This window comes from Lemur catta, chromosome 7 (genome assembly GCF_020740605.2).
Source record: "Lemur catta isolate mLemCat1 chromosome 7, mLemCat1.pri, whole genome shotgun sequence".
Classification (NCBI taxonomy): domain Eukaryota; kingdom Metazoa; phylum Chordata; class Mammalia; order Primates; family Lemuridae; genus Lemur; species Lemur catta.
The window spans coordinates 14900892-15043847 of record NC_059134.1 but is presented as its reverse complement, the minus strand read 5'-3'; the positions used below and the strand labels follow the sequence as shown (position 1 = coordinate 15043847).

The 142956-nt window shown below is 47.6% G+C and overlaps 2 protein-coding genes across 4 annotated transcripts; one reads left to right on the top strand and one right to left on the bottom strand.

Annotated features, from left to right (window-relative positions):
• Nucleotides 1-62524: 62524 nt before the first annotated feature.
• Nucleotides 62525-81867, bottom strand: ADAMTS8 (ADAM metallopeptidase with thrombospondin type 1 motif 8). The gene is made up of 9 exons (XM_045555787.1): nucleotides 80969-81867; nucleotides 73467-73706; nucleotides 72245-72380; nucleotides 71455-71622; nucleotides 70333-70634; nucleotides 68037-68220; nucleotides 66075-66247; nucleotides 65781-65956; nucleotides 62525-63716 (listed from the first exon to the last, which is right to left on the bottom strand). The coding sequence occupies exons 1-9, from the start codon at nucleotides 81743-81745 to the stop codon at nucleotides 63146-63148; spliced, it is 2727 nt and encodes a 908-aa protein (XP_045411743.1). The 5' UTR covers nucleotides 81746-81867; the 3' UTR covers nucleotides 62525-63145.
• Nucleotides 81868-99565: 17698 nt separating this feature from the next.
• Nucleotides 99566-124388, top strand: ADAMTS15 (ADAM metallopeptidase with thrombospondin type 1 motif 15). 3 transcript variants are annotated; one of them, XR_006736255.1, is made up of 9 exons: nucleotides 99566-100882; nucleotides 110743-110875; nucleotides 111367-111534; nucleotides 111772-112055; nucleotides 117269-117446; nucleotides 118518-118699; nucleotides 118805-118980; nucleotides 120851-123632; nucleotides 123916-124388. XR_006736255.1 is itself a non-coding variant. In XM_045555789.1 (9 exons), exons 1-9 carry the CDS (start codon nucleotides 99926-99928, stop codon nucleotides 123952-123954), a joined length of 2418 nt encoding a protein of 805 aa, XP_045411745.1. In that variant the 5' UTR covers nucleotides 99566-99925; the 3' UTR covers nucleotides 123955-124388. The 3 variants fall into 3 exon arrangements, 2 of the variants coding, with proteins under 2 accessions (XP_045411745.1, XP_045411744.1); XM_045555789.1 differs by having other exon boundaries at nucleotides 120851-121151; XM_045555788.1 differs by having other exon boundaries at nucleotides 120851-124388.
• The last annotated feature ends 18568 nt before the right edge of the window (nucleotides 124389-142956 follow it).

Sequence of the window (142956 nt, the reverse complement as noted above, 5' to 3'; positions counted from 1 at the left end):
TTGTCTACAACAGTTTTTTCCCACTGGATTTAAAAAAATTTTTTTTTTTTTACCCAATCCAGTGGATAATCTCAAAGCCATAAGCAGAGGTCTGTATTTCAGAGTACTAGTCAGAGTATTTTCCATGAACCTCCTTGAAGATACAACATTTTAGGATTTGGAAAGAGTTTTTTGGGGAAAAAAAGCATCAGAATAAAGTGCTTTACTAAGATATATCAGATTTTTAGGACTCTCATACAGTTTTAGAACATATATTAACATATTTATACAAACATAACTAAAAGGAAATGAAAAAACATTTCTCATTTGACAATGCTGCCTGTATGATTTTGACATACCAAAGCCTAATTTGTCTCTCTTGGAGTTCCAGGGGCTCTTTTTGGAATGTCTGAAAGTTAGTTCAAGGTCAAAAAGACAGTTTAGAGTTTGAAATTTGATTTTCTGTAGTTTGTCAAATATCGAAGTTTTAAAACATTTGATTCTAAAGATAATTTTAATAAAACCTTATAAACAAAGCCATCTAATCTCAGTCAGCTTTGACCACACAAGATAAGATATCAGTAACTCTTTTATAACTTCCTACAATTTTTCCCATTCTTTTTCTTTCTCCAGCTTTCTATATCCATTCAGGTTTTTGGTTTGTTTGTTTGTTTGAGACGGGGTCTCGTCTGTTGCCCAGGCTAGAGTGCAGTGGTGTCATCATAGCTCACTTCAATCTCAAACTCCTGGGCTCAAGCAATCCTCCTACCTCAACCTCCTGAGTAGCTGGGACTACAGGTGCACACCACTACGCCTGGCTAATTTTTTCTATTTTTGGTAGAGACGGGGTCTCACACTTGCTCAGGCTGATCTCTAATTCCTGACCTCAAGCGATCCTCCCACCTTGGCCATATTCAGTTTTATATATCATTCTTTTTTCATTTCTTCAATTTAAGACAACTTTTAAATAACCTCTAAACTAGACAAAATTACTCTTTCTTTAACAAAAACCACAGCCTCATATTTTTTTGTAACCTTTTTTATCAAAACACATCTTGATTTCCTTGTACACTCTGTATACAGATTTCTCCTATATTTAGTGGTTTTAATAACATATATTAACTACAATTTTAATTCTTAGCACCTCTAATTTCCAGTGAAAAACCTAGGAAATGAGCAATTTTAATTGTTATGTACTATATACAGAGCCCAGGACAGAGCTGTGAAGAAGACGGCAGGAGGATCCAATTCCTCCCAGCATGGCAAGGAGGCAGAGTCAGGGCACAAAGGATGTTTTGAGCTGGGCTCTGCCCTGAAGCTGGTGGCCCAGGTGCTGTGGATATACATGTGTCTCCAGACCTCACCATGGCCACTCGTCTAGACGCCAGAATCTAAAGGCTAAAAACCAGTTTAAAACTAGCTTTATTTACCAAAGATTACTGAAGTCAAATGAATTTTTTTTTGGTTTCTTTTTTTTTTAGTAACTCTTCTAATCACTTATAAGTCACATGAATTTGAAAAGCATTTGGGCTAGTTATTTAATTTATGAGTATTCATTTATTTATAGGTCAATTTAGTACCATATAGGCATGTATACATACATACATACAAATACAGACAAACACAAAGATTTTGTAAGTTTGATTTTAAAATTTTAGCATGAGACAGGTAAAACTAACTAGTTTAAAGGGGATCACAGAAATAATCCAACACATTTTTTAACAAAATTTTTTTTTGATACATAATATTTATATAGGCTGGTCTCGGTGGCTCACCCTTGTAATCCTAGCACGTTGGGAGTGTCGGAGGGAGAATCACTTGGAGCCAGGTAAAACTTACAAGTTTAAAGGAAACAGTTAGATTAAGTTGTGCCTCTGTAAGTGGAACAAGTTAAAGTTTATCTGGCCCACATAGCTGAAGACCTTACTGACTTTTAGAGAAAACAAGGTAAGAAATTTACATCTTAAAGCACAAAGAGAGAATTTAAACATTTTCAATGAGTTTGGGTGTGTTAGAGGAAGATTACAAGTGGATGCCATATTATTATAAAATTATAGGAATTTGCTATAGCGTTTTCTAAGGAAACATACAGATGAACTTAGAGGAAATTCAAAAACCTTTTAAAATTAACCAATTGAATGTCAGAAAGTTGCATGTTGGAGACCAATCTATTTAGACATGTGTCTTCTAATTTAGCCTTTGTTTCCATCTGGAAAACTGAGCTCAGGGCAGAACTCATTAACAACCACTAACAAACAGGGCTAACAAAGCATTTGCAGTTTCCAGGGCCTAATACTTATATATGTGAAAAGCAGGCACAGTTGGAAGACAGAGCATCTAGTTTCTCAGAAATCAAGGATTTCATTTTTACACTGAATTCTGGGTCCCCCAAAAGAGGGAAACACCATGGGACCCGGCTGCAGAGCACTTCCACAGTACACCTTGCTGCAAGGGTGGACGTTGTGTGGGACCCAGTCAGTCCACTCTGTGGTCAGCCCATCCCCCACAGGAGTCTTACCTCTGTGGGGCAAATGTCCCCATCACCTGCAAATGTCCAAACCTCATTTTTCTTATTTAAACACGGAAAGAAACGAGTAGCCCCTTGCAGTAATAACCATTCACTACAAACAACTGCTTTCAGCCACCTCCAAAACTGCAGGCCTCACTACTGACCCACTAGCCATCACACACACAAAAGTCAAGTTTTCTCTCACGGTACAAAGTAATCCTTGGTACCCCCAAAAGCCAGAGAGATCAGGGAATTCAATGCCAAAGAGACCAGAGCTTTAGACTCGAGAGGAACCTGCTCATGACTCTTGAGGCTCCAGGAAGAAAACAAAAGACCCCAAAAAGGGTGTGTGTGTTGCCTTCTTGTGTTCCTCAAGGGGTTTCAGGGCCACTGGAAGTCCCCTCTAGATTTCTTCATGTGGAATCAAATATGGAAAAAAGGTAGAAGGAGTAGACGTGGGAGGAAATGAAAGAACAAGCCATATAGGAGCCAATGTGGAGATTTTAAGCTTTCCAGAAAAGCCAATGAAATTTTACTTTTTTTTTGAAGCGTAAAATCATGTTAATAAGAAAAGACGCAAACAAAGGGACCAAACATAATTTAAAAGTCAACTGAAAATAATTCCTAGAAACAGAATCCCAAAGGGAAAAGCAGAAAGAACTTGGGAAAAAAACCAAAACTATAGCTGGAATATCAGCCTTTAATTAAGCTGACTTCTGACTATAGAGCTCTTTTTAAAAAATCTCTTATTATTGGATATTAGCCACAATAAACAGCCAATATTTCTGTCTTTTGAACTTTTTTTTTTGAAAAGGTACCCTTCAGATGACTCACCATAAGCAAAAACTAACTTAATCAAGGCTATGATTTCACCGAGGATGCGTGAGGAGTTTCCAAACAGGCGCAAAGCAGTCCTCACGAGCTCCAGAACCATCGCAGAGACAGGTTCTAAAGAAGGGAAAGATTTGCTGGCTGCAAACGGGATACGACCCACGTTTCTGTCTGGCCATATTCGCTAGGTCTCAGATTTTCAGCTGACCAGTTACACACATTCAACCATCCTGTGTGTGCCTCACGTGACAGATTAAAAGGGACAATTGGTAAGACAGGAAATCAAAAGCTGTCCGTGGAAGGGAAAAGAATCAATAACGAATGAGTATCCCAAAAAGTTAAGGTTACACAAATATTCAACAAATTTTTAACAAAAATTTTTTTTTTCTTTTTAGGGGGAGCTGGACGGGAGTCTCTGATCTTGCCCTCTTTGGAGGGATAATTCCCCAGGAAGTTCATGCCTCCCCCCCAACCCCCCCTCAATTTTTTTTGATACATATTTGTATAGGCTGGTCTCAGTGGCTCACCCTTGTAATCCGAGCACTTTGGGAGGCTGACAGGGGAGAATCACTTGGAGCCAGGAGTTCAAGACCAGCCCGGGCAACATAGCGAGACCTCATCTCTAAAAACATAAAAACAAAAAAATGTGTACATATTTATGGGGTACATTTGACATTTTGTTACATGCACAGAATCTGTGTAATGATCAGGTCAGGGTATTTTGGGTATCCATCTCCTCAAGTACCATTTCTATGTGTTGGGAACATTTCAAGTTCTCTCTTCTATTTTGAAATATATGACACATTATCGTTAACTATAGTCACCCTCCTCTGCTGTAGAACATTAGAACTTATTTCTTCTAGCTGTATATTTGTATCAAATCCTAACCATCAGAATGCTGGGTGGAGTGCCCTTTTTTTTTTTTTTGGTAAATCCTGCAGGGAATGCAAAGCAGGCAGTTTGAGCATACAAAGGATTTGACTTTGTTTTAGATCATATTTTTTCTCTTTCATTTTGTCAACAGAATTTCTAAGGCTAGCCATAACATTATAATGTGTCTTTATTTTTTAAAATTTGAACCTCCCATAAATGCAAATAATTGTTTAGAATGAGAGCTCTCTAAAATATTTTTTAAATATAGGAGTTTTTCTAACTTAAAGGATCCATCTTTTGGCTACTGACGACTAAAATTCCCAATGGTATACTTATTCCAATAGAGATTCAATCCAATAAGCCTCTTCATGGAAAGCCTAGGAGGTAATTTCCCAGGTTTAGAATAAGTTTTTACCATATAAGCAAGAGGGTACAGACAGTGACAGTAGGACGACAGGGGTAGGGCTAGGAGGGGGAGGTGTCACGGGACAAAGATAAACAGAGAGAGCCTGTATTTGCTTTATTTTTAGAAGCTCCTGAGTTTTTTTCTCAGTTAGAGAATCTTTGAGCTAATTTGGAATTGTTATCTCCTAGGGTGGTAGTTTAGGTTCCCAGAATCTTTTAGGTGCCTGAAGATACCAAATTAAAGTAAACATCCCACTTGGGTTGTTTAATCTTTCATTTTATCCCTCTAATTGTCTGAGTGGGAAAACAAATTTTGGGAGATCAAAAATCTTCAGGTTGGCCATTGTAACTTCAAATCACTTTCAGTGGCCATTGTAACTTCAAATCACTTTCAGAGATACTGGTTCATCCAGAAGGAAATTTATAAGATGAATTTTTTTTTTTTTTTTGAGACAGAGTCTCACTCTGTTGCCCAGGCTAGAGTGCCATGGCATCAGCCTAGCTCACAGCAACCTCAAACTCCTGGGCTCAAGCAATCCTTCTGCCTCAGCCTCCCTAGTAGCTGGGATTACAGGCATGTGCCACCATGCCCGGCTAACTTTTTCTATATATATTTTTAGTTGTCCATATAATTTCTTTATATTTTTAGTAGAGACGGGGTCTTGTTCTTGCTCAGGCTAGTCTTGAACTCCTGACCTCGAGCGATCCTCCCGTCTCGGCCTCCCAGAGTGCTAGGATTACAGGTGTGAGCCACCGCGCCTGGCCTGTAATTTTTATACCAAAAAATCAGCAGGATTTCCAGAAGGGGGTTACTCAACATCTATAAAAGTCCCCATAAGTACTCACAAAAAGGAAAAAAATACCTTTTTCAACAGCTGGCAACAAAGGACACCTGATAAAGGCCTGAACCTTAACCAAGGTGGGAGGTTTGGGAAGACAAGAGGACTCTCCATCACCATCCAGGGCTGATGGAGGGCTGATGGAACACGAGGGGTTTCAGTAGGTACCATGCTTAAATCTGCAGAGATGCCAAAATGCAAAGGAAAAGAGTCACTGTATACCCCACTTCTGACACCACTTCATGTCAACCAAAATGAAGCAAAAGACCTAATTGCAAAGCAGTAAGATAAGGCATTTATTGAGGTCTTAGGAAGTGCAATTTGAGAGACACAGATTCAACTAAAGGCTAAATCGTGGTTTTCCCATTTATTTTTTATTTGTATATATTCATGGGGTACAAGTGCAATTTTGCTACATTGATATATTACATTTTGGTGAAGTCAGAGCTTTCAGTGCATACTTCTCTGAAGCAACGCACAGTGTAGCTACCAAGCAACCTCCCATCATCCACCTCACTCCCACCCCCAACCACCCTCAGTCTCTATTGTCTATCATTCCACACCTTCCTTCCATGTGTACACATTATTTAGGTCCCACTTATAAGTGAGAACATGTGGTATTTGTCTTTCTGTGTATGAGTTGTTTCACTTAAGATAATGGCCTCCAGTTTCACCAAATTGTGTTTTGAAGAGAAGAAGAGGAGTAGGGATTTTTGAAAGTATACTGAGGGTGATTGAACAGTTGCTCTGTTTTTTTTTTTTTCCTTTTTTCTTTTTTTATTTTCCCCAGATGTTCACAGCAACTTTATTTGCAATGGTCAAAATGGAAACAACCCAACAGTCCATCAACCAGTACATGCATAAACAGTGTCCACCCATACACCAATGTATGGGTGGACACAGTTTGTTTATTTTCGTTTGGCAGTGAAGAAGAACAAACTTTAGATACAACTACATAAACTTCAAAAACATTATGTTAAGGAAAGAAGCCAGACACAAAAGCCCGCATGTTGCATGATTTTATTCATATAAAATTTCTAGAAAAGACAAAACTACAGAGAGTAAAAGCAGATCAGAATGTCCCTGGGGCTGGAAGGGAGATTGGGGTTGATTGCAAATGTGCTTGGAGCAACTCTTTGGGATGATGGAAGCATTCTAAAAACCTGGATTGTGGTGATGGATGCACAACTCAATAAATGTATTAAAACTCAAGGAACTGTTCAGTTAAAATGAGTGAATTGTATGGTATGTAATTAACTATACCACAATAAAGCTGTTTAAAAAAAAGAGCCCTTGCCCCAAGTTATCAGGGGTTCCCTGTCTCTCTTGTCTGTCCCCTACTTGTCACCTCATGCACAGTCATCAAGCTCTGGCCATTCTGCTCCCTGAATGTCTCTCCAAATCGTCAGATTTCTCCTGGCTCCTTACTATGGGCCTCCAGTCTTACCCCACACCTGCCTTGGAAGGCTGGTCACCCCTCTGTGCACACACCTCCTGGGCTTTCCACTGCCACCAGCAGGCGAAACTCAGTGCTTCTCCCTGCCCACACACTTAAGCCTCAAGGTGCCACTCAGTATCCCCAGGAACAAGCCTCCTCTGTGTCCTGGCCCAGCCATCCCTCCCCTACCTGTCCCAACCCTGTCCCATCCCATGAGGCCTCCAAAGCCCAACTCACACACCTAGGCCATTAGGCCATTCTGCCAACACCAGCCAAGAGCGCCGAAAGGAGGACCAACAACACAGCACACAAGTATCGACCAACTTCATCATTTATCACACTGACTGAAATTATTGGCTCCTGGAAGCTCACCAGTGAGAAAGAGTCTGAATTTCCTCTTTGGCCAGCAGAGGCTGGCAGCCTTCCTGCGGGGGCCGGGATGGGAGGGTCTAGCCTTGCCCCGTGCCCAGTGGCAAAAGAGCAGGAGGTCATGCTAAGGCAGGTGCTCTTCCCCTCTGAGAATCCAGAACATCCCATAAAAGCAGCTTCAATTTTTATGCAAATTCTGGGGTTCAAGCAACCCATCTCAGGACTGGGCCATGGGGAAAGCAGGCCTCCCTCTGACCTAAGGGACGAATTCTGCCCACTGTCTGAGGGCAAGACCTTGCTTCAAGTTCTTTAGCCTTGGGGGTGCCAGGGTGGGGGTGGGGAGATGTATTTGCACTTCATGGGGATGGAAGGATGGAGCCCCAAGAAGGATCCTCTCTGTGTTTTCTATAGACCCTCCAGGGTCTCTCACCATCTTCAGGCTGCCCAAGACCCACTCCAGCCCCTCAGGGCCTCCGGGACCCCCTGACTCCCTCAGCCTCCCACATTCAGGCTCTCAGGTTCACTTGAGCCCTCCACCCACAGCCTCCCCCAGTCTTCACCCCTCCCAGGTCCCCTCAGCACGCACCGAGGGCCACACTGAGCCACCTCAGGGTCCTTCAGTAGCTCCCCACAGGAAGCCTTGGGCCTTAGCCTCCTCTTCAGAGCCCCCAAGACACCCTCAACACCCTCAGACTGTCCATGGCCCCTGCTCAGGCCCTCTCTGCCTCCCAGATCCTTTGGCACCCCCACTTCCCCCATGGTTCCAACACGGGCGGAGCCCCTCGGTTTCCCTTCCTATCTCAGGATCCCCGGGCCCCTAGGGCCGACGGCAGACGGCTGGAGGTGCGGGGGCGCCCAGTCCCCCTTCAGCCGCCCCCTCAGCAGCTCTGCGTTCCCCTAGTACCCTGTGGGCCGTCAAGGCCGCAATCCCCGCAAAAGACCCTTGGGCTGGCCAGGCCTCTCCCTAGCCCCTCAGGATCCCCAAGACACCCCATAGGTCCCTGGGCACCGGCAGAGGTGCGGGCCCGCTCTGTGAGCCAGGTCTCACCTGTGCGTGTGTTCCGGGCCCGCCGCGCTTGGAGTCTGCACAGTCGTTTTGAAAGAATGATCGTTGGTGGAGGCGGCCGGTTTCATACGAGTCCGTAGTTCATTGATTGTTGCTGTTCAGGAGTTACAGTGCCGGCACAATTCAGGATTTCGGTCAGAGCAGTTTGGCTTAGTTCAAGGCATGTTCCTGTTCTATTTTGTTTTTTGCAAGGTTGCAGATCATGCGCGTAGTCCTTCTTAGAATGGCGTTGACTCAATTTTAGAGCTCTGCACCTAAGTGACGCCGTTTGTATACCGCATTTCACATTCCTCTACTCAGAACCCTCCAAAGGCTTTCCACCTCGCTCACAGTGAAAGTCAACGTCCTGGCAATGATCTCCAGGCCCTGCACTTACTGCTTCTTTGCTCCCTCACCGTGTTTATTCAGATGCCATCATTTCAGCGAGAACTTTCCTGATGATTCTATTTAAAATTGCAGCCCTGCCAGCACTTTCCTTTTCCTCGTTGCACTTATTACTGTGTAAGATACAATATGCTTTACTGAGTTAGGCTGTTTATTGTTTTTCTCTTCCCAGGAGAATGTAAACTATCTATGACAGGGACTTTTGTTTCTTTTGTTCATTGATGTATTCCCCAGGACCCAGAACACTGCCTGGCCTGTAGCATGTACTCAGATATTTCTTGTGAGATGAAAGTTCAATACAAGTCACACATGGGGCATTAATTTGATGGTGGAGGCAACCTGCTACTCTCAATGTTTTTGTTGAAATAGGGAGCAAAGGTAGCTGTGGGGGCAGGGTCAGAGCTGTGGGCTTGAAGAAAAGGTTGCACATTTGCAAGAGCAGTTGTGCGGAATGGGAAAGTCAGCACGTGAAGGGTTCCTACCATTCACAGAGCATGTTGTTGAGGTTGAAGCAAATATATTTGTGAAGTATCAGTGTGGAGATTTTCTCCCGAATCTGATCATAGCTACCATCTACTGAGTAGATCAGGAGCTGTATTAAGTACTTTACCTTCACTATTTTATTTTATCCTCACAATACCTCTGACATACATATTATTTACATTTTACTGGATGGAAAATGGAGGCTTAAAAAAGTTAAATAATTTGCCCATGGTTACCTAGCTGGCAGATGGCAGACCTAAGGTTCAAAATCAGCTCCGTTTTACTCCAAAGTCCATGCTTGCACCATGTACTGTGCTTGTCATGGGTGTGGTATAAGAGAGATGTTGTTTGGATAGATCCAGTCATGAGTGTTTGCAAGGTGCACAGGACAGAAGAAAAGAGGTCTATAGTGTTAGGTTGTAAGAAGTGGAGTGGTTGAATGGTGTACAGTGGAATCTAAGCTGCATAGAGATGATACCATAGCCATGAATGGCATAAGTTTCCTACAAGCACATGGAGAAATGAAGGAATTAGATATATGAATAAAATAGCAATGCAGGGGGACTGACAGTTTTAGCATCATGGCAGGATGAGCCCGTGAGGATCTCTGCCACTCCTCCACTGCAAAGACATAATAATGGTGTTCTTGGGTGCCAAAAGTGAAAGAGGAACTAAAGTCTGGATCTATAAACCTGCTGCATCAGGCAGGGAAATAGCAAAGCAGGATATATACTCTAGAGGCTGGGTGCCAGGATTCTATTGCATCATAAGGCTAGAAAATGTGGCTTTAAGGTAGAATAAGGCAGGAAACTGGACTGAGATCCATAAGCCAAGTGAGGACTGGTAGCACTTCCCCTCAGTGAATAAGGAAACCAGAAACATCCTCAGGGAAGTTATAAGGAAATGTATCTCTGCCCCATGTTCATATTTTTAATCTGAATTTACCCTATACTTACTAAGGTAAAGAGGAGATATTAGTACAGGGGTGGGGAACCTTTGCATGTTGGAAGGCTGCATTAATTTAGCTGTAATCAAATAAGGCTGCATTCAAGAAACTTCAATTAGATAGACTTAAAAATGTACATTATTTTGTAAAAGCCTAACTGCTATATCCTTAATAATTTCAAAAAATGAAAACTATTTGTTAATTTTAAATTAAATTAAATTAAAATTTAAAAGTCACCTTTTAATGACTTTTTTGTGTCTGCTTTTTGTTGGAAAGCATTTGAATATTTGGTTGCAGCAGGGAGGTCTGCAGTTTCAGTTGGTCCTCTAGTTGGGTATCAGTCTTTTGTGACTTTAAGGGCATCTTGACTTGGGTTAGGTAGGAAAATGTAAATTTGAAGCAATAAGTGGTTGAAAAGCAAGAAAGCATTTTTCGGGCACATTGCTTGGATATTCTACTACATCTTTCCATATTTCAGTTGGATCTTTCTTAGTATCAAACAATGACTTTATTTATTTATTTATTTTTTGAGACAGAGTCTCACTGTTGCCTGGGCTAGATTGCGGTGGCGTCAGCCTCACTCACAGAGACCTCAAACTCCTGGGCTCAAGCGATCCTCCTGCCTCAGCTTCCCGAGTAGCTGGGACTACAGGCATGCGCCACCATGCCCGGCTAATTTTTTCTATATAGATTTTTAGCTGTCCAAATCATTTCTTTCTATTTTTGGTAGAGACGGGGTCTCAGTCTTGCTCAGGCTGGTCTTGAACTCCTGACCTCGAGCGATCTTCCCACCTCGGCCTCCCAGAGTGCTGGGATTACAGGCGTGAACCACCGCGCCGGGCCAATGACTTTAAAATGTCATGTAGTGAGAGCTCAATCAATTCTATCTGTAGTTCTTTAGGTACCTTGGTGATATCAACTAGGTGAGGCTGAAATGCTAATTTGAGTGTGATGTCATGATTCTCAAAGTCAGTGAAACTTTCATTGTATTCTCCAATTAATAGGTCTATAACAGATGTGTATTCTTTAAATGATTCGCATATATCATCCTGTTTATCAGGGACCTTTGCTAACTGGGGAAAATGTTCATCTGAAATTTCCTTTTGAAGACGAAGGGTTTTGAAAAAAGATAGCTTTTTTTGAAATGCTTGGATTTTTGGCCACATATCTTATATACACTTAGTTTTACCTTGCAAAGAAACATTCAAGTCATTTTGATTCGACATGATATCACATAGAAATGCTGCATTCCTACAGAAATCTTTCCATAATTCACATTACTGCCTATAATCCCAGCACTCTGGGAGTCTGAGGTAGGAGGATCACTTGAAGCCAAGAGTTCGAGACCAGCCTCAGCAAGAGCAAGACCCCGTCTCTACTAAAAATAGAAAGAAATTAGCCAGATGTGGTGGCACATGCCTGTAGTCCCAGCTACTTGGGAGGCTAAGGCAGGAGGATCGCTTGAGCCCAGGAGTATGAGGTTGCAGTGAGCTAGGCTGATGCCATGGCACTGTAGCCCGGGCAACAAAGCGAGACTCTGTCTCAAAAATAAGTAAATAAATAAAATTTAAAAAAGGGGGGAGGAGGCTGGGCACGGTGGCTCACGCCTGTAATCCTAGCACTGTGGGAGGCCGAGGCGGGTGGATTGTTTGAGCTCAGGAGTTGGAGACCAGCCTGAGCAAGAGCGAGACCCCGTCTCTACTAAAAATAGAAAGAAACTAGGCCGGGCGCGGTGGCTCATGCCTGTAATCCTAGCACTCTGGGAGGCCAAGGCGGGCGGATCGTTTGAGCTCAGGAGTTCGAGACCAGCCTGAGCAAGAGTGAGACCCCGTCTCTACCAAAAATAGAAAGAAATGATTTGGACAGCTAAAAATCTATATAGAAAAAATTAGCCGGGCATGGTGGCGCATGCCTGTAGTCCCAGCTACTCGGGAAGCTGAGGCAGTAGGATCGCTTGAGCCCAGGAGTTTGAGGTTGCTGTGAGCTAGGCTGATGCCACGGCACTCACTCTAGCCCGGGCAACAAAGTGACACTCTGTCTCAAAAAAAAAAAAAAAAAAAAGAAAGAAAGAAACTATATGGACAACTAAAAATATATATATGAAAAATTAGCCGGGCATGGTGGCGCCTGCCTGTAGTCCCAGCTACTCCGGAGGCTGAGGCAGGAAGATTGCTTGAGCCCAGGAGTTTGAGGTTGCTGTGAGCTAGGCTGATGCCACGGCACTCTAGCCAGGGCAACAGAGTGAGACTTTTGTCTCAAAAAAAAAAAAAAGGAAAAAAAAATTCACATTGCTGATTCTCTTCCTCATAAAATTTAACTATCTGTTCTTGCAGAGATTTTCGCTAATACCTGTCCTTGCAATAGCCAAGGTACTTTAGAATGGTAAGGCAAATGCTCACTGAATACCTCATCATTCAACTTTATTATGTTACAAAACTGAGGATGCAGTGTTTCATTTGCATGAATATGGTTAACAATACCTATACTTTGTTGCAAAGTGTCACTTAAAATAGTAGTTTTATCACAGAGATTTTGCTTTTGCAAGATACAGTGAAAAGAAATGAGAGCATCTGGATCTGTTAATACTTTTTTTCTGTGCAATAAACCCTTCCTGTTTTCCTGTCGTGGAAGGTGCCCTGTCTGTACATACACTTGCTAAATTTACAAAATTCAGTCCAACTTCATGACAAAATTTACAAAATTCAGTCCAACTTCATGACATTTATCTTGAAAGTTCTTGAAGATATCTATTCCCTGTGGTGTTACTTCTAGGTTTACTGCTGCTTGAAAGAATTGTTTTTGCTTTTGCTTTTCATCTTTTAATTTCAACACAACCTTTTGTGCCTCTCCCTCTAATTTAAAATATTTGTGGTCTTTATGAGTGTTATAATGCTGATGGGCATCGAATTTCTTTAATGTTGGTATTGCAGTATCCCAAAGCAAGCAAATCGTCTTATCTTTGGCAGAAACAAGATAATATTGCAATTCTCAGTCCTCATTAAAAAACCTGTTTTCTTCCTTCAGTGTTCTCTTGGTCTTCTTTGACATGATGGGCTATTAAGCAGACAGAATTTAAAAATACTGTCGAGTTGTACAACTATTCACAAATTTCACTTCAAACAGAAACACAGTACAACATTGTCAAAAGCTGGTAACAGACTGGTGTACTCGACCCCATAAACTCTCCACAACCAGTCAGGTGGGGAAAGTTAGAACTAAATCATGAATATAGCAGCTGTGAGCTTAGACCTTATAGGTTACTAATGTTCTAATTGTGCCAGTCAGTCTCAGAGGATTATTTCGTGGAAACTTATTTTCTTCTTTGGTATTTTAAATACGTTCATTTTAAAAATAAAATAAAAATATAAAAGATGAACAAAATGTATTAATAAAAATAAAAGGATTTGTTCTGTAAAATTTGGATTCAGTCAAAAGGCTGCATTTAAGGACCTAGAAGGCCACATGTGGTCTTAAGGTCGTGGATTCCCTACCTGTATTAGTATAAAAGCTGATCCTGGACAATGAAATCCTTTTGTGCCTGGCAGATGCAAATATAAAGCCACTATGTAGCACTGTGTAGCATAACTCAGCAAACTCAGAAGGGAAAACCAATCCCTGTTTAAGATGAGCTGAAAGTCTAAATTCCAAACCACACAGGGAAATGATCTACTGTGCAAAGATTTATTAGATGGTGTATAATTAGAATTCTAAAATCTTGATTTTTATAGAATAGTCTTCAACAGAAATAGTTTGAAAAATGATTAAAGAGATGAAAGAAGACACTGATATCATAAGGAAAGAATAATGCTCTGTGAAAATTGACCAGGTAGATATGGAAAAGGACTAAATAGACTTCTAGAAATGAAAGACATTTTTATTGAAATAAAAACTGAATATGTGGGTTAAACTACAGACTAATAGAGCTTAATAAATGATTAGTGAACTGGGCACAGCTATTACACAAAGGTCTCTTTTCCATGGTTAAACTCTCACTGGGCTCAGATAACTCCACTTTTCTCCACTTTTTCTTCTTGCATTTTGGCCTTATGAATTATATTAATGACATGTTCACCACCATTGGTTTCTAGGTACTGTGGAGAGAGAATTCTCCATGGATCTCTCATGTTGCTGCATATCTATGAGCAAGGTACTAACATTTCTTCAAGAATGTTTATATACTGAGTAGCTTTGGAAAATAAAGATTAGTGTCTCTCTCTGGAGCAAAAGGTAGTCATACCTATTGTTCAGTATAATAAAGATAATGTCTCCCTCTGGAACAAAGGGCAGACATGCTTAGTGCCCATTATAAAAGCCTGGGTTCCTTACACTCAAGGTTTCCTCTCCTTTAACTCAACCCACTGCATGTGTAGATGTCATCTGTCTCTCTTCATTGTCACTGTGGGAATTGAGGCTTGCAGAACCAGAATAAAAATGCTGATGCTTGGGTACTGCTATTATTATGGGTAATAAACCATCCTTCATCTTTGACCCAGGAGTGTTGTGTCAATCACCAGCACCCATGAAACTGCAACAGGCTGTCTTTCATTAGCTTTCAAATAGGGCAACATCTCAGATCCTTCACAGCTCTTGGCATCTCTTGTTTGTTCTCTTAAACCTGATGACACCTCTAAAATTAGTCCTTTATAAAATTCATCTCAGTGAATTCTGTTTCCTGCTGGGCCCCTGCCTGATATATTCAGTTAGTTTGAAATCTCAACGGATCTCTAATGGTTATTTTTTTTGTGTCCATTTGGCTAGGCTATGTTGCCCATTTGTTTAGTCAGTCACCAGCCTAGATGTTGCTGTGAAGATATTTTTTGGATGTAATTAATATTTATAAATATTTATGATCTTTTTTTTTTTTTACAGACTTTGACTAAACAAGCTTACCCTCCATGATGTGAGTGAACTTTATCCAATTAGTTGAAGGCTTTAAGAGCAAAGATAGAGGTTTCCCAAAGAAGAAGAAATTCTCCCTTAAGACTATTGTATAGGCCAGGCGCAGTGGCTTACGCCTGTAATCCCAGCACTTTGGGAGGCTAAGGTGGAAGGATTGCTTGAGCCCAGGAGTTTGAGATCAGCATGGACCCTCGTCTCTAAAAAAAAAAAAAAAAAAAAAGGCAAACATGGCGGGATGCACCTGTAGTCCCAGCTCCTCAGGAGGCTGAGGCAGGAGGATCACTTGAGCCCGAGAGTTACAAGTTACAGTGAGTTATGATCGTGTCACTGTACTACAGCCTGGGCAACAGAGTGAGACCTTGTCTCTTAAAAAAAAATATTGACTGAAATATAAACCCCCTGCCTGAGTTTCCTGCCTGCTGGCCTTCCCTACAGATGTCTGACTCGACAGCCTTCAGAATTGGGTGAGCTGAATCTTTATCAAAAATCTCTGTCTCTGTACTCTGTTGGTTTCCTGTTCTCTGTTTCCCTGGAGAACCTGACTAATATAGGATGCCACATAATTTAGAGGGGGAACTTTGAACACAGTGTCAAAGTCCCCAAATAACAAGTGGGAGTTTCCCAGGCAGAGAGCAGGAGACAGTAATAGGATGAAAAAGAGGTATTTACCCCAAAGAGAGTAGTATTTCCAGAGTCTAAGTGGAGAGTGAGGAGAATGCTTCAGTGAAGTCTTCAGGCAACAAAGTAGGCAGAATTCATATAATCTGGCCCCTGACTGTGTATCAAGCCTTGTCACCCATTTCTGTCACTCTTGTACCTACCCTACTGGTCCAACTATGAAAAATGACGTGGAGCTCCTGGAACTCCAAGGAGGCACACTGTCTTATGCCTCCTTGACTTTTGTCTTGTGGTTCCTTGTGCTAGCAATGCCCTCTCCCCCACCTCCCATGTCCCCAGGGCTCTTTAATCTCTCATACTCCTCACCACCTTTGCTATCTGGTGAACTCCTTTTCCTCCTTCAAGTCTCAATAAAGCTCTCCTGAAAAGCAGTTAGATGCACCTTCTTTCTCACTCCTCTAACACACTGTTCTATAATTCTGTTTGTATGTGTGCCTCTTCACTGGTCTGTGAGCAAGAACTATGCCTTTTTAGCTCAGCATTATATGTACATAGGACAGGACGTATCATATAGAATGTGCTCTGTACATGTTTTTTACATAAGTAAATGAATTTCACAATGACCATGTACATGGCAGGAAGGATTCAACTTAGGACTTGCTTACTCCAAAGCTCGGTCTTCTTCCATATATGATGCGATCCAGTTCCTTAGGAATTCTGCAGGTGGAATCCACCTGTTAGGAAAAAGAAAACTAATTTCTGTCTGCAGTAGAGGGAAATAACAGATATGAGAAAATCGATGATGGATGGCCACTTAATAAAAGAACAGAACACACCAACACTTGTTTTGTTTTTGCTTGTTGGCTACTCTTTTCTGGTTGTTGACAAGATTCCCAGAAGATTGTTCTCAAATATAAAGAGAGATTTAGAGTTTTGATTTGCCTCAGGCAAGATATATATTACAAGTCCCTCTCTGCTTCAAAATGAAGGCCAGGTTGGAAAGCTTCCAGTTTCTCCATAAACACTTCATTCTCCTAAGCTCTATTACATGCGAAGTCGAGTGTGTGTTTGATTTGTTGTCAGATAGAGGGGCTGCTCCATTCCTTAAGTTCCCATATGGAAAGGGGATACTTAACTTCTAACAGTGGGATTCTACTTTTAGACATTAATTCCTTTAACTTAAGACACATCCTCCTTTCTGTTGAGAGCCCTCTCCAATCTGCATCTATACATCAGGACTGTTCCCTAAACTCCACACCTAGATAGGCGTCCATTCCTGCCGCACACTCGCCTCCAACCCAACATTCCTAAACAGATCGTACGTATATCGCTTTTGTCCCAGATGGATTGCTCCTTCTGGGTTTCTCGTTTCAGTGAATTGTACCATCATTTCCCAGATTTCCCATGCTAGAAATCTGAGGGACAGTCTTCGCACCACCCATGTCCAACCAGTCACCAGAGTCTTTATCCTTAAAATTTCTTGACTGTGTGCACTGGTCTCCATGGCCAACGCCGCTGTCTTAGTTCAGGCAGCTCCGCCAGTTCTCGCTTGTATGAATGGGGAGTCCAGCCCCTCTTCTGTCCATTCTCCACAGTGTAGCCAGGGAGGTCCCTTCTAAAGGTACAGCTGACTCCTCTTTCTGAAATCTTAAGCAATGGCTACTCACTGCCCTTAGGATAAAGTATAAGCTCCCATATCATACAAGGTATTCATTTTCTGAAACTTGCCCAGCCTCCAATATTCCTCTTTGTCTCCCCACCCCATTCCCACCAATACTATATTATCATTTTTTCAGTCTCCTCATGTTCTCTTTACTGTCTGTCTTTTTTACATGTTGCTCCTCTTTTCTGAGAAGCCCTTTTCCTATTTCACCTGGTAAACTAATACGTGTTTTTTTTTTCTGATACAAGCTCTCACTCTTTCCCCCAAATTAAGGTGCAGTGGCACAATCATAGCTCACTGCAGCCTCCAACTCCTGGGCTCAAGAGATCTTCCTGCCTCAGCCTCCCAAGTAGTTAGGACTACAGATGGGTGCCACCACACTCAGCTAATTTATAAATGTTTTGTAGAGATAGGGTCTAGAAATGTTGCCCAGGCTGCTTTTGAACTCCTGGCTTCAAGTGATCCTCCTGCCTCGTCCTCTCAAAGTGCTGGGATTACAGGTGTGAGCTAACATGCCCAGCTAATACATGTTTTTTGAGACTCAGCTCAGTCACTAACATCCTTTCAAAAGTGTTTCCAGGCATTTCTCACCTGAGCTATATTCTCTTATTTATGTTCTTCATAAGGTCCCACTACTTACCAATATCATGGTACTTATCACATGGTATTGTATGGCAAGAGTTACATATCTATCAAAGTGGAGGCCATATCAGAGAGCCGGTATTTGATTAGTAGTCAGTAAATTTTGGTTGAGTAAAGAAAAAAAGTTAAATGGGACTTAATGGGTGGTTTGAGTTACCAGGTAACAGAACAAGCCCTGATAATGTACTTTATTGTTGAGACTGGTACTGAAGAGGGGGGTAGTTGCTCTGGAAAAAGAATAGAAGACACTTGGGACAAATTGGCAGGGTGGGATGGGGAGTGACAGAGAGAACAGTGCTAGTATTTGAACCCTGGGTCCTTGTCAAGTGAGACGGTTCCATTGTACATGTCAGTTGGGCCAGGCTGTGATGCCACCTAGTTTTTCAGTGTATAAATTTTTCACCTCCTTATTAATTTTATTCTAAGCATGTTATTCTTTTTGACGCTACTATAAATGGAATTATTTTCTTAATTTCCTTTTCACATTGTTCATTGCTAGTGTATAGAAACACCACTGACTTTTTTTTTTTTTTTGAGACAGAGTCTCATTCTGTTGCCCGGGCTAGAGTGAGTGTTGTGGCGTCAGCCTAGCTCACAGCAACCTCAAACTCCTGGGCTCAAGCAATCCTCCTGCCTCAGCCTCCCTGAGTAGCTGGGACTAACAGGCATGCGCCACCATGCCCAGCTAATTTTTCTATATATATTTTTAGCTGTCCATATAATTTCTTTCTATTTTTAGTAGAGACGGGGGTCTTGCTCTTGCTCAGGCTGGTCTCGAACTCCTGAGGTCAAAGAATCCGCCCGCCTCAGCCTCCCAGAGTGCTAGGATTACAGGCATGAGCCACGACGCCCGGCCTCCCTTTCCCTTCTACTATGAGTGGAAGCAGCTTGAGGCACTCACCACATGCCGTCCAGCCAGCAGAATCATGAGCCAAATAAACCTTTTTTCTTTATGAATTACCCAGTCACAGGTGTTTTTTTTCTAGCAACACAAAACAGACTAAGACACCTAGAGCGAGCTTCACATCTACTTGAGAAAAATGTATATTCTGCTGTTGTTGGATACAGTATTCTGTAAAATCTAGTTATTTTATAGTATTGTTCAAGTTCTCTATTGGGTTTGTTAATAGGAAAAAACCAAACTCTGTAAAATATTTTAGGGAGATTTATTCTGAGCCAATGTGAATAACCATGGCCCAGGGCTATACAATATCAAGAGTTCCTGAGAAAGTGTACCTGAGGCAGTCAGGCTATCAATTTGGTTGTATACATTTTAGGAAGACAAGAATTATAGGTAAAATCATAAATCAATATATGGAAGGTGTACATTGGTTTGGCCCAAAAATGTGGGACATCTTGAAGAGGAGTCTTATGGATTATAGGTGGGTTCAAAGATTCTTTGATTTGTAATTGGGTAAAGAAATAAAGCTTTGTCTAAAGACTTGGAGTCAGTAAAAAGGAATGTTTTAAGGTAAGATAAAGAAGTCTGCTAATCATAGAGCAAGCCACAACATACTGACTCAAAGTGATCTGTTATGCAAATTGATGGCCTGTAGGTGTGACTTAACCTTTGCCTTGCATGGCCTCAGGTCCTGTTTGTAATTTAGTATTATATTGCCACGAAGAGTCTGTTTTGTTAGTCTTAGGATCTCTATTTTAGTAACATTAGTGATGGTCAATTGTTGTGTCTAAATTCCAAAAGGGAGGAGGTATATTGAGGTGTGCCCAACTTCCCTTCCCTTAGTGGCTGGGAACTCAGTTTTAATGACTTTTATAGGGTTTCCTTGGTGGAGTCCATTCAGTCAGTGGGGTAGGGTTTAGGATTTTATTTTTAGTTTACAGATTTGTATTGTTTTTATCTTTATTGATCATGTCTGGTCATTCTATTCATTATTGAAAGGGGTATTGTAGTTTTCAACTATTATTCTAGGACTGTCTATTTCTCCTTTCAATTCTGTCAGTTTGTTTCATATATTTTGTGTTGGTTGGTTCATATATGTTTATGATTGTATATCTTATTGATGAATTCACCTTTTTATCAATATATAGTCTTCTTTGTCTCTTGAAACTGTTTTTGTTTGGTATCAGTATAGCCACCCCAGCTTTCTTTTGATTACTATTTGTGTGAAATATTTTCTTGTACCTTTGCACCTTCAACTCATTTGTGTCTTTAGATCTAAAGTGAGACTCTTGTAGACAGCAAATAGTTGGATCATGTTTTCTTAATCCATTCTGATAATCTTTTTTGATTGGACAGTTTAATCCATTTCCATTTAAAGTAATTATTGATAAGGAAGGACTTATTTCTGTCATTTTGCTATTGTTTTTTGTATTTACTTTAGCTTTTTTGTTTCAGATTCACTCCATTACTGCCTTCTTTTGTGTTTAGTTGATTTTTTATAGTGACATGTTTTTATTCCCTCCTTATTTGCTTTTTTATATATTCTATAGATATATTTTGGTGGCCACTATAGTGATTACATATAGCATCCTGAAGTTATAACAGTGTAATTTGAATTGATGCCAACTTAACTTCAACTGCATATAAAAACTCTACTCTTATACAGCTCTGTCCTCATCTCTCACTTTATGTTATTGATGTCATAGATTACATCTTTATATATTGTGTACCTATATTAGTTTCCTAGGGATGCTATAACAAATTATCACAAATTGGGTGGCTTACACAATAGAAATTTATTGTCTCACAATTTGGGAGGCTAGAAGTCTAAGATCAACATGTCAGTAAGGTTGTTTCCTTTTGAAGCTGTGAGAAAGAATCTGTTCTATGCCTCTTACCTATCTCCTGGTGGTCTCCTGGCAAACAGTGGTGTTCTTTGTCTTGTAGAAATGTCACCAGATCCCTGACTTTATCTTTTTCCTTTTTTTGAGACAGAGTCTCACTCTGTTGTCTGGGCTAGCGTGCTGTGGTGTCAGCCTAGCTCACAGCAACCTCAAACTCCTGGGCTTAAGCGATCCTTCTGCCTCAGCCTCCCAAGTAGCTGGGACTACAGACATGTGCCACCATGCCTGGCTAATTTTTTCTCTATATATATTTTAGTTGGCCAGATAATTTCTTTCTATTTTTAGAAGAGACGGGGTCTCGCTCTTGCTCAGGCTGGTCTTGAACTCCTGACCTCGAGTGATCCACCCACCTCGGCTTACAGGATTACTAGGATTACAGGCGTGAGCCACTGCGCCCGGCCTTAATTAATTTATTTTTTTTAGGGACAGGTTCTTACTGTGTTGCTCAGGCTGGATTCAAACTCCTGGGCTCAGGGGATCCTCCTACCTCATTCTCTCAAGTAGCTGGGACTACAGTCACATGCCATCATGCCCAGTTTATCTTTCACAATTTTAAATGTTATCCCAGATCCTTCTGGCTTCCAAGGTTTCTGGTGAAAAATTGGGTGATATTTTTATTGAAGATCCCTTGTTGTGTTGCTTCTCTCTTGCTGCTAACAAGATTATATCTCTGTCTTTGTCTTTTGACAGTTTGGTTATAAGGTATCTTAGTGTGGATCATTTTGAGTTTATCATAAGTAGGGTTCATTTGGTTTCTTGAAGTTGTTGATGTGTATCTTTGATAAAATTTTGCATATTTTGGCTCTGATTTCTTCAAATAATCTTTCTTCCCCCCTTTTTTTCTCTTTTCCTTCTGAGCCCTTCATAATACGTAGATCATCCGGCTTCACAGGCCCCTTAGGCTCTCTTCACTTTTCTTTATACTTTTCCTTTCTGTTTCTCAGACTTTATTTTTCCAATTATTTTAGTCTCAAATTTGCTGATTCTTTCTTCTGCTTGCTCATGACAGCTATTGAATCCCTCCAGTGATTTTTTATTTCAATTATTGTACTTTTCAGCTGAAGAGTTTCTGTTTGGTTCCTTTTTATAACTTCTATCTCTTTGTTGATATTCTCATTTTGTTCATATATCATTTGTTTTAGTCTGTTCAGGTTAGTATAACAAAATACCATAAACTATTATAGGTAGCTTATAAACAACATGAATTTATTGCTCACAGTTCTGGAGACTGGGAAATCTAAGATCAAGGAGTTGGGAGATTGAGTGTCTGGTGAGGGCCTGTTTCCTGATTTATACACAGTCATTGTTTCACTGGGTCCTCACATGATAGAAGGGTGAGAGGGTCTCTCTTGGGCCTCTTTTGTAAGTGTACTACTCCTAATCACCTGATGACCTCTAAAAGACCTCACGTCCTGAGACCATCACCTTAGGGGCTGGTGATTCAACATATGAATTATGGATATATACAAACATTCAAACCATAGCATCATTTTCCTGATTTCCCTCTGTTCTTGGTCCATGTTTTCCCTTAGGTCTTTGTCACATTTATGTTTTTGTGTAGTAAGTCTGTTATCTGGGCCTCCTCAGGAATGGTCTGTCCATTTATTTTGTTCTTTTGAATCAGCCATGTTTTCCTGTTTCTTTGTATATCTTGTGATTTTTTTTTAAATTGGACATTTGACTATTATAATATGGTAACTCTGTAAATCACATTTTCCCCCTCCTCCAGGGTTTGCTTTTATTGAAAAAATATTTCTTTTTATAAGGGGAAGGGTTTTCTGTTTTTTTTTTTTTTTTTTTTCATTTTTCTTTTTTGGTTGTTAAAGGCTGTAGTACTCTGTTAGTTTTGATAGTTTCCTTAACTATTTTTGCAGAGGCTACTCCTTCTTGTGTTTGATCACTGAAATCTCTGTTCCTTTAGCTCATGTTTAGCTAATGTTTTGACAAACATTAAACAACAATGTTGCTTAAATGCCACAAACTTTCCTAGTGTTTGTAGATTGGTCCTGGGCTAGGGCATTCTTTCAACATTTAGGTAGGCTTGTCCTGTACCTAGCGATCAGCTTGATGTGAAAGCTTGAGGTCTTCTTATGTCTTTTTTGAGCAGGAATCTTGTCTGGGCATGCACATGGCGTCTTTTTTTTTTTCTTGAGACAGAGTCTCGCTCTGTTGCCTGGGCTAGAGTGCCGTGGCGTCAGCCTAGCTCACAGCAACCTCAAACTCCTGGGCTCAAGCGATCCTCCTGCCTCAGCCTCCTGAGTAGCTGGGACTACAGGCATGTGCCACCATGCCCGGCTAATTTTTTCTATATATATTTTTTAGCTGTCCAATCATTTCTTTCTATTTTTAGTAAAGACGAGGTCCCACTCTTGCTCAGGCTGGTCTCGAATTCCTGACCTGGAGTGATCCTCCCGCCTTGGCCTCCCAGAGTGCTAGGATTACAGGCGTGAGCCACCACGCCCGGCCTACATGGCTTCTTAAATTCCCTTCTATATATGGCTAGTTTTGTTTATTTATTTTAAAAAATTTTTTAATTAATTAATTAATTTGAGATAGGTTCTCCCTCTGTTGCCCAGGCTGGAGTACAGTGGTATAATCATAGCTTACTATAGCCTTGAACTCCTCGGGTCAAGTGATCCTCCTGCCTCAGCCTCCTGAGTAGCTAGGACTATAGGCATATGCCACTGTGCCTGTCTAAAATTTTTAATTTTTTTTTTGTAGAGACAGGGTCTCATTATGTTGCCTAAGCTGGTCTCAAACACCTGGGCTCAAACCATCTTCCTGCCACAGTCTCCCAAAGTGCTGGGATTACAGGTGTGAGCCACAGTACCAGGCCACTATTTTTGAATGTTCTAATTTTCCAGTCACACTGCAGCTTCTCCTCTGAGCTTTAGGTGGCCTGTTATATGTCTTCACCTGTAATTTTTTGTCCAGGACTCTGTGACTCCGTAGTTACCTTGCAAGTTTTGTTAGTAGCACCTACCACTTTTCCCACCTGAGTTCTTTTTTTTTTTGAGACAGAGTCCCCACTCTCTTGCCCTGAGTAGAGTGCCGTGGTGTCAGCCTAGCTCACAGCAACCTCAAACTCATGGGCTCAAGCAATCCTCCTATGTCAGCCTCCCGTGTAGCTGGGACTACAGGCATGTGCCACCATGCTTGGCTGATTTTTCTATTTTTAGTAGAGACGGGGTCTCACTCTTGCTCAGGCTGGTCTCGAACTCCTGACCTCAAGTGATCCTCCCGCCTCAGCCTCCCAGAGTGCTAGGATTACAGGTATGAACCACCACACCTGGCATCACTTGAGTTCTGAGTTAGGCAAAACAGAACCAAACTCCTTGCTTTAGTTTTTCAGGTATCTGCCAGACAGTTTAGAACATACATACACAATGATTTGCAAACAAGGTCTGTCCTGCTCCTTCTGGTTCAAGGGAAGGTACTAGGAGCCAAGCTGCTGCTACTTCAAGACCAAAACCACTGCCATGCTGGGGAAGGATGGAGTAAGGGTGAGTAATAAATAATGCCACAAAAGTTTCCTACCATTTTGAAGATAAGTTTGGTTCAAATAGTTTCTGCTTTTTTTTTCTTCATATGTTTCTGTTGGGGAATGAAAGCTTGGAGCTTCCTAGCCTGCCATTTTGCTGATGTCTTCCTCTTCAACATAGTTTTTCTTTCACTTGGCCTTTCAACAAAGGGCGCAAGAGGCCTTGGCATGTAACCTAAATGAAGGTGTACGCAATCACAATATAATGGTAGTAACAAAGACACTCTCAGCCACTGTCAAAAAACTTGGAATAGGAATTTGGTTGGAGAATTAAAATTTTATAGATGAGGGATCTAGGATATTGAATAACAGTTGAGAACAGATAAGCTTATGCAATGAAGTTCTGTCCAGGTAGTAAATTGCTCGGGGAGCTGGTGCTTGCTGACAGTATGGGACAGCTGCGATTACATGCTGGGAATGGTTGGGTCTGATTTCTGGTTGCAAATTAATTCCAGCTTGTGAAGGGTCTTGAGCAATGCCAAAAATGACCAAGTAGGAGAATATGTAAAAAAGAATGAGATAGCTGGTTCTGATGCTAAACTAGAGCCTCCCTTCATGGTTCAGAAAATCTGTCTAATTCACTTTATTCCTAATGGCATCTTTCGTATCAGCTTGTTTCAACCCTGACTGTGGTTTGCAGCTATGTCTCGGAAGTGACTTGGGGAATTCCTCTGTACTCTTTTTGTCATCAGTAGAACCCCTGCCTCTCCACTCAATTTTCTTCTACTTATCCTCCTTTGCCTCCTACCTCTCTGTGAAAATATGGTCCAAGGAAAAAATCTGCTAAACGAATTCACACTAAGCTGGATATGACCAATAACACTTGAGTGTAAACCTTCTCAGGGGCTATTTGCATTTTAACAGAAGTTTATACTTCAAGCTAAAAAGAACAAGAAGTTCTAAATGTGAAACTCTAAATGTTAGCTGTTTCACAGGAAAGAGAATTTTTAGAGGTCTGGTCCCCACTCAGAATATTTTTCTGTTTTTCAGGTACAATAGAATCCAAATGGCAAGTATGAGGAAATTCCAAATCAAAAAGGGCTCTAGAAAACCAAATTTCTCCTCCCAATATGAAAGGAATCTCTGGGACTGATTTGAGCTGTGACTTCATTGGATAATAATAACCTTTTACACCTTCCAAACCAAAGACTCCAGGATAAAGCCATGACCTTGATCATATTGCGAAGTTAGGTCAGGGGGATTTTCACCTTGTTACAGGAGAAGAAAAGCTGTTGAGTAGGAATAGACTAGATCTAGTTTAAGATCTTGGCTATTTTAGGAGATAATAAGCAGCTTCCATATCTTTATATAGCCTTTCTTCCTAGTCAACATCAGAGAATCTTCTTTAGGATGCAGTGTACAAAGCGGGGAGCTGCCAGTGATAGAAGAATGGGTACCAGAAAGTAAGAGCTAATCAGAGCTAAGAGTAGGAAATACATATCACTGTGATTGGATTTAACCTCTCCCAGCCTCTGTTTCTTTTTCTGTAATGGGGGAAAAAATACTATCTATTGAAGAGAGTTTTTTCCCTTCATGTTTTCCATTTAATCTTCTTTTCTTCTCTTTCGATATTGAAGAGAGTTAAAGCTGTGATTGCAATTTACAAGAAGCCATATTGAACTAGATTAAGTAAAAAGCAAAACAAAACAAAAAAGGAATTTATAGACTTTCATTCCTGGATGTCCAAGAGGCATTAGCTTTAAGGCCAGGATGGATCCACAGACTGAAAGGATACCGTCAGAACTTTCTGGCTTTCTATTTTTTGGCTCTGCTTGTTTTTCTTTAGCTTTATTCTCAGGCAGCTCTAATTTGTGTGTCAGCTAAGAAGATCTTGACCACTGTAATCCTAGCACTCTGGGAGGCCAAGACAGGAGGATCACTTGTGATCAGGAGTTTGAGACCAGCCTGAGCAAGAACAAAACCCCATCTCTACTAAAAATAGAAAACATTAGCCGGGCATGGTGACACACATCTGTAGTCTCACCTACTTGGGAGGCTGAGGCAGGAGGATCACTGGAGCCCAGGAGTTTGAGATTGCTGTGAGCTAGGCTGATGCAATGGCACTCTAGCCCGGGCGACAGAGTGAGACTCTGTCTCAAAAAAAAAAAAAAAAAAAAAGATCTTGACCATATTGACAAGTCAAGTCAATAAAAATGTCAGCTAAAAAAACTTATCTCCTAGTTTAACAATTCTAACAGAATTTTTTTTCTTTCTCCCAAGGAAGAGAATATTGCATTTCTCAGGTCTGATATTCAACCCTATCCAATCACTGTGTGGAGGAATTTTTCAGTTGGCCAGCTTAGGCCATGTAGTCAGGCCAGTGTACCACAACTGACTTCCTCTCTAGGGTTGCATCACTTGGAGGGAGAATTCCCAGGGATTCAAGAGGCAGAGGATGGGCAAGTTTGCTGGGCATAAAAGTATCATAGCTATTATTTAATACAATCTATCAAACATGCTACAATAGGTGAAAGAATTAAATGAAGCTGGGAATGGGGGTGTCTGCCTATAGTCCCAGCTACTCAGGAGGCTGCGGCAAGAGGATTGCTTGAGCCCAGGAGTTTGAGTCCAGCCTAGACAAGACATAGCAAGACTCCATCTCTTAAAAAAAAAAAAAATCAAACGAGCCAGGCACAGGGATGCTGTTTCTAAACTACAAGAATAATTTAAATTTATCCTTCAAATAATGATAAATGCCATGACCATTACATTTTTTGAAATAGCTACATCATTTAAAGATGGCTTTATAAATCAGTGGGAAAAGATGGATTGTTCAACAACTGGTGTGGGGTAACAGGACAGGCCTCTGGAAAAGACATGAAAGTAGGAGCCCCATTTCCCACCATACAAGATATGAGCTACATGGGTTAAAGATTTAAATGTAAAAATGAAACCATAAAAGTATTAGAAGTAAACATGGGAGGACTCTTTCATAATATTGGAATGGGGAAGGTCTTCCTCATCATTATTCAAAATTCTGAACCCATAACAAATATGATTGGTAAATGAAACTACATAAAAAATTAAAGCTATTGTATGGTGAAAAACATCCATTTCTTTTTAAATTTTATTTATTTATTTATTTTTTAAGAGACAGAGTCTCACTCTGGAGTGCAGTGGTGCAATCACAGCTCAATGTAACCTTGAACTTCTTGGTACAAACAATCTTCCTGCCTCAGCCTCCCATGCCCAGCTAATTTTTTAAAATTTTTTGTAAAGATGGGGTCTCGCTATGTTGCCCAGGCTGGTCTCAAATTCCTGGCTGCCAGCAATCCTCCCACCTTGGCCTCTCAAAGTGCTAGGATTACAGACAAGAGGCACTGCACCTGACCCAAAAAACATAATTTAAAAGAAAGCCAAGGCGACTTCTCTGGTACCACTCCGTGGGTCCCGTGAAGCTCGCCCGGGTCCCTCTCTTGGGACTCGTTACCCCCCACCTGATTAAAAAAAAAAAAAAGAAAGTCAAAAGGCAAACAACAAACTGGGAAAAAACGATGATGCGCTGGACCCAGCCTGCACTGGCTCATATGAGCTGATTGTTACATTTTCAGGAATTTTACAAGCTGGTTGTCAAACACAGCCATTATTAAAAATTAAATTATATAAACTTATAATTAAATAAAGTATGTTGCAAACACACTGAGTAGATTCTCAAAACTCATCACTTCCTACTTCTCTAACTACATTTTACTCTCATTCATGTTCTTCAGGTTATTGACATCTTTTGTGTTTGTATTGTGGGACTATTTATAGTTGTGTGTTGCTGCACATTTCTTTCCAACTCCACATTTAGTGTCATATTGGTAGCTTGAAATTGGTCATGGTGGGGTTATTTCACCATGGAAATTGGCAAATGCTATAAACCAGGACTTAATTTCCCCAGAGAGCCATTGTTAAACATTTACCAACACAGCACTGGAAAAAAGTGTTTGCAACTCACATTGCAAAGAAAAGGCTAATTTTTCTATATATAATGTGCTCCTACAAGCCAAGTATCAAAAGACCGCTAACCTGATAGAAATATAAGAAAGGTATGAACACTCCATTCATAGAAATAGAGTTGCTCTGCCTAACACGAGAAACGCAAAACAAAACCACACTGAGATATTTTTAAATCTATGATTAGCAAAACTTCAAGTTTGATAAAACTATTGGAAAAGTTGTGGGGAAGCTGGAATTCTTTTTTCTGAGACATAGTCTTGCTCTATTGCCTGGGCTAGAGTACAGTGGCATCATGATAGTTCACTGCAACCTCAAACTCCTGAGCTCAAGTTATCCTCTTGCCTCAGTCTCTCAAGCAGCTGGGACTACAGGTGTGTGCCACCATACCTGGCTGCTTTTTGTATTTTTGTAGAGACTAGGTCTTGCTATGTTGCTCAGGCTGGTCTTGAACTCCTGGCCTCAAGTGATCCTCCTGCCTTAGCCTTCCAAAGTGCTAGGATTGCAGGTGTGAGCCACTGGGCCTGGGCAGGCATTCTTATACATTGCTGGTGAGGATATAAATTTGTCTAACCCCTTTGGAAGGCAATTTGCATAGATATACACACACATATATGATATATATGTATATTTTACATGTACACACATATATGTATAATATATATATATATAATGTATGTATATTATTACCAAACCATAGGCTCTTTGACACACCAATTCTGTTTTTGGAAATTTATCCTATCTTTATGGTACATAGCACTTTTGTTTTTTAATAGCAAGAATTGGAAACAGCACAAACGTTCATCTGTTAGACTAGATTAATAAATTATAGGACATCCAGGTGGGCGAGGTGGCTCATGCCTGTAATCTTAGCACTCTGGGAGGCTGAGGCGGGAGGATTGCTTGAGGTCAGGAGTTCGAGACCAGCCTGAGAAAGAGCGAGACCCCATCTCTATTAAAAATAGAAAAAATTAGCTGGGTATGGTGGTGCACACCTGTAGTCCCAGCTACTTGGGAGGCTGATTCAGGAGGATTGTTTGAGCCCAGGAGTTTGAGATTGCTGTGAGCTAGGCTGATGCCACGGCATTCTAGCCTGGGTGACAGAGTGAGACTGTCTTAAAAAAAAAAAAAAAAAAAAAGGAAAACAAAATTATGGGACATCCATACAATGGAATCAACTGGACCTGTGAAAAGAATGGAAGACACTCTCCAAGTTGAGTATGGAGGACTCTCCAAATTGCATTATTAAGTGAAAAAGCAAGGTTACTATCAAAGTGCATAGCATGTTATCTTTTGCCAAATAAAATAAAAATATGTTTGTATTTCATTTACATAAAATCTGGAAGGATAAATAAGAAACTAATAAAAATGGTTATGGGGAGAGGTTGCTGAGGACTGGGGTGAGACCAAGGCTTTGCAATATCATTTTACACTGAAGTGCTAAACTATGCCAACCTATTACCTTTTTATAAAATTAAATGAAAAGAAATAAAAGAAAACTTCATTAAAGAGCACTCAGTTGCTCAATTCACAAGGCATTCAATACATAGTTATTGGCCAGGCGCAGTGGCTCACGCCCATAATCCTAGCACCCTGGGAGGCCGAGGGGGGCAGATCATTTCAGCTCAGGAGTTTGAGAACAGCCTGAGTAAGAGCGAGACCCCGTCTCTACTAAAAAAAGTAAAAAGAAATTAGCTGGACAACTAAAAATATATAGAAAAAATTAGCCAGGCATGGTGGCACACACCTGTAGTCCCAGCTACTCTGGAGGCTGAAGCAGGAGGATCGCTTGAGCCCAGGAGTTTGAGATTGCTGTGAGCTAGGCTGACGCCACGGCACTCTAGCCTGGGCAACAGAGTGAGATTCTGTCTCAAAGAAAAAAAAAAAAGAAAGAAAAAAAGCTATTGAGCTTTTTTTTGAGTGTGCAGCAGGCCCTGTTCCAGGAACTGTGCCTAGAAGGTAGGCACCAGATCATGTGAGTCATGATCTACAGCTCAAGAGTTTGTCTTCAATCACAAAAACCACCCTTCACATGTGGCATCTTCCATTACGCCCACCCGATGGTTTCTTCTAATCCCAGCCACTCAGAATCATGACCTCGCCATGGGAACAATGTCCCCCATGGCCATTCAGACCTAGTAATAATTTAATGTTTGTCTTCTCTATGTATGTTCTCTGTATATATTTTTACATTATGGTTGTCTTTCTTTTTTAGTGTGTTGATTAATCTGGTTGGTAGGATATGATATTAAAAAGTCAGGACTTTAATTTTATGGACCATTTAGCTTCATTTGGAATAAGAATAAAGCTCCCATGACCAGAGATTTATCCACCAATCTGAGCCAGAGGCTTAGCAAATGTCTGTTGTGTCCTTGGTCACTGGAGGTCAGAGCAGGAGACCATAGATGGTTTGGTCTGTTCAAAATTATTATCATTACCTGAAATGTCACCAGTAGGACACGACCTTGAGGTAGTGTGACAGAGCTTTTATATTCATAAATAAGGGCAAGTATAGGTTTCTGGGTGTGTTTGTGCACATGTATGTGCTTGTGTAATGTTTTGCAATCTCTTTGAGGGCAGCAGAAACAATGATTACGCTAAACCTGCAAGCATAATCCCAGATACTGAACAGGTACACTCCTTTACAGCGTTCATGTCTGTGCTGAAATATCTCCTCAGAAAGCCTTTCCCTGACCACCACTAGAATGTAAACTCACTGGGACTTTTGTCTATTTTGTGCACTCTTGTGCTCTTTTTCATCCCAGCTCCTACTGCATTTTTTCCTTTTTTGTAATTGCTTACTAGATGGTGAGCTCCTTAGAGGGAAGTACTGTATACATTTCCTCCCTATCTCCAGCACCTAACACAGTGCCTGACGTTTAGAAGGCTCTTAATAAGTGTTTGTGGAAAGACCGGTTGAGACATGCCCTGTGGAACAAGAAGCTGGGGAATATCGTAGATATTTCTTTGGTTTAGGCTAATTAGAGTCCAAAAAGCATGCTTTGTTTTCGAGCTGTGTGGCCTGGTGTGCTGCTGAGTATTTTGGTAAATGTTAAGATTTCCTCCTGCCTAGTTAGCCTGTGCTCCGCGTGCACACACAAGGCCGCTGGCTCACCACAGCAGACTGTGACAGTTCACAGCTCCCTGCCAGCTGGTTAGACTCTCCCATCAATCTGTCCCAGAGTCTCCCACACTCTCTGATCTGACAGTAATTCAATCCCCTTCCTTAGATTTCTCTGATCACCCGCCCTGTGTTCTCCTCTCCTCTGTCCCTTGCTGTCTGAGCTGCTCAGACTTCAGCAGCCGTGTGGGACTAAAGCAAAAGTGAGTTCATCCACAGAGCATGTGCTTGGGCAGCCAAGTCCTCCAGGTTTGAATAAAATGACCCAATCCATTTGGTATTCACTGGGCAGTCACACAGGGACATGTCCATTCTGGGATGTCCCTCACTAGGCCAGATGCTGCCTCAGCCAGATTTGCCTAAGGTCCTTGACTGGTACTCTTGGTGGGAGGCAGGGGAGGTCAAACTCCACGTTCCACCTCACCCTCCCACCAAACCCCTCATTCCACTAACCACTGGTTGTACCTTAATGATGAATTCCAACAGGAATTCCCATTCCCGATTCCATTTGGATTCTTCCCAAATTGAAATCCCTCACCTGGTCTATAGCTGCAAATTTAAAAGACTCAAATTACTGTTTTCATAGACAACAGACTGTTTTATTTGTAGGGGTAAAGAACTGGCATTGGCTAATGAGTTATATTCCAATGTACAATGCCCTCTGATTGTGTATTATATATTAACGCTCTGGACTTGAAAGAGACAATTGTGTAATGTTTGCCCCATTAATTGAGAATACTCATCTCAGCTGCACAGTATTGCATACCAGCCAAACTTGTCATTTTCATATCCAACAGCTTTTAATTGTTGTGTTGCCCTTTAATGACAACCTTTCTCAGAGTTCAGAGAACAAAAACAGAGACCTACCTAAATATCAGCTCCTTCCCACTCTGAGAGAAAAAGAATCCATTTATATGGAGAGGGTTTGCGTTTTCTCATTCCCAGAGAGGGATAATGCCTCAGCAATGCCCAGTATCCAGCAAGTCTAAATGCTAGGCCATGGGATTGCTTCTTCCTAGTAAAGTTAGGAAATGTATCACACAAGAAAAGGGGTTTGCATGACCTCACAGTAAGCTGGAGACGAAAATAGGAGAAATGACTTAAGAATCATTGTCAAGGCTCATTTCAATGCAAGTAACAGAAAAATCTAACTCAAACTGTCTTAGGCAAAAATTTTTATTAGCTCGTATAACTGAGAAGTTCGGAGATAGTACTGCTGCAGCACGTCTAGATTCTAGGGCTCAAAAATATCTTTAAGACTTGGTCCCACCCTTTTCACATTTTTGCTTTTCTTTCCCTGTTGCAGCATAAACCTCTCGTCATGGGAGTTTATTCTCCCAGCCCGCCTTGTGGCAAGATGGCACCCAGCTCTAGGGACAGTCCCAAGATTGAATCTCATTGGATCAATTTAGGTCCCGGTCCTCATTCTGAACCAATCATGATGGCCTCCAAGAATGGAGCCTGTTGATTGGCTAAGCCTGGGTCACTCTGCCCCTGGACACCGACGGCAGAGTTAAACCCATCCACCCAAACCACATCAACGAGGAATGGGAGGTGATGGTGATTCTCCAAGAAAATCGAGATGCTGTTACCAGAAAAATGAGGAACAGATGCTGAACAAACAAGAGAACTGAGGTACTGTACCTTCATCTCAACTTCAGGAAGGAATGTCTTTGTGGGTTGGTAATTTAAGCTTCATGTCTTCTCCCAGAACCCTGCCCATAATAAAGGTGACCACTCATTGCGTGCTCGGCTTTGTGCCCAGGGTTGCACACCCTCTCATTTAATCCGTACGCTACCCTTCAGGGAGGTGTGATTCGCCCCCTTTTCTGTGTAAGTACTACACGCTAACTGATTGCGCCACTGGAGTCCTCGCCCCCTTTTCTAAATAAGGGAAGGAGATACAGGGAGATTAAATGACTTGCTCGAAGCCACATAATTGCTAAAGAGTGAGTTGTTACGTAACTGGGCCTGACTCCAAAGCCCATGCTTATTCTCCTTTTGTGTATCTACCAAACTTGCCCATTGAGAAGACTCTCTGGGGGGTGTTTATTAAAAATACAGGTTCTCAGGCCCTCCTGGGAGATTCTGATTGAGTAAGTCTGGGAATCTCTTTCATTAACAAGTGTGCCCTGTAAACCTTATGATCAGGCAAGGTTGAAAACGCACAATAGCATGCTGCCTCCCACAGGTTAAAAAATACCTGAAAATGGCCACTGCCCAAACCTAGTCCCTCTTTCTTTCCACTTCCTTTCCCCGCAGAGAGTCTGAGGGAATGGCTTTAGCTGCTGCTCCTGCTCAGTCCACTTTCTAGGGCAGTGGTCTTTAAAGATGGGATGCATAAGAGGCTCAACTGGTGTAAGGCAGGCAAGATATCTTTTTTCCTTCTATTTAATTTTTATCGTAAAAAAAAAAAAAGAAATTCAGCTTTACTAAATTTTTTAAATGTAAGGTTTTTTGGAGTGGCCATCGCCAGAGAAAGAAAGATGAGCAGAGTTGAAAGGGATAAGTAAAGAGGCTTTATTGGGGCGCTCCCGGGTGGGGGTAACGAGTCCCAAGAGAGGGACCCGGGCGAGCTTTACGGGACCCACCGGAGAAGTCGCCCCACCCAGAAGTCTGGGTGGGCTTGTATACGTTTTTAGGGCTGGGGGATGGGAGTTTCTCCGGAGGGAAGATTTCCGCCGGGAAGAGTGAGGAATTTCTTTGTTACAGTTTTAGGGCTGGTATTGAGGAATAGGAGGGGCTTCTTCTTTTTCATTAGGGAAGGGCGGGGTGCCTGCCACCAGCCTTACATTAAATATATTTCGTTTTATTTTATTTTTCATTTTCTTTAGAGATAAGGTCCTCACTCTGTGGCCCAGGCTGGAGTGTAATGGCCTAATCATAACTCACTGCAGCCTCAAACTTCTGGCCTCAAGTGATCCTCCTGCCTCAGCCTCCTGAGTAGCTGGGACTACAGGCATGCACCACAATGCCCAGCTAATTTTTGGTTTCTATTTTTAGTTGCTTGGCTAATTTTTTTTATTTTTAGTAGAGACGGGGTCTCGCTCTTGCTCAGGCTGGTCTCAAACTCCTGACCTCAAGCAATCCTCCCACCTCAGCCTCCCAGAGTGTGAGGATTACAGGAGTGAGCCACTGTGCCCGGCCCAAGGGACTAGACAACTTAATTCCAAAGCTGAGACTGTTTTTCATGGTCAAAGGACTTTTTCTCTGGAGTGGCCAGAAAAGTCACTAACATCTGCCAGAGATTTCATTCAGGGGCAAGAAAGAACTAGCCCATATTCAGCTTACAAGGACAGGAGAAAAATCATGCTACTCCATGATTACATCCCATGAATCCTATTTATTTGAAGTACTGGCTACCTATTATTTTTAATACACTGCTTAATTAAATTTGTTAATATTTTATTAGGATTTTTGCATCTACATTCTTAAGTGTGATTGACAGATAATTTTCTTTTTTGTTTTGTTCTTCTCAGCTTTAGAATCAAAGTTATACTGACTTCATAAAAAGATCTGAGTAGCTTTTCCCCTTTTCTGTCACCTGAAACAGTTTGTATAATCTAGGGACTATATGGTTTTTTTGTTTTTTTTTTGAGACAGAGTCTCGCTTTGTTGCCTGGGCTAGAGTGAGTGCCGTGGCGTCAGCCTAGCTCACAGCAACCTCAAACTCCCGGGCTTCAGTGATCCTACTGCCTCAGCCTCCTGGGTAGCTGGGACTACAGGCATGTGCCACCATGCCCGGCTAATTTTTGCTATATATATTTTAGTAGTCCAGATAATTTCTTTCTATTTTTTTAGTAGAGACGGGGTCTCGCTCTTGCTCAGACTGGTCTCGAACTCCTGACCTTGAGCGATCCACCCGCCTCGGCCTCCCAGAGCGCTAGGATTACAGGCGTGAGCCACCGCGCCTGCGTATATGTTGATGATTTTGTAAAACTTGTCTCTAAAACTTTCTGAGACTGATGACCTCAGGGGCAATAGACTGGGTAAATAAGGTTTGAGGTTGCTGTGAACTAGACTGACATCATGGCACTCTAGCCCCGACGACAGAGCAAGACTCTGTCTCAAAAAAAAAAAAAAAAAAAAAAAGAAAAAGAAAAAAAGTTCTAGTCCTATGTAATAGTCAAAACTTCCACCATCACAAAGTGAAAGGTTTTCCTGGCCCTGGCCTGAGCCTGCAGCAGGTAGAGAGCCTGCAGGGGAATGAAGGAATGGTATGTGTCTCATCTGTTTCCTCTGCTAGGTTATTCTTCTCCTCTCCATGTGCTCATGAGATGGCCTCTGACTCCTCTAGGGTTGAAGCAGGGAAGGGAGAGGGAGCAACAGGGAAGATCCTACTTGTCCAGCGCTGACGTGAGTTGGTATCAGAACTCCCTGAGCTGGGCAGAAGTTTAAAGCCAACTCTTTTTGTTTTGTTTTGTTTTTCTTTTTCTTTTTTGTTTTTTGAGATAGGACCTCCCTCCCCCACATCCCTCCCTCCCCCAATTTCTAGGAATCTCTCCCCTGTCATTTCATTCTTGCAGAAGAATGCATCTTTTTTGCCCAGTTATTTAGTCTTCCCTTAGCAATTCAGTATTTGCCCGCATAGCTCCAGTTCTTTCTAGAAGCTGAATCTAAGACAACCCACAATGGCACATATCTCTTATGGCCCACAATTGGCCCATGGGAAATGTCTCCATATTTTGCTCAGATAAATTCTGGGAATATAGGATATTCCCAATGCCTCCCTTTGCCCCGCCCTAGTAGCAACCACCAATCTCTCAGCCTTTAGATTTCTTAGATGTTAGGTACTGTCTCCTCTGTCCTTCAAGTTCCAGAACACTCTATGGAAGAGCAAGGGGCCAAGAATATCAGATTCCATTTTTAAAAAGAAGATTATAGGACTTGTTCTATGAAATATTAAGATTTATTTTAAAGCTATAGAGATAAGGACATAGTGGGATGGTGTAATGATTGGAAAATAAATCAACGGAACATGATAAGAAAGCCAGAACACACTCATACATATCTGGAAACTTGCTATATGATAAAGATAAAATTATAGATCAATGTAAAAATAAAAAAACTATTTAATAATTGGTGCTTGGAAAATTGGTTATCCGTATGGAAAAACACAAGATTAGAGCTCTATCTTATATCACAGGTGAGTTAAACTCCTACAAGTGACGAAAGTAAAACTTTGAAACTTTAGAAGAAAATATGTGATAATGAATGTCTTTATGATCTTGTGATATAGAAAGAATTCTTAGACCATACACCAAAAAACTCAACTATAAAGGAAAAAATAAGGATACATTTTTATTACATTAATATTAAATTTTCTTCACTAAGAAAAGAGGCCATGAACAAATAAAAAGACAAATTACAGACATTTGGGAAAAGGTGTTTAAAATACAAAATCTTTTCTTTATATATATATTTTTTGAGAGAGATGGTGTTGCTATATTGCCCACGCTGGTATCAAACTCCTGATCTCAAGTCATCTTCTCTCCTCAGCCTCTTAGTAACTGGGACTATAGGTATGTGCCAACACACCTGGCTAAAATGCAAAATCTAACAAAGAAATAGTATCCAGAACATATAAAGAACTCCTACAGACCAATAATGATGATGATGATAATAGCCAGGCATTGTTGTGAGCACTGGAGATGTATATTAAATCATTTAATTTTTGCTATGGTCCTATGAAATAGGTGTTTATTATCCCCATTTTACAGGTGAAGGAACAGGCATAGAAGGGGTTAGATACTTGTTTAAGGTCACACAGCTAGTAAGTGGTGGAGCTGAGTTTGAACCTAGGAGTATGGCTCCAGCTCTTGTGGTCTTAATCAATATGGTTCTAAAATTCAATAGAAAAATTAACCCAAGAATCCAACACCTGTAGAAGAGTTGCAACGTCAGTAGCAATCAGGGAAGTGCAACTTAAAATATCAGAGAGAAATCACCTACACCCATGAATCGGACAAAAAATTTAAAAGTCTGATAATATTAAATTTGAGTGAGGATATAGGAATATGGGAACTTTTATACATTCCTGGTGGAAGCACACATTTGCACAATCATTTTGGAGAGCAATTTGGCAATATCCAGAACATTTAAGGTGCTCATATCTTATGAACCAACAATTTCATATCTAGGAATATGAGATCTGTCTAGAAAATTATCCAGCCATGTAGTATGAAAAATAGAGACATTTATTGAAGAAGATTACAAGATACGAGATACAGGAAACATTGTACATAGGACAATGACACCTCAGTCCCCTTCAAAGTAGGCACCTTGGGACCTCACACCGTTCTCCCAGTGTCTCTTAACCTAACCTGTACATGTTCAACATTCTCAGGTGTTCTGCTAGTTGCAGGCTTTCCAGAACGTGGATCACTTTCAACAGATTCTTGACCATTTTTGAAGCATTTGTGCCACACTTTTATTTGCGCTGCACTCATTGCGTAGTCCCCAAAAGCCTTCTGAATCATCTGAATAGTTTCCTCAGAAGAATGTTCAAGCTTAATGCAAAATTTGATGCAGAGGCATTGCTTTACTTGCTCAGTCATTTTGAATGTGACAGCCACACAGTACACATGTTCACTTAATGGCGTCTAGTGCTTCAGTGAAGGCACTAGTACAGTGAAGGCCATTGTTCATGCATGCGCATTCCGGTCCACTCTCTTTGGCTGCCAGTTTACATGGATGTTGTGCAAACTGTTCTTGTTATATTAACAATGGCTGGATACTTTCCAGACATACCTCATATATCCTAGAGAAACCCATATTGTGCACAGGAAGATGTATTCAAGAATATCCATTCCTGGGGCCAGGCACAGTGATTCATGCCTGTATTTCCAGTACTTTGGGAGGCTGAGGGAGGATTGGTTGAGGCCAGGAGTTTGGGACCAGCCTGGGCAATATGGTGAGACCTCATTTCTACAAAAAAAGAATCAAAAAATGAGCTGGGTGTGATGGCAGGCACCTATAGTCCCAGCTACTCGGGAGGCTGAGGTAGGAAGATCACTTGAGCCCAGGAGTTCGAGGCTGCAGTGAGCTCTGAAAGGGTTACTGCACTCCAGCCTGGGTAACAGGGCGAGACTCCGCCTCAAAAAACAAACCAAAAACCACAACAAAACAAAGAATATCTATTCCAGTATTGTATGTAATAACAAAATTGGAAAATTTAGGGATTTATTAACCAGAAAAAAATAATTCTGGTACATTCATACCATGGAATAACATGTGGCAGTCAAAATGAGGCAGCAATATATCTATCAATATGAGTAAATATTAAATATGTAGTATGGAAAAAATTGTTGGTAATAAAATACATATAGTATAATGCCAATTCTATAACACTTAAATATGTACGAAACAATACCATTTCATGTGTATATATACAAAATATGTAGTAAAAGAATGAAGACCTGAACAAGATTTGAACATATATAAATACATATATTCATTTCAGTGTTTACCTTCATCAGAAAAATGAGGGGCAGTGAGATCTGGAAGATGTCTACACAAGAGGTCTCAATTGTGTTTACAATGCTTTTTTTCGAGACAGGGTCTCACTCTGTGGACCAGGCTGGAGTGCAGTGGCATGATCATAGCTCACTGTAACCTCAAACTCCTGGACTCAAGTAATCCTCCAACCATAGCCTCCAAAGTAGCTAGGACTACAGGTGGGCACCACCATGCCAGGCTAATTTAAAAAAATTTATTTTTTGTAAAGATGGGGGTCTCATTATGTTGCCCAGGCTGATCTTGAACTCCTGAACTCAAGTGATCCTCCCTCCTCAGCCTTTCAGAGTGCTGGGATTATAAGCATGAGCCACCATGCTTAGCTGTAATGCTTAATTTGAAAAAAAAAAATCCTGAAGCAGATCTCTAAATACCATTTCCCTTGGTGAAATGGCTGATAGTGGGTTTGGGGCAAGAAGTGCACATGATGAGCTTTGGACAACTTGTTTTGTCAGGAAGCAAAGAAGCTCTCCAAGACTACTTGGGGTCATGTCAAAACAATACAGGAACCACTTGGAAGGGGCTCCCACTGGCCAAAGTGGGACAATCTGTGCATCAAAAAGAGTAGTAGTGATATAATGGATTAAAACCTATCAATTGTGTAAAAATCATGAGTTCATGATACCTAAAAAAAAACCCAAATCCAACCAACCTAATGATTTGTCATTGGAGGTTGCTAGGGTAATAATTTATTATTCTGAAAATGAATAAATAATGAGAAAGCATTTATTTTCCCTTTCCCATGCCAACTATATTTTAGGAAAACTAAATAGTTGATAAAAGTGGGTCCTGTCTATGTAGAATTCCAACTAATCAATGCAGAAGAAATGATAGAATTTAAAAAAATTCACCTCCAATGAAATAATTGATCTAGGAAACATCAATTAATGAGGCTGAAACTGTTAGTTGGGATGTTGTTGGGAACATTATGATGGAAGGGTCAGGCTGACCGCACCTACACCCCATGATCCATCTTGGCCTCTCTGCAAGTAGGAGAGCCCAAACACTGTGTGTGCCTCATGGTGTGATGCAACAGGAAGCATCACTTATGTTTTCTTGCCTAAAAATTAAACTTGATTGTATCAAGTCTTTAGAACCTGCTACTAGTTTATAGGAAATGAGGGATGGAAGAATGACTTAAATTACAGGGATACAATCAGCTAAATCCAAAAGATGGGACATTCCATTGGAAAAATGACCCAGTTTCTCCAAAAAAATATGCATTATTCTCCAACCAAGATTGTATTGTACTAGGGAAAAAGGGAGGGTGAATTATTATAGGATATAATAGACTGAAAAGAGAGAATGTGATGTGAGACCATTGTTTGGATCCTAATTTGAACAAATCAACAATAAAATGACATATTGGAGAAAATCAAGGAAATACACACTTTTGTGCTCCACTGGAGAGGAGGAGTGTCATCGGGTACAGCCAGGAGAAGGGCACAGTGTCCTGGGGGGATTTAGGGAGGGCTTGCATCTGCCTTCCAGAGCACCTATGGAGTGCCCAGGGGCTTCCGGAACCAGAAAGGTAGGGTCTGAGGAAGGAAGGACTGTCCTGTCAGGGTCCCCACTCCGGGCTGACGTGGCTTGAGGACTTCTGGCCTACGCTCAGAGTGTAGATTGGGTATTTTGTGTATAAGCACAACAGTGCTAACCTTGGTGCACCCACATTTTGCAGTTAGGGAAAAGGCAGAAAACCATTTAGCTTTTTATCTCTTAAAAAAGCTGGGCAAGAATGACTTCCTGATTCCTGGCTGCTCTCCAACCGCCTCCATCCTGTAAATCTTTCTGATTTTCTGCACACCTTTGTCTAACACGCAGAAAGATGGTCAAAAGAGTTGCAGGGCTCAGCTCAGGAGGTGTTAAAAGCTACTATCTTCTTTCTGAGCTTTTATCAGGAACTGCTATTCTCACAAATCAAACTATGAGAACATTTGTCAGAGGATGTCCCTGGCGCAGGCTTAACTCTTCCTGCGGTATCAGAACTAGCATGTTTAGCCAGCGGTCATTGAACTGCTCGAGGCCTATGGCCATTACCAAGCCTGGGTCCCTTCTGTCCCTAAATGCTGGTGCTCTGCTCTTTTTTTTTTTTTTCCGAGACTAGTGAAGTGCAGTAGTGAGAACGGGAGAAAGAGTAGAACAAGTTCGATCTGCAACTGACTGAACTGCTCTGCTCCTTTGATTACATACCTGCTTCTGCAGTGGAGCCCTGGGGTTTCCGATGTTTCTCTGGCAGTTTGCCAGCAGCAAGAAGACTAAGCTTGCTCTGAGAACTTGGTGGGCCCTGAACCGAGTCCAGTGAGCCATCTACCAAACAGATCCTGGTGTTGCGGCTGGAGGAGACAGGTACACTTGAGGCAGCTATTTTCCTGGCCCTGTCTGCTGACGGCGGCACCTATCATGGACTGATTTCTCACATTCCCCACAATTTCGCTGTTTCTTTTGATAAAAGTCTCTCCTTGCCATGTCCATATGACCATAGACTCTAATGTAGGAATTGCTTTTGATCTTGAAAGACTTGCTTTTTGGATGTATTTAGACTATGTCTGCCTTGTTTATAATGAGTAGGACATCTTCCTATTATAAGCAAATTTTCATCTGTGCCCTCTATGAAGGCTTGAAACTAAGAAATGGTTAATGAGAAGAGGATGAAAAGTAGAGTATTTTTTCTGATCTTCTTAAAGGTAATCCCCTGATATGTGTACCAGATACTGGAGGTCGGGGGTGGGGGAGGGAAGCAAAACCAGATACTAGTATTGAGCAGAATGGTATAAAATAAAGAGCTCTATATTTGGAGACAGGCAGTGTGACTTTTACAAGGTCTACTTTGGCCTCAGTTGGCTCATCTGTAAAGTGAGGCTAATAGCTAACCCAAATAAAGGCAAGAGCTTCAACCTGGTAAATATCTGCAGTGACTTTCCTTTTCTTTAAGTCTGGGCAATAGTGACAATCCAACCACCCATTCAATCATTTGCTATTGTTCTATGTACTCATTCATTTGTGCATTCTTTAACTCAACAGATACTTACTGAGGATATATATATTTTTTATTTCAGCATATTATGGGGGTACAAAAGTTTAGGTTACATATATTGCCCTTCCCCTCCTCCCAGTCAGAGCTTCAAGCGTGTCCATCCCCTAGACAGTGCGCATCGCACTCATTATGTATGTATACACCCATCCCCTCCCCATCCCACATCTGCCCAACACCCGATTAATGTTATTCCTAAATGTGCTGTTAGGTGATAGTCAGTGAAACCAATATGATGGTGAGTACATGTGGTGCTTATTTTTCTATTTTTGGGATACTTCACTTAGTAGAATGGGTTCCAGCTCTATCCAGGAAAATACAAGAGGTGCTATAACACCATTATTTCTTATAGCTGAGTAGTACTCCATGGGATACATATACCACATTTTATTAATCCACTCATGTATTGATGGGCACTTGGGTTGTTTCCACATCTTTGCAAGTGTGAATTGTGCTGCTATAAACATTTGGATGCAGGTGTCTTTGTTATAGAATGTCTTTTGTCTTTTGGGTAGATGCCCAATAATGGGATTGCTGGATCAAATGGTAGGTCTACTTGTATCTGTTTAAGGTACCTCCATATTTCTTTCCACAGAGGTTGCACTAATTTGCAGTCCCAACACCAGCGTAGGAGTGCTCCTGTGTATCTGTAAACATGCCAACATATATTGTTATGGGACTTTTTAATAAAGGCCATTCTTACTGGAGTTAAGTGATATCTCATTGTGATTTTGATTTGCATTTCCCTGATGATTAGAGATGCTGAGCATATGTTTGTTGGCCATTCTTCTGTCTTCTTTTGAAAAATTTCTATTCATGTCCTTTGCCCACTTTTTGATAGGGTTGCTTGATTTTTTCTTGCTGATTTTCCTGAGTTCTAAGTAGATTCTAGTTATCAGTCTTTTATCAGATGTGTAGTATGCAAACATTTTTTCCCATTCTGTAGGTTGTCTGTTTGTTCTCGTGACAGTATCTTTGGCTGTGCAGAAGCTTTTTAATTTCATCAGGTCCCATGTATTTATTTTTGTTGTTGCTGTGATTGCCTTTGGGGTCTTCTTCATAAATTCTTTGCCTAGGCCAATGTCTATAAGAGTTTTTCCCACATGTTCTTCTAGAATTCTAATAGTTTCACACCTTAGGGTTAAGTCTGTTATGCACTATGGTTTGATTTTTGTGAGAGGTGAAAGCTGTGGGTCCTGTTTCAGTCTTCTACATGTGGCTATCCAGTTTCCCCAGCACCATTTATTGAATAAGGATTCTTTTCCCCAGAGTATGTTTTTGTCTGTTTTGTCAAAGACTAGATGGCTATATGAGGATGGTTTTATATCTGGATTCTCAGTTCTGTCCCACTGGTCTGTGTCCCTGTTCTTGTGCCAATACCAAGCTGTTTTAATAGCCATAGCCTTGTAGTACAGTTTGAAGTCTGGTAAATGAATACCTATCATTTTGTTCTTATTGCCTAAAATTGCTTTTACTAAACGGGGGTCTTCTCTGGTTCCATACAAAGCATAAAATTATTTTTTATATATCTGTGAAAAATGATGTTGGTAATTTAATAGGGATTGCATTGAATCTGTAGATCACTTTGGGTAGTATAGACATTTTAATAATGTTGATTCTTCTGATTCACTGAGGATGTATTACGTGAAATTAACAGTGCATGACACTGAGGGTCAAGATAAAAGCTGCTGCCCCAGGAATTTCCATTTTAATTGGGGAGAGAAGGCATTCACACTGAAAGCTGTAATACAGAGTGTGCTAACTACAGTAGGAAAGGTACCTAGTGCTACCAGAGTGCAGAAAAGAGAGAAATTGCTTCCAGGAGGGAGATTAGAGAAGACCCCATGGAGGATGAAGTGGTTGAACTGAGTTTTAAAGAACTAAATAAAATTTGGATGGGCAGATATGTGGGAAAATATTCCACTTTTGTCCATATGATTTAGTTTTCCAAACGTATTCCACACATTCCCACTTTTGGGTCTCTGCTCAGGCCCCTCCTGTGCCTGCGGAATATTTGTGTTTTGCTGAAGGGTGCCACCTTGCTCTAAAAGTCATTGAATGAGTCAGCAACATTTATTAAAAACCCACTGAGGTTTTAAAATTGGTATGTGTTTTCAATGAGAGGTTATTGAATCTCTGATGTTTGAAGTAATGTGGGGGAAGAGGGTCTAACGAGTGGGGGGGAAAGCTGTGTCTGTGGATAACTAGATAAATGGGATATGTGGAAAGTGCCGTGAGACTGGGATGTGGACATGTTCAGAAGAGGAAGCATTCAGTTCCAGTAACCTGGGAAACCATTAGGAAGGAGGTGGCCAAGAAAAGAAAATATGGGTCTGTCTATAAATGCTGCAGGGTGGGGACGCAGGGCAATGGGAAGCAGGTGGTTTGGAACTAAAGTTCTGTGTAGGAGCGAATTTTGTCAGTGTACGTTGCAATCAGCTGTCTTCTAGGGGCCTTCGAAATAAGTGTAGGAAGTTCCCACACAACCAACCATGTTGGAGAAGCACTCTGCTTTCCCTTGGGTTGAAACTTTCTTCGTCTCTGGGGAAGGACTTTTGCTGGATGTGCCCGGTGACTCGGAGAATGAAGTTAGTATAAACTAAGTGGTCTCCCAAGGGCAGGATTTTGACAAGACTGAATTGGACAGTGAAGCTGATGCGAATGCAGACAGGTGGGGCCCCAGTGCACTTCATGCTGCCTTTCTGTGCTTTAAAATTGGTGTGGCTTCTTCAAAATCCCACCTACTGCTTTACCAAGACCAGCTTTCCACACTCTGAGAAAGGATTTCTCCTTGTGGTCTGTCAGTCCACCGTGTGGTTTCCCCTATGCTATGGGATTCCTCTTTGTGGTTGGAGGTCAAACCCTTCCTCGCCTGCTGCTTCCAGGAACGTGTGGTGTGCGTCTCGGCGTGCTACACAGAGGGTTTTATTTTCCCTCCCTTGAATGGAATGGCAGTCATCCAGCAGGGCTGGGTGCATGTATAAATAGAGGGACACGTAAGCCTGCATTTAATATCCAGAACATAAACCGGCCACCACTGCCCACTACACCGTCATGTTTTGATTAAAGACTGCTGACAGCACCACAGACCACGCCGTGGGGCCCAGCAAACCACCTAATCCCACTGCTTTATCCCAGGCATAGATGGGGCAGATTTCACTGCCAGGAACAATTTCTTTCCAGCCACCAGCAGCAGCTCCGAGTTTCTTCTGCTTCTGCTTCAGCTGCCATTACTCACCAGCCCGGGTCAGAGAGGCCAGGGGAACGTGGAAGCCTGAAATGGACAGCTAGTCCCCAAGTCATAGTCGTCGTTGTCTTCTTCGTTTTATTTTATTTTTTAAATTTATTTTATTGTTTTTTATTCCTTTTCTTCTTTTTAAAAGCAGATTTAGACTCACTGCCCTGTGACTCCCTTTGGCTACAGAGCGTTTGGAGTTTATCTCTTGCCCAGCTTCTTATGTGGACATGCGAGAGCATCACTTGCTAGTCTACATAGGATAAGTACGAGTTCCTGCTTCTGCCACTTGCAGTCTTCACAGTCTGGTCCCAAACTACCTTTCTGATCTTACAACCACTGCACCCTCACTTTAGCTTCTGTGTGACGGATTGGTATACTTTCTGTTTTCCAAGTCACTTGTGCCATATGTCAATATTGTGGTGGTCTCCTCCCCTGGGACAGTCCCCCTTCTCTCTGCCTGGTGAAAGCCTTTCTATCCCTGAAGGCTGAGTTAGGTTCCAGGGCCCCACGGCTACTCCCGTGACTGCTCCCACCCACAGGCATCTCCCTCCCTAGCGTGCCTTGTTTGTGCTGTTTACTCAATGAGTCATCATATTATGGTCTAGACTTTATTGCCTTATATACTGATTACAATCGACACACTTTAGGTTGGAATTCTAGATTCTAGTCTCCCCTAGACTGGAAACCCCGTGAGGTCAGGGGTCATTGTGTTCGATTCTTTGTAACTCCTACAGCGTCAAGTGTTCTATACGTGAGAAAGGGCCAGAAAGTACTTGTTGATTGAATGAATAATAATCTACTCTTGAAAAAGCGGAGTTGGCAGTATTTATTAGTGAATCCCGTGACCTCTCAAGGACGTTCTCTGGCTAAGTACTGGAAAATTGGAATATGAAGTAGTAATTAAAGTTATCCTCAGGTCCTGAAGGGAGCCCAGAGACTATTACTGCCCTGAAGTCCCCTGGAGCTATCCAGAATGTCAGCCTAGCTGAGCTTCCAGCTTGGGTTGCTTCCAAAGTCTTGGGTTTCTTCAGGTTCTGTGCTGTGGGCTCCTGAGACCTGATTTTTACAACTGCCATCCCTCAGTCGCTTTCATATTCAATAAGTACTTAATGGTTAGAATTAAGCAAGGAATAATGTCTAACTTTTTGCTATATATTGTGGAGAATGGGATATTTGTAAAAGATGTAAATGCTTTTTATACAAAATTTTGTTTTTGAACAATGCCTTTGGAATTCCCTAAGTACCTGAAACATACAGTCAGTGGTTGCAAATCTTTTTTTTAACAGTGGGTTTGACTTTTGTAAAAGACTAAATATGACTTTTAGCTATATCTGATTAATAAAATGGAAATTATTTTTTTTTAATTTTTTAATTTTTTATTTCTTTTATCCACAAGCTGCAGAGGAAAAAACAGAGATTCAAATGTGGTAATATCATTTTAGCAAAAAACAAGGAACACAAAGAAATAGAAAAATCCATGGTTTTTGCACATGGCTTGTAAAAGGGCTTTGAAGATAATTCCAAAAGAGAACTTTCAGAAATGTATTAAATTTTAGAAGCATTACTGTAATAGCAATAGCTTTTACTTACTGAACATTTGTTGTGAGTTGTTAAGTACTTGGTATTTATTTATTTTGAGACAGAGTCTCACTTTGTTGCCCGAGCTAGAGTGCCGTGGCATCAGCCTAGCTCACAGCAACCTCAAACTCCTGGGCTCAAGCGATCCTTCTGCCTCAGCCTCCCGAGTAGCTGGGACTACAGGCATGTGCCACCATGCCCGGCTAATTTTTTCTATATATGTTTTTAGTTGTCCATATAATTTCTTTCTATTTATAATAGAGACGGGGACTTGCTCTTGCTTAGGCTGGTCTCGAACTCCTGAGCTCAAAAGGTTCACCCATCTCGGCCTCCCAGAGTGCTAGGATTACAGGCGTGACCCACCTCGCCTGGCCAGTACTTGGTGTTTCAAATCTCATTTAATCCGAAAAGCAACCCTGTGGAGATGTATTTTTATGAGCTCTGTTTCGGAGACACGGAGGCCTAAAGGTTAGAGCCGCTAATCAGGATTTGAACTCAGATCTGTCAGACTGCGAGGTCTCTGCACCATTCTGATGCCCACCTCAAAGGACAAACACTGATTGGATATAGCTCAATTGATGAGCTACTAAGTTAAGGCCACTTAGGGCCATTCATTGCACAACCCCAGAAGTTGTCACTCACCTCCCACTTGTAGCATATTTGGATAGTTTTAATGACAAATTTCTAGTAGATGGCAGTAAAGTGTCTCAAAGAAGGAGGTCTTTTCTTAATTCACAGTTGCTCAAAAGTTGGTCTCATTGCTCTACGGTCACATGTATAAGGCAGGTCCCTAAACTGGAAGAATTCAAAATCTGGGAAGCTTCTAGATGAGCTGTGTTGGAGCTGACAAATGAGAGTTCTTGATGCTTAGGATCCAACAATCACATCTCACTTGCTTGTTACGGCACTGCCTGTCGTCCATCTCTGGTGTGAACTGTATTCTCTCCTGATCTCCTTAGGTATTAATTTAGTTTGATGGGACAAAAATGCACTAAAAATCTATTACATGGGAGATGCTATGATGGGCCTCTGGCAGGAGGCATGAGGATGGGGAATGACAGGCGATGGATGGGGGGCAGGGGTGACGTGGGCCTTCAAGTGAGGAGGCAGAAATGAGTAAGTCGCGACTTCAACCTCAGTTTATAAACGGGGGTAGGAGACCTAGCTACATAAGTGCTATAATGGTGGGGGTGGGGGTATAAACCAGCTCCTTTGGGTACCCAGAAATGAGTTCTGTCTGGCAGAGCTGGAGAAGGCTTCATGGAGGAGGTGACATTTGAGCTAACTCTTGAAGGATGGGCGGGGCCCTGACAAATGGAGAAGGGAGAAGATGAGGTGAAAGTGGTGTATGGCTGACGTGAGAGTGAGCTGCACGGGTCGTGGCGGGTAGGGACGGAGGGAGGGATTGTGGCAGGAGAGGTAAAGAACCTTGACTGTCCTCGGAAAGATTTTAGATTTCATATGGGCAATGGGGAATCACTGAAGGTTTTTGAGCAGGGGCGTAGCATCTTTTGATCTTTCAATTTTCCGGAGATTGCTCCTTTTGTATATACAATTATTTGGGAGTGTTGACTGTATTATATGGTATGAGATTGCACTTTTATTTTTCCTTTTCAGAGGAGTCTTCTCAGGGAAAAGGACCTTATTGTGCTTTTATCCTCTTTTGTTCAGGCTTAGTTTGATACTGTTTGCCATTTACCCTCCCTCTCCTTTGATGCTTTTGCCAAGGGAAGAGTTATACCGCTGGCATCTTCCTACTGACATCTGGGTCAGGGATTTGGTCATATTACCACATGATTCCCTTCCCTCCCCTGCCTTCCCTTCCCCTCCCCCTCCCTTCCCTTCTTTCTTCCCTCTACCCTCCCTCCCTCTCTTCTTTCTTTTCTTTTTTTCTTCCTTCTTTTCTTTTTCTTTCTTCCTTTCCTTTCCTTTTTCCTTCTCTTCCCTTCCTTTCCTCTTTCCTCCCCACCCCTTCCCCTCCCCTTCCCTCCCCTTCCCTTCGTTTCCCTTTCTTCTTTCCTCATCTCATTCTGTTGCCCAGGCTGGAGTGCAGTGGTGCAATCATAGCTCACTTCAGCCCCAAACTCCTGGGCTCAGGCAATCCTCCTGCCTCAGCCTCCAGGGTAGCTGGGACTACAGGTGCACTACCACGCCTGGCTAATTTTTAATTTTTTTGTAGAGACAAGGTCTTGGTATGTTGCTTAGGCTGGTCTCAAACTCCTGGCCTGAAGTAATCCTCCTGCCTTGGCCTCCCAAGTAGCTGGGACTACAGGCGTGAGCCACCGTGCCTGGCCTGTGATGATTATTTTCAGTGAATCAGATGGGTCAAGGAGTAATTTTTTATCAGAGTCCATGGGTTGAAAACCCAAGAAAGTTTAGGAGTAAGAGAGTTGGAGAAAGAGGCATATAGACAGAGAGGTGGGACATGCATCAAAGCACAGGACAGTGCACTACTGATTGAGAGAGACCTCAAAATAGAAGGTGCTTCTCTTGGGATTCACACCACAGGCCTTGGCAGGCAGCCCACCCTTATCACCATTAATTTCCAGAGTTCAGAATCAGGCACCACACCCTGGTGTTAAGCTGTTAACCTCCAGCATCAAGGCCACAGCCGCTGGGGAGAATTCCTCTGTCATTCTGTGGCCTGGTCGGAGTCCTTCATCTGGAGGCCTCTGGGACTTTTGTCCAGGCCCATGATGCTGGCATTCTATATATACTTCCATGCCTCCCACTCCTTGACTCTACGACACATACACACAGTGCAGTCTTCCTACAGTGGGCCATGACGCCGCAGTTGCAGAGTGTGTGTGTGTGTATTTGTAAAAACAGAAGTGTGTGCATCTGTGTGTGTGTGTGAGAATACAGGAGAATTCATGTGCATGTGCATACAGAAGTGTGTAGCCTTTCAATGCATAGGACATGAATCTCCTTCCAGACCGTTTTTTCTTTTACTGCCTGAAAGAATAAAACCTGAAATAATGTGGATAGTTTGAGAAAGTCAAGGACATTCCTAGAGCCTGGCTCTTCCCAGCAAAAGTCTGCCGCTAGGTCTCCAGGCAAGTTCCTCTGATCGGGGAGTTCTACTACTTCCTCCAGTTGTCCTTGCCGGGGGCTGTGACGTTACAGCCACACCACCAGCAGAGGGCGCCCTCAACCGCAGAAGCTGGTGGGAATGCTTGGAAAGCCGAACAGTGCGCCTGCAGGGCGAAAGCAGCTCTGACTCCGAAGTTAAAATCCGATGCCCTAAGTACTTTTGTAGCGAGGAAACCCTGACCCGTCCTGAAAACAGACCGCTTCAGCAAGAAGGTATTTGTGAGCGTTTACATTAAATGACACTGTTTAAATTCCTGGATCAAGGTCAGCACAATGTTTATGCTCAGAGTAACACATAGCTAAGTTATTCCTCAAAGATCCCCAGAAGCAGGGCAACTCCCTGACCAACCCTTGAATTGTTTCTCGGCAGTTCCTAACTATCCAGTCACAGAACCATCAGTCACCACTGGTCTCGGGTCTGGCCCAGAGCTTTGCGATGACAGATTTCTCTTTGGCACTGGCCCAGATTCGCGCGGGCTAAACGCACAGTGCCTGACTGACAAAGCACCACGTCAGTGTGTCTAATGCCCACTGTCTGCTCGGGCCATTGCAGCTGGCCAACTGCTCTCAATTACAATTGAGAAGACCGGGTGGTGAAAATACAGTCAGAAATAGGAAACTGGACATTGCCCAAACAATACCTACCTACAGCGAATACCTCTTGAGGGCATTCTGATTTTCCACGCTGAAGACACGGCAGTCCAGGATCCGTTACCAGGTATTAGTCAGAATCGGGCTTTTTCCTTTGGAATTTGCTAGACAGCCAGCGTCCAGGTTTTAGGATCTAACTCTTTTTTTCTCAGCTCTAGAAAGATAATCTTGTTCCTTTATTATAACATCACCTGAGACGTGTTACAGTGAACGATGCCACTGCTTCCTTGACATCAGGTGTGCATCTCTGAGAAAAGTACAGGAGAACACCCCAAATTCCTTGACTACACCTGAGATGCATCTTGGTCTTTTATAGGGGTGGTAGGGACACGCCTGGTCAGGGAGTGAAGCTTTCTGACCTTTTCAAATTCCAGGGAGAAGGAGGGACCATACTGTGAGCAACACCCACCTCCCACCTGTCTCCTATGGAAACCTACCAAACATAAGCACCGGGCAGCGGGGGCACAGGAGCGCAGAGGAGACTGGAGGGAGAGTGGAGTTCGTGAGGTCCGAGTCCAGCAGGACAAGTTTCGGAGAAGGAGCTCGTGTCCTCCTTGTGATAGGAAGGCCAGCGCACACAAGCCGAAACTTGGGGGAAGCCGCTCCAGCCTCCTGCAGTGGGAAACAACGGTTTGTGTTTGTCCTGGCCTCCCTCGTTCAGATGTTTCTCATCAGCTGCGTGCAGATTGATTCCATTTGCAAAGCTCTCCTGGCAGTCTCGGTGGAGCAGGCTTGGTGGCAAAATCTCTGGCATTTTCTGATCCTGCCCAGGCCCTGCTCTTCTTGTGTAGTTTCTTGGCGCTCTGGCTCCCGAGCAGAAATTGGCTAAGCAGAGGCTACTGCTGAACAAAGCCAAATGTAAAACAGAACACTGGAACGCCAAGGGGAGTGATTTTCTAAATGTGAGGGGTGGGAATGCAGGGGACAGCGAGGGATCAGGAAAGGGGGTGCTTCCTCAGAACAGACTGAATCATGCTCTGGGGAAGGACAGTCCAGCCCCATCTCCCACGTCCTCAGTAACTGTGTAAGATCGAAGGTTACATCCCTTGACTCTGCTCTTACTATGAAATATATGGATCCCACCCAGTGCCACCCTCTCACTGTTTGGCCCTCATGAAAGAGAGTGGTCCTGAGACCCTGACACCTCTCTTCCTTCCCACCCTCCTGCAGCCCCGCTGGCAGCCTCCTCCTGCTCCCTGTCCCCACACCTGCAGCGTCGCCCCTCCTCCGCGCGATGCGAGTCCTCTGGCCCCGCACCGTCCAGGGGTTGCTCCTCCACTGCCACAGCAGGGACAGGACCTGTGGTGGGAGAAGCTGCCCACTGGGGCACAAGAGGGATGCTGCTGTCCACGGCTCCTTGGCTGGCTTTCCCAGGGACTGACGGCGAGTGTTGTGTCGCTCCGGTCCTTCATCCTGCTGTCCAGATTTAATCTCCCCACGCCTGGGTCAGCGGGTCTGAGCTTGAGGTGGAGACCTGAGTATTAGGAGGCAGGGAGCCCACCAGCTTCAGCCCTGAGATGTTTATCCCGTCCTAGAAAGGCAATCCGCGCACGCGCACACGAAGCCCATCTCACAGTTCCACTCACGGTTCAAAATGCAAAAGGTGCAAATGGACTGCAGTGAAAAGTCTCCCCCACTCTGCTGCCCCAGCTTCTTTGGTCACCCCTGCAGAGTTTAAGGGTCTCCAGTGTCCTTCTGGACCTGTTGTATACATACACTCACGTACTTTCCACATCTGGCAGCGTATCGTACATATTGTTCCACACCTTGCAGGTTTTCACTTTTTTTTTTAAAGACGGAAGGAGGAGGGGAGGGAGCACTCTGTTTTTCACTTTTTAAAATGGCTGTGTAATATTTCATTGCATGAATTTCCATCATGTATTTAGTGAGTCCTGTACAGATGAGCATTGGTGGTTTCCAATCTTTTGTTATTATAAAAAACAAAGTTGATATTTTGATCCTCACATCTTGTGTTTATTTCCCAATGGCTCAGCGCTCAGAGGAGAGAGGAACGTGGTCCACACTCCACCTCTCTGCCAAGCCTGGCACTGGATTCGAAGTTCCATACCACTCAGTCAAACGCATCCAGGTTTGCTTTTTCATTCCCCCTAATTCTCTCCAACTTGCCATGATGCACAGAATTTATGCTACTAATTCCAGTGTTCACTAAATTAGGTCATTTTATGTTTTTCTTTCTCCTCTTCTGCCCGCACTCTTCTCCAACCTTGGGATTTAGTTGTAACCAAAGTGCTGTTTCAGCTAGTGATGTTACTAATCTCCTAAGGACATAAGGTATTGTAATTCCCTACAATTGTGTGGCCTGCTGTAATTTGCAAAGCACCTCCATATAGCATTCTTTCATTTGATTCCTACACAAAATTTTTGAGGTCAGCAGGACATTTTCTAGATGAAAAACTGAGGCTCAGAGGAACTGTGTGGCTTGCCCAAGGTTACCTGGTTAGTAAATGGCAGAGGCAAAACCTAAAACCAGACCATCTAACTCTCTGCCTACTGCTTTTCTAATATACATCTAACCCTTTGCCATGTATGTGACATCAAACTCAGGTAGAGCGAGGCTATTCAGACAAGAGGAATTAGGGACTAATTTATTCACATTGATTTTTATTTATTTATTTATTTATGACAAATTTTTTTTTTTTTTTTGAGAGACATGTTCTTGCTGTATCACCCAGGCTGGAGTGCACTGGCCTGATCATAGCTCACTGCAGCCTCAAACTCCTGGGCTCAAGCCACCCTGCCTCAGCCTCTGGATTAGCTGGGACTATAGGTGCCTGCCACTGGCCTCAGCTAATTTTTTTTTTTTGTAGAGATGGAGTCTCATTATGTTGCCCAGGCTGGTCTTGAACTCTTGGGCTCAGGCCATCCCACCTTGGCCTCCCAGGGCCTTGAGTTTACAGGCGTGAGCCACCACGCCCGACCCACATTGATCCGCTGGGATAGTGCACAACGTAATTAGGGCAATGCCCATTGTGTAGGGAGCAGGAGAAAGTGTGTTGGGGAGCTGCCAGGGCTGGAAGCCTCTGACCTCAAAGCACATGCCTAATGTGGAAGTCAGGGTGTGGGCTTGCAAGTTGGGGAACAGCAAGAGAGGAAAAGAATGTACACTTACAGAGAGTTCACCATGTGCATGCTTACTCATTAATCACTCACAGCACTTGGGAAGGACGCTTGTAGAGATATGGCAAGGCCGTGCCAGGTCTCCCAGGTCTCACGGTGCAGATGGGGGGAAATTCTCAGGGCAGACAAAGGGCTTTGTAAGTGGCGATGCCCAGTGCTGAGTGATAGATTCTGAGCTCCTCTTAGAACCACGTCTTCTCTCTGGGACTCGGGTCCAGTTTCGTGTGTGTGGCTCTTTCCTCCCTCAGGATGGGGTTTCTCTCCAGCAGCTTCTCAACTCTGGGAGCACAAGCTTCTGTCAGCTCTGCCACGTCTGTTCACTCCGCATGCTCCAGAGCACTGCCGGGCTGCAGTGATTGGTTCTAAGAAGGAGCTGAGAACGAGGTTCATTGTCACTGCCCCCCTGCCCCCCTGCAGACAGCAGAGCAGCCCCACGGCAGGCGGCAGGCGGGGCTCCTAGAGAAGACGTGAACACTGGGCACGCTCTGGAAGGAGAAAGCCACGCTTCCCGGGGCACTGCTGAGAGAGTGTGGCGAGAGGGCAGGGCTGGGTTATCACAGACTCAGATGCTCAGACTTAGGACTTACTCTACGGGCAGTGGGGATGATTGAGGAGCTCTGAGGAAAGGAGTGTCGAGATTAGATACGTATGCATTTTAGAAATACCCCTCTGTCAGCAGTTCATTGATTTTTTTTTTTCTGAACACCCAGAGCACATGCTGGTGACCTGTGTCTCCCCAAATTCATATGTGGAAGGCCCCACTCCCAGTGTGATGGTATTTGGAGCTGGGGCCTTTGGGAGAGAATTAGGTTTGGATGAGGTCATGAGGGTGGGCCCCTCGTGGTGAGATTAGTGCCCTTAGAAGAAGAGACACCAGAGAGCTCCCTCTCCTCTCCACATGTGTGCCTGGGGGAAAGGCTGTGTGAACCCACAGTGAGAGGGTGGCCGTCTGCAGACCAGGAAGAGGGCTCTCAGCAGAGCCCCACCATGCTGGCGAACTGATCCTGGACTTCTGGCTTCCAGAATCACGAGAAAGAGATTTCTGTTTAAGCCATGCAGTCTGTGGTACTTTGTCACAGCCACTCAGGCTGACTAGGACAGTGCACGACCATGTGGCCAGCAGCGAACGCAGAGCCTTTGCCCTCATGGGGCTTGCAGTAGAGTGGGGAGGAGGGGGAGGCATGAAACGCACAATCCAGGTGAAATACACATAATTACCAATTGTGAAAGAGAGTAGCAGATTGGGGAAGACAGGAGAATGTCTGAGGCTATGACCTTCCACCTGAGACCACAAGGATGAGCTGGGGAGGCCAGCGGGAAGCAGGGGACAGGGCACCCCAGGCCTGGGAATGGCATGTGGGAAGCCTTTCAGGGAGAAAAGGCTTGGGGAACAAGTGACAAGGGAAAGTGTCACTAGAGGGAGAGAGTGACATAAAATAAGACTGGGTGCTGGTAGGTGATAGTTCATGTAGGGACCTGTAGGTCTTGTTAAGGGGTTCAGATTGCTACTCTTAGTACACTGGGAAGCCCTGAAAGGGTTTCAGTGAAGAAGTGACATGATCCAGCGTTGACGTTTGAAACTCACTCTGAGTAAATAACATGAGGCTGGGGTCAGAGGGATGCCAGGTGGAGCGGCGAGGGCTGTTGTAGCTGTCCTGCGGTGAGGGGATGGAGAGCGCCCGCAGGCTGCAGGAACAGAGAGACCTGTGTGCGCCTGAGGGCCGGTGGGCAGATGGGTGGGGAAGAAGCAGTGACAGAAGACAGCTGGAGGCACCACGGCTGGGAGGAAGAGTGTGAGTCTGACTTTGAGCAAATTGATTCTGGTGGGAAGTTGGAAACATACCCAGCCTATGCAGAAAGGAGTTAACACCATGGGCCTGACACTGCTGTCCTTAGAAACACCTGTCTGCAAGGTTGGCCCTTGGCTGGTGTCTGGAAACTGGGCTGTCAGAGAGTCCCAGTCGATGGTTAACTGATACAGTGGTCCTCCACGGCTAGACTGTTTGTGCAAACAATACGATTTATTCTGGACACTTACTGTCCTTCTGGGAGTCTAGAATTTTGGTATGTGCTGGGCAAGGGGTGTGGATGTGACCAGCCCCCAGTGAAGACCTTGGGCACTGAGTCTCTAATGGCTTCCCTGGGCAGAAACATCACATATGTGTTGATGCATTTTTGAGGCTGGGGGAAAGTGGGCTCTGTATGGCCCCACCTGGGAGGGAAAGGGGACAGGAGAGCCTCCCATGTGTCCCTCCAGACTCTGCCTGTCTTTAACCTTGTGATCCAGCTTCTGTCCTTACTACACCACATAGTAAATCTTAGCCATGAGTTCAACTGCATGCTGAGCCCTGTGAGGCCTTCTGGAGAATTTCTGAGGGATGGGGTGGTCTTGGGGGCCTCTGACACACAACCTTAGGATTTATTTATTTTTTATTTTTTTGTAGAGTTGGGGTCTTGCTCTATTGCCCAGGATGGTCTTGAACTGCTGGTCTCAAGTGATCCTTCTGCCTTGGCCTCCCAAAGTGCTGGGATTACAGGTGTGAGCCATCATGCCTGGCCCAGGCTCAGGATTTAAATTTGGGAGTAATCAGTATGCAGATAAAAAGGAAACCATGGGAGTAGATGAACTCAGCCAGGAAAAGTGAGTAGAACCCTGAGGAATTGCGTGACTTAGGGATAATCAGAGGGAGAGGATGTGCAAAGGAGAGCCAGAACTCAGACCGTAGCATTGAGGAATGTCTGCTGGATTTAGCACAAGGTCATCAATGACCGTGGCAACACAGTCCCCGTGGGCAGTTATGGGGAGAGGTGGCTCCTTAGGGAGTGTGTGAAGGGGAGCAATTCTCTCAAGTGTGACTGTGGAAGGAGCAGAGAGGAATGTGGGGAAATGGAAACCTATTTTTTTTTTTTTGAGACAGGGTCTCACTTTGTTGCCCAGGCTAGAGTGCAGTGGCACTATCATAACTCACTGTAGCCTTGAACTCCTGGGCTCAAGTGATCCTCCAGCCTCAGCCTCCTGAGTAGCTGGGATTGCAGGTGTGCACCACCACGCCTGGCTAATTTTTTAATTTTTTTTGTAGAGATAAGGTCTTGCTGTGTTGCCCAAGCTGATCTCAAACTCCTGGTCTCAAACAATCCTCCCACCTTGGCTTCCGAAGTGGCTGGGATTACAGGCGTGAGCCACTGTGCCTGGCAATTTTTTTAAGGTGGAAGAAAACATGATTATTTATTTTCTCTGCCCACTATATGACAAACTCCAGGCTAGACTCCAGTAATGCAAATGGACACTAGATGTGACCTGGGACTCACGGAGTCCAGCGCAGAGACAGAAAGGAGCCCAGTGTGCTGGGCATTTGAAAAGCAAAGTGCACAGCACCGTGGGGTGTTTAACCGAACCTCAGAGTTGCTTTGAGGGAGGGACTTTTAATCTGGAACTTGAAGAAGAAGTTTTAAAAGGATGGATATATAGATGGTTCCCGATTTATGATGGTTCAACTTAAAATTTTTGACTTTATGATGGGTTTATGGGAATATTAAATGCATTTTTGTCTTGTGATCTTTTGACTTCTCATGGTCTTATTCGGACACAACCTCACTGTAAGTCGAGGAGCATTTGTAGCTACAGGCAGGACTTCAGGATTGGTGGTAAGAAGTGGGCAGTGTTCTTGTATGGTGACTTCCATGTTCTTGTGGGCAGGGTTTTTTTTTTACCATCTCAACCTGCTTCCTGCGGTCTGGCACATTTTAGTCTTTGGTCTTATAGCTTCAGATGGAAACGTTGTTTCAGCATCGTAACACACCAGAGACAGGCAAGCAGGAGGCCCAGCTGAGAACCGTACAAAGTCAATTGTCTTTAAGGTACGTTGTCCTTGGTCCTGTCCCTGCCAGGGCTTTTCCCCCTTTCCTTCTCCCACCCTTGGATCTGAAGAGCCAGGTACACCTGGCAGTGAAGCCGGACAGAACAGAGTGACCAGCAGATCAGGCCAGGTGCCAGGCGCAAGACTCCTAGCGCGTGGCGGAGAGCAAGGAGGACGGGCCGGGAGGCCGGGCCGTGCGGGAGCCCTGGTGCTGCGACCGGGTGTGTTGTGCCCTGCAGAGAGCTGGGGGATTGTCTTAGCAAGGTGGATGCTTATGTCCTGCGTCTGCATCCTCCTACAGACTTGCCAGAGATTAGAACATGCCTCTTGAATCCAAAGTCAGGTAGAGTTGTGTTCCTCTGGAGTTGTGTCTGTACGAATCTGGGAGCAGTGAGATTGTGTCCCCTCTCCCCCTTCTGTGGTAAGAGATGCCGTGTTGGGTTCCACTTAGCAGTAGGGGTGAGGCCATCTCACAGTGAAATGTGGCAGGGCCGCGAGCTCGAGGAGAAATTGTAAAATAATTTCCATGGAGCACTGGCGACAGCGCTGCCTGGGGAAGCCTGCTCGGGCTGCCGGACCGTGTGGAAGCTGCCTGCTGGCATGATGCTAAGGAGTGTGAGGGTGGGGGGTGCTTGCTGAGCACCCAGACGGGAGGGCAAGGACGTCGAGAACACGGTCAAGACTGAGGCTGAGGTGCTGGGACTCAGGGTCTGAGCAGCGCAGGGAGAGAAGTGGAGACAGAAGAGAGGTAAAGACAGGTGGGGGAGAGCACACACATGGGGATGATTGAGGGCCTGGGGGCCCTGTGCTGAAGAAGGGTACATTTAGTGGGAGCTGGGGAGAGATCTGGAAGGATGGGAAGTGGTGGTTGGGCAGGAGGGTATTTGCGTGCATGACCTCAGAAGTGGAGAAGTTCTGAGTAATAAGCAACTTCAGGATGTGGCCTCAGGAGGGGCCTTGTTGAGCCTTGTCATCAGTGGGACCCTCTCTTTGATCCGACAGTCACATGGCTTTTCTCCTCCTTCCAGTCTCTGACGCACCTCCCTTCCCAGCTACCCTTTTCCCACTTTCTGGTCCAGCAAGAGGCACTCACAGCATCTTTTCTTACTTCCGGAGAAATTTATTCCACATGTGTCTGATTCATTTGTGTATACAGAAACTTGAAATCTTCAGTGTCCAAAAACCCTTTCAACTATTTTTTTCTTCCCTTTCTTAGAAACAGGAAGTTGTGTTTGGCTGAGGACAAACTCCTTCGGTGCCCCTGGGACTTACAAGTTGTTTGGAATGAGGAACGGTGAGGTCTGGGGAAGGCTTATTTACTCTCTCCTTTCCTGGGGCAGTTGTGCATCTGCCAGGGTAGGCTGGACAGCTCGTGGGGATGGAAGACTGGCCAGAATGTTCCCGTCTCTTTTCGCTGAGCCCAAGGCCTGAGGGAAAGTATGTTCTAGAAGAGACAGGTGGCTTTCTCCCTCCCTGCTTATCAATACAGCTCAGCATGTACTTGTAGGTTGGGTGGCATCTCTCTTCCCAGTACGTAAGCAGTGGCTGGAAGGAACTCGTTTGTTTATTTTGGGGAGTGTGGGTTGGCCAGAACTCAACTTTAAGCGAGGTCTGCTACTTCCTAAGTGGAATGTCAGAGAAGCTCCCCGTCTGAAGAAGGGTCAAGTGGGAAACATGGCACGAGTTGTAAAGGGGCACACCTGTCTGAAAGGTCTGGCCAGGTCCTTCTGAAGGGTTGACCTAAAAAGCAGACAGGTGCCTGGGAGGGCCTGGCGTGGTGAAGGGACAGCGTGGGACTCACGACCACCCACAATGCCCGCTGGGCACTCTGGTTTTACTTCCCTTTGGCCTGTTTGCTTGTATTGTTTAGAATATTTTCATGTGTGAGGTCAATACAACCATGGTATTTGTCGCTTTAATGATCACCCACATTGAGCCAGCAAAAATGGCAGCTTAGATCGGTGACCTCTTTCTTTTTCACGTTCCAGTGCAGCTTTCCTGAAACTGTAAGCTCAGCCAGGGGACCGCAGGAGAATGTGTGATGCTAGGGAAGAGTTTTCCCCGTAAGACATGCCGTTCTTCAGCCGCTGGCCACCAAAGGAGCAGCCTCTGTTTTTGTTTCTCAAGGGCTGGAGTGCTGCTGCGTTGGCCCCTCCTGCGCCTTCTGTCCCAGTGCCTGAGGAGGCTGCATGCTCAAGGCCTGGGAGGCTGGTCGTCTAGCCGCGGTGGAGCGAGGGGTGGGGACACCGGGCAGGGACGTGCTGCTCTGCACCTGGGGAATTCCCTCCCGCTGCGCAGAGAGCCTAGTGGGTGTGGGGAAGGACAGAGGAGAGGTCTCAGGGACAGTAACTTAGCCCTACCTAAGATGTCACCATCACTGTCCTCATGGTGGGACCCTATTTCTGGGTTTTGGGGTTATGTATTCAGTAATTAGCTTCAAATCACCATAGAGGCAAAAGGATGTGATGAGGCTGTGAGGGCAGAAATCTGGAAACCCACGGTAATACTGCGTCCGGTTCTCTCTGGCAAATTCCACATTCCTGTTCACTCTTATAGAGAAACTATTGCGAATCCCCAGACAGCAAAGGGGACCCTGCTGGCTCCTAGAGGGACTTGGTGAGCTGGGGCAGAGCCCATGGAGCAAGGTCACGGCGGGGCTCACGAGCCTCCCGTCCTGGGGCCAGGGGAGACCTGGGCACGGGGAGTCTGGGCCGTGTGGCAAAGCCTGGGGCACCCGGCAACGCTGCTTTCGACTCAACCGTGCAGCGCCCATGACGCCTCTCTCCTTGTCTGCCTTTCCACAAGTGGAAAGTGTCAAGACAAAGCAAAAGCCAGTATACCCTTGAGAACTTTCCGATTGTTCCAGTCATGTGTGGTTTTGGTTTTTCTTGGCGGGGGGTGTGGGCATTTAGAAATAATGAAGGGTGCCGCAGAGGACAGCAGGAAGAACCACGCGTTGGGACACTGGGAAAGAGGAACAGTCCTCATTAAGGGGCCCACTTGGTTAAAAATCCGCACGTGAAGGATATAGATCCCAGCGGACATCATCAGAGAATAAGCGAGGATCTAGTGGGAACACGGGTCCCCCCACTGCTGGCAAATGTTTCTGGGGGAGAGGGGTTCCTGGCTGCAATGGGTCAGGGAACAGTAATGTCGTGCACTTCCATAAATCCACAAAACCCTTTGGTCAGCTATGGAGGAATAAAGGGCAGAGAATAAACCCCAGACAAAGATTCACTTATCTTAAGGATGAAAAGTTTGGAAATTCACTATGATGTTATTGACACCTTTGAAACACGTCTGGCAGGTTCTCGGAGGATTCAGATTAGTGACCACGGTGCCTACCGAGTCCGGCCTTCCATCAGAAGGCAGCAGCACCAGCTGCCATTAGGCGCACTGGCTGGAAAACGCAAATCCTCAGCAGAGGAAATACAGTCTTTCCTTCTCTGCGCTGAGAAGGTGGTCGTGGTTGGCCAGGGCAAATAATGGTGTGTCTGCCTCTGTGGATCTGTTTTCTGAGTCCCTGGGCTGCAGCTGTTGAGTTTCCAGACACAAACAAATATGCGTTCTGTGAGCCTGGCCGGGCCCATACGGCCAGGGAGAGCCAAGCTGGATTCCATTCTGCTTTGCACATCAGCAGCTCTGCTGCCAGCTGAACTCCAGGGCAAAAGCTGTGCCTGGTAATGATGCAGGCAGTGCGGATGGCACAGCTGGCCTGGCCTGGGCCATTGGTGGGGGGGACACACACGTTAGCAGGGGGGTTATTTGGGGGAGAATGAGAAATGGAAGGAGATGAAGAGTTGCAGAAACATTCATCAGCCTACACAAAACTGGTGCACGGCAAGGACACAATCTGGTTTTGCTAGTCATCAACAACATGCCTGTGTGTGTGCTTGTTTATGCTTAGGTAAGCCGGCCTCCCACTCGCTAGGAAGAGTAGGCAGACAGGAAAACGTGGTCAGCCCCATGTCCGCTGCCACCATGCAGGGACCAGCTGCTGGGACAGTAGGGGGTGGGATCCCCTTGTGCCCCAAAAGCCTGAGTCGCCGTTCACACCAGGGCTCCGTATGGCATTATCTCTCCCCATGGCTCCCTGTCTGCGAAAGGGCCTCGAGGAAACCTGCAGGGAGGTCAAAGGGGCCAAAAGTGAGGAAAAAAGAGAAGATGCCAATTTAGGTATTTTCCTTCTTTTGCTAGAATGTCCTTTCTTGATGTCATCCCTTTCTTCTCATCCATTTGTGACCAAGGACCACGTCCCTCTACACCAGGCCGTATGGAAAACAGAGCCAGAGACCCTCTGAGCTGGGGGAGAGATGAAGCGGGTATGGAACAGAATAGGGGATTTGGGAGGCTCCCAAGTGGCTTTCAGGCACCAAGCCAGGGGCCACCATCTGGGGTCAAAGGCTCACTGAGACAGTCACACATGGCTTGGGCCAAAAGAGTTGTAAGGTGCGGATGCAATGTGGTGTGGGTTGGTGGAGAGTAGGCGCCGAGGTCCTGGGGATGGTGTTACCTAGATGCAGGTTTAGAATTCCTGGGATTCTAAGAGAATCTATGCTTCCAGCTAAAATAAAATGAGGCAGGCCAGCTGGTGAGGATGACTTGGGGAAGTTCAGAGGGGAACAGGATATTCTTTTCTAAGAGTTAGGAGCCCAGAGGCATCGCATAGCTATTGTGATCTCTGAGTCAGAAGTTTCCGCTAGCACAGGGAAAGTGTGGTCCCCAAACTAGCAGCCTCCACCTCACCTGGGAACTTGTTAGAAATGCAGATTCTCAGGCCACCCCAGCCCACTGGATCAAAAGTCTGGGGTGGGGCCCGCAATCTGTGTTCTAACCAGCCCCCAGCTCACCCCAACGCCCATCAACGCCTGAGAACCACTGGTCTAGATCATGCAAGTGAAAAGTCGCCGGAATGAGTTGGATTCAGCAGGCTTGCAAGAATCCAAAGTAGGCAAGATGCCAGCTGCCCTGCGTGAGTTCAAGGTGAGCTGACCTAGTTTCAGCCTCCATTCTTGGGCTCTGGGTTCCTGCCCTTTCCAAAGAGATAATGAACCAGACCAGACCACTACATTGGCATAAGATCACACTTTAGTTCAGAGACACATTTGCATAAATACTTGAAATGGATCCACCCCTGCAGGTGGCAGCCTGAGAACATGTGGCCCTCCACAGCCGGGGCTGCAGCCCTGGAGGCCATGGACTGTAGCGCTGAACACAGTCACGGTCATTTCTGAAGACAGCCTGGGGCGCAGCTATGGAGCTTGCCTTGACATTCACCATCCACTCCCTGCCCCACACCTCTCTTGTACTAGTTTTTTCCCCTCTGAGGTAGACTATTTATCGGGGGAAACCAGATAGAAAAGAATTTTCTTCATTTAACTTTGCTAGTCCTTTGCAAACAGGCTGACTCTGAGTGTCCTGTTTGGGTCAATAAGTGCACTTTTACCTTTTAACCTATGCCCTCTACTTGAACCCGAGCAAGGTCCAGTCCACTAGACAGTTGACGTTACGATCTGTCGTCCCACCCCCTCTCCTCCTCCCCTTATGAATTCATGCAGTACCTGAGGGGCTGCGGCAATGGGAGGCCTGGGTGGGCCATGCCATCTCGATACGTACGGTCACCACAATGGGGACCTTGTCTGCACCCCAGCACCCCACGTCCAGCACAAGACCAGCCCCCGCCCCACTGAATCACAGGGGGCACGGCTGGCTTCCGCAGGGCTTGGCATCCTCAGGTTTCAGAGCCTTGTTGCAGGCGGCGGAGGCCTGGCCGGAGGGGTCCCTGCACTCCACAGTTCGCCGCTGCCAGCCGGCTCCGCAGGTGCCCGAGCACTCAGACCAGTCCCCCAGCACCCACTGCGCGTGGAGCAGCGGCTGGATGACGTTGGTGGTTGCTCTCTCTTTGCTGTTCTGTACGTTGAAGTCCACGTCGTTAGGAACGAAGAAGGTATATTTGACTTTGGGGGGGAAGACCTCACCAGGCACCGTCAGGAGCTGCACGGTCAGAGGCTCAGGTAGGGGCCGGAAGCTCTGCAGCCGCTCCAGGGTGGCAATGGAGCCGCTGTACTTCAGGATGGTCCCCTTCACCAGGATGTCCTGCTCTATGGCGGAGATGGCCAGGTTGCCGTTGAGCAGGTACCGCCCGTCGGCCGTCTTCACCGCTAGGTAGTTGCCATCGTTCTGCACCCCGGGGTGGCTCCGCTGTTTCACGTCGATGTTAGTGGCACCAGCTGGGATGGTGACAATGTCATTGTAGCCATAACTATGACAGGAACAGAAAGACACTATTAGGACCAGTGGCAATCAGTGTGGGCCATGAAGGTGCCTTGGACACTGAAGTGGGCACCCCAGGGGGCTGGGGGTGGGCGGGCAAAACCCACGAGCAAATACTTAAGCAACTGCCCCCACATTCTAAACAAATTAGCTGCCGAGGCAGACGGGAATGGCTTCTATGTTGGGATTTTCGAGGGTTTTTGCTTCGTCTGGCAATTCTATTTCGAATGAGTGGGTTGAGGAGTTTAGCTATGTGGTCTTGACAGTGGCACAGAGAGGAGGGGGCAGAGGGGCTGGAAAGCCGCCTCAGAGCAGCCAGACCTGGCACCTCTCAAATGAGATCTCAGTGCCGCTAGTTCCTGGCACTGGTCTAAAACTGCTAGGCCACCGCCATACCCAGAGCTCAAACCCACCTGGGGAATCTGTTCCACACACCTATTCCAGATCCGAACATGATGGAAATCTCACGCCACCTCTGTCTCGGAGTCAGCTCCTAGTATTTGGTTACTGTGGCCCCAGGGCAGGATCGGGGTGAAGCCTGCTGCTTCGGAGCCGCCGTCTGGGTGTGCCCAGATACCGTGAGCACTGTGCTCCGGGGGGATAAGATGTTTTGGGAAACTATTTCAAGTTCATTATAGGCATAGTGCTTTATGTGGGCCGGAGAAAGCTTAGCTCTTTGTTCCCTTCTGGGGCTCCAGGCCGTGCAGGCTAGGGGCATGTCTGCTTAGTGTGGGGCCGGGAAGCTATCCACAGCCCCATCTGTCTAATGCCTCACAGAAGGCGGCTGAGGAACCAGCTCCTGAATAGCTCATGCTTCTTTTTTCTATATCCTTTGGGCTTAGATTTGAAAACATCCCAAATTGTCTGCTATAGGCTGATCTGTTCTCTGAGGCTGGTGAGATGAGAGGGTTAGAGATAAAGATAGACACACACACCCACACCCACAGAACGGGGCAGGGCGAGGTAAGCTTCGGGAGGTAGAATACTCAGAAGTGAGCGCTTTTCAAAACCCCGAGGGATGCGGGTGGGAGTAGTGGGAGGAGGGATGGATGCTCCTGGAGCCGCCAGAAGTACAGGTATATGTACTGGATGCCAGAGGGCACAGTGTGGCCCATTAAAACACCTGTCCTTGCCCCTGCTCTCCAAGAAGTGCATGGAATGGCAGGAAAAAAACTGTCTAGGATTTAAGAAAACTGGGTTCTTTCTGGCTGTCATTAACTATCAATATAACCTTAGAAGGGTCACTTAATATTTTTGTGAATTAACTTCTTTTCTTTCTTTCTCTTTTTAGAGATGGGCTCTTGGTGTATTGCCCAGGCTGGTCTCGAACTCCTGGGCTCAAGTGATCCTCCCACCTCAGCCCCGCTGTGTAGCTAGGGCCATAAGCATGTGCCACCACGCCCAGCTAAGTGCCTTCATTTCTTCATCTGTAAAATGAAGAAGAATAGTATTGGCCTTGCCCACTTCATAGATTTATTTTACGAATCAAACGAGACCACGGAAGTGAAAGCACTTTGGAAAATACTGGAAGTTTTATGAATGGGGGGCATCACTATGCCAGAAAAGTATCTGGAGTTTACGGATTCATGAAAGCTCTGAGGCTGCTGAGGCCCCTCCTTTGTACCCCTTCTCTCAAGATCCTGCAGAAAGGACAGGGCTTGCCAGACTTGGGATGAGACGTCCTTCCCAAAACAGGCTTGGAAGAGAGGTTTTCTGGCAGAGGTCCAGGTTGTTTGGGGCAGCGCTGCTGCGGACTGACTCAGAGACGATTCCTCCCTAGCCACACGGCTCCAGCTCTCGTAAAAGTAACGGCTGCTGTGTGTCCGTCCTTCCTACAGGCTAGACACCGTGCTCAGTGCTCCGGTCATCCCACCTCATGCAGTCCTTATGATGACTCTGGGGTAGACAGGACTGCTGACGTTTTATAAAGAACTGAAGCTCAGCTATGCCCAGCCCACATAGCTGTTAAGTAGCTGCCACAATTCAAATCTGGGTCAGAGTCCGAAGCCCATTGTGCTCTCCTACCTAGAGACGCCACTCCCGGGACACTCACCTGGAGGGGCTGAGGGAACCGGAGACCTTCCTGCAAGAGTTGCCTTTGCCCCCACACACCCCGCACTTGTCCAGCTTCCTAGGCGAGTCCACCACGTGGTCACAGCCAGCCTTGACACACTGGCCGCGGACGCAGATGGCCAGAGTCTCCGGGCCACACAGGGTACCATCAATCACCTGCAGTAGGGAAAGGAGAGGAGACAGGGCGTGCTCAGCACAGAAGCAGCTGGCAGGTGGGGTGGGGATGGCGACCTCCCTCCCTGTCTTTGGAGCTGAGTCCCAGGGGGATTCTCACCTTGGCCTCGAACACTTTGAACTCACTCCTCCCCCGGGCTCGGCAGAACAACTTGCAGCGGTCCCGGGGGGACACCCCTGCATACTTGGGGACCCACTGCAGGAGATTCCCGTCCATGTCAGTGTAGTTGTAGGCATTGTACTTCTCACACTGCTGCTCCCTGAAGCTTTTCCCTGAAAATGGCAAGAAATGGCACGGAGGTAACACACATGCTGCAGCAGGGAGGACCCAGGTGGGAAATGCCTGCATCCGGGTGCCTTTCTTCCTCTTGGTTTTGGACTCGACCCACAGACTCAGGCCCAGTGTCATCTGGGCCCACCATTCCCAGACACACCCAACCTAGCTGCATGCGTGACCCTTACTGAGAGGGGCAAGGACTGCAGCCATCCAGCCTCAGGCTGCACTTTTTGGGATAAATATCCTTTCCATTTGGGAAAGATTTTCATTCTGTTTTGGAGATGAGTAAACTTAGGTAGCAACAGGGAACAATTGAGTAAGCTTGGAAGGCATAGATGACACAGGGAGCTCTATTTTCAGGACTCTGCTGATCATGCTCTATCTTGATTTCCTCAGTGACACTGGACATTGGCCAGAGACTCCTAAATCTACATTTCTAGCTCTGCTCTTGCCCCTCACCCACGTTCTGTAACCCTGGTCCCTGGGGAGGAGCTGCATTTGTATGCACTGCCGCCACCTCCAGCCCCAGCAAGGCCAAGCTCCAGATGGTCCTCCCACTAGCTGGTTTGATTTTCATCTGGTGATATGACCATATGCAAGTCTGACGCTGCTGCCTGGTCAGCAGAACATTTGGTGTCTCCAGAACATTCGAGCACCTCTCTCCACCATTTCCAACCTGTCACAGAGTCCTACATGACATCTAGGACTGCTTGTGATTTCAAATGCCTGCCTCCCACTCTCACCGTCACAAGCCCAGGCCTCTCGGCTTCACAGGGACCCTGCACCTAGCCTCCCACACGTGCATCTGAAATCATGATGTCACCTGTTGCCCATGCCTACCTTGTCCCTTATGTTTATTCCTACCCTCCCCTTTTTCCCAGGAATGTCTCACCCCACATACCAGGCAAGCCTTCACAATTCCAGGGCAAAGTTTCTAAAGCCTTAATCCATTGTGGATCCTTCTTGTCTTGCAAAACTGCAAAGCCTACAGATTCCCTTGTTACACATCAACCCAATGCCAGTGTGTCTTTGCACTTCGTTGAATCTCCCTTAAAGCTTTGCTTGTCTTTTCATGCCTGCCAATGCTTCTTGGAGCTGCATGAAGGGCAGTTGGATGGGATGGTGGGGAAAAAACTCCTAATGCTTCCCTCTGACAGTTTGCTGCTGTCCCTTACCACCCCTAAGTTAATGTGTGTGCTCTTTAGCAGGTACTAGGGGATTGGAATACGCCAAGAGGAGGTGGAGGTAGTGTTGCTTCCAGCAAGGTCCTGTCAGGCAGTTGCCATGGCCCTAAGGGAAGATGGGCAACTCTTTTCAGAAGGAATGTGCACAGGAATCAGATTCAGAAAGCTTCCCTCCGCCCTGGGCTGAGTGTTCGCTGGAAAGACCTTGGAGGTTTGGCTCTGACACTTGCTTTGCAAAACACTTCCATTCTGCACACAGAGGAGGGTTCAGATGCCTCCAGAAAGATTACTATCTAGGACTCTAGCTCCTCTGCAGAGGCCCCTCCCTAGTAAGTTTCATTGGAAGTGACATCCTGTGTCTTCACATCTTGGAAGGCTAGGGCAATTTCTCTCCTTGACTTTGCCAGGTTCTTTCAACACAATGAGAACTGTCCCTGGTCCCTGAGGGCTGACCCCAAGCTTGGTGCCTTGCAGAACCTTTAGGTCTAAGTCACAGGCAAAACCCTGAATCCTGGGAGACCTACCCTCCTCCTCCTCTGGGGAATCTGTTGCAGCAACAATAGCATTTGTTCTGGCAGGTGTGGCCCTAAGTGGCAGTTACCATCAGGGGGGCATTCCTCCGTGTGGCATGACTGGTACTTGGCTCTCCGACCCAGGCAGTATCTTCCTCCATTCTCAGGCTCAGGGTCCTTGCACTCACGGTGTGAAAACTGCACTCCTCCTCCGCAGGTCCGAGAACATTCTCCCCAGGGTCCCCACGGGGCCCAGCCTCCATCTACCACAGCCTGTAAGATACAAGGTCGCAATGAATCAGGAGCAAAGGTGAGGCTTCCGTCGTCTGTACAGCTGGGTGACTGTAGCCCTGACTCCTTCCTCTAGCTGTTCTTGTTTCGGTGCATGGGTTCTGTGAACTGCCTCAATCGTTTGTTTACTGACTGTGTGGCCTGCTGGGCTGTAGGCTCCGTGAACCCGGAGACTGTGCTGGACTCATTAACTGTCCTCCAGGGGACATTTGGCAATGTCTGGAGACACTTTGGATGTCACAACTGGGGAGGGTGTATGTTACTAGCATCTCGTGAGTGGAGACCAGGGATGCTGCTAAGCATCCAGCAGTGCCCAGGCCTCACATAAAGGCTTATCCAGCCCCAAATGTCACAGTGCCAAGGCAGAGAAACCCTGGTCTAAAAGAGTAATCACCAGGAGATGTTGTCACTAGTCTACCAGCTACTGGTTACAGTGACAGGATAATGTCTAGGAAATAAACAGAAATGCTTTCCATTTTACAACTGATCTATGAGAACAAAGCTTTGCTCTTTGATAGAGTCTTCAAAATGATTATAATTTTTAAATAACTGGCCAGGCGCAGTGACTTATGCCGGTAATCTCGGCACTTTGGGAGGCTGAGGTTGGAGGATTGCTTAAGGCCAGGAGTTTGAGACCAGCCTGGGCAACACAGTGAGACACTGTCTCTACAAAAAAATAAATTAAAAACATAACCAGGTGTGGTGGCAGGTGCCTGTGGTCCCAGCTACTTGGGAGGCTGAGGTGGGAGGATCGCTTCAGCCCAGGAGTTCGAGGCTGCAGTGAGCTATGATTATGCCACTGCATCTCCACCTGGGGGACAGAGCAAGACTCAGCCTCTAAAATAAATAATAAATAATAAAAGTAATACTTGCTCTTATAAAAAATACAGGAAAATGTAAAAAATGTTAACTCTTCTTAAAAATACTGCTACCCAGATAAAACCATTGACATGATTTTTACCAATATCCTTTCATACTTTTGTTCTGGATATATAATCACACAGATGTGGTGCTTTTATTTTACAAAGATATGCTTCTGTATACATAGTACTTTATGATCTGTCTTCTCTCCTTCAAAATAGATGATAAACATCATTCCATGATCATTTCATGTCAACCTCTCCCTGCATTTAGCTTGGCTCTGCCTCTGGGGACGGGTGGACAGACCCCTCTGCTCTCCTCCACGCAGTCATGTGTGACGAGACTGAATGGGGTGGCGGAGTCCGCGAACCCTGTGTCAGCTGAGGCTTAGGACAAGCGTGCGCCTGCGGCTTACCCGGCCCAGGCAGGCTCCCGGGCTCAGTACAGAAGCCTGAGGACAGCCCTTGGCGGGGGCCTGGCAAACAGGGCTGGCCTGGCTGAGGCTGCGAGGCTCCGCGGCTGCTGTTTCCTAGCGATGGCTCCATGATTCACAGTCGGAGAAATGTGAGCAGCCTCGCAGTTTGGACGTATTAAGAGCAGGGCAAAGAAGCCAATCATTTAAAAACCCTCACTGGCATTGCCTTCGTTTTCTTGCAAGTTCACTGTCTTTCTGGGCCCAGTTTTCTCTGCCTGGTTAGAGGTGGCTCTGATTCCCTGTCCCCTCCTCCTCTTTGAGTATGGGATTCCCACCATTGCAGTCATTCCCCGGACCTCTAAATTATGAGTTCAGCTCTAACGTGGGTGAGCTGTGGATCATTTTTGCTCAATTCTTGATGGAATGCTCCCATTCCAGGTCGCTCTGTTTGTAATGGGATTCGCAGTGGCTCCGTGTGGTGAGTGCCACCTTCCTGTCTTCACGCGTCTCACCAATCTGCACGAGCCATCGAGTCAGCCCCAATGCAGCTCCGAGGGGGAGTCCCCCGACGCCTGGAGCAACAGCAGTGCCACCTCATTGACTACGAGTACAGCCCCCAAGGGCTCCTCACTTGTGGATACGTATGCTCTGGTTTGTTAAAAGATGGGTGATTTTTCTTAGAAGTCATGTGTTGCAGCCCGGCCAAAGCCTCTTAGTTCTTGACTCTCGAGTGTGGTTTTCCGCGTGAACACAGCCCTCTGTCCGCCTCCCCTCTGCTTTCCCCTTCTCACCCCCTCCCCACAGGGGCCGTCTCTCACCTTGGGCCTCTCCACGACCTCCTCAGGCAGACAGCTGCCTTCCGAGCAGAGGTGCCCAGGCCCACAGGGCGTGCCGTCTGCCCAGGGCAGGCTGCCGTTCTTGGTGTGGCAGAGGGGCTCGGCCGCATCCGTGTGGCACCAGAGCTGGGCGCAGACGTCCTGTGCAGAGGTGTTGGGGCAGTGGCGGAAACCCGGCCCAAAGATCTGCTTGCACTGTTGGTCCAGCTCATAGAGGGCCCTGCGGCCTGGGAGGTCTGTGGGGAGGGGCAGGGCCGAGGTGGGGGCGTCTAGGAGGCAGTCTCCTGAGAAACGGGGAAGCAGAGGAGCACGGATGAGGACAGGGCCTCCCCCTCTCAGCTCTCCGTGGCCTCCTGACCCACGGGCTTGATGGTCTAGGCATCACTGCTTCCCTGACCTCCACCTAAAAAGTGTCAACAGTCAATCATCTATGTAGAGCTTATCTAATTTTTGACTGTCAGTTGCAAAGGTTTTTCAGGACTGACTTTCCTTTGCTATCTAGGATGCATTCCCCCGACATTCAGTGTGTGCCCAGTGAATACCAGCTGACGATATTAACCCACAGCACAATATAATTGGGATGTCAATGTGCTCTTAAAACCTGGCATGCAAATAAAGCCCAAATATTGCTGTTTGAGTAATCTACTATTTTTGTATCCTATGTGTCCCCACCTCCGTTAATGAGAAGACTCTAGAATGCACTGCTTCAGTGCCTTACTCCAACTGCAATTCCAACTGCTCTAACCAGGCACCTCCCTCCCACTTGTTGCTCTTCCACGATGTGTCCGCTGCCTCCCTGCCATTGCTGAGCTAGTGCACGATTCTCCTCTATGTTGTGTTCTTCTAGTCCTGGGAGCTCGGTTCACAGCCCTCCTCCAGACAACCTTCTCGGACTAAGTCCACCTGCCTCGTGACTAATGATCTAAACCAGCCCGGAACTCAGGCTGCCGGAGGATGGAGCAAGGGAGAGCAGGCTCTGGGGCTGGTTTGAATGCCACGACATGGGGGGCCGGGTGGGACAACCTCCTAGACACACGTCTAAGAGCTCTGTGAGAAAGCACAGCTGGACGGGGAGAAGCAGGGCAGGAGCCAGGCGGTGCCTACCGTGTCCACCGTCCAGGAGCTCTGTGAGGTACATGGCGCTGCAGGGAGACCAGGGCAGCGTCTTGTTCAGGTGGACGAAGAGTGGCGCCATCATGTGGTGCTTGCCCATGGGCCCGAAGAGCCGCGTGCAGGGCTTGGAGTCGTCATGGGGCATGCTGAGGACGTGCCCTGGGGAAGGACAGAGGCTGCTGTCCGCTTGCCCGCCCTGTCCTGCCCGCGTGCTCCCCACCTGGCCCAGCAGGCAGGACAGACGGGGGAGGCACGCGCTGTGCTGACCGTCGCCAGATCTTTGTGGGAATGGCCACCCTGTTACTCTCTGAAGATGTTTGTTTCTGGCGTCCCCCTGAGCTTCTCTCTTCTAGGAAGCTCTCTCAGATGACTGAGGAGCACTGACACCCATTTTCCTCCTGTCTCAGCCTGTCCTGAATTTGCATTCACTGCTGTTTCTCTCCTACACAACACTCTGTGCAACTCATCTCCCCCAGATGACAGCACCAGGAATCCCCCGGCATCTGTCTCGTGCTTTGGCATTCTCCAGGTGACCTTGGATGACAGTCCAGGACATTATTTTAGTATTCTGGCCTTATGCTTGCTGTGGGAGTGGAGTTATGTGCAACGACATCAAGTACAGTATCTATTTGTACACATTAACATTTGCTCTGTCAGAATTACAAGGAGCCCGTCGCCCAGTGTGAGGGCTGCATATTCCTCGGGATCTGGGCTACCTGGGGTCTGGAAGGGGCAGTTCCCTGGGATGCGGTGACGTGGGCTCTGGCACAGCAAAGCTCACCTAGTTCATGGGCCAGAGTGTGCGCTGCCTGCAGCCCCTCATCCTCGATCACGGAGCAGCTCTTGTTGGGGTCGCAGATGGTGCCAATGTCTGCCACACCCAGGGTGTCGCACAAGCCCTCCTTCCCGCAGAAGTTCTGCTTGGCGGGGAGAGAGTGACAGCACGTCAGCGTGTGCGTGTGGCCGGCAGGTGGGGCCGGTATGGACACGGAGCTCACCCTGAGTGCTGGTGAGCCCCTCACCCGCCGGCCTGTGCGTCGCCTGCACTTATTGAGTTTTAAGGAGGGGGGAGCAACAGTACCGCTCGACGTGTCTGGAACCCCACCTAGTGTCCTCGCTCTGTTGGGTTTTTCTGTCTTGTTTATGGTCGAGCCAGTTCACCCACCCTCGGTCTTCCTAACCTGGAGAGTGACCCATGAAATTTACTTTTTTATAAAACAAAACGAGACAAAAAGCCCGCAAAGGCTAGGAGGATGGATTTCTGAGTGACACAGCACAGAAGGTCTCCCTCTATCTTCACACAGGCACTCGTGGGAGGCGGCCTGTTCCTCTGTCTAGGCTGGGGGCAGCCCGGGGCTGGACAGGACTTCCAAGGCTTGTTCTGGGAGGCAGGACAGCGCACAGTGGCTCGGAGAGTGAGCTGACAGCAGGGCTGCCAGCAGCCGGGGGTGCTGCCACTGTGGGGGCCTCTCTGCACCTCAGTTTCCTCAGTTGTAGAAAGGGGATAACACCAGTGCTTGCTTGGTGGGGCTGCCTGGGCCTGGCGCATATTGTCACCCTCTCTTGCCATCAGGAAGCTGTCCAATTAAATCATACCTGATAGGTGTGCAGCCCCCCTACAGTGGGAAAATCTTGGGGGGACCCCTGGCTACCTGCTCCTATGTTTAGCAGCCAATGAACATAGGACCCCTCTCTTCATTCCAATCCCAGATCTCTTGCTGGGCAGTTTGAGCCCATTTCTCCTTGTTATGTATGACCTCAGCAGACAGCTGGTCACAAACTTTTGGAAAAGCGCCCTTACAAGATTCTTCTCCCTTCCCTTGCAAATACCTCACACTTGTCCTCATGACCTCCTCCCCGTCATTCTGAGCATGAGGCTTCTGGCGTCCAGCTGGGGCCAGCAGGGAGACAGTTCCCATGTTTGGGCAGGCCCAGTGGTCCTCCCTTTGATCTGCCCGTCCTGCCTCCCCTCCTCCCCCGGGCTTCCGGAGCCGGGCACAGACCTGTCTGGTGAGCAGGATGGCTGTGTCGTAGTGCTCCGGATGGCGGTCGCTTGGCTGGTTGAAGCGCCGCTGCCAGTTGCAGAAATTGCGCAGCGTGAGCCCACCGTTGTCCGACACCTCCGGGCCCCATTTTTCATCTTCCACTATCAGCACCTTTACCACCATCAGGTTGATGGAGTTCCTGATGCTGGGGTGCTTGTAGATTCGTGCTGCCACAGACATTAACATCAGCATGTGGTTCTGTCGGAAGGAAGGAGCAACAGGCAGACAGAAGGGTCAGATCTCACGGCTTGGCCTGCCCACTGCCACCGCCTCTTGTCCTTGGGCATTTACCGTGTGCCAGGCTCTGGGACAATATAGCATCTCGCCAAAGACCCACAAAATCCTGGGGCCTTGGTGTTATTTCCCTTCATTTTACACACAAGAAAACTGAGGCTCGGTAACTGGCCCAAGATCACAAAGCTAAGGCAAGTGCAGCCAGCATTTGAACCCGGATCTGCCTGGCTCCAAAGCTTGTACACTTAATATCCAGACCAGCTTCATACGGCCATCTAAATCCAAATTAATTAGAACTCAATAAAATTAAAGTTACAGTGTGGCACTGGCCACATTTCAGGTACATTAATAGCCATATATGGCCTGTGGCTACTGTACTGGAGTGTGCAGACAGAAAGTTCCATTAGACTGCATGGCTTATTCTGCCTTAATCTCGACACCAACTGTCTCCCTGCCATCCACCCTGTCCCTCCCTGGCCTCAGCCCAGAAGCAACTAGCTGTGTGCTCAAGGTCAGTAGAATCTGCCTCTTAGAATCCAGCCGAACACCTTCCTGCTATCCGTTGGGGCAACCTCTCCTCTTCAGGGTGGGACTGGCTAACCCTGAAAACTTTGCTCTAAAGTTGAACTCCTCACAGTGGCTAGTCTGCACCAGTCACCGGCACACTGTACACCTGTCACCTTGTCAAACTCTCACGTGGACTCTATGAAGTAGGTGTCATATTAATAATTCCCATTTGATGAATGAAGACGTAGACAGTCACACAAGTGAAATAACTTGTCGAAGGTCACACAGCGATTAAAGCCAGGATGCCAGCCCGGCATGTCTGTTTCTGAAGTCCACACTCTTTGCATTAAGTTTCCCGGGGCTCGGCTTCCTGATTTGTCTGGACAGCCCGGAAGGGTCCATGCCCTTCTGCCAGGGGCTTGCGAGAATCCGGGGCCCTACAGAGACCCGTGCACTTAGGGGCCCACCTTCTGCCGGCAGAAAGGGCCACACCATTGCTTGGCCTCTTCCTGTCCTTGGGCTGCCTACTCTCCCCTGCTGGATTCCGAGGCTGGAGGAGGCCAGATGGCGCTCACCCCCCTGCCTCAGAGGCCGCTGGGAGTGTTTTGCAGAGCGGAGAGAAGGGCAGGGGCAGGCATGTCTGGAGCCCAAGTGTGGCCAGGCCTGCCCTGCCTCTCTGCGGCCCCAGCTCTCGGGAGCCTCTTTTTCTTCTCCTGTGGTCTGGAAAGTGGGAGTGGAAGGAGGGAAAGGAAAGGCTGGAGAGGGACATTCCATGGGGTGAGGCCATGTGTGGGAGTTCCAGAAGAATCCCATTACTTGTGAATGGGATCTGTCTGTTCACCTCGCAGGCACTGCGCCAGGGATTTTGTTAGCCCCACAGACGGGGTAGGCAGGTTGCTGAGCACGTCAAACACTCCGGCTATGTTTAGGCTGATGTAAACATCTTATCAGCAAGCTAAACTTGGCACTGGCTCCTGGAATTGGATTCCGGAGGGAAAAAAGCAATCACATCATTATGCAACTGGGGTGAGTGCTGAGGAATGGTAGCTTGCTGAGGCGAATTCCTGGCCAGGTCTTTGCTGCGTCCAGGAGGCAGAAAGTCTCCTGGTCTCTCTAGGAAGGGCCAGGATCTGATGGGCCAGGGACCAACCCTTAGAATTTCTTCCAAGGCAACCAGCAACTGTCCTCACAAGATTTCTTCCCTTTGAGTCCCAATTTCACACTCTGAAAACTGGGGAAGACGGGGTCTTACGAAGAAGGTGTGAAGCCAAGAGATGCCAGCTGCTAAGCGTCGGGCCAAGGCAGCTGAGCACAGGGAACCAGAGACTCGCAGTCTGGGGCGGTCTGCGCGCCGCACTGAGCGCAGGGGAAGCACAGGTCTGCATCACACTGATTAGCTCAGTTTCATTTCCAGAGGGCTGAGAGGGTTCTGTGGTCCAGCGTTCCTTTCCAAATCCCAAATCCCGGTCCCACTGCCCTTCCCGCCATCTTCCCTCCCACCTAGCTCTTCTGAGAGACAGTGATGGCAACGCCTCACCTTTGCAGCGCATCTCACGGTTCCCTCGCGGGAAGGACCATCGAGCCTGGGCAGGGTGCCCTGGGGCTCTGTGAGCCTCTGAGTCTCCACCAATCCCCTGGGACCCAGGGTGGCCTGACATACAGTCCATGGGGACCAGGCCGCAGCCGGTCACAGAGAAGGTCAGGCGAGCCCCACCACCTGGCGTCTACTTACACCTCGCTGCTCCCCAGCCAGTGCAGGCTGCTTGCTGAGGAAGTGAACAGGATCCTGCCCCCCCAAAAGTGGGGGCTCCAGCACAGCAGGTAACCTCCAAAACCACGTCAGGGAGGTGTGAGCCCACGATCAGCCCAGCCAGGGGTGGCCAAACAGCCCTGCTCTGGAATGGCTTGGGGCTCTCGAGCCCTTAACCAGTGGAAGTGTCCTCTTCCGTTGGTGCCCCACCCGGCCAGCTGGCTGGGACATAATCCTCTTGGGTTCATTGAGATACAGACAAGGAGATTCCTTCCTCACAGTCCCCGTGGCAGCCAAGGCCGGCTTCGGTGGAGTCTAGGGGAAGGCCAGGCCCCGGCCAGAAGCGTGGCACCAGCAGCTCCTTCTCCCGCCCAGAACATTGCCTGTTACACTTCACTCTTCACACTGCAGGTCCCACACTTTCCCCGCAGCTCGCCTGGGGGGCCAGAAGGAGCAGAGTGGCCACGGGGACACTCTCCCACCTCAGCACCTGGTGTATTCCTCTCCCCTCCCCGAGTCTCTGTCGGGCCCGAGACTGTGCTGGGGTGGGGTGGGAAAGAAGCAAAGGAAGAAAAGTGAGAGGAGAAGAGAGAGGGGCCTGCACGGACACCCTCCATCTCCCCTGGGTGGTGTCACCTGTCCAAAGCACACAGCTGTGCAGAACTACCTTAAACACTCAGAGCCAGGGCAAGAAGGCCTCTCTGTTGTGTGGGACAGCAAAGCTGAAACAGCAGTGACTGGGCCCCCGACGGCACATGGCCCTCCTGTCTCCCTACTCTAACAAAGGGTTTCCATCACCAAAGGCAACTCTAGTAATAGCTACGCCTTGTTGAGCACCTATCTGTCCCAGACACTGGGTCAGGCGCTTTCCATATTTTGTTGCATCCTCAAGACAATGCTAGGACTTTGGTGTCACTGCTCCTATTTTGCTGGTGAAGAAATCGAGGTACGGAGAAATAGGCACCTTGCTCGAGGACACTCAGTACTACTTTGCTCCAAAGTCTATGCCCTTGGTCTTCATACTCACTGCCGCCCATCCTTGCTGCTGTACGGAAAACTGCAGTCCAGCCCAAACAAACCCAAGGCATGCACGCAAGCCAGCACACACCCCACCCCAGGGCAGGGGGACGTGGTGACCTTTGGATACTGAGACATTTTCTTTGGGAAATACTCCATATCTTTGATCATTCTGACAGCAGCAGACACAAGAGATGGAAAAGACTCATTCTTTTGCCAGTGGGTGAACATCATGCATGCATGTATGGCACTTGTCTTTCTCCCGTGAAGACATGGGTAGATACAGAGCTAGTGGGGCAGGTATCTGTTCTCTTATCATTCCAGACCTTGAGAGTGAAAGACGGTACTGTTAGTAATTATGCCAGAGCAGACACAAACTGTCCCAGTGCTGGGCAAACTGGGCTACACAGTGGCCTTAGTGTTCAGAATCTTTTCCCCAGAGGACATAGGTAAGAGGGGCTGTGACAGTCTGACCTGGGAATGCTGTGGTTTGCCTTGGGGAAGAGGAGTGCTACTCTTAGGACTCTCTCTGCTAAGAAGAGAATTCAGAGGCTCTGCTCGCTGCCGAACGCTGGCGGGACAGATTTCCCAGACGGACACCTGGCGGGCACTGCTCATCATGCTCTGGGTCCACCCGGGATGACGAGCAGCTGCCCCACGAACACAGAGTTAATGGGCTCTTCCGAGGTGGGCCCTCTTTTCAGAAAGCCCCCTGTGTCCAAGCTCCTTAACTCTGAAACCAGATAAGAAGGTGGGAGGTAGGGGCCCCTTTTGTCAAGGGATTAAGTGAACTTGATTGTACAGAGTTCTGGAAAGCTTCATTGTCGCTTAGCACTGAGACTGGGCTCAGGAATGGCTAATTCTTTCTCTCAGCCTTGAAGGTGGTTTCTTCTCAGGATAGACAGGGGCTCACACTTTGGCTGGATGTCTTTGGACTGCTGCATTTCAGGACCCACTCCACTGCGTAGACAAGTGTCAGAGGGTAAGCAGAGTCCCGGACCCTCATTCTGAGAAAGCAGCAGCATGGCATGAGAACACAGAGCCGGACCCAGGTTCTGGAGACTTGGGCTGCAGACTCAGCCCTGCCACTTACAAGCTGTGTGACCTTGGGGACATCACCTGTCCTCTGTGAACTGCAGGTTCTTCCTGTCCCCTTCGCAGGTATTTCCACTGAGGTGATGCCTGCAAACCACTCTGTACATTGAACGTACTCAGAGAGTGGCTGAACCTTCCAGAAGACTGGCTCATCATGAAGCAGCCTCACAGACGCTTAGGCTAGAGCTGATGACCTAGTCCAGGCGTCTTGCTTCCCAGGTGAGGACATCTAAGCCCTAGAGAGGGTAAAGGCTCTTTTCATCACCTTCACATGCCCCCAATTACTAAGATGCCCCAAAATGCCTTCCACCTGTGTGCATGAAGTCTCCAGGGGACTCCTTGGAGAGTTATGAAGAACTGACTTCCATCTGGCGGAGGTGGGTCTGGGCAGGCAAGATCTTGGGGCACCAGGACTTGATTTTCACTCTTCTGTCAGCTGAGCTCATGCATCCATTTTAGGAAGCCCAGGGGATTGAGCTGTCCTGTGGCATCTCCATAGCTGGTCTGCTCATCAGAGCAGAGGGGCCAGTAGGTGGTCACAGAAACAGCTGTGCACCTCAGCATGGTGGCAGCAGGGGTGCAAGTAGGCCAGGACACAATGAGCCAAGATGCAGGTGGTGGGGCTTGTTCAGCTGAGGAAAGACTTTTCTTTTCGGTGTGAAACCTAGAAGTGGACCCTCCCCCACCCCCAACCTGGGGAGAGGAACTCGGCCTTCCCAGGTGCCTGGGGCCTCTTCTGATGCACTCTCCTGATCCAGGTTGGCTGGCTGGGTGTGGAAGTACCTGTGTGTGTGGCTATGAATGGTCCCGAAACATGTATATGTGGGAGTGGGGTGGGGCAAGCGTGAGCCAGGCCACACATGAGGATGGAATACCCTGGTGGCTCTGTGACAGAGAAAGCCAACTCGTTTGTGGCAGCAAACCTGGATCTGAAGCTGAAGGGAACAAAACCTCGTGCAAAACATAGCTGAGCCTCCTGCTTCAGCATCTGGAGCCTGGCACCAAAGCATGTCTGCCTCTAGCAGCTGGGATGTCTGGGGATGCCACGCATGTCCTTGAGGCCAATACTCAACGTCTCCCCTGTCTAGGTGAGAGCTCAAGAGTGAGGTGATGGGTCGGTGCTAAGGAGGACATTTTGGCTCTAAAGGCTGAAAAATGGACTTCTCTGCCATATCCTTGAGTTCTTGTTGGCGCTCCTATGTTTTGGTTTTCAGGCAGATGTCAGAAATTGATCTATGGGTGGGGGGCGTCAGGTCGGGGGCACAGCATCCCAGCTCTGGGTTCACAATGAATCTGTCTCAGCTTCTTTCTGGTGGAGCCCCCTAGGAAGCAGGAGTGGGGGTCCTAATAAGATGGGAGAAGCCCTCTCCTCACCCCTCCTCCTGCTACCTTCTTGAGTACTTGCTTGGGGAAAGGAGTCTCAGGGTAGGCAGGGAAACAGATATTAGATCAGCATTGACCCAAGGCTCATGGGGCAGCCTGCCTTGATGGCTCAGAGTGGCCTCACAGTGCTCTGGGAGAAGCGAGTACCAGGACAGCACACAGAAGAGCCTGCCCCAGAGTGTAACCAGCCCCTGCAGTTGCCAGAAGAGCAGCCACATGGACCTCTTACCCGCAGCGCTTCCCGTGCTGTCCATGACAGCAAGGTGGGAAACATCTGGACAGAAACCTTGCCCGCACAGGTGATGCTGATGCCCTTGGTACCCCCAACAGTAGGGCACAGGCTGAGCCTAGAATGGGGTCCCCAGCCAAGGTTGCCATCACTGCAAAAGTGTTAAATGAGCTGCTGCAGTGACAGGATCCTGAAACCTGTGACCTCTGGGCAGGTCAGTTCTCCCTGGCACATCTCTGGTTCGGGGCTCCCTAGGGGTAGAGACAGTGCCGCCCTCTCCTGGATCCCTCATCTCATTTCCTCTTGGAAAGACCTTCGCCTGGTCTTTGGGGGAAGTATTGGGACTTAGGGTGACACAGACACCTCCTGTTAATCCAGCACCATTTTTGCATTTAGCTAGAAACAGTCTGGCTACAGCCATCCCTTGGGCTTGGTTTTTCTGCCCAGCTCAGTTGAGAGCTGTGTCTGGGATGAGGGCAGCTGGGTGGACCAAGTGTGGTTTTGGCTCCATCAGAAATACAGACCGAAAGGGCACATCCCAGCCCCTCTCCCTTCCCTTTTCCACCAAAGCTTCAGTTTTCCGGGCTGAGCCCCCAGGCAGAAATTCTGTTCCCCTCCCTTTTTGCGCTGGATGTTGGCACTGCCAAGTTCTGCCAGGGCTGAGTGCCATCTTGGCAAGGCAGCCCATGCCCCTTGATCAGAACCAGCTGGGCGCACAGAAGTTGGGCAGCCCCTTTCCAGGTTTCCCCTCCAAACAATGTCTTTTACTTATGGCAACCTGCGTTCTGTATCCAAAGGGAATCAAATAGCCACCTCTTTCCATCCATCTACCTTTCCCCACAGCCTCTCGGATCTGGACACAGTGGACGGCTGAGAAAATAACGAGTGGGGTGGGCGATCAAATGTGCAGCTTTTATCTCAGCCCCGAGAGGCAGGTGCTTAGGGGGTGCGCTCAGTCAGCCAGGTGCTGCAGGAGATTCAGGATGTGGGGACTGGAGTCCCACCTCCATTTTCAATTGGAAGGGGTATGGGGTGGCGGAGTGGAAGCCAGGGTGGCAGAAGTTAAGAAAAGAATTACTGCTCTCTCTCAGAAAGGTGAGAATCTTGTTTCGAGTCGGGCTTGGGAGGATGAGGAATGGGAAGGGTATTTTCTCGGAGGGATTGGGAAGGGAAGAATTTGGAGACGCTGAGAGGCGTCTGGGGGCCTCCAGGCAGGGCGACTGGGGAGGGCTCTCGGAGTCCTACCTGCAGGTCGGCCCCATAGAAGGCAGCCATGGACGCATCGGCCACCAGCAGCGTTTCCACGAAGCGAGCCTCAGACACAAACCGCTTGGTCCTACTCGTGGCCCCCAGGGGTGGTGGCAGCTCGGTGGCACCTTCTGCCTCCTCTTCTTCGCTCTCCTCCTCCTCGTCCTCCTTTTCCTTCTCCGCCTGGTCGTCGCCTCCCTCCTGCCTCCTCCTCTCTCCGGTCTCCACCTCCCACTCGGGTCCTCGAGGGAGGGGGCGGGCTTCGGCGGCCGCGGCGAGCCCGGAGGCCCCGCGGTTGGTCCCGGGGCCCCAGCGCTGCACGCGGTGCGGCTGCGCCAGGGAGCCCCCCGCGCCCTGCGGCTGGATGGTGAACTCCTCGCCGTCCAGCAGGAAGGAGCCGCTCAGCCCGCGGCACAGGCTGACGGCCGCCAGCGACTCGGGCTCCCCATTCACGGTGCCCGAGTAGAAGCAGCCGCGCGGCCCCCGCTCGCCCCCGGCCTCAGGCCCGGGGCCCCCGAGGCGCTGGATCTTGAACTCGGGCGCCAGGAAGCTGTCGTCGGGCGCCAGGCGCAGCACGAAGCCCTGGCCGAAGGCGGACAGGTGGAGCGCGAGCTCGCCCGCGCTGCCGGGCAACCGCGTGGGCACCACCAGCTCCGAGGCCTGCCCCTCCGCGCCGGGCCGGGCCGGGGCGCCGCGGGCGAGCTGCGGCAGCAGCAGCAGCAGCAGCAGCAGCAGGAGCGGCGGCCACCGGGGGGCGGCGGGGGCGGGGAGCATGGGGGCTTTGGCTGCGGCGCGGGGGAAGGAAGAAGCCGGCCCGGCGCGGGCAGGTGCTGGCGGCCCGAGCGCCGCCGGCCGCTCTCTCCAGGAAAAAGCGAATCAATCAGAGGCAGGGCCGGCTCGGCCCGCGGGGCCCGGTGGCGGGAGGCGGCGGCCGCGCTCCCCCGGCGGCCCCTCTGGCTCGCGCAGCCCGCTCCTCCCGCGCCGCCCGCCGCGCTGAGCTCCAGCAGCTGGCGCCCCGGCCCGCGCGCCCGTCCTCCGCCCCTGCCTCCTCCCCGCCCCGGGAAGCACCGAGTGGGCTGCTGAGCCCTTTGTATTTATACTTCCTTCCCGGCTTGACATAAGAGGTTTATTTTTGATCTCTCACTATTCCCGTTTCCCCCCCATGGGATCAGAGAGAAACTGAAAAGAGGGAGAGAGGGGAGGAAAAAAATTTGGATGAAATGTAAAACCAATCAGGAGTCAGCGAGACCCGTCCGCCTTGCCCCTCCTTAAGTGTCAACTCCAACTTTTTTCCCTTCCCTTTAAGCGCGGACCCACGTTAACCCCTCCAATGCTGGACTGACCCTTCAGGCAGAGTCCTTGGGGAGACTCCAGCCCCTCCCTCCTCTGGGGCCAAGTGCCCAGGACGCATCCTCCCAGGAGGCTCCCGCACTGGTCTCAGCGACACTCGCAGGATCCCTGCAGAGACACTCTGGAGATCCGACTGTTTGGAGAGAAGTTTCCAGGGCTTTTAATTGTAAAGCACACGATGGAGGTGGGAAAGGGAATACTGGAATCATGCTCTCCACTAAAAACCACTGCATAGCCTTCCTAATTTTCACTCCAAACTAAAGATCTGGGAAGAAAGGACAACAAAAAACCACCTGGCTAATGCTACCAAGGACTCTGGTACTGCTATGTTCGAGGGCTGGTCGGGCAGAGCCCAGCACAGTGGCAAATTACAAGCAGTGAGGTTGGAAAGTCAACATCCCCCTAGGAGGGAAGCACGTCTCCAGTCCCTGGAAACTTTGTCTTCTGGAATACTGCTAGTTGCCTGGGCACCTTCATGAAAGGTGGCAAAGCCCCTTTCATTGCACTGCCCACAGCTCCAGGTACATTTGTGTATGACATCGATTCATTCTGTCCTACACTGCTGCCTTTCCCTGGGGAAAGGCGTGGAACCCAGGAAGACAGGGATGACATGGACACAGGACCCCAAAACTCAGCATTTTCATCCCACCCCAGTTTTAATGGCACAGGTCAGGATTGGGTCCAGGGTCCTGTCCTCTAAGTACAGACTCCAGACTCATCCCTCTCTGCCTTCCTCAGTGTGGGGGATCCATTGGGATCCCCAGAACCCGGTCCTTTAAATCCTTTGCCCAATCACCTGCCCCCAGCTACCCAGCTCCGTTCTTAGCCTGGGGATATTGACAGTTGAGGTCACCGACTGATTCTTTTTAGCTCATCTGACCCCTTTCTAGCTATGGTAGTTTAGCATGCACCTGAGACTCTCCGGGCTTGTTACCTGCAAAATACCTTTGTGACTACGGAACCTGGGGGGAAGCCCTTGCAAATTCCCTCCCAGTGTTCCTTCTTTTTGCTTTCTCAGAAACACAGAGGACAGCTGTGAATTAGACAAAAGGATGAACTTCCCAACCTAGCATGCTGGAAGATCTCCGTTCTTGCATAACTTAGAGGATAGGAATAACTTGAGTCTGGGATGTTTTGGGGAAGCACTTCTAGAGGCAGGGGATGGAAGGAATGGCTTCTTCAACCCTTTTCCCAAAACAGGCAAAACACTTCATCACAGCACGACAGTGTAATAGCCTTGGGACAGTCTGACCTGGGCAGGCAATGAGTAATCCCATTTTGCCTCAGCACTCTTGTAACATTTCAGTCATTGGTCTTTACCTTCATTGAAGCCCCTTATTCACCATTTCCCAGACTAAAACTCCTTTTCAGTAGCGACGAGGTCCTTAAGGCTTTCCTCTTCCCCCTGTGTAAGCATCTGAGAGAAGTGGGATTGAGAAGCATGCCCATTTCCCCCTTCTCTCCTCCTAGATGTATATTAATGCTGTTAGAGGGAGACTTAGCCAGACCAGGGAAAGTCTTGAATGTCCTTAGAGCATTCGTTGGGAAGGCTCTTCGAGTTGCTTCTTCTTTTTTTTTTTTAATAGAATGAAGTGCTCCCAGGGACAGCCTTTTGGAAGCTCCCTTTGGAGAGAGAAGCTAGATAGTGAACTCTGGACTTTATGACAACAACAACTGCTGCCTGGCTCACTGCCCCTTGAGCCTGCCTGGCCTCCTTCTCCCTCCTGGATTTACCCTTCTCCACGGGCTGTGCCTTGCTGGTAGCTTCCAGGGTAGCACTTGCTGTTTGCAATACAACCACAAGGTGTCAGGCTTACCTTGGCTATGCTTAAACCTAGGGCCCTTGCAGTAGGGACAAAGGGGAGTGGTTTGTAGTAGAAGCCCTTAGAGGAGTAGCAGATGAAAACGGTATAGCAAAATAAACAACAACAAGCCAATTAGCGAAAATCCCATAAGGGCATTCTGCCAATTCCAGATTTCCTATGTTACCACTTTCTTCCCAAAATATAGAATTACAGGAGGCTGGGTTGGTAAACCCATGGGCTAATCCTGCAGACTGCCTGTTTTTTTACAGTCCACAAGCTAAGAGTGGTTTTCACATTTCTAAATAGCTAATTTTAAAAATTAGGAAAAATATCAATATTTCATGATACTTGAAAATGGTATGAAATTCAAATTTCAGTGTCTATAATTATAGTTTATGGGAATATAGCCATGGCCATTCATGTGTGCATTGGCTGCTTTTGAGTTGTAAGGGAAGGGTTGAGTGAGCCTAAAATATTTACTATCTGGCTCTTTGCTGATTCCTGAATATAAAACAGCATTAATTTGGATTCCTCGAATTTGGAGTCTGGGATTATTTAGACTCAGTATCTGTGATTCTTACGGAATAAGAAACTCAAAATAATTTCTAACTTTGAATAGGAAGGGGAAATTATACAAAAAATTAAAGTATCTTTTTTTTGTCTTTAATTTTGTATTTAGCAGTTATTCATCATTTAATTAGTTCTTAAATAATTAAAGAACTTTTAAAATTTATGGTACTTTAGGCCTTTTGTGAATTTTAAGTTTTTAATTAACTTATAATATTAGTGACTGGCTATTTTTAAGTTTATAACTGGAGTTGTTTTTTAAAAAAATTTAAAATTTTTTGTAGAGGTTGGGTCTTGTTATATTGTGCAGGTTGGTCTTGAACTTCTGGCCTCAAGCCATCCTCCCACCTTGGCCTCCCAAAGTGCTGGGATTACAGGTGTGAGCCACCATACCTCGCTAATAATTAGATTTTTATGTAATGTATATTATACATTTTTACTATACATTAAATTCTGGTATTCTCTAGAATTCCAAACTCCTTATAATTGGAAGAGACTTTAGGGGTAATCTAATCTACTTCTACTCACTTTTTTCAGAGAAAAAGTAGAAATGCAGAGGTTTCAGCGGCTTACCCAAAGTCAAATAACTAGTGGTGGATTTTTTTCCTAAAATACTATGGTAGTTCCTACATAAAGTTAAAGAAATTGTTTTACTTTAATGTGCTCGCTTCGGCAGCACATATGCTAAAATTGGAATGATACGGAGAAGATTAGTGTGGCCAAAAAAAAAAAAAGTTCACTTATAATTCATACCTTTTCATTAAAATTGAATGCTTACTTTGGGCCAGGTATTATTCTGAGCACTCATTTTGATTTAATTTTCATTTAATCCTTAGTAATAATATCTTCCATCTTTTGAGTGCTTGTTGTGGGCTAGGCACGGTGCTGAACAGCTCACAAAACTTATCTTACTTAATCATCATGAAAACTGTTGGAAAAAGACATCTTGCAGGTAGATGAAGTTTAGAGAGTTTAGATAACTTTCTTAGGATCACCTAGCTAATAAGTGGTAGGGACAGAGTTCTTAACCAAGGTCAAATTCACAAACTACCAATTAAATATAAAATTTTTCTGGTGAGAATGTCCTACACAGAATTAATGTCCCTTTGAGCAGAACCAAGGATTAAATCATGGTATTGCACAGATGGAAGGGACTCTAGGATTTCATCCGGGACAGTCTCCAAAGAAGTCTTCTAAGACTGGCCCTTCTTTAAAGATCTCAAGGAAGGGAAGAAACAACTTCTTTCAAAAGCCTGTTGGAGCACTTAAATATAAACAGAGCTCTTTCTTTCAAAACTAAATTATACCCCCCCATTTTTTTTTTTTTTTACTACAATTCATGTCATTTTCTATAACTTGGCTATTGTGCAATGGCTGTGACTCTGCATTGTCTGCAGTAGAGAAAGGCTTTCCTGGTCCTTCTCGATCGTATTAATGAGCTCACACCCCGGGCAGGCCATGTTTGATTTTTGCCATTACTTTTGTGCTGATGTTCACCTTGTCTTCCCTTTGGCATGCAGGTTTTTGTGAGAGCCACTTACGTGTATGCAAGCATTCCTATGTATCTTTATCTGCTTAATTCTTTCTTAGTCATAAATAGTCTATTTTTTGGATCCTTTAAAATTTCACTTAGTATTTTGGGAACTATTAATTTGTATTCTTGAGACCACTTTAAGTTCCATCCCCTATAATATGCTAGCTAACTCTGGTTATTTTTCCTGCCTTCATCTGGCTGCTCTGGTGTCCACAGTCTCAATGGGTATGTGCCCCGTCCTGCTATCTATGTCACTGAGAACCAGATCTAGTACAAACTTTACTGTGATGTTGACACTGACTTGCTTGCTTGCTAACGAGATTTTAACTGATTTTAATACACCAAGAAACAAAAGCACAAACAACCCTTTTTGTTCTTGCCATTTGTGTTTTTAGACATTTAGTTGCTGAAGTATTGGGTGCCCAAAGTTGCATAAGAGATGCAGACTCCAAATACAGTCCAATGGCAGAATATATGAGCAAGACACATATAAAAGGCTGCCCAGCATTCCATGTGGAATGCGTCCGTGATTACAATCTGTGCAATCTGTGATTCCTACTGTAACTGGCCAGTAAGAGTTATACGCACATTTTTTTTTGAGATAGGATCTCGCCTTGTCATCCCAGCTAGAGTGCAGAGGCATCATCATAACTCACTGCAACCTCAAACTCCTGGGCTCAAGCCGTCCTCCTGCCTCAGCCTCCGCAACAGCTGGGACTACAGGTGTGCACTCCCACGCCTGGCTAATTTTCCTATTTTTTGTAGAGACGAGTCTGGCTCTTTCTCAGGCTGGTATCCAACTCCTGGCCTCAATCAATCCACCTCCCTCGGCGTACCGAAGTACGATTAGAGGCGTGAGCGATGGCACCCGGCCCACACACAACGTGCAGTAACAACGGCCACTGTAACAGAGCCTTAGGTAGGGCCTGTCTCACCACATTATGACCAGAAGGTGGCACTGTTGGAACTTCCTATTAAAGCTTTAATCTCCGCGCACCCGCCTTTTTTTTTTCTTCATTAGTTTCAGAGCAGCTTTCTTAAAAATTAGGCATCTCTATCATGTCATGCACATCTAAGGCAGCAGTTCTTTAAAACTGTACAAACAAAAAAGCTGAGCGTTAGTCAGACCTCTGACAGCCAATCACCGGAGAAGGTTGAAGGTGCTGCTGTCTTGTTTAACGGAACTTGTGCTTCTTTCCTACTGTCCTTTCTTCACCTTGATTTCCGGTCTTCATCAGACCAGTGTCTCGCAACTCAAATTGTCAGTCTGGGAGAGCTGGCCTGGCTGGGATGTCTGCAGGGTCTAGGGCCACCTTAGTCAGGAGGATGCCTCTGTTTCTGTGCACCTGGGTAGGTTGATGCAGGCAACACCTTTCCCCTGAATCCTCACTATTAATTCTAACCACCAGATGGGAGTCTTGACTCATTTAGCTTTTACAGCTGCTACAAGAAGAGGTTCTGAAAGCTCCTTAAACAATGGACCTCACTTACCACCACTTAACCATTTCTGATTTTGTATATACATATACAAATTATATCAACGTGTAAAACTGCACTTATGTATCCTTGTTTTAGAAAGGAAGAAAAGAGAAATGAAGGAAAGGAGCTGGGACCTTCAGGATGGAGGGTGATTTCTCAGAGCAGATGAGAAGCTTATTCAGTCATCAAGGGACTTGATGTAAAAACTATTCAGTTTGTATAAATGTGCTTACAGTGAGTTAGAATGTGAAGTGCTAAGAAGATGCTTGGCACATGGTAAGCATATGTTTGTTTTCTATCATCATCATCATTATCACCATTGTGTATACTCCCACCTGGCCTGGTAGAATAGTTGTCAAATATCTGGAGTTTATCTTGCCACCTTTCCCCTCATCTTCAGGGTTTCTCTTCTTTTAGAGTGGCCCAGGGCTCTCATCTGATCTTTTGCTATCATGAGCAAAAGGGAATCCAATAAATCAGGAACACTTCGGCTTGATAGGAAATACTACTAGGAATGTTTGAATTTTAAGAGATCTGAGAAAGGGGAACCAAAAGAAATAAACAACTAATAATAGAATTTCAGACACTGTGGAACTAGCATGAGGGGGAAACCTGGGAGCCAGGGGCACATGCCAGGGCCCCTAAGTAACTGTGCTACCTGTTCCTGCTTGCAGCTCTGCAGAACTTTGTGCACACGGAGCTTCATCATTGCAAGTTCAAGCAATGAGGGGTCACCTGCAGGTGTTAAAAGAGAATTGTTGGATTGGGTGGGAGATGAAATTACAGGACCTTGAAGGATCCATCTATTCTAATTTTTAAAACACGCTTGAGTAGTGGAGGATTCTTTTGAATCTGGATAAGAAACCTAGTACTTTGTTTTTTGTTTTGGGTTTTAGACATTTATGCCCCATGCAAATTGTGCAGCTGTCCACCGATCCCATTTCCTGAAATTACAGGAGTTGTTTCTTTTTGTCAGAACATTCTTCCTGGAGGTCTGCTCTGTCTGGAGTTCCATCATGCTTGCTGGCATTAGGGAAATTTAAAGAGGGTCACAGACGTTAGAGTGGGTTGGAACCTAAGAGATCCCTTTCTCTAACCTCTCACTTTACGGATGGGGAAATCAAGACCTAAGGATGTCGTTTGACCAGAGTTACACAGCTGGATAGCAGGAGATTCTGGGCTAGAATGTGGGCTCTCAGCCAGTATTCTCTCCTTGTCACATTTAATTCCACTGTGTCCTGCAGAGCAGGATCTGAGCATGACATGACCGAAGTGCCCAACCTGCCTGGAGGCAGCACTGACAGTCAAATCTGGGTCCATGGAGGGCAGCGGAATGTACGGACACATTTCAGCATCCTCCCTAACCCAACAGACCACGTTATCTTCACAGACTGCTCCCTTTTGATGTGTTTGCTTTTCTTCAGTAAAAGAATCTTCCATTGTAGAGGTATTCAAAATATTTAAAATTTAGCCATACTGAGCAACTTACAAAGGGGTGTTTTACCTTGTGTGAAACTATCTAACCATGTGACGGTATCTTCTGATTGCCTCAAAAGGTGATGGAGAAGGAAGAGAGGACCAGGGACTTAGGAAGAGAGTGGGACTTAGATTAACCATGTGGCAGGAGAGGAAGGGGGGTAGGTAGATGTGCCTGGTGCAATTGATGGAGAAGCATTTTAATTAGTATTGAAGCTTCATATGTCAAAGGCTTTTTTCAAATGGTGCTTTATGTGTGTATATAGACAGTCACTCACACCCAAACGCACTCACCCACCTACTCATGTGTGCACACACACATATTTTGGTAGTGATTGGAGAGGTGGTATGTCTCTCTGTTTCTCCTCTTTCTCATTTTTCTTCTCTTGCTCCCATCTCTGGGCCACCCCAGTCTTCTCTCTTCTCCTTGGACTTTACTGAATTTTCTTCTTTCCTCCCTTCCTTCCTCAGCTCCCCACTCCCTGTATCTTCACTGTCAGGCAGCAATTCCATAAACCTACTCTGTGCCCGAGAAGGGCCTAGACACCAGGGGCAAAGAATGCAAAAGACAATTCCTGTGTTCTCATGGTCGGTTCCATCAAGACAATTCCTAGTGTGGTGAAAGAGAGAGTTGAATAGCTAAGTAACTAGAATATCTCGTTGCAAGGACAAGAATAAAGCTATATGCAAAAAGCCTGGTATACAGAGTAGGAGTTCAGTGAACATTTGTTGATGGAAGTAATGAATATGTTATGAGAGTTGAGAGAAAGTGTGTTTTGATGGGTAAAAAGCAGGTTGGGAAAGATTTCTTTGAGTGATATTTTTGTTGGACTTTGATGAATGAGTAGGAGTTCACCGGGCACTGGAGGGAGAAAACCCATTCCATTTCAGAAAGGTGGAAGCACACACACACTCACACACTCACACACATGAAGACATTAAAAAGCCTGGTATGTCTGAGCAAGGGAGGAGTTTGTCGAGTCTCGCAGGTCTGGAGTGTCAGGGGCTGTCGTGGCACGCAGGCAACGGAGCTGGAGAAGTTTGTTGGGGCTGGTGGCGTGTGAAGGGGTGTATTTGTCACCCTTTGTACTGTGAGCTGTCTTCTAGAGGGTGTTGCAGACTTGTTAAAGACTTTTAAACAGGGAAGTGACATGATCATATTTAGCTTTTAGAAAAACAGCTCTGGCAATTATGTGGAATAAGGATTGCATGATGGGAGAGATTGGATAATGGAGACCTGTTAGGACGTGACTCCAGGCAATGGCAGGAGTCTGAGCTAGGAGGCAGTGGGATGGAGGGAAGACACAGGCGCCCCTTTGAATTAGCACTGTGGGGACCTGGGGAGGTGTGGGGGCCAAGTGAAGAGGGTGAGGTGAAGACAGATGCGGTTGACCTAGCTGAGGAAGACAGGAGGGAGAGGGTGTACGTGGACTCGTGTGTTGCTTTGGGCACGTGCATGGGGGCAGGAAGAAGTTGGGTTTTAGGTTTGTTAAGGACCCTCTGGGATATGGGCGTGGAGATGTAGACACGTAATGGAGCTCAGGCACTGGGGGGTTAGAAAGGCGGATATGGGGCCAGATGCAGACATGCGCAGTTGAGGTTGAAGTGAAAGCACGTCCTGCTCTATGGGTATATGTGAAATTAAGGGTTCCTTTTGTACTTTTGAAAATTCTACCCATCTTTGTAGTTTTTTCCCAATTCCTCCACTTTTCTCTTTTTTCATATTTCCAAAAGCACAGGTGAAATCTGCCTGTCAATCACCACTCTTGCTCTCACCTCTCCCCCCCCACACCTGGGGCCTTTCCAGAAACACTAAGCACCTCGGTTTTCCTTTTCAGAGTGCAGTGACTTCCACCCATTGTGGTTTTGTGGTCTACAAGTGTCTTCCACTTGGCCCGTTGGCTGATTCAAGATGTCAGGGTAGAATGTACCCACAACCTGAAGGAGGAGATTCCTGGTCAGTTCAGGGAGAAAACGGGGAGGGAGACGGGAATCTCACTTGAGAGTGACTTGACTTTTGGAGTCTCACCAATCACCACTTGAAAGTACTGGACAAGTTGCTGGGCTGCTCTTGCCAGCTTGGCTAAGAAGTGACGTTACTGGATCCTATCACCTCTTGGCTCTCAATGGTGACAAGGGAGGTCTGCACAGAGGTGCAGAGAGGAGGGAGCAAGGGAAGGCAGAGTGTGGAGAGCTTTTATGAAGGGACCCAAGGTGGGAGCACGGCAGGTCCACCGGGCACCTGGCTCAAGCTGTGCTCTGGGACCCACGTGCAGGTGGGAGTGGGCCTGGGCCAGGGCATTCCAAAGCAGCCTTTCTCCTGTGACAGGCCTGGCTCAAATGCTGATTTTATCTTCTTCTTTAGTTAAATACCAGAGTTGTCTGCCCTTTAATTTCCAGAGAAAACTCACGCCTGTAAGCCTCACGCATATTGTGTTGTGGGGGCTCAGTTGTAAGTTGCATCCGCCACTTTGGGCTCATGCTCTCCCCTTGAGCATCACGATGCTCATTCCCATTGCCCACTCACTTCTGCACTTCTGGAGGGAAACTGAGAGGCAGGAAGCCTGCAGTGAGGCAGTGAGGCAGTTCACACTGGTGGTTAGTGAAAGAGAGGGCCGGAGGAGCTATGCACCCCACTAAACCTTTCTAAATGAGGTGCCAGAAAATGAGGGCAGTAGCTCACTAGGTAGAAGCCCTTTGGATTCCAGAAAAAAACCTGATGGATGAGAACAGGATGGGTAGATGGAATCAGTTGCTGTGCATATGCTTTTTTCCCCGGGTCCTTGTTTATGAGAATTGCACCATCTAGGGCTGTGCTGTGCACAACCCGCACAACTGTCCATGGTAATGCTGCCTGGGAAGGTCTTTTTGCCACTCCCTTTCTCCCTCCTGCCCTTGCTTGCTGGCTGCTATTTGAAATTCTATCATCAGAACTTTGTTTTGAAAAAGACTTTGATCCTTTTAAGGTGTAAATGTACACAAATAGGAGACATTTAAAGCTGTTATCAGCTACTTTCACCCCCCCCCTTTTTTTTTTGAGACAGTCTCACTCTGTTGCCCAGGCTAGAGTGCTGTGGCATCAGCCTAGCTCACAGCAACCTCAAACTCCTGGGCTCAAGACATCCTCCTGCCTCAGCCTCCTGAGTAGCTGGGACTACAGGCATGCGCCACCATGCCCAGCTAATTTTTCTCTATATATATTTTTAGCTGTCCATATAAAATTTCTTTCCATTTTTAGTAGAGACAGGGTCTCGCTCTTGTTCAGGCTGGTCTCAAACTCCTGAGCTCAAACGATCCACCTGCCTCGGCCTCCCAGAGAGCTAGGATTACAGGTGTGAGCCACTGCGCCCGGCCTACTTTCACCTTTGTAAATGAAAATACGGGCAGCAAATTTTGAGCAAAGGGAATGAGGATGCATGAGAAGAACTAGAGGGCAGAAAGCATAGTGGGGGGAGGGGCGTGCTGGGAGGAGACAAGATGGAGGAGCATGGTGCAGACGGCAAGGGCTGCTGCCTCTGGGTTTCCACAGACTGCACGCCTACCCCTGATTTCACCTCGATGAGAACAAGAGCCTGCAGCTCACCTCAGTTTGTCTTGGCACAATAAATTGAATAAATCACAAACTCCTGAAGTGAGAACTGTATCGTATTTAATACTTTCTAATTACAAGAGCCCCGAATAATGCTATTCACTCCGTGGGCTCAATGTGTCATTACTAATGACAATAACAACATTCTTCTTCTTTCATAAATAAGGAACTCAAAACTCCAGGAGACGGGGGCATTTAAGCAGCACCCCCAAATAAACCAACCTCAAACAGAGCTGGGCTGGGCCCTAGCCTGTGGATCTGCCATTTGGGCATGAGCTAGACTGTTCCTGCTCCAGACCTCTCAGACACAGAAGGGCTGGGTGTTGGGCTTGGGTCCTGCCATGGCCTTTTCTGATTTTCATGTATTTTAACGACTTACCCCTTGCGGGAGAAGAGACTTTTCCTCCTCTTTGGGCATGGGCAAGGCTTGCTAAACATTCTAGGAGCTGAAGAATGGGATTCTGAGAGCTTATATGAACCTCCCAAATTTGTGGGCAAAATTTTGTGTGTGCATGTGCCCCGATGTTTTTCAGGGACAAAGTTCCACAGTGTCTACGACATTCTCCAAGGCTCCCAGATGACCGAGAGAGACTGCATCAGAGCCCGTGTGATTTATGCTGTCTCCAGTGAATCCAGTCCCCTTCATGTCATAGCACTCAGGGAGGGAAGTGACAATGAATGTAATGGAAAAAATACTCTTTTAATACAAATTAATAATACACCTCTGTTATGAGTGTTCTTTGTGGCTTCTTGTAGAAGCTCCCAAGACAGTGCACCAAGACACCTTAGGGCCATCAAGTTAATTGTTAGGCTCGGCTGAAAGGCAACTCATTGGATTCTTATAAATTCCATTTAAAGTGGCTGCTGAGTGTGTGTTCAAGCAGAGTGTGAAGGGAAGGAAGGCAGGGAAGAGCCGAGTGTGGCCGGGCGCATATAATAGGCCGGCACGGGGTGCGCCCACGGTGCGAGTGAGCCTGGAAATGGGACAGGCTTGCCAGGGGGAAGGCAGCTGAGGTCAGAGGAGTCCCCGGGGCTGGAACGTGACATGAGATGAGTGTTTTAGTCTAACTCCTGCTACTCAGTGAGGAGGTGATCTTTACCAAGTCACTCAAACTCTTCGCGTCTTAAGTGGCGACATTAATAATTCCTGTCCTACGCTTCCCTCCCTAAGTGTTTTGGCAAGGGTAAAGTGAGATAACATATATTAACTCATTTACAAACCATAGAATATTTTGTACACATCAAATATTTTTATTAGGAGTATTTTATTAATGGGCTGGTGGAAGAGACCATGGTACTTGGAGAAATGATGAATTTTATCCTGGAGCCTCTTCTAAGGTGAAGAGGGGTCTGGAGATGGTCCTTTCCCACTGGTGGGTGGGGGCTTGAGGCTCGTGGCCAAGCGCAATCTGGAAGCTACTATTCTGGATGCGGATGGCGATGGGAAACGGGCATCCTGGGAGTAGATGAGATAGGAGCTTATTTGGCAGCAAAAACTAATTGCTTTCTCAATCCCTACACAGGAGTTGAGGATGTAGCATTCATTTCATCTCCATTCTAGGCATTTACCCTCAACTGACCTAAAGGCTAATGGCGCAGCTCTATCCTGAGCAGCCAAGAGCGCCAAAGTAATTTGCACTGAGGGGGGTGCGTGTGTGTGTAAATCTATAAAATACATTGCTAAACTGGGAATCCTGAGATATGAGGGTGGTGGTTGTTATTTAAGACTGTATAAGTGGGGTTCAAGGTGGAAATAATATTTGTTGAGTTTGCCCAAGCCAGATCAGGACCCTTTGTTCTAACCTCCTAGCATCCAAGAGAATGAGTACAGGAATTAGTACCAGAGGAATTTCTACTTAAATACTTAGCCCCAGGGGCAAAAAACAGAGTGGGTGGCTGAGAAGGAAAAAGTAGAGTTAAATATTTCCTCTGAGCAATGAAGAATGGACCCAGGCCAGGGCTACGACATGGGGCCTTAGATGAATCCCCAGAGCTTCAGCCATCTCTGCATCTGGGAGAAGATCTGCCAACGGCTCCAGCAGCGCAGAAGCCAGGCGAGGATGGCAGCTCAGTGGCTCAACACATCCTGGCCTTCCAAGGGGCTCCCAAAGTTTGTGCTTTTCTAGATGGTGTCTGCTTTGCCCACCGTTGTGGCACAGATTCCATGAAGAGCAGATCAGACACATCTGGGATTTTTTTTAGGGATGTTCGATAAAGAATGATAAAGATGTAAAGCATGAAAAAAAATAAATTTGTAAATATTTTTCCACGTTGCTGCGCAAAACTTGCTTTAAATCTGATCTGGGGAGTCAGGAGACTTCTGGCAGTCACTTCCCTTCCTGTTAAAATCTTGCCTAGATCATAGTGCTTGTCCACCACCACACCCTCCTTTTATCGTTAATTCTTTTCTTCTGTTTTGGAGAGATCCTCCAGGATGCTTGACTTCATAGGTAGGCAAAAGTCATACTTGGTCCTGATGATGGTGGATAGTCAGGATCTAAAAGAAGTGAAATCTCAGTCTCCAAACTTCCTTCTGGCCTCGGGACATCACCTTTTGGGGCTGATCTGCTACCTGCAAGCTCCTGGCTCAGCCAAGCAGCCAAGTCCTCTGGGCAGTACCACGGGGACTGATACAGAAGTAAGGGAGCCCGGCTTCTGAGGAGTTTCCCATCCAGAGTGGCTGTGGCCCCATCTCAGAAGAAGGGTTTAGCACAACTAGCAAACGGCAAGTAAGTTCAAATTGAACACGCCTGTGCTAGAAATGGAATACATACATGCCAAGAGGAACTAAGGAAAAAGAGCACCAGGAGCTGTGTGAGTTAAATCAAGTGGCTTGCTATAGGAGGTGAGGGTTATTTGGGTAGGCAGGGATAAGGTTGAGAGGGCGTCCCATTTGGGAGAAATGCCTTACAGGAATTTGCATGCTGAGATAACAGGTTCTGAGCACAAGCAGCCAAGTGGATTAATTTAGCCTGGAGCCAGGTTCACAGGTAAAGAGCAAAGAGAAATGATTTCATGAGATGAACATAGCAGCTGGCTGGGCGGCCTTGGACAAGTAACTTCCTCTCTGCTCTCTCAAGTCTGACATGAGGGCTGGGTGAAGAGCGTACTGGGCTGAGGATTCGGTCAGAGGGCTAGGAGACTAATCATGTGGGAGCGGTATTCTGTGCACTTAGCTCCATGAGATAGCCTTTCCCTATTTCAGAGATGAAGTATCTTGTCCAAAGTGTTACAGACAGACAGTGAATGACCAAGTTGAAATTAGAATCAGGTCTAGTTTCATTTGTTCAGTATCTATAGAGGGTTCCTGTGTGCCCAGCACTGTGTCAGGCCCTGGGGGATTTAATAATGGATGAGACAGATAAGTTTCCACTCTCAGGCTAGTGGGAGGAAGTCCGGCAATAAGCAAGTAAAGATCCAATTAGCCCGTGCACCTGTAGTCCCAGTTACTCAGGAAGCCAAGGCAGGAGGCTCATTTGAACGTAGGAGTTCAAGGTTGCAGTGAGCTACGATTGTGCCCCTGCACTCCAGTCTGGGCGACAGAGTGAGACCCTGTCTCTTAAAAAAAAAAAAAAAAAAAAAAAGAAAGATCCAAGTGAACAAAATAGGTTTAGATAGAGGTAAATGCTAACGGAAAAAATAAAACATGCAATCATGGTTGTGATTTGGGACTTCTTAGATCGGGTGGGCCTGGAAGGCTCCTTTGAGGAGGCTGCACGTGGTCTGAAACCAGCCTGGTGGGTGAAGGGCATAAAGGCCTAGGCCCCAGCCGTTACCCAGGGAGGGAGTTTTTTTTTTTTTTTTTCTTTTTCTTTTCATTCTCATATGTTAATAAGGAGTTGCATTTTCATTTCCTAAAGATCTTAAGGCCATGAAAAACAGAAGAAGCAAGAGGGTGGCAGCTGTGGAGTCCTACCACGGAAGGACTGTTGAGCCAATGTGGAAGTCCCCGAGTAGAGCTGGGAGAGGACACTCCCGTTATTAGCTTTCCTCCCTTCCGTGTTGGGAATACCAGAGAACCTCAGAGGATGATGACGGCAATTGTCTTCGAGGGCTTAGTAAAGCTTGGTAGTAGAAGTAGTAGTAATAATAACAGCTAATAAGGATATTAATAGTACCATTAGATAACATTTAAGAATGATTTTAATGTACTTTGAGCACTTTGGAAGCATTAATTCATTCAATCCTCACAACAACTATAGGAGGTAGGTAGTATTATCAGCCCCATTTTCATAATGAGGAAAATGAGGCTTAGGGAGATACAGTAACTTACCCAAGATTGCACAACTAAGGTCTGGTGGAGGGACGCACACAGGACCTCTGACCCTGGGCTCTTAGTCATCATGCTTGCTGCTTCCGAAGGCCTCGAACAGTCACGTAATATTTGACCTGGAAGTGATCTTAGCTATTATCTAGACCAGAGGTTTTTGATGCAGTCCTTTGAAGACCTCTGATCTAGGATAATCTCTCCTCTTTTGGCAGATGAGGAGATGCAGAGTCTGAGAATCAGATCAGTGATGGAAACGGAGTGTCAATCCCAAGTGCTCCTCACCTATACTCAGGTGCTCAGCATGTCCTGAGATCCTCCATTCCTGGTTAGGAACCCCTGGCAAAATTGATTGGATGAAACTACAGGTTCCCAAGGGGGACAGGCAAGCATTAAATAAGATAATGCACGTAAAACTCTAGGTGCAGTGCTTAGCACACAGCAAGTGTGCAAGACATGCTAGTGCCTTTGAGCAATTCCACGTGGCCAGTTTCTGTGCTCAGGAGTGAGGACAGTCGGGCTGTGACTGGGGAAGGAGAAGCAAAGCACATTGGTGGGGAGGGGCTTCCTCTCCCTGGGCCTGCTATCTTGACTGCCATGCTGCAGCTCTTGCCAAAACCCACTGGTCACAGTGAAAGTAAAACGTCATTGGAAACCTTGCAAGCCACCATGAAAACTGTTAGGTGTAGAAAAACAATCCCTTGCCCTAAATAAGTGACTTATCATTGCCCTTCGTTGTCTGAGTTTCTCTTTAATTATAGGCCTTCTTTGAACAGTCAAACACACAGGGCCTTTGTAAACTTGAACTCCTGCTCTCTCACCCACAGTCCTCCTGTGTGGTACTCTCCCTTTCATTTACAGATGAACACCCATCTCTTACGCAGTCACATAATGACTTTCAGCTCTTTGCATCTCAGTCAAGGAGGGGACCCCAGCAGAATTATGGGCCTCTGAGCCGTCTTCCTGTTACAAGGCCCCTGGGGGCTCTTCTAAGAGTGAGTCCTTTATGTGGAGAAGATAATGGGCAAAAAGACGCACCAGTCCCTGCTTTCTCTTTCCTTCAACGATAGAGTTGTTTATTTGAGCAGCCACTTCCCTAAGAAAATTCCAAAATTCTTTCACACCACCCCTTCTACGCTTAAAATCACTGCACATTCCCCTCTCCTGTCCTTTCCTCTTGCAAACTCAACTCAGAGCCCTTTGGTTCTAGAAAGATTTTCTAGGTATCAGGAGGGACAAGGAAAGCCTCTTTCTTCCTCGTCAGAGAGAGAAGTCAATTGTTTGGAGAGACAGGGAGGATCCTGAGGTCGAGAGTCTGTAACAGGGCTCCTTTCACACTAGGTGAGGACTTACAGCTTATCGTGTCTTCTCCAGCTGATCCACGCTCGGCCTCGACCAGTGCCCTGGCCGACACTTGGCAGCAATCAAAGCAGAGAATCCCATGGAAGAAGCACCGCCTGATGTTTCTACTGTCTGCCAGTCCCTCGGCCCCTTCCTGGCAGGAAGACAAGCCCTTTCTCTTGTACCTGCAGCCCCAGCACCTGCTCTCCACATCCCCTTCATGCAGGTAAGTGTCTAACCTGGACTCGTCTCCCCCAGCCCGCAACCCCTGATTGGTAGCATTTGCCTATTCGGGTGGTGTAAATCCACCAGAGCTCTTTGTCAAGCGTTGGTTGTGATGGCCCTGAGCGGGGAGGTGCAGAGTGGCACTCCACTTAGTGTTTCCCTCACGTTCCACCTCCCCCTGCTCTCTTTTCTGGGCTTTGACCACTGTCCCAGAGGGTTGGTGGCTCTGGTGGCTCAAGATCATAGATAATAAGTAAAATACTTAGGAAGAGATGGGTTTTGAGTATTGATTGCCTTTGTTTAAAATAGAATTTGTTTAATTGTAAGTTTATATAATTTAATTAAAAATGGCTATTTAACAGCTGGCTGGCAAAATTCCTGAAAATTGAACAGTCTGCAGCTCATACAGCACACCACGACCCCAGGGCAGATGCTGGGCCCAGGCGGCCCTGGGTTTGAGAGAAGGGCTCTCCACGTTCCTGGGAAGTTGCTCTTCTGGCAATAGGACATTTACAGGGAGAATTCTTGATTCTGGGTCTTCTAGGGGGACGCTGTGATTAAGAAACAGCAGGAATGTTGCAACAGGACAGAGGAGGAGGGCCTGGGGAGGGGTCAGTGGGAAGTCCTCATTCCTCACTCCTGACCTGAGCTGTCTCGAGATAAAGGTTAAGACCCAGAGGACGGGTAGATGTCCACCGGGGCAGCAGTAACTGATGTGTCAAGGCACTGGGGCATAACCGAGGGCAAAACGCGAACCTAGACTCCAGCACTGGTTTCTCCGGCCAGCCCACGCCTCCTGCCTGAGCTCAACGCCACTCCCTCCCCGCCAAGTGGCTCTCCGCTCTGGAGGCGGGACTGAGTTCTCGGGTGGCCCCTGGAGGCTCGGGGCTGCGAGCTCTGGGAGGCTGGGAGGGGAAAGAGGGGAGGGGCGCCGACTGGGCAGTCCAAAGAGGAGGGGGCCTTTAATAGGCTCACCCAGCGCCTGGTTTGCTGCGCTGCGAGTGGCTGCGGTTTCGAGAAGCCGCCCGGCACCTCCCGCTAGTTCTCGGCTGCAAATTTTCGTCCTTGCACTTGACAGCGATTGCACTTAAGCTCCCAGGGCGCGCTTTGCTTGGAAAGGCACAGGTAGGAGGCGCGGGCTGCCCGGTGCGCGCTCGCTGCTATCGGAGGAGTCTCCCTCCCTTTGCTCTCCTCTCTGGGAGCTGCCGGCTGACCCGGAGCGTTGGTGGTTCCAGTGTGCTGGCTGCACGGAGCCCGTGTCGGCGGTCGGGCAGCCCGGCCAAGCCCCTTCCCAGAGCGCGGCTGTGCGCGGCCCGGCGCCATGCTTCTGCTGGGCATCCTAACCCTGGCTTTCGCCGGGCCACCCGCTGGCGGCTCTGAGCCAGAGCGCGAGGTAGTCGTTCCCATCCGGCTGGACCCGGACATCAACGGCCGCCACTACTATCGGGGGGGTCCCGAGGACTCCGGGGATCAGGGACTCATTTTTCAGATCACAGCATTTCAGGAGGACTTTTACCTACACCTGACGCCGGATGCTCAGTTTCTGGCGCCCGCCTTCGCCACTGAGCATCTGGGAGTCCCCCTCCAGGGGCTCACCGGGAGCTCTTCAGACCTGCGACGCTGCTTCTACTCCGGGGACGTGAACGCCGAGCCCGACTCGTTCGCCGCTGTGAGTCTGTGCGGGGGGCTACGCGGAGCCTTCGGCTACCGAGGCGCCGAGTATGTCATTAGCCCGCTGCCCAACGCGAGCGCGCCGGCGGCGCAGCGCAACAGCCAGGGCGCACACCTCCTCCAGCGCCGAGGTGCCCCCGGCGGGCCTTCCGGAGACCCCACCTCTCGCTGCGGGGTGGCCTCAGGCTGGAACCCGGCCATCCTGCGGGCCCTGGACCCTTACAAGCCGCAGCGGGCGCGCTTGGGGGAGAATCGCAGCCGGCGCAGGTCTGGGCGCGCCAAGCGCTTCGTGTCTATCCCGCGGTACGTGGAGACGCTGGTGGTGGCGGACGAGTCAATGGTGAAGTTCCACCGCGAGGACTTGGAACATTATCTGCTGACACTGCTGGCCACGGCGGCGCGACTCTACCGCCACCCCAGCATCCTCAACCCCATCAACATCGTCGTGGTCAAGGTGCTGCTTCTCGGAGACCGTGACACCGGGCCCAAGGTTACGGGCAACGCGGCCCTGACTCTGCGCAACTTCTGCGCCTGGCAGAAGAAGCTGAACAAAGTGAGTGACAAGCACCCTGAGTACTGGGACACCGCCATCCTCTTCACCAGGCAGGTGAGTTGATCTGCCACCTCTTTGGACACAGATAGCCCCGTTCTCTTAGGGTCACTACCCTTAGCGCTTCAAATCTCCTTTGTGCCGCGCAGTGTCCCCGAATTTAAATTTCATTGATCTCTTCCACTCCAACTTTGGAGCATCCAGGGAGAGACCTCTTCCAGGCTCCGCGGAGCTCGGGCTCACGTGCATCTGGGCCGCTGCAGGAGCGCCGCTCTTTCCGAAGGTGGTGGCCTGGCGCGGCCAATCAGCGCCTCCTGGATCGGGCGCTAAGGGGCTGGAACCCAGGAAGTTGCCGCCCCGGAGCCGCAGTTTGTCTCCACAGCCGATAGGAGGCGCTGTGAGGATGGTGTTGAAGAGGCGGGAACCGTCCGCCCCAGTTTATGGGGCGTCTAAGTCCTCTCAGGCACCTACCTCTTCCGAGGCTTCCTTTCACTGGCTGTAGAACTGCAAGGTGATCCAAGGTCAGCACCTGCTACATTTCCTGCGGGTAACATGTTGTCCTCGCTCTGTCTTGGGCCGGGAAAACCTGGATTTGGATGGAGGGAATCATTGGGATATTTTGTGGGTTGCAGTAAAAGGCCAGACAAGTGCTGGGAGCATCCCTCCTTCACTGCTGTTGCTCCTGCTCCCTTCTCTGCTGGGCCTTGTCCAGGGGCTTCCAGATTGTTCCGAACAGGCAGTTTAGTTAGGGCACCTGTTTGGGGCTGGGTCTGTTTCACTTGGAGTTTCACTTGGAGCTGAGTTGGGAAAATCTCTTCTTCCAATCTGTCCAAATGCTGTCAAGGGTGACTCGTTTGCAGAGCAGAGAAGGCAAGGTTCCTCCTGCTCCCAATTCGCTAAAATTCTTATGACCACACTTGACTGCAGGGCTCTACCTTCTAACCTTGCTGGGGTGGAAGCGATGTGAGCTTAGTCAAGAACATCTGGAGACTCCAGCTGCAGGGTGAGAAGGATACTGAGTGTTGGGATTAGAAAGTGGGACCGACACCGGGAAAGCAGCTCTGCCCTTTTCAAGTCTTTGCCTGGTATTCTGTCTCAAATAAGCTATGCATCTGTAAACCTTTAGAATCATAGGTGTTGGAGTGATCAGGCACTGTAAAGTTTTTGGATTTTGAGATTTCTCAGATACAAGAGGCTGGGAGGAAAAGGGCCTTCCAAATGATCTGCTTCCTCTGATTTTAGGGGTTGTGACTTTAATCCATGCCATGCTCTTGTTTTGTCATTATCATAACCACAGCATTCTGGGGATGGCAGAGAATCCTTGGTTACTTCTGGGGCTCTAAAACTCCACTGTTTCCACATGGCCACTCAAAGCTGGACTGGCGCACACGGGCTGGAGCTGGAGTCTTCCACAGTAACCCATTTGGCACAGCTAGTCCCTTTCTGGAGTCGAACTTCCTCCTTTCCCAGCCTTCTTCTCCTCCCACCACCTGGTTTCTCTAGGGAGGTCTTTGGCCTGAGTCTATTTCCTTGCTCTCATTCTTCCAAGTGAGGTCTGCTGAGCTGCCACTGCCCAGCCCCTGCGAGCACTGCCTGAGTCATGGAGGACTGCAGAGGAGGTGGCTTCGACCTCTGCACACAGATCAGCTCAGCAGTCGGATTGCTGGGCTGGAAAAAAAAGCAAAGGCCACAAACAGGATGTCTGAACAGGCAAAGCAGCTGTTGCCCCATCTGGGATGCCCCTGTGGAGGTCATTCACTGGCTCAAAAGGTACAGACCTCAGTCTCTGCAGCCTGGAGGCTAAGGCTGGCTTTTGGAACCAGCCCTAGGAAGAGGACTTCTGCTGGAACATGGGCCGTGCTGCCAGAAGGGTCCCGCCTTTTGAAGAAGAAGCAATCAAACAGCGCGACAGCTTCTGTTTCTCAATGGGGTGTGCTAGACCCCCAGGGGGCTATGTTGTCCATGCGTAATGGGTACAAGATGCGTGACCACTGGGTCAGAAGCAGTGATGTACGAGATGTGACTTTTAGAAGCTGTCTTTCCCTTAGGCGTCTAGAGGGCAAAGCCAGAGAGTGGGGCTGCTGCGTTGGCAGGTCCATCGTCAAGGTATGTGCTTTATGCTTTAGAGCAGACACCTCTTCCCCACCTCCTCAGCAGCACAGACTTCGGGGCCTGCTGCATTATGAGAGTCTCAGGAACGTCTCATTCCTGAACTCCCCTGGGTGGAAGGTACAGTATTCAATGAGAACACCAGTGAACAGCTGCTCTTCCTAGACTAAGTCAGATATGGTCTCCAGGAACCTTAACTGTCTGGAAAGGAGAACACATTGATCATACAACAAATATTTTGACAATTTGGGGAGTTTACTTAAAGATTCAGAATAAGTTTGTGGAGAAAGAGTGCACGTCTAATTTTTCAAAGCGATTGGCCTGCAGGCTCATAACAGCAGGGTGAGGTCAGCACAGGATTGGAACCAGGATCTGCGGAGAATTGGAGCCAGAGTCTTTCTCATTTATTTCTGGGAGGAGAAAAGTTTCTTTGGCTTCTTGTTGCTCTGGGCAGCAGGAGCCAGGCGTGTACTACTGAGGCTCGGTAGGCCCGCACTCGCTGCAACTGCTCGGTCTTTAGGTCCAGTGCTGTGTGGGTAACGCTTTATGGTGGAATGGCTTTCATGCATTTATTTTTACATTCTTTTAATACTTATTGATCATCTAGTATTTCCAGGTACTATCCTGGGCTGTGGAGCTACAAATATTAATAAGATGTGGCCGCAGGGCCCAGGAATCACTGTGTGTGGGGAACCCTCGTGGCGACAGCTAATCAATGCCAGACAGAGGCCCGTGGGTGGTGGGGTGGGGGGCCTTCTGCTTAGCTCTGGAGCTGAGGAAGGAAAGGCACAGGCTGGAGAGTACGTGCGGACGAGGAAGGAAGCTTGTTTTCTACCTTGTAGGATGCCCTCTCTCCATCCCACCATCTGTTTTGCTATTTGTGACATTTCCTCCTTTGAACTGACTTTGCTTTTTAGGACTTGTAGTTTATGGTTTTTCTACTTGCTTCTCCCTTCATTTATTTTATTGTTCTGCTGTTCTTCGTATCACTTTGTTTATTTATTTTATTTAAACTTTTTTTTTTTAGAGACAGGATCTCGCTTTGTCACCCAGGCTGGAGTGCAGTGGTGTGATCATGGCTCACTGGAGCCTGGAACTCCTGGCCTCAAGCCATCCTCCCACCTCAGCCTCCTGAGTAACGAGGACTACAGGTGTGCATGAGCACACCTGATTAAGTTTTAAATTTTTGGTAGAGACAGGGTCTTGCTGTTTTACCCAGGCTGGTCTTGAACTTCTGGCCTCAAGCAATCCTCCCGCCTCAGCCTCCCAAAGTGCAGGGATTATAGGCGTGAGCCACCGCGTCCAGCCTTAGTATTGCTTTATGTCAGTCTGTTCCCTTCTCCTCCTCTCACTCTTTTCATCCATGCTCCCATCTTCTGCTTTTGGGATCTTCCAGGCTGGCTCTTTATCGTCTTTCTCTTCTCTTTTACTTTCTTCATTCACGCTCTGACCTTGTCCCACTCACTTGCTGCTAGCTTCTCGCTTTGGCTTCAGCAGTGCCATTTCTGCAGACCGATGCTCTGTGCTGTGCAGAGTGAAACAGCACTCTGGAACCTCATGTGAAAGGATAGTAACGCACTTGCGATAGGACGGTGAAATTTAGCGTTCAGATTAAAAAGAAGTTAATAATGAAATAATAAATATATCACATTTATCTCCCAATGTAATAAAAAAGAATCATGGTATCATTAGGATCTTTTTTGAAGTCAGGCCTTGGAAGATTTTAGGAGAGAGGGGCCATTGGTAGGTTTGATATTGAAGAGTTTGTCATTCTTGGTCACTAAATGGAAACAAGCACCATTCCTTCTGGGAGGGAGGAGGGGAGGGGTGGGAAGAGAGGAAGGAAGGAGTGGAATATGATTTGTTCCCTGTCTTATAGGGTGAGTGTCGGAAGGTGGGGGAGGAAGGTTGGAGGTAATCTTTTTATTTATTTATTTGAGACAGTCTCGCTCTGTTGCCCTGGCTAGAGTGCAGTGGTGTCATCATGGCTCACCGCAATCTCACACTCCTAGACTCGAGCGAGCCTCTTACTTCAGCCTCCCAAGTAGCTGAGACTACAGGCACGCACCAGCACACCCAGCTAATTTTTCTATTTTTGTAGAGACAGGGTCTCACTCTTGCTCAGGTTGGTCTTGAACTCCTGAGCTCAGGCAATCCTCCTGCCTCAGCCTCCCAGAGTGCTAGGATTACAGGTGTGAGCCACCATGCCTGGCCTATTTTTTTAACCACTGGTTAAGTCTGGAAGTCAAGGGAGGTTTTTCTCCTTCCTTAGTTCTTACGCTTCCCCCTGCCTTTGAACCTCTCTGTAGCTGTTCATATCTCCCCCACCCACCCTGCCTTGACACCTTGACTCAGACATGTGGCACAGTGGAAATAACACAGGCCTGGGAATGAGGAGACCTGAGTTTGAATTCAGGTACTTGAACTTCCCAGCAATGCACATTGACTTAATCAGCAATGTGAACTTCACTTTCCTCATCCTTAGAATGAGGATAATGATGATGACATGATATCTAACTTATGGGCTGTTGCAAAGATAAGTTACTGAGTGTTCAGAAAAGGCTCCCAATTATGGCAGTTATTATTATCACAAGTATATTTTTCTTGTTGTTGGATAATTACCTACAGATTCGTTGCCAGAATTTAAATTTGGGATAGCCCCAATTTAAAGTATTCTGTCCCATTGCCCTTGCAAGTGTACTTAACGCTTGTCTGATTACATACTCCTGTTTTTGTGTAGAAACTGTGGACACCAGCGTGTGCTAATCCCAGTGGTCTGTAAACTCTTTTAAAGCAGGGACCTCTTTATGTCTTTGTGAGCCCCTACACGGCCCTGCGCACTGCCATTCAGTAGGTGATCAGGGACGGCGCAGACAAAGGTGCCAGGCATACCTGTGGCTACGGCGCTTAGACTGTTCACCTCCCTTCCTGGGATCATTAATCTGACTTTGGAGGCTGTCAGGCTGCAGGGTTGGGAGAGGGAGTCTTAGGTTCTTCTGGCATTTCATCTTGGCTCTTTGCCATCAGGTTTTGCCCTAGAGAAAGGGGGGGCCCCAGAGAGGAGTGTGTTAATCCACCTTGGAGTCAGCAGACAGGGTGCACAGCAGGGACGGGGTCAGTGTGTCAGTGCAAGTGTGGGGCAAGGAGCCAGGAGCTTGCTCAACCTGCCAGGCGCAGACGTTGCATGAAGAGCACTCTCAGCACCCACTCCCGCCTCTCCCTCTCCCTGGGACCCTCTCTACCCAATGTCAACCAGCACTAGCCTGAGCTCTAGGGAGGGGTAGTACGGGGTGGCCAATCTTTCCCTCTAGAGATTCCCCTGCCCTTTCACTCCTGGGGCGATGTGCACCAGGAGCAGTAGGGAGTCACGTGAGGGCTCAGCTCTGAGGCTGCACTGCCTGGACTTCAGTCCTCACTCAGCCCTCTTCCTCTCTGTCCAACCTTAGGCTCACTGTGTGGCCCCGGGCTAGTTATTTACCTTCTCTGGGCCTCTTCTGTAAGATGGGACTTGATAATGGTATTTTCCTCAGAAAGCTGTTGTGAGGATTAAATGGGCTAATACAGGCAGAGCTCTTGGAACAGTGTCTGGCACATGTAGCAACTCAATAAATGTTAGATATTATTGTATTTGGTGGGCGCTCTCTCTTGAAGTGATGGTTTTTAGAGAAGGTTTAGTTTTCCTGCAATCTTTGGGTTCCTGTTCTTTCTCATTGAGGTAATTTTTGTTGTTTTGATTACGTCAGTCTCTTGCAATAATACCATTTTGTACATCTGGAGGGAGTTATATGCCAGTGAAACCGAATCTGCTAATAGAAGTAACTAACCTTCCAGGGTGTGTTACCTTCTTCTTCTCCACCAGGCAGCCTTAGTCACATTGCCCAGGCACTGAGTTGTTAGGTTTTATTTCTTCTAGCAAAGCAATCCTCCCATCCTTGGGGATTACAAACAGAAATGGATTTTGGGCTGGCAAGGAAATGCAGTGATGCAGGGAAGAGGTTCAGATGGGAAACGAGTTAAAGGGGCAGTATTGTTACTAGTGCAGGGTGCTTTTCACCAGTAATTACGGTACCCTAACTAGCGTGGTGGGATTTAGACCAAAGAACACAGCTTTGGATGCAGGATCCCATTCTTCACTTAACAGCCATGTGGCCTTGGGTGCATAATCTCAACTCACTGAGCCTCAGTTTCCTCATGTGCAAAACTAGAGGACAGCTCTGAAGTTCTGTGCATATAATGCTGGGATGCTGTCACGTGTCCGTGAAGATGGGCCCTGGCTCTCAATGCCTAGGACTTCAGTGGAAGCATGACATTGGCTACGTAAGAACACATACATCTTCTGCCACATAAAAAAAAATTAATGTGTTTGATTTTTATGAGCCCCTCTCTCTCTGTATTGCTGGAAAGCATTGAGCGTTGCAGTACAGGCCTGGGAAGTGAGAGGGTGTGGGAAGGAGGTCTGCAGGGAAGGCAGCTGGTGGGGGTCACGGTGGGGGTGTGTTTGGAGCCACTTTGGTGAGCACAGATCAGGCCACTGCAAGGTGTTATCCTTATTTACTTATTCAAATTGTGGCCCCGATCCTAAATTATTTTATAAGAAGGGACAGTTGGAAAAGAATAGTCTGGGAGTGTTAGGTTCTTGGCCAAGATAATTCTTGGGTCATCTGGAAGAGCAGCTGCAGCTACACAGAGAAATGGCAAATTGTCAGCAAAAGTGAGGCAGGCGGGGGCTGGGCTGGGAAATGCCTACACCCTGTAGGAGGAAGCAACCGGAACAGTGTCTGTTTTTTGGAGACAAGTGCCTGAGCTGAAGAGGTTAAGGCAATCTGAGTGCCTCTGAGTTCCTTCCAGAAGGGTGGAGACATTCGATGCCACAGATGAGGCACTACTGGGCCCCTGTACAACGGCTCGTAGGCGTTCAAAGCACTAAGGCCCAGCGGTTCTGCATGGAGTCCCTGACGGGGGGAGAGGTCCAGGCAGAGCCCCTGGCCCCAACAGCTGCGTCTTCCCACAGTGAAGGCGCTGGTTTCTGCAGGGCGGCTGCTCTCAGCTACACCCTCACCCTCAGGAATTCTGCCAGCTCTTTCCTTGTTCCTCTTGTTTGATCCAGGGAAACCGGGATTTCTTGATGGAAAGAACAGGTTGCTCCTGGCCAGGAAGGGCCTGCAGCTGCATGTCTTTGCTGCAGAGAGAATCCGCCCTCCCTGAGAGGAAGGAGGCTTTTGGCTGTAAGGACTTCCCAGCCGCAGTGGCGGGTGCGGGGCAGCTGAGTCCCAGCGGCCCTCTGGATCCCAGTCTGATTGGGTTTAGCGGTTTCTAGATGGGGACAGGACGGTGAATCTCCACGTGGGTGCCTTGCACTTTTATGTGAGTTAGTGCTATCAGCTACATGACTTGGGGCAGTAGACAAGATTTCCCGAGGGTTCTTTCCATTCTAAAAGTATTTCACTCTGGAGTTCCTTTTATAACCCACAGGCCCAGAAGGGGCTGAGTGCCTGGGGACCAGGGCAGGAGCAGAGGCTTACAGCACTGGACAGTTTTGGTTGAGGACTGGCCCTTCCCCAGACCAGGGAGCTGAGGCCCTGAGAAAGAAGGGACTTGGCCCAAGTCACACACCTACTTAGTGACAGGGCCAGGCCCAGAAATTGGGCTTCTCAGTTCTTATTCCTGTGCCCTCTCTCTTACACAGGACAGCAGTGAGTGTGCGGGGTGGCGTGTGCCTGCCCGACAGGCTCCCCTGCAGGCTACAACCATCAGGCTAGGATTTCCGGGGATCTAACCTTTGCCGGGACCCTATACTCTAGCGTCTAGGGACACACGGGCCCCATGGCCCACCCCCCTTCACTGTGCCCTGCACGCGCCTTCATCCTTCCTTCCCCATCTTGGCTCCCCGTTCACAAGCTGCGCTGTGTCCTCGGCAGCCACATTCCCTAAACCGCTGGGTAGGCCAGCTGCCCCTCCCAGGTTTTGACAGTGGTTGTTTTCTAGGTTTCCGAACCCTGGGGAAGGAGAGCTTTCTGGGAAAGTGAGTCTTTGAGAAGGGAGGTGAACTGGGAAGAGAAGGGCATTTGAGGTCCCCTGTGGGGACCAGGGTGGGAGAAGTACCCTGGGCAGGCACAGGCAGCAACCCGGACTGGGCGTGCACACTGCCCGCTGCTGACACTGGTGAACCCGGTTCAGGCTGGTTGCCCTCTGAATAACTGTTAACTCATTAGGAGGTGTGACTGTCACCTGACCGTGGGAAGCCAAGTTGACTGCTCAGGCGGTAAACTTCTGAGTGCTTTGGGTTAAATTTTGCTGATTTTCTGTCCTGTGGCCACTTTTCCTCCCATGCTCCCTGGCTCCACTCGCTGTGCTGCTGCCGCCTCTGCCCGTGCCAGCACCAGCACACGCCTGCAGACGTGCACACATGCACACGTGTGCAGACACACAGCCCTAAAGAGAAACAAAACTGAGAACAGCTCTGCATGTGTGTGTGTGTGAACCCTTGGGCTCCCACAGGGGAACCGCAGAGCTCTTTCCTGTGAGTGCCGTCTCAGCAGTTGCGGGGCCAGTAGCTGTGACACAGAGGAAAGAGCACCGTGTTCCCGTCATGCAGACACTCGGTGCGTGTTTCTGCTCCGGGACTTGAACCTCTCTGAACTTCAGTCTGTGGACGGTGATAGTCATAGTGGTTTCAGGGGATGTCAGGAGGATTAAACAGGGTCATGCGTGCAAAGTGCATGCGTAGGGTCACCTTTAATAAATCCTGGCCGTAATTAACTATGACCATGAGCCCCAGTTTGCACCTTCGACAAATAGATATAACAGTATATCTGCCTCATACGACTGTTGAGAGGATTGGATGAGGTGATGTGTGCAACAGTTTCTCGCAGACTGTAGAGAGCCCTGTGCATTAAAGGCAGAGGTAGCGTGGAGAGAATGCCAGTATCCCCGACTCAACACGTCTTCACAAGCGCAGGGTGTACTACACAAGCGTCTCATCCTATTCCCAACTCCTGGGCTCTTAAAGGATCTAGATGTGTTGCTGGCCTGGCTGCTCAGCAAGTGCTTTGCGATCCACCGCAGAAGCCCCACTTTGCCCTCTGTGTCCCCTGGAGACACTTCCTGCCAGGGTTTGTCTCCGGAAGCTCTCGCTTCTGCGGCAAGTTAAGCTTCAGTGCGAAACGAGGGGCCTTCCCGCTTAGGTTACGATCCTCTTGACTCGTCTGTCCTTCCTAGCAGCCTGTGAGCCTGTGTCCCTTGGAGCTTCTGCAGCCAATTGAGCTGTGTCCAGATGGCTCGTGTCCTCCTCACTCTGCTTCCTCGCAGCCTGAGGAAGCCAAATCTCTGGCAGGGGTGGGTCTTTGGCCAGTGACTCTTTGGCTGAGAATCTCAACTTAATTCATGGTTGTCCTGAGGGCAGCCCAGCAAGGACCGAGGCCGCTCGGAGCTGGGTGGGGAACGCCTTCCACCCCGACTTGCCTCCGGGAGCTGTGACCAGAACCACTTTCCTGATCTGGAAGGCCATCTCTATGTAAAGCAGTGGCCCTTGTAGTTTAATTTCATACCTCCTAATTTCTGCCCAGAGGAATGCCCTGGGTAGAATTTGGGCAGAATCTTCTCAGCGAGCCACAGAGCTCCTCCCTCAGCCCGGTTGGTTCCGAGAATGCCCCACGACCCCCTGGGCAAAAGGGCGGACCTGGCGGGTGCCGGTCCTGGTGAGGAAGGGATGGACTGAAATGTCCCCAGGATGCCCTTTCTTCCCTTCAGGTCCCATCTGTCACTGTCTCTAACTTTGGGCTGGCTTCTGCTTCTCCCCTACCCGGCAGGACCTGTGTGGAGCCACCACGTGTGACACGCTGGGCATGGCTGACGTGGGCACCATGTGCGACCCCAAGAGAAGCTGCTCTGTCATCGAGGATGATGGGCTCCCATCAGCCTTCACCACCGCCCACGAGCTGGGTAAGGCTGCAGCGGGCTCTTGGGTGGAGGGGAGGAAGGCTGGGTTTGCACGGGGTGCTCTGGAGGGTGGGAGGACCCGTGTCTTTGCTCCCTCATGCTCTGAAGCCTTCGGGGTCCTTTCTTGGGGCCGCAGTCTGTCTTGGTGGTGGCTTTGTTTTGCTTACTCTAGCCCCGTTGGCCAGTGATGTGGTCTGAGCACCTCTGCAGAGTGGCTCATCACTTAGGCACCGTGGGCAGAATATGTCAATAATAAGGAGACACACCTGCCCCCATGGAGCCCACAGCCTGATGGAGGGCACAGAAACCATAAGAACATGACCTTGAGGACACTTGCAAAGGAGTCTGTCAATAGGTAGAAACGACTCCAGCCTGAAAACTGTGGACACAGGCTCTCGAGCTTCCCCCGTTCCTCCCTCGACATCCACCCTGCCCTGCGGCTTCTCTGCACAGCCCCGGCCCTGCCCACTGAGCGCTCTTGCCTTGCCCCGCAGGCCATGTCTTCAACATGCCCCACGACAATGTGAAAGTGTGTGAGGAGGTGTTTGGAAAGCTCCGAGCCAACCACATGATGTCCCCGACCCTCATCCAGATCGACCGTGCCAACCCCTGGTCAGCCTGCAGCGCTGCCATTGTCACCGACTTCCTGGACAGTGGGCACGGTAAGCCAGGGCGGTGGAAGGAGCAAGGCCAGCTGGGAAGGGCCTTCGCTGCTGTCACTGTTGGAGGTGCAGCCTGTCCTCTGCACCTAAGGTGTGCATAGGCCCTAGGAGTTGGGCTCTGACATGAGTCTATTCCAGTTGCCCCTTGGTCCATTCTCTCCCTGCCACTTAGGTTCTGGGCTCTCAAAACCTCACCTTCCCCAGCCCGTCCTAACGAATGTCCCTGGCTCTCTGCAGGTGACTGCCTCCTGGACCAGCCCAGCAAGCCCATCTCCCTGCCCGAGGACCTGCCCGGCGCCAGCTACAGCCTGAGCCAGCAGTGTGAGCTGGCCTTTGGCGTGGGCTCCAAGCCCTGCCCTTACATGCAGTACTGCACCAAGCTGTGGTGCACCGGCAAGGCCAAGGGGCAGATGGTGTGCCAGACCCGCCACTTCCCCTGGGCAGACGGCACCAGCTGTGGCGAGGGCAAGTTCTGCCTCAAGGGGGCCTGCGTGGAGAGACACAACCTCAACAAGTACAGGGTGAGTGGGGGCTGGAGCCAGCCTGTGGGGGCTGCTGGGGGAGGCTGTGGACCTGGGGGCTCCCCTGCCCCTGGTCTCCACTGGGAGGCGCCCATCACAGACTGGCTGTGTGACCGTCACTGTATTGCACTGCTGTGCTGTGACTCCATTGCCCTGTCTGTCATCCTGTCCCCTTCTCTACTCTTGAGACTGGAGAGCAAAGCTGTGGCAGGTCAGAGAACTTGGTGAGGCCTCAGACACGGGGGAAAAACCTTCACAGGAGGTGGGGTCTCTGCCCCAGGCTCTGTGCCTTGTCCTGCCTGGGGACGAGCTCCGGTCCCACAGCTGAACACCTGACGTTGGGAGCGGCTTACCACTGGCCCCTTCCTGTCTTCCCTTCCCAACCTCTCCAAGCACGTTCCACACCGGGGGCTGGGGGCCACACAGGCGAACAGGGCTCGGCCTGAGACGCGGCGTGACCGGGGCAGGTTTCCGCAACTCGCCATGTGCTGAACCAGGCTTCAGTTTCTTTGTGATGATTGTTTTTTCTCGTTGAAACATAATTGAACAAAACGTTTTCCCCTCTGATACATAGGAATAGCAATTAAACCAGAACAAATTCAGAGCTGGATACAATAAAAACTTCATATTCTTCAGGGCTTGTTTTGGGCTAGTACAGGCATTTATACTTTTCCAGGTGGGCATGAGAAGTCTTTCCTCCTCCTCGATCCTGGAGGTGACTGGCCCTTCCCCTCCCCTGTTCCCAGCCCGGGGAGGACCTGGTTTAGAGTTTTATATGCACAGAGGTGATATTGTAAAAAAGCATTCACCAAGCACCTCATCAATTGCCTTGAGATGGGTGTGGTGCAGAATTATTTAAAATCTTTTTCTGTGTTCTGGGAATGTATATTTAATTAAACCTTCAACCATTGGCTGGGCAACAACCCCGTGTTCGGGGAACTGTGTAAGACACTGTGGTGGTCGGGAAAGGAAGTAAACATGGGCCGTGCCTCAGGGGCTCACAGTCCGGGGGAGCTAGAGATGTAACTGTCACGCAAGGCACAGAGGTGTGTCGTGTGCTAGGACAGAGCATGGGAGCATGTCGTGGGTGAACGGGCCAAGACATGAGTGACAATTCGAGGGGACTGTGAAAACTTTGAGGAGCAGGTTTGATGTGAAGAGAGCCCGAGGGATGAGTTCGATCTCCACGGGCAGAGATGGAGCGAGGCAGGGAGGTCCTGGGTGGGTCCCCACACGCTGGAGGGCCGGGTGGATGCGGGCTCTGCAGGAAACATCTTTGGGAAGGTTGTCTGGGGCCAGACCGCAGCGCCTGGACTGGCTGAGGGTTTGCCCTGGGAGGTCCTGGGGACAGGTGGGTCATGGCCAGCTCCTCCTCTTGGGAAGACGAGGCTGGAGGATGCAGAGACTAGTTGAGAGGATGCTGGATGTAAGAAATGTGGTCTGAGAGGCATCGTCTTTCCACACGTTTTCTGGAATTCTCAGCCTGTCGTCAGCGAGGCCCACTATGTCTTCACCCTCTTTTCTGAACTGTCCCTTCATCACCTTGTTTTAACTGAAACTTGGCCCTTCACAGAGGACACTGCCCTAATTGGCCAGGGTCAAATCACAAAGTGGTCTTATAAATCACCGCAGCCCCCTGGGGTCTCAGTTCCAAAGATCTCACTCTGCCAGCAAGGCCGTACTGTCCTGGCCCACTCCCTCTAGGTTTTGGATCCAACAGTTCTTCAGTCCCCTCTGGGCCCACAATCCATCGATGTAACCGTCTCCCCGTATCTCTCACTCTTCGCAGGACCTCGCCTCCTCCTGAGTGAGCTGAGACTCCACGGTCCTTTGTTAAAACCACCCCTCACATGCACTCTCGACTCACTTGCCCTTGTCTCTCTGCGTCATGCTCACTCGGACAAGCCACCACCTGGCTTGACTCCAACTCACTCACCTGCTCAATTGTACCTGCACAGGAGGGTATGGCTGGAGGCAAACGTGCAATTGTGCTCACTGGTCTCAGGTTAAATTTGTGACCTGGAAACTGGGGTGGGCCCATAATGCTGCCCAGGAGTCAAATATTTCATTTCCCTAATCTAAGCACTCTCCTGACCCCCTAAACCATTGGTTCACACTTCCCCTCTCTCCTCCTGTGACCAGCGTGTTCCTCTGCGTGTCCACCTCCCGCTAGGGACCTTTCTTCCTGTTTCACTAAGAAAAAAGAAGTGATCAAGTCATCAGAAGAGAACCCCACCAGCTCCCCCACTACCTCCGCCATCCGACCTGCTTCTGTGCCCATGTTCCCCACGTGCCCCCCTCACAGTGGGTGAATTGCCCGCGCTTGGGTTTGAGGCCGTGCCGTGTCCTCTGCACTAGAACTCTGTCCCCTCGAGAGACCTCTCGCCTGTTCCAAGACGTCACTCATCAGCTCTCTCTCCTGCAGTGCCAGTTTCTCCTGCTCTTGAGTTGACCTATTCCTATCAGGATACGCACCTGCTGCCATTTCTCCTGTCTTACACAACACATTCTCCTGATCCTGCTTCCCCTGCACATTTCTCGGCCTGTTTCTCTGGCACTCTCTGCAAGAGCTGTGGCCGCTCGCTGTCCCCAGCCCCTGCCTTCCCACTCCGCTCTGCAGCCGTCCCTGTCAGGCTTTCACTCCCACCGTTCCTCCAAAATAACTCTCACGAAGGCCACCAAACGGCCTCCACGTTGCTAAGGTCAGTGACTGTTCCCTTTCCTCACCTTGTGAGACCTGCTAGCAGCATTTGAGGGCCCCGTGGCTCTCTATCCTAGAGCCCAGGCCCACTGCCCCCCGACACTGGCCCCCAGACTCCCTGAGCACTCTGCCTCACACTGTCGCTGTCTAGAGGCTGGGGTGCTCCGCAGCTCAGTGCCTACCCTCCCCACTCCGCACACTCGATCTCTCAGGTGAGACGTCTAGACCATGGCTTTAAGTGCCCTTTAGAGCTTGCAGACTCCCAAATTCACACCTGCAGCCGATGCCTCTCTCCCTAGCTACGGAGTGGTGTATGCAAGTGAACCTGGACGACTCTACCCGACACCTGACATGCATCTTAAATGTGGCATCTGTAAAACCGAGCTCCTTGTCAGCTCCCTCGAACCTGCCTTGTCAGCCCCACGTCCCAGTTGCTTGTGCCCAAAGCCCCACGTCTGGTGTCTCAGCAGTCCCTGTTCAAAATAGATCCGGAATCCAGCCATTTCTCCCCACTGCACCTGCTTTTGCCCTGCCGTAAGCCGCCACCCCTCCCCTGGACTACCGCAGTCGCTCCCTAGCGGGTCTCCCAGCTTCTGATTTCACTCCTTACAGACTGCCCGCCGTGGCTGCCTGAGAGATCCTTTTGAAATGGACGTTAGATTATGCCACTTCTCTGTTGGAACCCTTCGGGGGCCTGGCCCCATCTCTGCCTTCCTGTCCTTGTCCTCTGCCTGGCCCGCTCTGTCCGGAGAGGCTGGCTCACTCCAGCCAAGCCCCTCCTCAGGGTCTTTGCACTCGCTCCCTCTGCTCGTCCCTAACGCGTGGCTCACACCGCACTTCCTTCAGTCCTCCGCACAAGTGGGCTTTCCCCGCCCTGCGGTCCAGAGCAGCCCACGTCACTAGGGCCCTTCCAACCCTCAGCCCCGCCTGCTTTTGATCCCATCCAACTCCCTGCATGCACCGGCTTATTTTCATTTATTTATTTTCTGTCTCCCCCGTCGGATGTAATTGCTCTGCGGGCAGGGACTTGCTGCACGCGGTGTCGGGCGTGTAGCAGGAACCCAGCAGATGTTGGCTGAATGAATGAATGAATGGCACAGGGCAGGAGCACATGAACGTCTTTCCTACGAGTGGGTGGGAAGAAATGATTCCAGGTAAAAAAAACAAGTAGCATTGTCTCAGAAGCGCAGGAACAGTGTTAAGTACGGAAGAATTGGAGAGAACGAGGCCTCGGCACGGACTCTCAGGCCTCAGGTGGCCGTTGCTGACTTTTGAGAGTGCAGCTCCCGTGGTGTGATGGGGACGGAACCCAGACTGCAAGGCACTGAGGAGTGAGGACGTGGAAGGAGCAAACGTGGCCGACTCAGGAAGTGAGAGGGTGGGGCGAGGTGGGACGTTAGTTTGAGGAGAAAGCAGGGTGAAAGGAGAGTGGTTTTTGTTCTCGTGGCATCAAAGAGACGTGTTGACACAATGAAGCAAGAATGAACCGACAGCAGGACAGATGGAATAAACATGCTGAATATGGACAGAAGTTAGAGTGTTCATATCCCATGCAGCCAGTTCTCGGTTAGCTCTGTGTTCGTCACTTTGTGGGTGATCCGTGACACAGGTTTAACCCCAGGCTTTTACAACCGGGCTTTTCCTCTATTGCCCAACCGATGTGTGTTCAGGGGGTGAAAACTCATTTTACTGTCATCTAAGAAAAACGTAATGATGGCCATAAATTTTCTATTCCCTCTCTACCCTGTTAAAAAAACTAAAAACAAAACAAACAGCAAAAACAACAACAAAAAAAACAACTCACTGCATAATTCACCCCAAAGCCAAATCGACAGACTCTTATCTGTGTCTCCTCTTAAACAGTAGAACGGCTTACAGTGACACTTTCTCACATGCAGCTCCTGATTGAGGTTAAGATCAGTTTGGTCTGGTACAAAGTCTGAATTATACAACATTCACAGATAAAAATATTCAGATATCTCAGGTGACACTGTTTACTGGTGGGGGGGGGCTGGCCACGCCTTAGCTTTAGAGACTCCTGTGAATGAACTGACAGTAGGTATGGGTGCCCTTTGAACCCCTGCACGGGGTACATGGTGCCAGGACTTTTCCTACAGGTTACATCGTTCCTGTCATCTGTCCCCTCAGACCTGAGTATCACCTGCAACCTCAGGCCATTTCCCACTTGCTCAAGCCCAGTCGCATGGTGTGGTGAGGGCAGAGGCCAGCGGGAAACTTGTCTGGTTCACTCCACAGCCCAGAGGCCTCTCTCTTTTGAGCAGCCTCGTTTGTGCCTAGGAGCAGGTGGTATTTGCTCATTAATCTGTGGACATGTGGGCCCTGTGCACACTGACCATTTGCATATCATCTTTTCCCTCATGGTACAAAGCAAATTGATTCAAGTGGGGCAGGATGGGAGCTTGGGGGCTGCACCAGTGCAGCTTTTCTACAAGCTAAGGGGCTGGGTGTGGCACCTGGACCACCGAGGAGGATAACAGGCTTTTCCCCACAGGTGGACGGCTCCTGGGCCAAGTGGGAAGCCTACGGGCCCTGTTCGCGCAGCTGTGGCGGGGGCGTGCAGCTGGCCCGGAGGCAGTGCAGCAACCCCACCCCTGCCAACAGCGGCAAGTACTGCGAGGGGGTGAGAGTGAAATACCGATCCTGCAACCTGGAGCCCTGCCCCAGCTCAGGTGAGGAGGGGAGGGCAGCAGTGGCCTGGGCTCAGGGCAGGCAAGGCTGGAGGCCCCCCCCCACCGCCCCCCGCAACTCCGGGTAATTCATGGCCACAAAAGGACTAGCTGAGGTTCCAACCCCCAAGACAAAGCCTGGGAGTGGAGAGGTGCATGTTCCTCTCGGGGCCATTCCTGCATCCGCTCACCTTTGGCAAGGGTGTGTCCTTCTGGAGGCACAGATTTGGAGACCAAAAGACTCAAGGGAGCGAGACCCTACAAGTCCTCTTAGCTAAGTCCTGACAAGGGCACTTGGTGGGAAAAAAACCTACATCTTCATTTTTACTAACGTTTCCATCTAAAATTTAGTATTTACTTTAGTTAGGTAACAAACTACAATAGTGGTAGGAGTACCTGTGACTTTGTCACCAATAGGAATCATGGATATTTTCATATGACATTTTGGTTGTTGCAGAATTCTCAAAATGCCATTTATGCTCATCCCTACTTCAAAATTACAGTAGTTATTAGATTCATTATTGAATCTTGTTATTTATTTATTTATTTCTATTTTTTTTCTTTTTTTCATGGTTTCTACCTTCTCCAGATCAGAGAATCTTGTTATTTAATGCATTAATAAAGAAGCACTATATATATCACAGATTTGTTTGAAAATACATTGATAGTTGCGTATCAATAGAATTGATATGCTTTGTAAATATATATATATATAATTTATTTTATGCATTTAATAACATTAGTCTGAAAATAGTCTCAATAGACCACTGAAAGATTCCATAGCACAAAAAATGTTTAGGAAACCTGCCCTGGAGGGAGTTGCAGGCTAGATCACCAGAGGAGGTAGCATACTGCTCGAGGGATGCGTTTCCATCGGTGCCCTGCATGCTTTGGTTCCGGCCTGCTTTAGTCCTTGGAGATGGGGAGGTCATAGCTTTGCAGAGGAGCATCAAACCGCTGAGGGTGGAGAGGGCTGTTCCGAGCCTGGCAGGCGGGTCCCTGGGAGGGAGGCTCTCCTTTGCACCCCTCCAGTCACTGCCTTTAGCCTCCTTTGCATGCTTCCTCCCTCTCCAGCCTCTGGCAAGAGCTTCCGGGAGGAGCAGTGTGAGGCTTTCAATGGCTACAACCACAGCACCAACCGGCTCACCCTCGCCGTGGCCTGGGTGCCCAAGTACTCAGGTGTGTCTCCCCGGGACAAGTGCAAGCTCATCTGCCGAGCCAATGGCACTGGCTACTTCTATGTGCTAGCACCCAAGGTGAGCGCGCTGGGGACCAGAGAGCTGGGCAGGGAGCAGGTCTTTGGGAGAGCCGCTGTCTGAGCTGCCCGGCTCTTCCTTCTCTTCCCCTCCTGGGTGCTGCAGGTGGTGGACGGTACGCCGTGTACTCCTGACTCTACCTCCGTCTGTGTCCAAGGCAAGTGCATCAAGGCTGGCTGCGACGGCAACCTGGGCTCCAAGAAGAGGTTTGACAAGTGTGGAGTGTGTGGGGGAGACAACAAGAGCTGCAAGAAGGTGACTGGAGTCTTTACCAAGCCCATGTGAGTCTGGGTCCTGCAGGGCAGCGCCAGGGAGTGGGTGGGAGGGGGGTGAGTGGAGTTCTCTCTGGGCATTGGAAGCTCAGGTTACATAGGGGGAATGTCAGATCCTGGCCCGGACCCTTGCTGCAAGGCCACTCATAATCTTCTAGGGCTGTTGTTCACGCACTCACCCATTTCTTCATTCAGCAAATCAACACGAATGTAAAGACTAATGCTCGGCGGGACCCACCTAGCAGATGATATTCAGGGAGATGGCAGAGTCGTTAGGGTCTCTCTAGCATTCTAGAGTAAGACTGACTGGCATTCAGGGCTTATTCCCCATTTTATGCTTGACCTTGGGCAAGTGACTCAGTCTCTAGACTCCTAGAGTCCTTACTTGTGAAGTGGGTATAATACCAATATATTTCACATGTGCTCTTTTTTTTTTTTTTTTTTTGAGACAGAGTCTTGCTCTATTGCCCAGGCTAGAGTGCGGTGGCGTCAGCCTAGCTCACAGCAACCTCAAACTCTTGAGCTCAGGCAATCCTTCTGCCTCAGCCTCCCGAGTAGCTGGGACTACAGGCATGTGCCACCATGCCCAGCTATTTTTTTTTTCTATATTTTAGCTGTCCAAATCATTTCTTTCTATTTTTAATAGAGACAGGGTCTTGCTCTTGCTCAGGCTGGTTCACATGTGCTCTTGAAAGGAGTAAGGGAGTTGGTCCAACTAAAATCGTTCACCTAGTACCTGGTGCATAATAATGCTTAGTACCCGTCCATCAGCACGATGATGAGGCTGAACCTGACAGCTACCACCCTCTCCCTGGGTCTGAGGCCCCAACCTTGGGGATGGGATTGAGGTGAGATGGAAATAAAGTGCCAAGGGACAGCGGGTGAGAGGCTGGGACTGAAAGAGCCTCTACTTCCTGGGAGATGTCCCTGGGCCTCTTGTAGCCCAAGCTCCAGAGTCTGGGGCTCCCCGGCTTGAGCTTTCTGAGGTCAAGCACATTCCCCTTGGAAAGTCCTAGCCCAAGTTCTGGAAGAAGTGGAGGCAGACAAGGCACCTGAGGTCCCAGTTGGGGGTTGGCCCTGAAAACTTGGGAGTCCAGGTGCTGACCATGGGAAGGCAAAGATAGCTGTCCCCCTGGACGCAACACCTCTGTGGAGCCCCTAGGTGGGTGACCCACAGGGAGGACACCCAGCCCCTTCTCTGGGAGCTCAGGTGCTGTAGACATAAGGAGTTCCAGGCCGTCCTTCACAGGGACCTGCAGTGGGGAGGACACCTGGGGAGTGGAAGGTACATGCCCCACACTTGCTTCACTGTTAGGGGCACATGTTCCTTTCACAGCCTATCGGAGCTGGTAGGAGCCTTAGAAGCCATAGAGCTTAACCCACTCTTGGTACAGATGAAGACACTGGATCCCAGAGACACTGAGTTGCTTAAAGTCACCAGGGAATTGGTGTCTGAACCGGGGCTGAGCTCCATTTCTGCCGCCGGGGCCATGCGCTTCCACTGCACCGAGCTCCCAGCCTTGGGCTTGGGGACCAGAGACTGATTTCCTTCCCTTCCTCCCCCATCCATGGCTGCTGTCTGTTGGGTCCTCACTGTGTGCCAGGCACTGTGCTACATGCTTATGTGCTGCGGCTTATTTAATCCTCCTTACAATCCAATGTGTGATTATGGGCTGCATATGACAGGTGAGGAAATGGAGGCTTATTTGAGACCAACTACTAAGCAAGGAGCAGGGATCTCCCTGACTCCAAAGCCTGTGCTTTTACTCCCATGCTAGAATTCACCAAAAAGTAAATTTACTGAAGATTAAATATCCTGGAGTGTGAGGACCTACGTCCATGCTTCTGTCCGACACACAATCCCCCTTTCTGACCCCAGGCACGGCTACAACTTCGTGGTGGCCATCCCTGTAGGCGCCTCGAGCATCGACATCCGCCAGCGCGGCTACAAGGGGCTGATTGGGGATGACAACTACCTGGCCCTGAAGAACAGCCAAGGCAAGTACCTGCTCAACGGGCACTTCGTGGTGTCGGCGGTGGAGCGGGACCTGGTGGTGAAGGGCAGCCTGCTGCGGTACAGCGGCACGGGCACGGCGGTGGAGAGCCTGCAGGCTTCCCGGCCCATCCTGGAGCCCCTGACCGTGGAGGTCCTCTCCGTGGGGAAGATGACGCCACCCCGGGTACGCTACTCCTTCTATCTGCCCAAAGAGCCTCAGGAGGACAAGTCCTCCCACCCCAAAGACCCCCGGGGCCCCTCGGTGCTGCACAACAGCGTCCTCAGCCTTTCCAACCAGGTGGAGCAGCCGGATGACAGACCCCCGGCACGCTGGGTGGCAGGCAGCTGGGGGCCCTGCTCTGTGAGCTGCGGCAGTGGCCTGCAGAGGCGGGCAGTGGACTGCCGGGGCTCCCCCGGGCAGCGCGTGGCCTCTGCCTGTGAGGCAGCCCACCGGCCAGTGGAGACGCGGGCCTGTGGGGAGCCCTGCCCGACCTGGGAGCTCGGTGCCTGGTCGCACTGCTCCAAGAGCTGCGGCCGGGGATTTAAGCGGCGTCCACTCAAGTGTACGGGCCATGGAGGCCGGCTGCTGGCCCGGGACCAGTGCAACCTGCGCCGCAAGCCCCAGGAACTAGACTTCTGCATCTTGAGACCATGCTGAGCGGGGTCGCCCCCTTCTCCCCTTCACTCTCTGCCCCACTGGTGTGCTGGTTCTGGCCAGCTGGAACAGTGGGCAGAGGATGGTGGCCAGGGGCTCACGCCACGACGTCACCCACATCCAGGGACAAGGACCGTGGGCCAGGGTGAGAGGTTCCCTCTTCCTCCTGGACTGGCCGGGGGAGCTAACCAATGCACAGTCTACCTCAGGCCCGCTCCTCGGGGCCCAGTTGCGGGGAGAGGTGCAGGTGCTGGCAGAAGGTGCTGAGGCCCAGTTTCCGAGGGACCTGGAGGATGGGCACCTCCCAGGCAGTACTTCAGGGACCCCGTCAGGGATGCACAGGCTGCTGGAAGAGCCATGGCCCAGCAGCTCGGCACCCTTGGGCAGCCCCGGGAGCTCTGAGCCGTCTCTGAACAAGGCAGGGTTTTCATGGTGCTTTTAGCCCACTTTTCTTTTCTGACTGACACGGACTGAACAATGAAAACTGGCCGGGTAGGTGGGAGCCAAGGGGAGAATGAGGTCGAGTGTCGCTGGAGCCTGGCCACTGCGTTTAGGAAGAGGTGGGTGAGCCCAGGGAGACCCGAGATTTCTCATCTTCTACACTTGACCCTCCCTTAAAGGATCAGCCTCTCCTCCCTCTCATGTCTAGGCCTTAGGACTAGCGGGAAGATGGCCACTTAGGTGTCCTCCGAGGCTCTGCAGGTAGGAAGTCAGCAGGGAGCCAGCCACCTTCTTTAAGAGAGAGCCGCCATTACAAAAGATGCTGACGCTTAGGAGGTGATGGATTCTGTGGCTGAAACAGGGAGTGTGAGGAAAGATCTGGAGGGTTCTGCTGTCCCTGGGGTTAGGGTGGGTGGGTGCTGAGCTCTGGGCCTGGCTTTGGGGGATGTCGCTGTGGGATAGGGAGGAGGAAGTGCCGGTTCTTATGACTTCTTCCTCCAGAGAGGCACGTGTCAATGAGGCTGGTGCTATAGGCTCTGCGTTGCTGCAGAGAACCTCCAAGGTGGCCACAGTCCTGTACCCACCACACGGGGATGTGCCCTGGAGGGCCAGGTGCTGGACGTCCACGTGCCTGCAAATGCATCTCCATCCCGACAGCCACTGCGATCTGCTTCAGGCACGTCACGTTGCATCTTCCCCAGGCCTTGGAGACGGGGTTCACTGTTTGCTACCTCAGATTATTCTCTCTGGGAACACACCCCTGTCCCTCCCCTGGGACAGTAGTGCCCTGATCCTTTCACCACACCCAGCTGTCATCTTCATAGACTGAGCTGCTGCTCCGCCACAGAGAGAAGTGTGTGCGTGGCTTCCTGCTCCCACAGCCTGGCCACCTGCTGGGGCCCCACGTATGAAGACAGGGTCTCTCTCTTCAGGCTTCTTGGGAGCAGGTTTCAGGAGGCACCAAGAATCAATGACTTGACCCAGGGGAACTGCCAGAGCCTTGTCTGTCTTCTAGACATGGCAGGGGAGTAGAAACCCAGACATTTCCTATAGCTCCAAGTGGGGAGATATTTTGAGATTAGAGCTCCTTTGGCCAAGCAGGGTATTTCTTGAAGGTGCAGATCCCAGTGTGGACATGGGATATTTTTCTTCCGAGTATAGGTAATGAGTCCGGGACCTCAGTGAAGAACTTCATTGAGATAAGATCAAAGCATGTGTCTCCCTTGGGGAGAGGGGTTCAGTCCTTTGATGTGGTTTTCCCTTGTAGTCAAAATCCACAAACCAACCATCCATCCGTCCAGCCAGGCCTCTGGGATGGTGTTCTCATGTTCTCACCTGTTGAGTCCTGGGCTGGAGCCCTTGGACAGAGCTGCTGCAGGGGCTGGGGCCGTGCAGCTCTCTGAGGCAGGGCTGCAGTCTCCCCTGAAGGATGGAGCGAGGGGGAGTCCCCCTGCACCAGTGAGCACTGTGGGGCCACAGGGACAACAGGGACCCAGGGCGCCAGGTGGAAGCAGAGCTCTGCTAGCTGACGACAGCGCTGTGTCCTGGGCTTGGTGCATCCCCTCTGCGGTGAGGAGGGTGCGCGGGGGCTGTGCAGAGTGGGCAGGGGAAAAGGGAGGGTGGGAGGCAGGTGCTGTCAGTGGGGTGGCTGGCCCCAGCAGAGTGGCTTCTGCCATTCGTCACTTTACAAATCATTTCAAGGAGGAACAACCACTCTTGCTCCTGACACAAGCCAGGCCTCAATACTCTTTTCTGTTGTGGTGTTTTTTCTTTTATTTTTTCCTTTTTAAAAGAAGTATGACCAAGACAACTTGGGAAATTTGTCTTGTCTTTGAACATTTCGTTAATCCAGAGAGGAGACTCAAAGCACAGGTTTCTGGCGATGCAATAAAAACTTAATGTGGTACGTCGTGTCCATGGGAGAAGAAGAACATTCTGGGAGCTCCAGCAGCTTCTTCAGCGGGGTGGGGACCAACACGGCTTTGGGCTCAGGATTCCCTGGCCTCCTGTGCCTGTCACCTGCACTGATTGGAGGAGTCTGACCCAAACACACCCTTATGGACCTCGTCATACTGGAATGGGGGGCCGGAAGAAGCTGAGGACAGTTTGAGAGACCTGAGTGTCCCCAGCTTGGGAGTTGGCTCCTGACAGCACTAGACACTGTCATTGGTAGACGCCACCACTCTGTGTGTGGTTCTTTTGCATTCCGTGTACTGCAGAGGGACGGAGGACCTGGGTGCTGGCTGGGCTGTGTATACTGTGTATACGTGGGAGCTGGCTGCTGAGTGACAACAGCCTGCTCCTAATAAAGTCGTAAGTATTTAACGCCCATGTCCTGCCTCTGTGGCTTCATCTCCTTCATCGTGCATTCCCCGTGTTCATGGAATGCCCACCTTGTGCCAGTCATGGTGCTAGGAGCTATGGAGGCAGCGGTGACTGTGACAGGCACAGTCCCAGTCCTGTGTGGGCCCTTGGTGGGCAATGGGGCAGAGCTCAGGTCAACAGTCAGAGAGACGGGGTCATGATAGATGGTGGGAAGCTCGAGGAAGATGCCAATGGAGGCCAAGAAGAGAACTTGGGTCTGGGTGTTTGTGGAAGAACCAGGGACAGGTCTCAGAGGATGGGACTCCTGAGCTGAGACTCACGAAGGAAACAGCAGCTCTGTTAAAAGGGACAGGGGCCTGGGGACCAGCGGAGTGGGTGTGGAGGGCCTGAGGGAGGGGCTCAGGGGCTGTGCATTGGGGAGGGGGTGAGGCACAAAGAGGCCAGAGGGGCCCTGCCGAGAGGGCTTCCAGTCCCCTGCCTTAAGGGGAACCCCAAAATTCCTGAGGGAAAGTTTCACTGTCTTTGGAGAATGTTTCCCTCTTCCTAGTTCTGTTTTGATCTGGCAATTTTAGCAAATATACAGGCATGGGAGAGGGTGTGATGCATTTTAAAAAACATCTAGAAACTTGTGTTGGTCCCAGGACTGAGATCTTCGCTTGGAATCTCACCTCCTGTCTGCAAAGTGGAAAGGGTAGATTTAATGTTTTCAGCTTTAATGCTTTCAGCTTTAACACTCTGGGTTTCCGGGCGTGGTTATGGTTTAGACTTTGGTAGCTGACTGTTTGGTTTCAGTGTGGGGTCCAGAGAGGCATAGTTTTCCCCTCTGGACTTTCCTGCAGGGTGAGGCCACAGGGGAAAGCTGAGAGAGCAGCCCCTTGAGGCATGTGGGTGAGGGGTCTGGGCGGGGTGCTTGGACAAAGTTTCAGCACTTGATAGAAGGTTCTGGAAGAAAGAGGAAACAGCCAGAAGAGTTTGTGTGACTCTATGAGCTAGCTGGAGGCCTGGAAGGGACCTGGAGGGGTCTGGCTTGATGTCTAAGCTGAAGTCAGCAACTGTAAGATCTTTGTGAAATTGCCAAAACGTTGTCACATTCCTGGGGTTACTTTTGTTATTGTAGCCACTGCCAGCAAAGCCTTTCGAAGGAAAAGGTCCCCTGGGCTGGCTGGGGGGTCAGCAAATAAACAAGGAGGCAGAGGAGGTGGGGTCCCACCTGGTGGCCTGGCCAGGAGGTGCAGAAGAGCTCCAGGTAAGGTTATGGAGGGCAAAGCTTTCTGCAGAAGGAAGGAGCAGTTGCCTAACCTCACCGGCCTTTGAAGAGGCAGGAACAATTTGCTTTGTAACCCATCCAAGGGAGGGAAAAGCATTCTTGCCCTAGTGAGAAAAAGCCTCAATACTTGCAAGAAGGTCCTGACCCCTGAGTCGCGCTCTGCCCGCCTAGCAGCCCTGGCTGGCCCCAGCAGGCTGAGCTGGCACGGCCCGGGCAGCGCGTGTGACCCGGGAGTCTTGCCGTTGCTCCTTGGCTTGCGTCCAGCCTTCGGTGGGTGAGTCAGCTCCGAAGCCTGCAGTCCCTGCAACAAATCCCAGAGGAGCGGAACGTCTCCCTTCAGGCCCTCCAGATGCCATGGCCACGGTGTCACCCCCACCCACGGCAGCTGCGAGAGGGTTGCCACGAAACGCCCCCTGCGCCCAAGCACAAGACCGAAGAAGGAGACGGCAGCGGCGCCAGCACCCGGCTCCCACCCTTCCCCTGCCGCTGCAGGCACCCGAGGACTTCTGGCCGCCCGCCCCAGCGCTCGTCCGGGCAGCGCTCCCTTTGTTTTGCTCTCCCGAGCTGCGGTCAGTAACGTAAATCACATTCCAAGCACTGACCAGGACGTTGTTAAGGAGGAGGTGAGAGTTCCTGGCCTCCGGAGGCATTCCGAAGAAGAAACAGAACTATTTGTTTCCGAAGGAGCACAATTTTGGCAGGAAGGGCAAGATAGAGGGAAATGAAGAGAGAAGGGAACCTCCTCATTAAAAATTGGATTTGGGAAAAGGGTGAAAATAGTGTCACGGTGAATGGCTGGAGATTTTAGCTGCATCCCTGGGTTGTTACAAACAATCCCCTTCTCATTCCGCACCCCCCCCCCCCACCGACCCGCCTACCCTTCCCAACCTGGCCACAGTCCCAGACAGTGTGCAGGGGCTTCAGCCACTGCTGCCCAGACCTCTGGCCAACTGTTCAATGACCTCATGGGACTGGGATTCTAGTCTCAGCAGGGAGGACCCATCACCTCTGCCACGGGTAATTAAGCAGATACTCTTGATGTGGTTTTTGTTGAGGATTTTGAGAAGAGAGCCTTTGGAAGTCCAAAGGCAACGTGTGCAGGAGGATGACATGACCTCTCCAAGAAAGCTCTCTGGGCTGGGTCTGTGGTGCATGGGAGTCTGGCTCCAAAGCTTCACACAGCACCTGGCCCAGGGCTTGGGACGCAGGCAGTGGTCAGTGCATGTCTGCAACACGGGGCCTGCCCTGGGAACGTGCACCAAACCAAGAGGGATGAAGGAGCCTGTCTTCTCTGAAACTACGAGGACGCTTCTTGGTGCAGGCTCTGTTCTGTCCACACGCGTGGCCCCGCCGATCTTCACAGCCCCTGTAGTGCTGGTGCTCCTTGCAGCAGCCCGCTTGGCTCATACGTGCACTTTGCTTGGGGAATCACACGATCTCTCACGGCTTCAGTTAAAACCAACGTATTGATGGCTCCTGAATCTGTATACCCCTTTTGCCCACCTGTGCTCACTCTGCCCCCTGCACGGACCCCCAGCATCTCATCATTCATCGAGGGATGTCTTCAAACTCCGTCCTCTTCCTGCCTTTCCACTGCTGCTCTAGTGCAGGCTGGCACCACGTCTTACCTGGAGCGTGTCAGTAGCCCGTACCTGGCCTCTCTGGTTCCAGATTCAGCCCCTTTCAATCTTTCCCCCAGAAATGACTTTTAGCCTGGACAGCAGGTGCCCCCTTTTGAGCTCTCATGGCATCCTCTGTGTCCTCTGTGTCTGTCTCTTTAGTTATACTCTAAGGACCTTGAGTGTAGGCCTTAATTGCCCTTGCACTTAGTAAGTGCTTGGCACACAGTACTAATATAATAATGCCCATCACCCAGCATTAACTATATTTGAGCATTATGTTAAGGGCTGTACCTGTGTTATTGTATTTATTGTTCATAATAACATTATCAGTTATATTCTATCACTGTCCCCCTTTACATATGAGGAAGCTGAGGACCAAAGATGTTAGGGACCTTGAATGTGTTCCCCCAACTTGTAAATGGCAGAGTCAGGACTCTGAGCTCCTATTTGTTGAATGAGTTGTAGAATGAACCACTTATCCTGCTCTTCAAGAGACTCGCGTTTTGTTGGGGTGACAGGCACAAGCAAATGATCATGATGCAGCATGGGAAGTGCTGTAACAGAGGTTTGTTTGTAGATCTATGAGATTATACAGGAAGCAATTGCAGTCATCACTGTGCGTGGACCTGGGAAGACCTCACAGAGGAAGTGATGCTTGAGCTGGGTCTTGAAGAATGAATAGAATTTGTTGGGTAAACAAGGAGATTCCCTAAGCAAGACCAGCATGCACAATGGCATGGAGGCATGGCTGCAATGTAGCATGCATGGGAGAGCGTGGTGGGCTCAAAGGCCGGCCTGGGCTGGCCAGGGGTCTGATCACAAAGGCCTTCTATGCCACGTTGAGGAGTTCCTGTTCTGCTTGATAGGCAACAGAGATCCAGGGAAGGATTTAAAATCAGATCAGGTTTTCATCAGCTCACAACTCTGCCGAGCTGGTAGTAAGCATGGGTTGAGATGGGAAATGCCTGTAGAAAGACCAAGTAAGAGGCCCCTGCAATAATCCAGAATTAAGACCACGAAAGCCTGGCAGTGTAAGTGGATTGGAGAGGATGACATAAATTCTAAAAATATATAGGACTAGTAGGAGCTGGTCTTAAGAGCTGTGTGCAGGGTATGACAATAAAAGCAGTGTCAGAGGAAACTGCAGATTAATGTTTTCCATCTCAATGATTTCCTTGCTTTATGAAAGAGTATAAAATTGGGCCATCCCTTGACACATGGATATGACCGTGCAAGCAGTGTAGGGGAAAAGTGGATATACTCGATTTCCTCTTGGGATTAAGTTTCTAAAATATAGTACTGCCACGATTCAGAGGGTTGGGATGATTGATACTTTGTCGTGTTGTTCTTCCTACCGTGCCTCCTTACTCACTGCCTTGGTTCCTGGCATCACATCCCCTACCTCTAAACTTAGTATTCTGCAGTTAGCTTGGCACCAAGAAGACATACAAGAAGACAGAAGAGATGGAAAGGAAAAAGGAGAGAGAGATCAGAGGAAACAACAGGGATAGTTCACATACACTCGTATGAAAGCAACTGTATGGTATTTCAAATGTATTTCAGCATAGGTCATATAAACAGATTTATTTTTTAATATACCCCCTGTATCTTTCAATTAACCATACATTGTGTATAATATACTTCAGTACTCGTATCTCAGGATGGGAATAGCAGAAACATATGTTAACGGAGTTATATTAACTCTGGGGACAATATCACTGGTTATGAGATATTATGGCTTCATATGTTTCAGCAACATATGTTACCCATAAGGAATCCTGTGGCTTTAATGTGTCACACACTGTGGGCAGCATTGGCAAGAGAGTTAGGCTGAGAAAAATGAAGATCTGAATGAGAAGGTTATGTGTTATATGTGAGCGTGGAAGCCTTTCTGAGGCACTCTGGCGAAATCTCCTTGTTGCTCAATCTCTACCTGAAAAAGAGATTCCAGCGGTTAGGCCACTGCTATCTTCTCCCCACCATCCTGGGAAAGTTTGACACATATCGATTGCCTTCGAGATCATTAGATAAATACCCAATTGCTGAATGGGAAAGTTTCTCCTAATTCCCATGAGTCCAGGGCACTATGTCTTGGTACGTTCACTTTGTTCTTATTTCTTCAAAAGCCACCTATGTAGACATGGCTCTGGTGGCCTGGGAGCCAGGAGACCCGGGCTTTCGTCCAGGCTCTGTGACACTGGGCCACCGATTGATCGTGTGCAAATGGCTTGACGTCTCCAAGTGTCCATGTCCTTGTTTGTTAGACAGGGCACTGGACTCGATCGTTAATTACACGTCCCTTTCAAGCTCTGAGACTCGTCAATTCCATAAGCTGAAAATCTCAGCTCCAAGGGGGTTTTCAAAAGCTTTTGTCTGGCCGGGCGCGGTGGCTCATGCCTGTAATCCTAGCACTCTGGGAGGCCGAGGCGGGTGGATCGCTCAAGGTCAGGAGTTCAAGACCAGCCTGAGCAAGAGCGAGACCTCGTCTCTACTAAAAATAGAAAGAAATTATGTGGACAACTAAAAATATATAGAAGAAATTAGCCGGGCATGGTGGTGCATGCCTGTAGTCCCAGCTACTCGGGAGGCTGAGGCAGGATTGCTTAAGCCCAGGAGTTTGAGGTTGCTGTGAGCTAGGCTGACGCCACGGCACTCACTCTAGCCCGGGCAACAAAGCGAGACTCTGTCTCAAAAAAAAAAAAAAAAAAAAAAAAAAGCTTTTGTCTGCCACTTCTTCTGAAACAAAAGGAGATGTATCTCTTCTTCTGTACACTCTGGAAATTTCCATGCTTCTCTGCTCCTATTTGGAAGTTCCTTACCCAAGGCTTGTCCACCAGCTCTTACATCTGGAGGCATTTGAGAAATCTCAGGATATAGATTAGCCTCTGTGGTTTCTTTAGTTCCTCTTGACTTTTAAAGTAGTTTTAGATGTCAGCGACCAGGAAAGTGATACCTATTTCTATTTCTTCCCTGGAGGTATCATGCCCACACCTATCAAACAAAATCCGTTTTGAGCTCTGCACTGCCGCCCAGTGGGTAGCTCTCATCACTGCATTTTCTCTGTATGGGCCTCGGGGACAGAATCCTGGACTCCTGCTGGAAGATGGGACAATGAGAAGGCTGCTGCTATTGTTAACGGAGAGTTTTCAACACGCAGGCACTGTTAAGTGTTTGTATGTTGTACATATGTGTTCATAGGTCATAAGTGTTTGTGTGTTACATGTTGCTTGTTTTCATAGTGCCTTGATAAACTACATTTTATTATTATCCCCATTTTGCAGATTAGAAGACTGACGTTTATAAAAGTTGGCAAGTGATAACTGGCATGGTAGAATTTAGGGTTAAAAACGGTGAAAATGGTTCCTCCTGGGCCTCTGATCTCACAGAGATTCTAAACAGCTAAGTTTCTGTCTCAACCACTATCTCAAATGTCAGAGAAGAATGGGTTTAGTGATGGGCAGTATTTTCAGTTCAGTTCAATAACTATCTGTTGCAGTGTGTGCATGCTTGGAGCAGTGGGGAATAAGAAAGAAGTCAAATGCATTGTCTTTGTCCTTAAGGGGCCTATAGTCCAGGTCAGGGCATTGTGCACTGTGTATCTACTTGGAAATACAGAAATATTATAAAGTAGCCCAAACCAGTGTATGGAGGAGGAGGAATCGAAATGGATGAGAAAAGTATGGCTCAAATTTGGAGGCTGGGGACGAGAGCCGAGAGGTGGCATGGAGGGCCTCAGAGGGTAATCTCCTTGAGGTAGGGGCTGTATCCTTCCCCATTCTTTCTCTTCTCCTCCCCCTTTTCAATATTTTATTATTTTCTTAGTATACTCCAGAAGTATGGAGGATGAGACATGCTATCTGCACTCTGAGAGCTCACAGTCTAATGGCGAGACCGTATGATTGCCCTGAGCAAAAGCATGGGGCAGGGACAACTGAGGACTCTTGAGAGGTGTGGTGGGCAACAGGGGAGCAGAACCAGCCCGTGAGGGGCTTGCTTTCTGCCCAGAAAGTGTATGCTGAGCCGTACCAATGAGAGTCTGGTTTCTAAACAAGGGAACAGAATTCTGAAATCCTGTCGTATTGACTTTCCTAGGTAAGAGAAATGAGGAGAGGAGAGAGGAATATAGATTTATATGCTTTGTGCCAGAAATGAGTCTCTGCATTAATGTGTTGAGCTCTTTGAAACCAACTATGGAGAACTCTCCAATACTGCCGAGCCAGTGCCTGTCTCCACCCAGAACTATTCCTGGGGGGATTTAGCAACGACAACGATGACATATTTAGCAACGACAACCATATTGACTGTTAGTGTTGCATCACTTCCTGGTCATTTAGTACGGTTTCTGCAAGTTTAAGGAATTGCTTAGGGAACTCAAGAGATGATGACCCTAAGCTGAAAGGAGAGAGAGAACAGGCTCCTTGACGTCTGTGCAGTTGAGGGTTCTGTCATTTTCCGGAGTTAAGTATGTGAATGATTCTTTTCTTTTTTCTTCCCTTTTTAATTCCCTCTATGAAAAAGTCCAAATGCAATCCGAAAAATGAAACAGGCCACACAGAACAGGAAGCTAATTTAGTCCAGGGAAAGAACTATGATGAATTATTTAACAAACCATACACATACAAAACTCAAAGCTCCCAGGCAATATGTACTGACTTATAAAATATGCTTCTTATTTGACATGGGAACTCCTCTTGATGGATCTAACCTATACAAACACTCACTCACAAATATCAAGCATACATCTACAGGAATGTTCATTACAGAATTGCTTGCAATTGAAAAGGAAGAAAGAAGAAAGAGGGAAACAAAGGAGGGAAGAAAGGCCAGGCGTGGTGGTTCACGCCTGGAATCCTAGCACTTTGGGAGGCTGAGGTGGGAGGATTGCTTGAGCTCAGGAGTTTGAGACCAGCCTAAGCAAGAGCAAGACTCCATCTCCACAAAAAAATAGAAAAATTAGCCAGGCATCATGGTGCATGCCTGTAGTCTCAGCTATTGGGAAGGCTGAGGCCGGAGGATCGCTTGAGCCCAGAAGTTTGAGGTTGCAGTGAGCTATGATGACACCATTGCACTCTACCTAGGGAAACAGAGTGAGACTCTGTCACAAAAAAAAAAAAAAAAAAAAAAAAGAGGGGAAAAAAGAAAGAGAGAGAAAAAAAGAACTTAGATACTTACCAGAAAGGGAATTGTTTAAATTAATTATAGTGCATTTACAAAACAGAATTCTATGTGGCAGTTAAAGAGAAATGTGGTAGAGCTACATACTAATTTGGTAGGGCTGCCAAAACAGGTACCACAGACTGGGTGGCTTAAAGAACAGAAATTAATTTCCTCACAATTCTGGATGCTAGAAGGCCAAGATCAAGGTGTCAGCAGGGTTGGTTTCTCCTGAGGCTCCTCTCCTTGGTTTGTCTTCAACCTCTCCTTGGTTGTCCCTGTGTCTTCACGTGGTCTTCCCTCTGCATGTGCCTGTGTCTTAATTTTTTTTTTCTTATAGGAACATCAACCATATGGGATTAGGGCCCACCCTAATGACCTCATTTTAACTCAATTACCTCTTTAAAGACCCTATCTCCAAATACAGTCACAATCTGAGGTATCGGGGGTTAGGACTTCAACGTATGAATTTTGGGGAAACACAATTCAGCTCATAACAAGCTAAATATATATTCATGTGGAAAGGTACCTAGAATTGTCAAAATCAAATTGCAGATCAGCATTAATATAATAAGTGTGATAACCATTCTGATAACAAATAGTATGTATGTAACATATATGTATATATCTATACCAAAAAACATTTGAAAGGATACATGCCAAACATTTAACAGTGGAAATCTGTGAGACAGTGCTGGACATCACAGTGAAGGGGGTGTGGCTGTGTAGGAGTGAACTGTGGGCATTTCCGTCCTGTGTTTGACTCTTAATTTGAGAATAGGCTCAAATCCTGACTTTGCCCCTTTGTAATGGCCTCTCTAAACCTCTGGAGCTACATTGGTAATGGGGAAAATAATAATGTTTTTGTGACGGTCAGATTAGATAATGAATGTAATGCATTGGGCGCCTAGTATGAAAATAATAATATTTTTGTGACGGTCAGATTAGATAATGAATGTAATGCATTGGGCACCTAGTATGACTAATGGGTATGAGCTATTCTTATTACTATGGTAACAAAGAAAAAAACCCTCTCATTTGCAATTTATGGTAAAGAGGTGTGGTGTTCCTAATCCCAGAGTGGTGTTAAATCCTGTTCAATTTAATTGAACAAATAATTGAGGGTCTACCATATATGCAAGACACTGCACTAAAATGTGCAGAGGAATGAAGGCAGTTTGACACTGTCTGCCTGCGAGTAATTAACCATAGGCAGATACGGCCGCGTCTATAAAATAACCTTAACTGACAGGGGGACTATGACTGTTTAATGAGGAAATATCTATAAAGCGCTTAGTAAGAATTCAATATATAGTAATGGTTGTTGTTATTATCGTTGGCTTCTCTTTTGTAGCAAAACCTACTTGGAAAATTAAATTCAGAAGGCAGCTCAGGAAATAAAGACTCAGGAAAAATTACTCAAGGGAAGTGTCACAAGCCATGAAGAGCCTGGCTCATTCCAGACATCTCTCCAAGTAGGTCACAATACCTGTGGTGGCTGTTCAGGGCGCTGTCTGCCAACACCAGAGGGGAAATCTGACAAATTTCCTCCTCAGTATTCCTTTTTGGTCACCAACGACTTCTTTAAATATGACTTCACCACAGAGACAAGTTATAGCTTCTTGGATGATTGTCCCCACCTAAGAGACTGGCTTCTTTTTGGCATTTGCTTTGAATGGATTATTTCGGAAAGGTTTTTGCAGATTCTTGTCCCTTGTCGCCGTGTCTTAGAAGACAGTGCTCTTTGTGGCCCCTGTTAGCCCACCGCGACCCTTGGTCGACAGCACTGTGGCCATCATGGTGGTGCTGGCCATCCTGTCGCCGGGCTCTGCTGTCGTGGTCTCGTGCCCAGGCGCAGGCCCTTGGTCTTTGCGTTCGGGCCCGTGTGCATCCCCGCACCGCGAGCGCCCCAGGGCTGCGTGCCCCGCCGCTGGCATCCGAGTCCTCCTCCTGCATCTTAAGAGCTGGCTTGGCAAGCCCAACTTGACAGAAAATAAAAAGAATATTTGGGCCAGACATAGGGGACTATTCTATTTCTTCTTTTTTTCATTCTTTCCTTTGGGGGAAGTCATGTGAAATTGGCTTTTTTAGTGAGAGAGATGAGGAGAGAGGAGTATGTACTTGTAGGCTTTGCGCCAGGGTGCTGGGGGGAGGGCAGTCTGGAGAAGGGGTTGCAAGAAGAGGCCCGGCCTGTGCGGGGGGCACCACTGGTCAGTGGGGACGGCCCAGGTGGGGGCCTGAGGGGGAGTCGCACCCGCAGGGCGAGCGGGCAGCCAGGCGGCCGTGGAGAGGGAGGGCTGGGGCACAGGGGCTTGGCTCAAAGATCTGGGTCCAAACCCCAATTTGACTCCTTGGGAACTCCGGGTGACCTCAGGTGACGTCGCTCCCCTTGCGCTTTGGTTCCCTTAACTGTGAATGGAGAAGTAGCAGCACCTGCCTGATAGGTTCCCCGAGGGCACTGAGTGAGATGTGCCAGGGAAAGCGCCAGAACGCCGAGTGCCAGGCTGTCTCACCCCCCACATGTCCGCGTGGAGGCCAAGGGGGAGAGAAAGGGGGGCCCTCCCACCCCGCCCGAGCCCTCTCCCCTCTGGCCTCTCATGTCTGTGTTACTCCAACAGCTTCTTGGTGGACAATGTTCCTCCCCAGCGAGGTCTCGTTTCCAACGCCCCAGGAGCGGGAGGTGGCACCTTCGTGAGCATCGGCCACCAGGGTCCCTTTAGTGCTGGATCTTACAGGCTCTGGACACACAGGCCCGGCTGGCAGGGAAACGTGCCTCAGCCACAACTGTCGCTGGCGAGGCCTCTGCCTCCCACCTTCTGCCCTGTGCAAGGCCTGGCCCTTCTTGGACTTTCATGTTGGAAATATGACGTGTGACTTCCTTGCCTGGGGAAGCCTGAGCCAACCAAGGCTGGGCTTATCTCTTTATTCAACACAGTGTTTGTTTTAGAGAAATCAAAGCATGTTCTTTCTCTGCTTTCTTCAAAGGGAGGAAAAGAGCAAAGCTGGCTGCTGCCTGGGGACAGGGCTGCCGAGCTCAGGGCGTCAGAGAGAGAGCTTCCTTCTTAGCCTCTTTGCTTGTGGTCTGGGCACATCCCTTTCTTGGGCCAATCTTTACAGAACCGGGTTGTGTCAGCATACCCAAACCCAGGGCTCTGCGCGTGCAGTCTCTCTGAACTTGGCCCTGGGAGGGGAGGGTTCACTGTCTCCATGTTCCCCCCTCTTCCAGGTCACGACCCTCCACCTCTGGCACTGCTGACTACTGACGCCTCCCGCCCCCACACTGGACTCTGCTCTCCAGGCTCCTCCTTGCTGGGCCACCCCCTCCATTTTGTCGCGTCTGTAGCTCCAGCTGCAAGGCTAACCAGCTTCCCTGACAGGGCATCCCTCTTTCCCTCCCATTTCTGCTCCTTCTCTTTGCTTCTCCCCATCCCAGACCCACCAGTCTCTAGGGCCAGCACCACATTCTCCCTCTCCCACTCCAGGGAGGGCTGAACCCTTCATCCCCACCCCAGCTTCCACTGAGGGTCAAAGTTTCTTGTGCAGGCAGTGAGGGAGCTAAGCCCAGACACTGGGTGGGAACAATCGGCTCATTGTTTGAGATGCTTCTAGGAGCATTCAGAATCCACTGGGTCACCGGGTGCCCTTGGCCAGTACCCGAGGACAAGGCCTACGTGTGAACTTGGGGCCTCCTGGAGCCGTTGAGTCCCAGCAGCAGCAATGAGTCATTGGTCACTCCTGGATGGTGCTTTCAGGGTTCAAATCCCTTTTCCTATTCAGAATCCTGCATGATAAATGTTTTAAAAGCATATTTTTATTATGAGTACGTTCAAAGACACAAAAGCAGAGAGAATAGAACAACAAAAGCCCAGTACTCACCGCTCAGGTCCACAAAGCCCCGACTTTCTGCTGCTCGTTTCCTCACCCCCACCTCTGTGCAGCGCTCTTCTCTTTAACTTGCAAACAGTTGACGACTTTTGAGATGAATTTGGCACATGCCCTTCTGCCACGGTAACAGGAAACCAGTGCTATTATCATGGCTTATTGTCACGGCTTATGTTTTATACTCAGGAGTCCTGATCTCTTTTAATTGATACCTCAATTCAATGGCAAAGTATTGTCAGAAAGAACAGCCTAATATCATGCTGGGTTGAAAATGTAATTTGGGGCAGGCATTTTCCTATATCCAATCAGACAACATTAAATATTGACGAGACTGGCCAATTTAGGCAGCTGTCTGGCGCTGGATGCTGGCTGGGGACTCGCTCTTTACTGCAAGCCCTTTCTGATCCTCCCCTAAAAGAAGGCCAGGAACTCTTCAGCTGCAGCCTTGCTGATTTAGTGATGGGGCAGGTGAGGATATTGCCCACAACATTGTTCCTTTTTTAAAGGAATGACACCATAATTCTTTCTTGAAGGCACCTCTGGGAAAAGGTTTATCTTTCCTGATAACTGGTATGATCTTTTTTTCTCACAATGAGGACTGTGAACATCATTGTGTTTTGCTTTTTGCCTTGTCTACCAGGAAGCTTAGCACTAAATATAAAGCGCAGTTAGCGTGACTATTTCACCTGTGATTTCAGTTAACTTATCTCCCCCATTTCCTCTTCCAATTTCTCCCCTTCATCTTTATGGGCACAAAGATTTTATTGTACTCAAGCTTCATTTCGTTTCTTTAAAATTAGGAGTGGTAGAAATTAAAACCCAAAGCAAACAGAATACAACTGCACGTTTCCTATGATCCTTGTCCATAGAGCTGCGTTTGTGAGAAACACAAAGGGTTTAAGTACCAGCCCAAGATCACACCTTCATTAAGTAGTCATCAGATCTTATATATGTGCAGTACATTTACACTTTACGATTTATGGTTTATACTTTTTAAAGGGGCTTCCTTATATCTTGTCTCAATTTGTTCTTTATTTATTCTTTCAACAAATACTCACTTCCCACTTTATTTGTTTCATACCAGGACCCATAAAGATAAAACAAATGCTTGTCTTTAGGGAATTTACAGTTTAGGGAATATCAGACATGTTCATCTAATTATAACAGAAGATTAAAAGTGTGGGAGTGTTTTAGATAAAGTTTATTGGAGTGGAGAGGAGGAAGAAGTTATGTGAAGATGAGGAAGGAGGGCAGACTGTGAAGACAGGTGACATTTAAGCTGGTTCTCGAAGGAGAGAGAAGGTAGGGACATGGGGACCTTTTGTTATTGCTACTATCCCTGTTTTACAGAGGATAAAATCAGGACAGGAGAGGAAGGAAATTTTCTCTACTCAGCCAGTTCTACATTGTTACTGTCATAATCATCCCATTGGCCTCTTCATGTTGAAGGTTGGTCCTGTGGCTCTAAAGCAACTGAAGTCTAGATTACATTTGTTCTTAAGTGAAAATTACGGTTTTGTGCTACATAATAACATCTCATTCAGTGACAGACAGCAAATGCAATGATGGTCCCGTAAGGTTCTGATGGAGCTGAGGGGTGTGCAGAGGTCACGGGCTGCCAGGGGTGGGGGTGTTTGAACAATAGAGGGTCAGGATCATAACCTTTAAAAGAGGTAGGATTTGACTCCTGGTTGACTTGCTTCATTATAAACACTGGATATTGAAATGAAGTTCATGTTTCAGAGAGTTGCTGTAAGGATAAAAACTTTTTAGAGAGTGACGTCAGCAATATGGCTGACTAGAGATGCCTGGCACTCCTTCCCCCACAAGAAAGGACTGAGGTATAAATAAACAGGTAAGAGTTCCCTGGAGTGTCAAAGGGAGAGTGGTGGCGTGCAGTGGGGAGTGGAGACACACCTGTGGTGACTGGGAGTCTAGGAGGGCAGTGTGGGGCACCCAGCCTCTGCAGCCCTGTCTCCCCCTCCTGGGTGGGATCTGCTGAGAGTTAGAAGGGACTTCCCATTTTGCGGAAAAGGTAAGCAGAAGATCCCCACCAGCCCCTAATGCCACCACAAACACCTACAGTCCTTACTATAGGAGAATCCCACAGTCCTCACAAGCCCTGAGCTCAGTTTAGAAAGCTGCTGGGAATTCACACAGCTACACTGCCCCAGATTAGGAGCACAATGTTACACTCCCCACCGCCCCCCATGAGCCATGGTGCTGCAGCACCGCACCATCTTAACAACAGAACCACCTCTGAAGTGCACCCTGCTCTGGGGGCCAGTACTCATTGAACTTCTCCAGGTCTGGGGCTCCATCTTCATTCCACCAAGCCCACACAGGTGGGTGAATGCCCCAACCCTAGCAGCATGAAACCTAGGTCCAGAATTGGCTGTGATTCTGGTCCTGCAAAGCAGGGAAACCAACTCCTGCTACCCTTATATCCAGGCAGAGGAATAGCCTGGCAGTCCTGCCCTGGGCAAACCTGCCCCTTGAGCTGGCCAAACTGCCATGCATCCTTCTCAAGTGGGAGAGGCCCCCAACCCTTGGGGCAGCTGACATACCCCTGGGCCAGCAGAACAGTTATGCACTCACACCCAGGGCCTGAGAAACAGCCCTGTGGGCTGCCCTTGGCAGACATGTCCCCAGGTTGGCTAAGCAGCCTTGCAACTGTGTTCTGGGCCTGAGAAACAGCCTCATGGGCCACCTCTAGCAGACATGCCCCCAGGCCAGCTGAGCAGCCTTACACCCACATCCTGGACCTGAGAAACAGCCACACAGACTGCTTCTGGCAGGCATACCCCCAGGCCAGCTGAGCAACTGTGTTACCATGCTCCTGGCCACAGTAACAGCTCTGTGGTCCCAACCCCAGTTCCAAGTTGGCTGATCCATCATGTACATACATGCACCCCTGATCTGAGGAAGAGCCTGATGAGCCCACTTCTGGCAAACTGCACCACTGCCAGTACAATCTCTGTCAGCTAGAATCTGAGACACCTGCAAATATCACTAGCATGGATTACAGCTGAAGAAACTATATGGAGACTACACTGCTGTGTCCACCTAGAACTAAAACCAATGCACCCAACCAAACCAACATGCGATGAGCCTTCATACACATAAGTCTTTCCCCATGAAACCTACTCCATAAAATTGGAAGAGGTGACTTTTCCGCCAGATGCATAGATATGCATAGGGACACAACAAACATGAAAAAGCAAGAAAACATGACACCTTCAAAGGAACAACATAATGTTCCAGTAATGGACTCCAATCATAAGAAAATATATGAAATGCCAGAAAAAGAATCCAAAATAATCTTAAGCAAACTCAGTGAGATAGAAGAGAATACAGATAGACAATTCAATAAAATCAAGAAAACAGTTCATGATTTGAATGAGAAATTCAGTGAGAAGATAGATATATAAAAAAAGAACCAAACAGAAATCCTACAGCCAAAGAATTTAAAGAATGAAATAAAAATACAACCAAAACCTTCAACAATAGACCAGGCAAAAGACCACAGACATATCTTTTGAAATAACACAAACAGAAAAAAAAAATAAATAAAAAATGAAAAAGGCCTACAGGATTTATGGATCACTATTAAGCAAACAAATATTTGCATTATGGGCATTTAAGAAGGAAAAGATAAGGGGAAAGATATAGAAAACATATTTAATGAAATTATAGCTGAAAACTTCCTAAGCCTTGGGAGAGAGATGGATATTCAGGTCCAGGAAGCTCAAAGAACCCCAAATAGATTCAACCTAAACAGGTCCTCTTTGAGGCACATTATAGTCAAACTGGCAAAAGTCAAAGACAAAGAAATAATTCTCAAAGTAGCAAGAGAAAAACATCAAGTCATATATAATGGAATCCTTGTTGGGTTAACACTGGATTTCTCAGCAGCAACCTTACAGGACAGGAGAGAATGAGATGATAAAGTTAAAGCGCTGAAGGAAAAACAAAACAAAACAAAACAAAACAAACAAACAAAAAAAAAACAACTGTCAGCCAAGACTATTATACCCTGCAAAACTATTCTGCAGAAATGAAAGAGAAACAAAAATTTTCACAGACAAGGAAAAACTAAGAGAATTCATCAGAGTCCATTGGCCTTACAAGAAATGCTCAAGACAGTCTTACATGTGGAAGTGAAAAGAAGGAAACATGCAAAACTATAAAACTCACCAGTAGAGGCAACATGTAAAGGAGAAAGAGAAAGGAATCAAACCTTATCACTACAGAAAAACCACTCAACCCCAAAAATAAACATTAAGAGAGGAAGTAAGGAATGAAGGATATATAAAACAAACAGAAAACAATCAGTAAAATGACAGGAGTTACTTGTAACCTATCAATAATAACTCCAAATGTAATCTTTTAAATTCTCCATTTAAAAGATAAAGACTGGCTGAGTAGGACAAAAAAAAAAAAAAAAAAAAAAAGACCAAACTATATGCTGCCTACAAGAAACTCACTTCACTTGTAAAGACACACGGACTGAAAGTGAAGGGATGGAAAAAGATACTCCATGCAAATGAAAATCAAAAGCAAGCAAGAGTAGCTATATTTATATTTGACAAACAGACTTCAAATCAAATGCTGTACAAAGAGACAAGGACATTATTATATAATGATAATGTAATGGGATCATTTCAGCAAGGGAATATAACAATATATATGCACCCAACACTGGAGCACCCAGATATGTAAAGCAATTATTAGATTTAAAGGGAAAGGTATACCCCAGTACAATAATAGCTAGGACTTCAGCATCACATTCTCAGCCTTAGACAGATCATCTAGACAGAAAACTGACAAAGAAATATTGAATTTAAACTGCACCACAGACCAAATGGACCTAACAGACATTTACAGAACATTTCCCCCAACAGCTGCGGAATACATATTGTTTTCATACATGGAATATTCTCCAGTATTGGCCATATGTTAGGACATAAAAGTCTCAAAAAATAAAAAAAAATCAAAATCATGCCAAGTATCTTATTTGAATACAATGGAATAAAACTAGAAATCAATGACAAAAGGAACATTCAAAACTATACAGGTACATAGAAATTAAACAACAAATGGAATAAAAGTACCTCAACACAATAAAAGCCATGTATGAAAAACCCACAGCTAACATCGTACTGAACAGGGAAAAGCTTTTCCTCTAAGAACTAGAATAAGATAAAGATGCCCACTCTCACCACTCTTATTCAACATTGTACTGAAAGTCCTAGCCAGAGCACTTAGGCAAGAGAAAGGAGGAAGTCAAATTGTCCTGTTTGCAGATGACATGATCTTATATATAGAAAAACCTAAAGGCCCCACCAAAAAACTCTTAGAACTGATGAGCAAATTTGGTAAAGGTGCAGGATACAAAATCAACGTACTAAATCAGTAGTATTTCTATACATAATCAATGAACTAGCTGAAAAAGAAATCAAGAAGGCAATCCCATTCACAACGGCTACAAAAAAATACTGAGAAATAAATTTAACCAAAAAGATGAAAGACCTCTACAAGGAAGACTACAAAACACCAATAAAAGAAATTGAAGAGGACACAAATAAATGGGAAAACATCCCATTGGAAGAATTAATATTGTTAAAATGAACACATCATCCCTAGCAAGCTACAGACTCAGTGCAATCCCTATCAAAATACCAATGACATTCTTTATAAAAATAGAAAAACATCCTAAAATTTGTATGGAACCACAAATGACCCAGAATGGCCAAAGTAATCCTGAGCAAAAAGAACAAAGCTGGAGGCATCACACTATTAGACTTAAAAATATACTACAAAGATGTAGTAATGAAAACAGCATGGTACTGGCATAAAAACAGATACCTAGACCAATGGAACAGAATAGAGAACCCAGAAATTAATTCCCATATCTACAGCCACCTGATTTTTGACAAAGTTACCAGAACACTCATTGGGTAAAGGACAGTCTCTACAATAAATGGTGCTGGGAAAGGTGAATGTCCATATGCAGAAGAATGAAACTGGACCCCCACCTCTCATCCTATAAAAAAATAAACTCAAAATGGATCAAAGACCTAAATGGAAGACGATAAATAATAAAACTACTAGAAGAAAACATAGGGGAAACTCTTCAGGACATTGGTCTTGGAAAAGATTTTATGAGTAAGATCTCAAAAGCATAGGCAACAAAGGCAAAAATAAGCAAATGAGATTATTTCAAGCTTAAAAGCTTCTATACATCAAAGGAAATAATCAAGAGAGTGAAAAGACAACCTATAGAATGGGAGAAAATATTTGGAAAATATTCATCTGACAGGGGATTAATGTCCAGAATATACAAGGAACTGAAACATCTCAACAGCAAAGAAAATAAAATAATCTGATTAAAAAATGGGCAAATGATCTGAATAGACATTTTTCAAAAGACATACAAATGGCCAAAAAATATGTGAAAAAATGCTCAACATCACTAACCATCAGAGAAATGCAAATCAAACTACGATGAGGTATTATCTCACTCCAGTTGGGATGGCTACTATCAAAAAGACAAAAAATAACATGCTGGTGAGGATACAGGGAAAAGGGAACTCTTATACACTATTTGTGGGAATGTAAATAAGAATAGCTACTATGGAGA

Excerpts from the sequence above, each read along its gene's own strand:
- ADAMTS8 (XM_045555787.1), bottom strand. The coding sequence starts at position 81,745 with ATGCTCCCCGCCCCCGCCGCCCCCCGGTGGCCGCCGCTCCTGCTGCTG. Across the intron at positions 73,707-80,968 it reads TCTATGGGGCCGACCTGCAG|AACCACATGCTGATGTTAAT; the intron begins GTAGGACTCCGA and ends TCCTTCCGACAG. Across the intron at positions 63,717-65,780 it reads GGTTCCCTCAGCCCCTCCAG|TTATGGCTACAATGACATTG; the intron begins GTGAGTGTCCCG and ends TTCCTGTCATAG.
- ADAMTS15 (XM_045555788.1), top strand. The coding sequence starts at position 99,926 with ATGCTTCTGCTGGGCATCCTAACCCTGGCTTTCGCCGGGCCACCCGCT. Across the intron at positions 100,883-110,742 it reads CCATCCTCTTCACCAGGCAG|GACCTGTGTGGAGCCACCAC; the intron begins GTGAGTTGATCT and ends CCTACCCGGCAG. Across the intron at positions 117,447-118,517 it reads GGAGCCCTGCCCCAGCTCAG|CCTCTGGCAAGAGCTTCCGG; the intron begins GTGAGGAGGGGA and ends CTCCCTCTCCAG.